The following is a 144,179-nucleotide window of genomic DNA, read 5'->3' on the forward strand; positions in this document are numbered from 1 at the left end:
ATACAGTACACATTTTGAGCTTGGAGGCTGCTTTTGCTCTAATTTATTCCCTTGTGTTGCTACCATTTGGAAGTTGAGTGAGTGTGTGTGATGAAGTCAAAGGGCATTCTGAGTCAATTTTACACTTTTAACCAGAGAAACACATGCACTATGTCTCAAATGGCACACTATACACTGTACACCTACACTTTAGGTACACTTTGTACTCGCCATCTAGTATATGCATCTTCTAAGAGTAGTATCTCAAATGGAACACGTAAAAGCATTTTATTTCTTAAGATAGCTTTGTATGAAGATAAAGGTGAAAAGTGTTTTTGAACTGATAATCTGTCCTTTTAGACATAGGTCTAGCACCTCTAGTGTTTATTTCACCAGGAAACTGCTATGAAAAGTACAATGAGACACGTAAAATTAGTATAGTAATAGTAATAGTTATAGTAATGTGTTTTTATGAGACATGAGTTGCTTTGTCCACATACACACACTTCATCTGCGTATCGTCATGTTTACTCACACACACGAGCAACATTCATAAAGTTATTCACACTCTCTTCACCTGTCAGTCACCTCTTATGTCTGTCCCTCTTCCCCCTTGTTTCTTATTTATTTTTCCCCCTCCTCTTCTCTCCAGGGTTTCCTGAAATAGACATTTTTAAAATGGCATTATTTCTGTTGTCATTGAGCATACTGTGATCTGAAATGAAGGAGCCACACTAACCTCACACTACCATTTATTCCCATCTATCACCTCAACAGAGTCTGTCTCCCTCTATTTAAATGTACTTCACTTTAGAGAAGTCTTGAATCTCATTCATATTTCAAACCCAGCTTGAGGAAGTCACTGCGTAGAATAGTTATAGCCTCAGATAACTACATCTGTCATTTATGAGCGATTGTGATTGCATGTGTTTGCCTTAAATACACCCGTGGCATTAAATATGTCTCATAATATGACAATATTTACTGCACATTTACTGTAAATGAGACCATTTACAGTTTATGGACTTAGCAGTTCCGTTTTATCCTTTAGATCTCTACCTGTTTAAACTGCATAATCAATAAAAAATGTTTAGGTGTTTGTTATCAGTGAAACTGCTTAAGTTCCGCTTAGCCAATCTGAATTCATTATTTTTAAAAGACAGGAATGTTTGAGGTGATATTCTTAATTATGTTTTAATGTTTGTTCGTCGATTCTAATTTGCGGTTTTATAATTAACACGTGAGCTGTCCAAACTGCTCTTTTCCATACAAGGAATGTGGACACTCATTTGGTACTGACAGGTTTCGAAAATGAGAAAAGCAACTTAACAGTTATAAAAGTAATCTATTTCATGAGGGCATTATGTTCCACATCTTCTGAAACCATACAATAACTACATTTACTACATCTGCCTATTGAGTTTTTATACATTTTATGTATAAAATAAAAATAAATGTAGAGTTGAGGATGTACTCTGAGGAACAGTAATATTGTGAATTACAGTAATGTTAGACTTCATGTCAATCTTACCATTAAATAACCAAAAAATAGTGTAATTTTTTCACTGTTACAAAGAATTTTAAGGCTGATTCTCTAAAAAAGAGGGGTGTTTCTATATCTTTATGGAATATGCACCTGTCTTTGCATTCTTTGTTTTTGTTTTTCTTCATTCTTCCATTCACTGAGCTGAGCTCTCCGAAGCTTTGGATTACACCTACAGCCTTAGACAAAATTTTGTGATCTCCAAATAAATATTTGTCTTGTGTGTATTTATGTTACTCTGTAAAAATAAAACATTAAAATTATGGTTAAAAAACAGGTAGCTGTGGAACTTTACCATAAATAAATGAAGTCAACATTTAATCATGGTGTTATAGTACAGGCATGTTTTTTTAACCATGCATTTTGCAATCTCATTCACTAATTGCACAAGTTCATTTAGCAGTATCTGCAATTCTGCAAAACCTAGAGAAAACTATTTTGACAACACAGTTTGATTACAGTGAAATGCATTCAATTCTGGATAGTGCTGCAATGACATGTCAAAAAGCACAGACTACATTTAAAGATTTTTGTGAAATATTCATAAAAGATTTGTCAACTTTGTAACATTTCATTATTAGCTAGCAGCTGTGGCTTGCAGTTATATGTATTCTAGGAATAACAGCTCATTTTGCACTTCATACTACACAATCCAATTCTTCAGTTAAAAATACAGGTTTCTTATGTGCTATAGATATTTCTTCTCACACATACTGACATACTGTAATGTTTGGCAAAATGTCTACTAAAAATTGTTAAAGTGAAACTTGTGTAGATAATATGCATGCATAGGCATATTATATGCCTTTGAAGGAATTAACATACAATTGAAACATCTTTTTCCAGTTTTTCTAAGAAATTGAAGACATTTCAATTAAACAATTAAAAACAAATAAAGAGGCCGGAAGGGGTCATCTGCAATAAACACTTGCAAGGACTCATATAATGTATTTAATGTCTATTTAGACGTTAACGTCAATCAGTTATTTTCCATGATGCAGTATTTTTCATCTCAGTTAATTGTCTCTTAAAAGTCTACAACAAGCAAAATAAACAATTGAACAGAAAGGATTCTTCTGAAACCTTAGTGGAGACACATGTGAGAGTACTGGTGACTTTTTCTCAGGATAAAAATGCTGGACACTTAAGCAAATCTCCATTTTATCTCTATTTACTCTCCTTGCTTTTTAGGAAAAACCATTGATAAATTACAAAGATCACCTTTGTGATTTTCTTAAAATATCACAAATTACTAAAAATCACTTTTCTTAAACAGTAGAATTCAGTTAGTCCAGAATGGCACATATTAAAAGGATAAAAAGTGGGGTTCCAATAAACCTTCCGGGTATGATACAAGTGACTAGGGGAAGTGTTACAGAGTTCTGGTGATGGACACCCATGGCATGGGGCAGAAGTGATAATCCAAGTGGTTGTTGAATAGTATTTCTAATATTTGGGTCAAGGGCAGGCAGGTGATATAAGGAGGTCTTGGCAGTGGAAAACTTCTTGCTGGCAGGAGAGCAAAAATTCATTAGAGAAGTGGAGTGTAGCTCACCTCTAAAATAATGCTCCTTTTGTATTCTCATTAATTGTTTCAGCCAAGACTGAACTCCTTGTCTTTCCAGCCAACCATGCTGTTGAACACAACATCACCGTGCAGCTGGGTTCAACTACAGTATTGCCTTCCAAAACGGTCAGAAATCTAGGGGAAACCATAGATAACAAGCTAAATTTCATAGACCACATCTCAAAGACTGCAAGATCGTGTAAATTTACACTCTACAATATCAGGAAGATAAGACCCTTCCTCTCTGAACATGCCACACAACTGCTTGTTCAGTCACTTGTCATAACTAGACAGGACTACTGTAACTCTCTTATTGTAGGCCTCCCTGCATGTGCAATTAGACCTCTGCAAATGATCTGGAATGCAGCAGCACATCTGGTCTTTAATGAACCAATAAGAGAACATGTTACACCACTCTTTGTCTCTCTCCACTGGCTGCCTGTTGATGCACGTATGCATCAAGGCTCTGATGCTGACATACAGAATAGTCACTGGGTCAACTCCAGCATACCTAAAATAATTTCTGCAGAACTACACACCAACCAAAAGCCTGCGGTCGGCTAAGGAACATCAAAAATAAATAATAATAATAATAATTGTTGCACTTTAATCTGTTTTGAATACTATTCTGATGCTAGTAAAACTTTGTAGTATTGCACTTTTCGTACCACTGTCTCCTTAAGATGATTTGCTATATGTCACTTTGGATAAAAGCGTCTTCCAAATGAATAAATGTAAATGTAAATGTTTCTTTGTATTGTTGCATTGTACTTACATTTACAGTACCTGCATTTGATTACATATGTAGTTACACTGTTAACCTTACCCCTAACCCTAACACTACTCTAGACCATACCTCAGTAGAAGCAAATGTGAATTTTAAAGTGTTCACAGTCCCCAAATCATCCTCACATACAGTTATCTTACCTACAGACACAGACAAGGTTTATGTTGTAGCACATTCCTGCTATAGATCAAAAACTTACAAACAATTCCATAATAACTGAGCCACTCTGTCCTCTCAACATTTTATAAAAACACATTTTGGCTTCTTCATTTCTGAACATCTTTATGAAAGCCTTGATTGAAAATGCTGTTATCATTGATCCTTGATTATAGCAAACAAAGAATGAGTCAAATTCCTTCAGAGCTTCACATTTTTGGCCAGAATCTGACCCTGATGAAAAAAAAAAATCTTAAACCAGTCTAAAATCATTGGCAGCCTAAACGGTCTTAGCGGTTTGAGCTGGTTTTCAAAAATCACCAGGCTGGCCAAGCTGGTTTAGCTGGTCGACCTGATGGTCTTCCATCCTGACCATCTAAAAAGTGCCAAAACCCAAATAAAATCAGGCTGGGACAGCAGCAAACCAGCTGGTTTAAGATGTTTTATTCAGCAGGGTAATCTTTTCATTTATTGACTATGCTTTAACAATGTTCTCTATAGTTAAAGTCTGAAGAAACTCCTTTTGTTAAAAGCAAAATATGCATACATTTCTGTCTATGAGAAAACATGACAAATTTTATGATTTTTTTTTACGTTCTACATCTGTTTCTGCTCAATAGGGCTAATATATTTAAACTGAAATACAGAGGATTTATAAAATTGCTCCCTGCAAAATAATCACCAATGCAATCCACCAAATACCCTCTATATTTCAATGACATGAAAGGTCAATTAGGATTTGACAGGTTTTGGAAGCTCTCGCTGAACAGTACACAGCTCACCCTTTCACAATATGGTTCTTCATGTGAACGACTAGTGCTTTAATATATTGACACTGGCATTGAAACAGTGATTCAGCTTATGTAAAAGCTGTTACAACATTTTGGTAGAAATACACTCACTGAGCACTTTATTAGGAACACTATGGTCCTAATAAAGTGCCAACGTGTACTGCATCTGACTCAAAGTTTGACATGTTTTGTATTTTGCAATGCTATTCTGCTCACTACAATTGCACAGAGTGGTTATCTGAGTTACCGTAGCCTTTCTGTCAGCTCGAACCAGTCTAGCAAACCAGTTGACCTCTCTCATCAACAAGGCATTTCTGTTTACAGAACTGCTGCTCACTGGATGTTTTTTTGTTTTTGCCACAATTCTGAGTAAACTCTAGAGAGGTTCATAAACAAGAGACTCCAACTTTACGATATCAGCAAAAGTCTAACATGATTTCCCACATATATTGCAAAATTACAGTTCATGTCTTTAGGAGTTAAAAAATTAAATACACCTTTAATTATAGCCCTTTATTACAGTTTTTCACAGTAACTTTGTCACGTTTAAATGTGTTTTTGTTCATGTTTTTGTAACTTCTTTTTTTATTAGTTTTCTTCCTGTCCCTTTTTCTGGTCATGTGATTTCCTGTTCCCCTCATTTGTTCCTGTCATGTGATTATCTGGGACATGTTCAATTTCAAAACGGTGTGCACCATTTTGCTACGGTTTCTGGAACGACATGTTTCCTCGAAACAGTTTGAGGTATGTTTTCTCATTTGGTGGGTGTGTCCGAGGTATTACCCAATCAGCAGCGACGTGTATATAAACCCTGCCGTATTAAAAATACAATGGATCCAACTAAAGTCCTTTACAAATGTGTCCAATGCAGTTTGGTGTATGCAAAAACTAAAGACATTAGATACCATATACTTGTCATACCGAAATGCTATGCACATTTAGGATTACCATAATTAGAAACCTCAGCTTCCACATATCCCTTCAGTCAAGTCAAGTTTAGGTTCTGATTTATATTTGGTTTTGTTTTCAATTTGGATTCACGTATTTGGATTTATTGCATTTTCTAAAATAAAACTGCACTTGGGATCCTACTTTACGTCCTTATCTCGCTTGTCCTGCCTGCATCTACGTTACACTGTAAAATTATCCACAATTATCTAATTTACTGTTTTCAACATTTTGTTTCACAGTTTTTGCCATTAAAATGTCATGACATTTTTCACAGAGTACACATATTTTTATGAAAACTGGAGGTGCATTGTGAAATAAGAAAAAGCCTCTTTAGGAAGTATGATGAATTGAACTGATGCTTTTATGCAGAATATAATGAGTATTCATTTGCTAACTGACAATTTTAATGCATGGCCTTCGAGTTATGGCCCCAGTTGGAGTCTGTTCTCTTATGGGAATAATTATTGTGGGGCGTTGAGAGGTGAGGGTTGGGGATGCATTTGGAAATTGAAAAGTGTAAAGTAGGTTTCTGATTTATTAAAAGGCTCTCACAAAAGCTCATTCAGATCAAATGGAGAGAGAGAAGCAAGCAACAAGGAAGTTTAACCACAAAGAGAAAAGGGATATAGATGGTGAGGAGTGCTACACTGACACTTACTCCTACTTTAAAGACCCATATGACTTTAGAAAAAGAACTTAACCCCCAACTTAATTGTTTTAGTTTATAATGTTTGTCTCCAAAGTATGCACCTCTTGCTAGCAGAAATGTTGCTGTAGGCAAAATTAATTGTTGTTTAAAGGTCAGACAGTCTATTCTAGGAAAATGAATACTGAAAATGAAACATTTGCATCTTCCTTTTGAGTAAACTATCATTTTATTCTTCATTTTCCTTAGTACAGCAACATGACTCACTTAGAAGTAACCGAGGTGCATGCTGTCATATCCCTTAAAAAGGGCCTGCATCAAATTGGTGACGCATTTTGTTCGAAAAAATTTATAGAAAAATAAAATAGAAAAAAACAGTAATCTTGAAACTGAGGGAATGTTTAGGAAAATATTTCAGGCTAAAACCAGCATTATATGATGTGTGTGTGTTTATAGTAACAGAGGTTTTACTCTACAGGTGCTCTGCTAATGGAAGCGTGTCAAAAATATGTCAATGACACAAACATATCAATGACAAAGCTGCTAAAATTCCACAATATGTTTTGGACGAAAGACCACCTGAGTGGCCCCAAGGCACATTTAGACCAGTCTGAGAGACTAGAGAAGCACTTTAAGCAATCAAACTTGCACTAACACACACAAACAGCGCCAATTAATAAAATAGCCAAATATTCTAAATCTGGAAAGTGAATACAGCAGCACCATTTATGCATTTATTTGAACTATAACCACATACAAAAGGTCACATGCTCTAAACACTGCAGCTAAATTTGGTTATCAAATGCCATTTGATTGCTTCACACCATTCTGTACACAAATATTTTCGTTATTTAAAAGATTCACTTACGACTGCATTCATTCTCGAAAAAATTCAGATTGTGACAACTGTAATTTTCATTATATCTGTGTATTGTGTACAGAACCAAACTCAACAAATAATTGTTAAATGGATGGTTCATCCAAAAATTCCAATTTTGTCATAATTTACTCTTAATTTAATTTACCCTCATGGTGTTCCATACATGCTTCTTTTAGTCTAACTAAAAATATGATGAAATACACTGATATTTTTGTTCCACCAAGGTGTTCGTTTGGGTTATATTTTTACTTTTTGCACACATCCCTGAAATTCTTTAGCTAGGAGAACTCGGCTTGCCAGTTTGGTTGCAACATAATCACACGGGAATTCGGAATGTTGTTTCCGAGACTTCCAGTACCCTAGGATCAGCCACGTGATGCCAACTCACTGACATGCGACATCTCCCATCAGACATTTTTCCATTGGCTCAAGCTTGTTTACCTTACCCTATGGTGCAACAGGAAGTGCATTGCATCAGCGGCATGGGAGACCAGAATTCGGAAGCCTTATTGAACCCAGTAAGTAATCAAGTTTGCATAATCGGTGACCAGTGCAATTGGGAGCTACCATTTTTCATCTTAACATTAAATTTTTCTCCACTGAAGTTTAAGATTAGGTTTGGAGTTTTGGTTGTGTGGTACAGTTAATAAAATATGTGTTCCTTTTCACTGAATTACATCCTTTACATCTGAAAACATCTTGCTTCACAACTCGCTTTTGGCACCCCACTGTGGACATTTCACCCTAGAAAATGGAGCTCACACGTGCCCATACGCACAACAACACTTACTGCTTTGGCCAATGGGACAGTGTTTATAATTTCACTAAGCACCGACCGATTTTAGCTAAAGAAATGTCAAGCTACTTTTTCTGATTTAACTGTGAGTTCCTTTGGTTGTCACTCCCAAAATTTAGCACTGACCACGTGACCACATTACAGTCTGGATTCTTAAAACCAAAATACTGAGGAATTGTATACATTTTGAAGTCCAAACATGCGGATGCAACCACAAGGACACAATATACCTGATAAAGTAAAAGAAAACAAACCTTTATAGGTTATTTATTTATACATAATAACCTGCTGTTCTTGACACCTCATTAAGCATGACCAATTTGCTTGTTAATTAATATGAATAATATTTCTTGCCGTTTCAAAAATACATAAATGTAAAAATAGCTTACTCTGTAACAAATGTATAAGTTATTACTTAGCTAAATATTTTACAACTACCGTACAGTAATTGTGTTCTTATCAATGTAATACAGTATATCTATTTATTTATTTTTAGATTAAAAACTATTTCTGACACAATTATATATGAGTGGTACACATAATTCTGTGCTTAAAATAGCAGAAAGGCTGTTTTCTCTGTGGTCCCTGAACAACTACAGGTTTAGAAAAGCAAGGTCAAAAATTATAGGCTCTGCCAATTTCTGCCCATAACTGTGGAGAGATCGAGAGAGTAGGCTGTCAAATAGTGCTTATGATGGATAGTCAGTGAAAAATCTTTCTGAGTCACACTGTTTATAAGTGCATATTTAATATTTCATATATCTCCAGCTCTATATGTGCGACACAAACATTTGTTTGGATGCTCTGTGGGAGACAAGGCTGAATATTAATGCAGTGTGTGTGTGTGTGTGTGTGTGTGTGTGTGTGTGTGTATGAGTGAGAGAGTGTGAAGGACAAAGAATGAGCATTTCTGAGGGTTTGGGGATAGAAGTTGTTAGTTTATGAAATACGACTTAGGATGACATTGCAACAAGGTACTAAGAATTGTTGTATTTTGATCATGATGGAGACGTGTCTAAACGGCAATTTTCCCAACTCTGCAGTGGAACTAATAGGTTTTATATTGTTCTGTGGAGACAGAACATCTAATGCTGGCAAGAAAGTAGGAGGTGGACTTTGCATATATGTGAATAATGCCTGGTGCACAAACGCAGTAATCATGGACAGACTTTGTACACCTGATTTGAAATATACTGTGGTGAGGTGCAGGCCCTTTTGTCTCCCAAGGGAATTCTCTGTGGTTCCTGTGATTGCTGTCTATATACCTCCAAATACCAATGTAAAATTGGCTCTTGAGCTGTTATACACTGCCATTAGTAAATAGCAGATGTCACATCCTGTAAGAGTTTTCATCGTGGCAGGGGATTTTAATCAGGTAAACCTTAAGTCAGTATATCCAAAATTTTATCAGAATGTTAAATGCCCAACCAGGGGGAAGAACATGTATAAACAAATATTTATAATACATATAAAGCCCTGCTATGTCCCCATCATGGACAGTCAGACCATCTTTTCCTATAAATGGTGCCAGCTTTTAAGACACTCATTAACAGGATTAAACCAATTTGTAAAGTGGTTAGAGTTTGGTCTGAAGGAGCAATGTTACAATTGCAGGACTCTTTTGAGTGTACAGAGTGAGTATATTTACTAGAAAAACACTTTTATAGACTTCACACCTCATCTTAATATTAACCTATACTACCTATATTAATTTCTGCCAAGACAATGTTACCACAGTCAAGGAAATACATGTGTTCTCTAACCAGAAACCATGGAACTATTAAAACAAAGAGATGCTACTTACAGGGTAGGTAACATGGTAGCTTATTGTTTGTCCAGAGCTAATCTAAAACAAGGTATTGAGACAGCAAAATGTAATTATATACTCAGGGTTGAGAACAGCTTCAACTATGGTAATTCCCGACATATGTGGCAAGGCATACAAGCTGTCACAGATTATAAAAGGAATGACAATCCATCCATAAATGGCAATCTTTGTTTGGCAGAGGAACTTAGCCTGTTCTTTAACCGTTTTGGCACAGAGAACAACAGTAATGGAACAGTATGGCCTGCACTGTCACTCGACCAACATGAATCGTTAATTTTTGATACAGACAACATCAGAAGAGTTTTGCACAATGTAAATGTTAGGAAAGTGGCTGGTCCTGATGGTATTCCTGGCCGTGTACTTCGGGAATGCGCCGGCCAGCTATCAGAGGTGATTACCAGCATCTTTAACCTCTCATTGACCTGTGCTGTTGTTCCTAAGTGTCTTAAAACTGCAACAATTGTGCCCATCCCCAAACAACAAAAGGTGAGCTGCTTGAATGATTACTGACCACTTGCACTTATGCCTTTAATATCAAAGTGCTTTGAGAGGTTGATTCTGGCACACATTAAAAGTATAATTCCAGCCACTTTAGATCAGTATCAGTTCGCCTACCAGGAGAATAGATCAACAGAGGATGCAATCAACTTTGTTTTGCATACCACCTTGGGTCACCTGGATAAGTCGAACACATATGTCAGATTGATGTTTGTTGATTTTAGCTCGGCCTTTAACATGGTCATCCCCAAAGCACTTGTGTCCAAACTCCACAGCTTGGGAATAAATGCAGCCACCTGCCGCTGGACTATGGATTTTTTAGCCAACCGCTTCCAGAATGTCAGACTAGGAAAGTATACTTCTTCAAGTCTTACCATGAATAATGGTGTTCCACAGGGATGTGTGCTTAGTCCCCTGTTATAGGCAGTCTTCACTCATGACTGCCTACCTGTTCATGTAACAAACATCATTGTAAAATTTGCAGATGATATAACAATCATTGGCTTGATCATAAACAATGATGAGTGTGCATACAGGGACGAACTACAAAATCTGACAGCATGGTGTTCTAAACAATAATCTCATCCTTAACACCAAGAAGACAAAAGAGATTATGATGGATTTTAGGAAGACAAGGAAAATTGATTCTTGCGGTTGAACATTACAGAGGATTTATATTGGACTACACACACCTCCACTGTCATTGGAAAGGCACAACAACGGCTTTAATTTCTGAGATGATTAAAGTAAGCAAGATTGCATCAGAAACTTCTTGTGAACTTTTTTCGATGTGCAATGGAGAGTGTACTGACATACAGCATTACATCTTGGTAAGGCAATTGTACAAGAGAGAAACAAAGGGCTCTGCAACAAATTATCAAAATGGCACAAAATATTATCGGCAAACAGTTACCATCAGTTGAGGACATTTATTTGTCCAGATGTCAGAGCAGGACCTCCAAAATGATTAGGGATCCCATTCACCCTGCATACTACCTCTTTGATCTCCTCCCTTCGGGTAGGAGATACAGGACAATCTACTCTCGTACCACAAGACTGAAAAATAGCTTTTTTGCTAGAGCCGTACAACTTTTAAAACACTTCCTGACTATCTCCATCTATAAATTGTATTTGTAATTGCACTACACATTTGATGTTTGATTTATTTATTTATTTGACCTTTTAATCTATATTAATCTGTCTGCATTTTTATATTTATTATTGATGCTGTCTTATGTAAATGTTTGAGAATGTTGGTACAACGACAATAAAGTCTTTAATCTAATCTAATAATCTACAAGATCAGTAAACAGAATTTGAAAAGGCCAAACAACAAAAAGTTTAATTTACACACTGTGATAGGGTTGCCATAATACCTCAATTTCAATACCAATAGCAATGGAATTTTTCATATCATATAAGTTTTGATATCACATCAAAATTGAAATGCTATTGAATACACTATGAAGTACTTCTCAATAAAGGAAATATCACTTTAAGGTTTTTATAATAAAATTTCAGTTATTATTATCAATTAATTATTCAAGTAATACAGTAAAGAACAAATAAATTAATTCAGAGAAGTGTAAGGTTTCTCTTTTTCTAGTCAGTATTGTTTGATTAATATTAAAAACATTCTGTAATAGACAGCGGCAGGTCTATTAGGCTGCATTAACACAATAAAAGGCACAGAAATTATATTTTGACATAAGTCATATTTTATTTATCCTGCTTTGTTTATATTCACTTAAGACAAAACTGACTATGTTTAAATTAATACATACAATTTTGACCAAAACTGTTCATGCAGTTTTGCATGCAGTGAGTGCTTTTCATGAAGCATGCAACCAAATATACATTTGTGCATTCAAACGAAGCCACCTGACATTTATTTATTTTTTTCTGTCGTCTGAGTACCGAAGTACTAGTACTTTTGACATCCATTTGACATCTGTGAATATGTGATTATATATTCTTTTCTCTGTGTAGGCAGCTGAGGTTTCAGGATAACTGATTTTCCACATGTTTTAATTACATTTGATAATTACATTTTAAATTAGAAACGATTTACATTAAATTTAAATCACCATTTTGTGTGTAACCATTTGTGCGCACACCATTATCAGTTCCCTGGTACAGTAGCATACATGCTTTATCTAAGATCTTTTTCATGATGGTGTTCTAATGTGGAAGATGTGGATTTTAGGGTATTTATTTGTGAGACTGTAATATTTGCGCTTTTACATGTTTATGAGACCCTTTTTATTATGTTTATCAGATGTTTATACACAAAATGACACTTTAAGTAGAACATGATGCCAGGGACATTAGGGACATTCTTGTTCTAGAAACAATTAGATTTGACAAAAATCTGTGGTGCAACATGTATAATCAATATTTTGATACATTTTCCCAGAAGAGAAAGCTTCATTTTTACATGTAAGATGTATCTTTCCTGGGGTATTTTAACATTGGAAATCATAGGTCCACTTAAACTGAAGTCTGTGATTTCGGTGCCACTAGCAGAACCAAACAAAATTGCAAAAATAAGGTTTGTTTTCTAATAGGTTTCCCGAACACTCCCCCATCTGCCAGTGGTGTTTACACAGATAGTCCCGCCCCATATTTACAACACTAGGTAAGCCAATGTTGCTTTTAGAGCTGGTTAGGATACTCAAAGAAACAAAGCTGCGTTTCCACTGTTGGGCCAAATGAGGGCATGCTAGTGTGTCCCAGGACCAGTTGCGTTCCCACTGTCACTTCAGGGGCTTCATCGTGCCACCTCTGGGATTTATCGGGGCCAATTGCCTTTGACACTATGGGGTTCCCTTGGGCCAAACAAGGCAAACTGGGGATTTTAGCGGGTTCAATGTCACAGGCGGACTTCCCAGGTTGAGTAAATTACTTTCCTTGGTTCGGTGAACTTTCATAGAGGGTGTGCTGGGACATTTTCCCGTTGTTAGTGGAGAGATCACTCGGGATACCATGGCAGTTACAGTTGGTGAGTTGTCAACACTAACTTATCTTCCTGTTAACATTCAATATAAACTCGATATTCTAGATAACTAGATAACATGACCTTAGCTTGAGCTTCCCTCTTGCTTGTGAAATGGGCGGGGTGTGTGACATTGGCACCACAACGGCATAGTAAGGGTGGGTTTTTGGGCAATGCTACAGAGTTATTGGCCCGATGGTGAGAACACAGATTGAGTTTGGTATTGCGGCTCAAGGTCTGAGGCTATTGGTCCCGGCTAGCCAGTTGATAGCCCTGGCTCACACTGGCCTGATAATGCAAAAGCAGGTGTACATAGCGCCACAGTGCCACAGTGTGGCAGTACTTTTTCTAGAAATCAGCCTATGAATGGCTCAATAATAGTTGTCTCATATTAAGCTGCAGTAGACGTATTTAAACATCCAAAAAATGACACACTTCAGCTTTAAAAGGGTTTTAGCCATATCTGAGCTAAAGTTTTCAGATACTTCATAGCCTACTGAGGTTTGAAATACTTCAGCTTCCAATTCCACCTCTGCAACTCTTTTCAGGCTTCCATTGAACTCTCAGCCCTTAATTCCTCACATTACACTCACACACTTTGAAATGAACAGCAGTCCTTCATAAGAGCCCTATCTGTCTCAGTACAAACCCAGCACCCCACAGACATGTATAGAACTAAATTTTTACCATGATTACTATAGAGCTTTACTAGCAGGTGAGCGCTTTCAACGCCTGTGTGTTATTACCCTTGATTAAAATTGCACAGAGCCAGTTAACACAAAGCCATATGTACACATATTCTCACTCAAGTTCTATGAAACAGCTTTAGCCCAAAGGGAGAGACCTCAATATGATTAAAGCTTTTTTAAAAATAAAAGACATGCATTTTTTTTACTTCCACCTTCTGACTAATACAAGAGAGAGTGTTTCTGAAAGGATCAGACATTTAAATGACTGGTAAGACCTCTCGCACCAGAGCACAATTTCCTGAGCTAAGCAGTCTGGAGTGCTGCTTTTCATATCTCACAGGAGGTTCACATGGACAAGAATGGTCCTAACATACCTTTTGAAGTTCTGAGGTGCACCATGACCTCTTACTAATCACTGCGGTGATGAAATTACAGCGAGGGGAGAATAGAAAAGCCATTTAAATTTTGGCAGTCATTGTCTCTGCTGAATAGCTAATTTCATGCTAGAATGTTCCACACTATGATTTTGGACTTCACATTTCTGGTCTCTGCAAGCTCTTAAAACTAGTTAGAGTCTCAATGTTACATTCATTTACTTTTTCTATTAGAAAATCAAGAGAGAGATCTTTTTGATTAGTACATTTAATTGTGGGCTCATATTCCTTAAAGGTGAATTGTGTAATTTATTCTACGTTAAAATATTTTCTCCTATCTCGTTTTGCGAAAATGTCGCCACAGTCATAATTTTCATTTATGACAGGCTGAAAAATTCTGTACAATTATTTTTTTGCACTGTAAACCCTAATGTTGTCAAAACTTGAAAATCAAGGTTTTGGCCCGTAACTAGAATATATTTAAATCATCTATAGACATAATATTTTAAGTGTTAATAACTCCCGAGTGCAAAATTCAGGACACGAAGAATATCCATAGTGCCTTGCGCTTACATTTTTTAATTATGTTTCCTTGGTCAAAGGGAACATATGGGGGCATTTAAATAGTTGTTATGAACAATTAATAGAGGCTGTTTGAAGTATTATTTATGAAGGTTTGTTACAAATAGCTGTTTCATATGATGTCACCATTAGGGTGATCTATGTCCCCTTTGGTCAAGTTGGACTCTATAAACACTACATTGGTTCTCTTTGTACATGAAAACTGAAGTACAGGTGTCTATGCATTTCTGTTTAGAAATAAGTTTATTTAATGATTGTAAAGGGCTCAATGGAAAGGAGGAGGCGAGAACCGGCTTGACGATATAAATCATATTTTAATGAGAAACTTAAAAGACAACATAAACACACATGACGGACATGTCCGTAAACAATCTCTCTCTCCCACACGATACTCTGCAGTCGACCTTTAAACCTCAGCGGCTTGATTAGCCCAATAGGGGACCGGGTGTGTATGATCACGACCCGGCCCCGCCCTGCCACAATGATTTATCTAAATTCAGTTAAAATCTTCTTTATTTAAGCTGTGTAAAGGGAGTTATGGAAAGGAGGAGGCAAGAACCGACTTGACAATATAAATTATATTTAATTAAGAACTTAAAAGACATAAACACACCCATATGATGGAAAGCTGCCTGTAAACACTCTCTCTCTCTGTCGCACCACAGTCCGCAGTTGGCCTTTATCCCTCTCAGAGGCTTGATTAGCCTGATAAAGGGCCGGGTGTGTAGAATCACAACCCGGCCCCACCCTCCACCCTGTCACATTTTTTCCCCACACGAGAGGGAAGCGGTAAGGGCACTTACACCTGAGCCAAATTATGTCTAACACCTGTCTCTAATTTCAGTGAGCTCGGGGAGAGCGGATAAAACACCCACGCCATAGGCAGTGGGAAGGAGAGAGAGCAACACGTCAGTCCAGTGTTGGCGTGTTCCCTGAAGTTAGAGAACTTTGTGTTTACTGAGTTTGTGTTTACTGTGTTTACTGAGAGTTTTTGTTATTTGTGAAGCTGTGAGCACTGCTGTGTGCCCATTAAAATCCCTACCTGAGAGGAGCAACTCGTCTTCTTTAGGTCCGCGTAGGCCAGGAGATTAGCCGCCGGCAACTGTTGGGCAGCAAGTTGGGCTTCCCCGGTCAGTAATGGAAGGAGCCTGGCCGCCCATTGTTCACGTGGCCAGCCCCAGATCTCCGCCATTCTTTCAAAGAGGTCGATGAAGCCCTCAGCACCATCTTCCGCCCCCATTTTCAGAGGCGTGGGGGTGGGTGCAGCTGGGTGCGAATGTCGGGGGTCGTGGCCGGGGCTCTCTCCTGACCAAGGAGGCTCTGGATCGCGTGCCTGTCCTCTGCTTGAGCCCGCAGGATTTCATAGAACCGTGGGTCCTGGTCTTGGCGCAGCTCAATCAGGGATTGTTGGTGTGTCTGATGCATCCCGGCAAGGGACTGGAGGATCTCGGCCAACTGGGAGGGCTCCATGGGGCGTACTTGGATCCCGGGTTTTGGAACCAGTGTAAAGAGTTATGGATGATAAGGAGGACACGAAGACGAGTTGCTCCTCTCAGGTAGGGATTTTAATGGGCACGCAGCAGTGCTCACAGCTTCACAAATAACAAAAACTCTCAGTAAACACAAACTCAGTAAACACAAAGTTCTCTAACTTCAGGGAACACGCCAACATTGGACTGACGTGTTGCTCTCTCTCCTTCCCACTGCCCGTGGCATGGGTGTTTTATCCGCTCTCCCCGTGCTCACTGAAATTAGAAACAAGTGTTAGACATAATTTGGCTCAGGTATAAGTGCCCTTACCGCTTCCCTCTCTCCAGACGGGCACTTGACCACACCCCCGATGCCACACTCTCCTTTTCAAATAATTTAAAGATAATTAATTATGAACCTGCAAACAATTCAACAATTCATTACACACACAACACACACACACACACACACACATAGTTAAAGGCAAGGTACCAAAATATCTAACTATTGTTTTGTACAATAAAAATTGTAATTGATAAATTGTATAAATGTATAACATTGAAAGCACATGACAATCCACAATAATGTCCCCAATAAAATGTGAAAACTTGCCCCAACCTCACATTTTTTTTAAATACTCTTGTCCTCAAAACATAGTTCAAACTTTCAGTTAAAATCTAAAGACTTAAATGGTATTAATTTTTTTTTGGTTGGAGTATATTAGAGTTCACAAAAATGCTTCTAACTTTTTAGAGTAGTTTTTAACTACACTATCGGTCAAAGGTTTTGAAACACTTTCTCATTCTTTATTATAATTAAAAATATAATTTAGAATGTAGTGAAGTCATCAAAACTATGGAATAACATAAATGGAACTATGGGAATTATGTTGTGACTAAACAAAATCCAAAATTAATCAAAACTGTGTTATATTTTAGCATCTTCAAAGTAGTCTAGAATTTGCAGAAATGTACTCTTGACATTTTCTCAACCAACTTATTGAGGTATCACCCTGGGATGCTTTTTAAACAGCATTGAAGGAGTTCATATCTATGTTGGGCACTTATTGGCTGCTTTTCTTTATTATTTGGTCCATGTCATTAATTTAAAAAACATTTTTTTTTATTATTACATTTTAGTTTTATAATGAAATAAATTAATATGGTGGCACAAATATATTTTTGTCGACAAAACAAATTTCAAACATTTAAGCTTTCACCTTCAGATCAAAAGGTTTTTAAGATCATGTGAAACATTTCAGTCAAGTTTTTCAAAACTTTGGACCGGTAGTGTAAGTGTTTCAAAACCACTACTAGAGAAAACACACATTTGTTTAATTGGATTTTTGACTTTAAATCTTTTTGTTACTGAGACATACACTCACTGAGCACTTTATTAGGAACACTATGGTCCTAATAAAGTGCCAACATGTTCTGCTGTTGTAGTGCATCTTACTCAATGTTTGACATGTTGTGCATTCTGAGATGGTATTCTGCTCGCTACAAATGTACAGAGTGGATAACTGAGTTGTCATAGCCTTTTTGTCAGCTTGAACCAGTCTGGCCATTCTCCGTTGACCTCTTTCATCAACAAGGATTCCGTCCTCAGAATTGCCGCTCACTGGATGTTTTTTAGGTTTTGGCACCATTCTGATAAAACTCCAGAGACTGTTGTGCATGAAAATCTCTGGAAATCAGCAGTTACAGAAATACACAAACCAGCCCATCTGGCACCAACAATCATGCCATGGTCGAAATCACTGAGATCACATTTTCTCCTCATTCTGACTGTTGATGTGAACATTAACTGAAGCTCCTGACCCGAATCTGCCTGGTTTCATGCATTTCAATGCTGCAACGTGATTGGCTGATTAGATGCTTGCATGAATAAATGTTGTGTAGTGATGGTGACAACTTGCCCATGTGATAGCAAGTCCCTGTCTTACCTATTAAGAAAGTAAATATGGTCTGTTTTGGTTTATGTTCTACAGTATTTTTTTGGATCTGGCGATAGTTGAACTTCGTGGCCTCTTACTTTACTCGAAATCTATAATAGATTGCAAAGTGATTTAAGAACCAGTAATGACTCCATCCACCATGAAATCCTAACAAAGTAAAGCAGTAAAGGTGAGAGAAAGAGAGTGGCCGAAGCCTTTGCATTGAACAAATCTTTAGTCATTTTCTCTATCTGCATTAAACCCATATGTTGTGTTTTCATTACCAAGATCAGGAATAGAGTACAAATGAAAGTAAGAAAATCCATTTAGTCACATCGGCTGTATGAAGAATGTCCCTCTTATCTTTTAAAAAAATACTTAATTCAAAGAGAGCTGAATCTATTTCCTGTGTATTAGTTGCTAATTACCCTAAACAAATTCTATGTTTTACCATTGTGACCATTTCTTACTCACTGGACAACCTGGTGAGTTCAAACTAGTTGGCATTTTTTAATTGCTTGAACATTATGCACACCACGGTGATCTGAATTCAAAGCATCTTATTATTCAACATACCACTGCATAATAGCGGAATCACAGTGATGGGCCGTAGCTTTGCTACAAATAGCGAAGCTATTAGCTTAACTACATTTCTGAGTAGCGAGACGGTAGCGCCGCTAGTTTATAAACCAAGTAGCTTTTTGACAATGTAGTGGCGCAACGTTGACAAAAGCTACTCTAATGCCAGATATAGGCAAATAAAGATAAAGCTGGTTGCAGTGGATCTACAATCAATCAATGGAAACCAAACCTGCAAATACATCCTATAATTTGCCAGTGATGAAGAAAGTCTTTATTATGTTCAATATGTGTGCAGCTTGTGAACGACTTCTGCAGGTAAAGATATTTTTTACTAAAAGAGCAAAACATTTAATAAGGTCAACACTTAAAAGGTTGGTACAGCTATCCTTATGAGGACTCTCCATAGACATAATGATTTTTATACTGTATGAACTATAGATTCTATCCCCAAACCCAAACCCTACCCCTAAACCTAACCCTCACAAAAAACGTTCTGCATAGTTTAGTGTGTTTTTTAAGCGATTTGAATTATGGGGACACAAAAATGTCCTCATAAACCACATTTATAGAATAATACCCTTGTAATTACCAGTTTGTAACTTAAAAATGTCCTTGTACACCACCCAAACCCGCCACACACACACACACAATGAATTTGGCCTCTTATCAAAAGCTTCCAGTACATAGAGATATACAGTATAACAGCTAGACACAGAATAAGAGGATAAGATGAACAGTATATTATGTATGCAGAGTTTTTATTCAGAAATGTGCAAATGAAATTGTTTAAATGGGTATGAGTTTGTAGATGTTGTAGTATAAATATAAAACAATTAAATGTAAAAATATAGATTTTTCATATTGAACACGTTTTTGTAGAGGTGGTAGTATAAATATGAAAAAAAAAAAAAACGTTTTTTAAATGCGTATTGCACCTAGTGTAGGCTATACTTGTATACTGTATTGCACTAAACTGTAATATACTGTACCATAGCTATGATAAACATCAAGTGAATACGTCTTTTAGGCACTTTGTCTATGACAGTATGCTCTGTTCTTTTAAAACATGAAGTGGCTTAAATGTAGCAAACTACATTTGGCATGTAGCTTATAGTGTAACTTGCCTCTTTTTCTGAAGTGTAGCTTTTAGCTTAGCTTTATAATTTTTTTTCAGTTGATTAGTTGGTAGCTTAGCTAGCTACATTTTTGGAGTAGCTTGCCCAACACTGCAGAATCATTATACATTTAACGGCACCGCTAGGATACAATTTTACTGACAATTTGCTGCATTTTATGCCTGGGGCCTCACATGGGCCAGACAGGGTTATTTATTTATTTAAACATTGGGCAGAGATGAAATCTAATGCTAAAGGATCATGGTCAGAGAGCAAAATCATATTGTGAAATGTTGTGTCTGAGTGACTCCAGTGATGATCTGTTCAGGTGAAAAATTAACTGACATGATCGTTTAACCTTGGCAGTAGAAAGGGTCTCTGTGAAATTAAAACTGGCCAGAGTGACCAAAAGGATGTATATTTGAAGCAGGAACCCGATGTGGTACATCAAGCACTTTAACACATGTTGAGACAAAAAATAAGCAGATGCTAAGAGGGCATTTCAACAGGCATGTGTGTAAGGAAGCAATGTCAACCTACCAATATCTGTTCTTTTTCTGGATAGTTGGAACAATGTTGAGATATTTTTAATAACTCACAACACACAAGTGACATTACTTTGGTCTTTTTTAGAAGAAACTGAAAAGATGGAGATGTAAAGGAATAGTTCCCCCAAAATTCTGTTATCATTTACTTAACCTAATTTTGTTTTAAAAGCAGCAGTGCTGGGGAATCTACATTAAAAATGTAGCTTCTTAAAGGGATAGTTCACCCAAAAATGTAAAAATTTCTCATAATTTATTCACCCTCATGGCATCCCAGATATGTATGACTTTCATCTTTTACAGAACACAAACAAAGATTTTTAGAAGAATATCTCAGCTCTGTAGGTCCAAACAATGGAAGTGAAATGTGACAAGAACTTTGAATCATCAAAAATCACATAAAGGTAGAATAAAAGTAACCAATAAGACTCCATTGGGTAAATCCATATCTTCTGATGCGATATGATAGTTGTGGGTGAGAAGAAGATCAATATTTAAGTCTTTTTTTATTCTATAAAAAACAACCCTGATCAGTAGATGGCGATATGCCAAACTGCCCAAAAAAAAAACATCAGAATAATGTGAAAGTGGAGATTTATGGTTAAAAAAGGACATACATATTTATCTGTTTCTTACACACACCTATCATATTGCTAATGGGGATATGAATTTAACTACTGGAGTCTTATGGATTACTTTTATGCTGATTTATGTGATTTTTGGAGATTCAAAGTTCTGGTCACCATTCACTTGCATTGTATGATATGATATGATAGTCTTCTAAAAATTTTAATTTGTGTTCTGTAGAAGAAAGCAAGTCATACATATCTGGGATATCATGATGGTAAGGAAATTATGAGAATATTAAATTTTTTGGGTGAACTGTCCTTTTAAAGTACAAGCTACATACAGTATAATTTAAGGTATTTACACTACAGTCAACCTACTTTAAATGTAGTTAACTACATTTTTTTTTTAAAGTTACTAAAAAAAGAGACTTACAACATTTAATTATAAATCTATAACAACCAGATTATGTTCTGGTTGCAGAATTAAATATCATGTATTTAAGGTGACAACATTAAATTGAGCATGTACTATCATAGTAAATATTATCTAATAAAATAAGAAAACACTATTTTATATAACTAACAGCAATGAGATGAGACAGAATAATTCAACCAAAGATTTTTTATTCTTGGCATCATTTACTCACATTACTTACAAAAGCTTTATTATGAGAATTGTTATGAATGGAGGCAGCGAAGGCAGATGAGGAGAGTGGATCTAAATGCAGCTTAACTTTATTAAACAAACAAATAAACAAAGGAAAAACCCACAATGGGAAAACAGGAAACTTAAACACGATGAAACAAAACTGAGAACTCGGGCAGGGAACACATACCAGGCTTAACAACATTCAACGATTGACAGAGGGGAGTGAAAACAACCGGGTTAAAATACATGGACATGGGAAAACGGGGGCCAATGAACAAACAGAACTCAAACAAGATAACAGGGCAATAAACAGAAACCAATGGCAAACTAACGAGGGGAGGTGAAAACAATGAACAGAGAACACGAAAGCTAACAAGGGAACTATGGAGCTACAAGGGTGACAAAAGTGAAAACTAAAAGGAACTACAAAAGTGACAAAAATGACAAACAAAGGGCAACAGTGGAACAAGACAAGGTATACCTAACAGAGCCCCCCTTAAAGGAGCGGATTCCAGACGCTCAAAAGTAATAACACATAAAACAAGAAGAACCAATGTCCATTGACTGGGGGGGGAAGCTTGTGGTGGGCAGACAGACCAAGGGGGGCAACGAAGGGCAGACAGGCAGTCCAGGGGGCAACGAGGGGCAGACAGGCAGTCCAGGGGGGCAACGAGGGGCAGACAAGGGAAAGGGGCCGGTTCAGGAGGTCTGGGAGAAGGCCACTGGGTGAAGACTGGTTTGGGGGGCCTGGGAGGCAGTCGAAGGACAGGGACCAGTCCTGGGGGCCAGGAAGTCCAAGGGGGCACAAAGGGCAGACCGGCAGTCCAAGGGGAGTACAGAGGGGACTGGGTCGGGGGGCCTGGGAGGTGGCCACATGACAGGGACCGGTTCAGGGGGCCTGGGAGCTGGCCACAGTGCAAGGATAGGTTTGGGGGCCTGGGAGGCAGTCGAAGGACAGGGGCCAGTCCTGGGGGCCAGGAAGTTGACCACGGGATGTGGATTGGCTTGGGGGACCTGGGAGGTGGCCGCAGGATAGGAACCGGTCCGGGGGGGTGGAGCCGTAGAAGGCGTAGCCGGGGGAGGCCTTGGAGCCGTGGGGGGCGGAGAAGCCATAGGAGGCGGAGCTGAAGGAAGCCCTGGAGGCTCAGGAGGCGGAGCTGCGGGAGGCCCAGGAGGCGGAGCTGAAGGAGGCTCTGGAGGCTCAAGAGGCGGAGCTGAGGGAGGCTCTGGAGGCTCAAGAGGCGGAGCTATGGGAGGTAGCACCGTAGGAGGCTCTAGAGGCAGAGGCCTGGAAGGCCCTGGAGGTGGAGCCGAGGGAGGCTCAGGAGACGGAACTGAGGAAGGTTCAGGAGGGGGAGCCGAGGAAGTCTCAGGGGGCGGAGCTCTGGAAAGCTCTGGAAGGCTTGGAAGGCGGAGCTCTGGAAGGCTCGGAAGGCGGAGCTCTGGAAAGCTCGGAAGGCGGAGCTCTGGGAGGCTCGGGAGGAGGTGCCCGGGGAGGCTCGAGAGGCGCTGACTCTTGGACGGTCCTGGCTACTGGCACTGGGACGGTCGAGACCACTGGTGCTGGCTCAGGGACGGTCGAGGCTACAGGCGCTGGCTCAGGGACGGTCCTGGCTACTGGCACTGGGACGGTCGAGACCACTGGTGCTGGCTCAGGGACGGTCGAGGCTACTGGAGCTGGCTCAGGGACGGTCCTGGCTACTGGCACTGGGACGGTCGAGACCACTGGTGCTGGCTCAGGGACGGTCGAGGCTACAGGCGCTGGCTCAGGGACGGTCCTGGCTACTGGCACTGGGACGGTCGAGACCACTGGTGCTGGCTCAGGGACAGTCGAGGCTACAGGCGCTGGCTCAGGGACGGTCCTGGCTACTGGCACTGGGACGGTCGAGACCACTGGTGCTGGCTCAGGGACGGTCGAGGCTACAGGCGCTGGCTCGGGGACGGTCGAGGCTACAGGCGCTGGCTCACTGCTGGCGGTGGCGACAGGCGCTGACTCTTGGACGGTCATGGCTACTGGCACTGGGACGGTCGAGACCACTGGTGCTGGCTCAGGGACGGTCGAGGCTACAGGCGCTGGCTCAGGGACGGTCGAGGCTACAGGCGCTGGCTCACTGCTGGCGGTGGCGACAGGCGCTGACTCTTGGACGGTCATGGCTACTGGCACTGGGACGGTCAAGGCTACAGGCGCTGGCTCGGGGACGGTCGAGGCTACAGGCACTGACTCACTGCTGGCGGTGGCGACAGGCGCTGGCTCACTGCTGGCGGTGGCGACTGGCGCTGGCTCACTGACATCGGGGGCTAATGGCTCTGGCTGGTTGACCGAGGTTGACGAGGGCTCAGGCTCGTTGACCGTGGCTGACGAGGGCTCAAGCTTGTTGACCGTGGCTGACGCGGGCGCAGGCTCGCTCACCATGACAGGCGCGGGCGCTGGCTCGCTCACAGTGACAGGCGCGGGCGCTGGCTCGCAGACCGGGGCAGGCGTGGGCTCTGGCTCGCAGACCGGGGCAGATGTGGGCCGGGAGGCGAAAGCCCGTCTTCTTTTCTTCCTCTGGGCAGACGAAGTTGAGCACGCTGGCTCGAGGATCGCGGATGCGTGGCACACCGGCTCTGAAGCTGACGAGGTTGGAGGCGTGTAGGTCAGGACGGGCGTGGAGAGACGAATCGTGGCGGACAGGGGGAGTATCTTTGTGGGAGGAGCGTCATCCTCCAGAACGCCCACAGTGAGCGGCGATCTGCTGACCCGCAGGGTCTCTTCCACGAAACCGAGGAGCGTCCCGCAACGACTCACCGGCGGCAACCACTCCCTCAAAGACTCGTTCAAGTTACCCCGGAAGAATACCACCAGGGCGTGGTCGGGGAAGTCAGAGATGTGTGCCAGCTCCAGAAAATCCCGGACGTGGTCCTCCAAAGGGCGGTCCCCCTGCTTGAAGCAAAGGAGCCAGTAATTCGCCGACTGGGCTGCTAGATCCATGTGTGTTGGTCAATCGTTCTGTTATGAATGGAGGCAGCGAAGGCAGACGAGGAGAGTGGATCTAAATGCAGCTTAACTTTATTAAACAAACAAACAAATAAACACAAAGGAAAAACCCACACTGGGAAAACAGGAAACTTAAACACAATGAAACAAAACTGAGAACTCGGGCAGGGAACACATACCAGGCTTAACAACATTCAACGATTGACAGAGGGGAGTGAAAACAACCGGGTTTCCCCTGTCAATCATGGACATGGGAAAACGGGGGCAAATGAACAAACAGAACTCAAACAAGATAACTGGGCAATAAACAGAAACCAATGGCAAACTAACGAGGGCAGGTGAAAACAATGAACAGAGAACACGAAAGCTAACAAGGGAACTATGGAGCTACAAGGGTGACAAAAGTGAAAACTAAAAGGAACTACAAAAGTGACAAAAATGACAAACAAAGGGCAACAGTGGGACAAGACAAGGTATACCTAACAAGAATAATGTGAGTAAATAATTATATATATATATTCATAATATATATTTGTTTTTCTTATTTTTTTTTATGAATATTCTGTTCAATAAAAGAATCAATTTGCTCTCCATTTAATCTCATTGCTGTCTAGGCAGAACAACTGAGATGTTAAAGAGATGAGATCTGATTTTGTGATTTTTCTTTCATACAGAATGAGCTGTGGATGTGAGTGTAAGAGTGAGAACAAGATGGTCAGAGTATGTACATTTATATCTAAACACTCTTCTGGTTTCTTTTCTTGATTCCACTGTTTTATTTCCTACGGTGAGTTTAAATTTCCCCACAGGTTTCGCTCAAAGTTACCTTCAACTGGAAAGGCAGTGCAGGCTGTATACCACACACAGCTCTCCACCAATCAGATTATTTTGCCCTTTTCTCTGCTGGAGTTGACTGAACGCCACACCTCATCACTTTCAGAATACAATCAGAGTGATTGACACGAAAGAGGTCTTTGTCTCTGTGCAGGGTTTCTGTTTCAATTGCTCTATTCTTTACGTGTTTGTTCTTTTCTTATGTTTCTCATTCCACTCTTTAACTGTGTGTGATGAGACAGAGCAGGTATGGCATCCCAAAGGGCCCTAAAAGCACAGGCAATGCTCCCTGATGGGGAAGGTGGCTGTTATTCACAGTTTATGAATTTTAATAAAGTTCAGCTGGAGCATCTCTGCTGTTTTCCTATTTCCTGAAGAAATGGCTTCAAACCACCAGGGATCTGAACGCCATATTAATAGGCACTTCACCATCAGGGGAATACATTGCAAAAAAGAGGCGTGAGCATGTGTGTGTGTGTGTGTGTGTGTGTGTGTGTGTGTGTTGATCAAACCAATTCTTTCTGTCTAAGTGGGCGGTTCTTGGTCAGAATAAGCTGCGAAATACACCAGACTTCATGCCAATAGTCAAAAGTCTGGCTATGTTAGACTAGTGTTTGTATAAGTCTGAGCTGTGTGCTGGCTTTAGTCAGCATGTGAGATGGAAAACAGTTGGCGCAGTGGGAAGACGAGCGGCAGCAGTGACGGTTATCACATGTGTACAGATCAGCATTTCAGGGCCATGCCAGTGTGTGTGTGTGTGAGAGAGAGATAGAGAGAGAGAGAGAGAGAGAGAGAGAGAACGTGAGAGAGAGAGAGAGAGAGAGAGAGAGAGAGAGAGTGGGCCACACTGAAATGCCATCTGCCTAGGATGAGAGTGTGTGCTGCCACTTACCCACCTCCAAGAGAACATCACAGTGACTATATTGGCATGCCACAGGCACCATGCCAACCATCTGCACACACAGTGAGGGAGAGGGGGAGAGAAAGAGTGAGAGAGAGAGAGAAAGAGAGAGAGAGAGCGAGAGAGCATCAACATAACATGGTGGAATTGGGATATTTGTCCCTTGGTTGGTGATAGAACGACTGCTATAAATGTTTATAGAGAGAAGGTGGCTTTCACAAAATGAACAGAGAGAACACTGACAAAAAATGACCATGGTATTACCATGTTTTCTTGATATGTACAAAATACAAGTGTTTTCTTTGAAATATACTTGAAGCTCTATGATAAATGAACATAGTAATCAGTCAGTACCATGGTATACTATAGATCATTGTACAGAGGAACTACCATCTGAAGCACCATTGCGCCACTGAAATGACACTGTATTTTTTGCATACTGATTACACTGTGAATTTGGCAACAGCAGGTAGAACCATTTTCCTGGTGAAATCAGTCTGTGCTTCCTGAAATTTGAATCACTGGGGGCCAGTGGCTGAAGCTGGAAGTGTTTTCGAAAGTATGGGCATGTGTGAGCTCCACTTTCTTTGTGAAATGTCCACAGAATCTCTTAAAAACATATTTTTTTGTTGTAAATTATGTAATACATTCAACAGGAATGCATATTTTGTTAACTCTGCCCCCTAACCCCAACCCTAAGGCTAAATATCACTGGAGTAAACATTTAATTTAGAGCAAAACTGCAACCTCTAAACACTCACCATTTTTTATGTGAACATGATTACTTCCTGATTTCCATTGGACCAGAACTCAAGAACTTCAGTGGTGCTAGAGGGAAATGTGTTTGTACTAGAATTGCAAAAATGTCTGAATGGGGTTTATTTCAGTGTACATGAACTTTCGGAAGCAGCATGTTGATTTCCCATGTAATCATGTTTTTTATTTTTTTATTTTTGTAGATGCCAACAAACACAGCATTGTAAACACACATTAACAGTGCGCGCTTTGGATATATCCTCCACTATCATGATTTTGCACATATACAGTGTGATTGTGGTGCCTTGATATTCTTTGAAATACCTTGGAATACAATGTAAATACCATACAAGACAAATTCCTTGTATGTGTAAGCATACTTGGCAATAGAGCTGATTCTGATTCTGATGTAAATACAGTACCATGAATGTACCATGGCTCCACCACAGTAGATGTTTCTCATTAAGGAAAGATACATAGATTAGAGTTCTATGTATCTTGTATTAATAAGAGATTATTTACGAGGACATTTTTGTAGTTTACAAACTGGTACTTACAAGGGTATTATGCTATAAATGTGGTTTATGAGGAAAGTTGTAGTGTCCCCATAATTCAAATCGCTTACATTTTTGTATTTAGTTTTTTTATAAAAAAAATTAAGAAGGTTTTTTTTTTAGGGTTAGTTTTAGGGGTAGGGTTTGGGTTAGTATGTATAATCTATAGTTCATACAGTATAAAAATCATTATGTCTAATGAGTCCTCATAAGGATAGCCGCACCAACAAGTGCGTGTGTGTGTTTGTGTGTGTGTGGAACGGTAGTGTAGTGGGTAGCGCACTGCGCTACAATCCTGGCGACCTGAGTTTGATTCCCGCTCATGGCCAACACCAGTGACGATTATCTGAACCGGTCCCGGGCCTCCCCTAGGTTGACTCAGCCTAAAATGAGTACCTGGTGTGGTGTGTAAAAACTCTCTCTTTACTGTGGTTTTGCTGATGATATGAACAGTTCATTTGTTACCAAATGTTGCATGCTTCTCCCCATTGTGGTGGTAGACATCTTAGTTTTCTCAACAGCATAAAAAGGCTTATTGGTTTTCTTTTGTTTAACTTAGCGGGAGGTGTCTGGAAATTACAGAACACACACACACACACACACACACACACACACTATTTGCTTAACTTCAGTGATTATGCACCAAAGACAAAACCTGCGTGTGTTCATTAGTCAACAAAGGGGAAAAAATATTTGACAGAAAATGTGACGCTCCCGTTGTTTAATTCTGAATATGTAAACAAGGCTGATGTCAGATATGTATAATTTGTGCAGGGAAATGCACAGAGATTTTCATGTAGCACTGTTACATGTCATACAGCTTAAGCATAACCAACAGTGAATATCTTTAATGAAGGAACATCTCGTATTGTTTTGAAGCAGGTGTCTCCACTTAAAAGAACAAATTATACAAGAGCTTTAGGAGACCTGGAGAGGTCTCGCTTGATAGAATCTGAACATTCAGATGGCACTGAAATGTTTGTCTTTGTTAGTTACTTCATTCCAAATCCTTTGAGTGGTCAGGAAGATGATTGAAGATGGTTTATGTTTCATGCACTGTTTTGAGTTTGCAATGGATATTCGCCTGAAAAATATAATATTTAAACTCAAAGTTCATCTTCTAAAACAACAATAAAAAAATTTAATATTGAAAAATGTGTGCTGCTGCTAAGGCTTATTGAGGAGAGGTGTGCTATTACTTTTCTAAGCAATCAGATTAACATTGTTCTCCTGGAGAAAAAATCTTACAGACTTGCATCCAACGAGCCTGATCTTGTGAAATGACGTGGCCGTTGTGACATTTTTGCAAAATGACATTACATGGCCCCTTACATGTATCATATGAAATGTCCTCTGAGTGGCGTAAAAACAAGTTAGATTTTCTCCCAAGCAAATTAGTTTTTTTACTTGTGCTACCCCGTATATACATGCATAGTTGTTATATTTTGGCTTTGCTATACGCAATGCATAATTTATATTAATTGAAAACAACTTTTCTCAGTTCAGGAGACTCTGTGCTGTCAGTAAAGGGTTCAACTTTTTACACACGGAGTCATGTAACAAAACACCATGACACCGACCACTGCAGAGTTTGTTTTGGAGAGAAATGCCAACAAAATTACATCCAATAAAACATAATTAAGTTTTTACACTGAAAACTGTTTGAGTCTCTTATGGAGTAAAATATTATTTAAAATTTGAGCGATTTATTGCAAAACACCATGCTGCTAAACACAATGTACACTAATGTATTTATTAGCGCATTTTTTCCTTACACTCTAGCAATGTCCGACCAACCTAGCAAGCTATCACCTTGCAACTGCATAATAACATCCTGACAACCACCCACATTTGCACAGGTAAGCGTCATTCATATCATTTACCTAGTTGAAATTGAATTGAATTGATAAATGCATAACATTGGTTCTTTTGTGATAACTAAAAAATGTGTTTTTAATATTTCTTTTTCTTCATTTATAATATTTTTGAATTTAAGCACCTTCTATGTTATTGTGGATGTGACATTGTGTGTGTGTGTGTGTGTGTGTGTGTGTGTGTGTGTGTGTGTGTGTGTGTGTGTGTGTGTGTGTGTGTGTGTGTGTGAGCGTGTATTTATCACTTTGTGGGGACCAAATGTCCCCATAAGGATAGTAAAACCCGAAATGTTTGACCTTGTGGGGACATTTTGTCGGTCCCCATGAGGAAAACAGCTTATAAATCATACTAAATTATGTTTTTTGAAAATGTAAAAATGCAGAAAGTTTTCTGTGAGGGTTAGGTTTAGGGGTAGGGTTAGGTTTAGGGGATAGAATATAAAGTTTGTACAGTATAAAAACCATTATGTCTATGGAAAGTCCCCATAAAACATGGAAACACAACTGTGTGTGTGTGTGTGTGTGTGTGTGTGTGTGTGTGTGTGTGTGTGTGTGAGCGTGTATTTATCACTTTGTGGGGACCAAATGTCCCCATAAGGATAGTAAAACCCGAAATTTTTGACCTTGTGGGGACATTTTGTCGGTCCCCATGAGGAAAACAGCTTATAAATCATACTAAATTATGTTTTTTGAAAATGTAAAAATGCAGAAAGTTTTCTGTGAGGGTTAGGTTTAGGGGTAGGGTTAGGTTTAGGGGATAGAATATAAAGTTTGTACAGTATAAAAACCATTATGTCTATGGAAAGTCCCCATAAAACATGGAAACACAACATGTGTGTGTGTGTGTGTGTGTGTGTGTGTGTGTGTGTGTGTGTGTGTGTGTGTGTGTTTATTGGCCATTGTGTCCCCTCTCTTGGCTGCTCATAAAGAGATTGCTTTATGCAGAGAAGCGCAGTGGAGGAGTCTGCTTTGATCTTCTCCCCATTCCTCCGCTCTACACTTTCATTGCCAGGAACCTCCCTTATCCCTCTCCGCCAGCCCTTTTCTTGTTTTTCATGCGCTTTCTGTCTCTTTAGCCTACAGACTGTCCCCGCCGACTTCGCCCAATGGGAACTCATGCTGAAATGCCAAACGGCAGAAAGGGTTATTTCCTAGTGATATGGAAACACTAGGTGCCCTGGGCCTTGAGTGTGAGCTAAAGAGTAGAAGAGGGGCTTTCTGTTAGGTGCCAATTCCCGGAAGGTACAGAGAGATCACAGAAGCAAGCGTAACAAACATACGCAAGTGCACAGTGGGCCAAATGTACACCTCTCCCTCCCTGTTGAAGCAGCCATGATGGATCACACTAATTCTGGTCTGTGCATGTGTCATATTAGCGTGAGGAAATACAATGGCTGCAGGCTTCTTCATTAGTGGTCTACGCACACCCAAAGACTGCCTGTCAATTCACTATTAATGTAGCATCTGTGAGAAACTAGCGGTCGCTGAAAGATGGGAGCAGTTACTGTAGCCTGCACAAAAAGTTCTGATGGCCAAACACTGTTGGCCAGACACTGTTAGCCAGACGCTAACTGAGCAGATAACTGTGGAATGTGACATGTGTGCCAAGTTTGGAGGCAATTAGGCAGCATGTCAAAACTGAATCTTGCTTTTGATTGCCGAATGTGTCTGCGAGCTGTTAATGTTTGAAGAGGACATAATGGAAAGATATTGTCATGCTATTTTGTGCTAATTTGTGGGTAGCTTCTTTCTTGGACCATATACATATATTTTTACCAAAGATGACATGTTTCACTATTTTTAAGTACTATTTCTTAACAAACCCTCAAAGATTTCTCTGAAGGTCTATGAATGTCTATGTTTACACATCTCACACTGTTTGCTACCAGTCCGTCCTGCTCACCTCCTACACCTCCATTAACTCCTTTTAGATGAGGAGCCGTCTACTTTTCTGACAGGACCCTGTGATTAAGCTCAAAACATGTCTTTCCCAAGCCCACATTAATGTGTCTCAAATAACTATTTTAGACTAATTAGGGTTTCACAGAGTTAGCAATTCAGGGATATTCTTCACATTTTTCCCCTTCAAAAATTCCTTCAACAAAGTTGCCTGTTCACATACAGTACATATAAAAGCAGCAAAACCTCATAGGCCATATACTCACAAAGTTTTGGCAGTGGCAATCATGTTTTAATACACGAGTGAATCTCCTAAATTACCATTATTGTTAGTACAGAATACAAGAGTTGATGGTGGACATAGTGATAACTGCTTTTCCATTTCACAGATGTAAAGAAGCATAATGGACGCCTGCAGTTTGACCTGTTTACTGTTAGTTATTTTTCATTGCAAACATAGATGTAATTATCGTACAGATGTAACTCGACAGAGGTATTGTTTTGTTTATGCTTTCTTTGGGCTGTAATACATGGACAAATAAACTGGATATCTGGTATGCTAAGCTATGGTGGAGGGCTACAGACTTGTAGAACTGGGTAGGGTTGCACCAGTCATTCGTAAGGTCTTACTTAAACTGGGATGTGAAGTTCACACTAGAGAACCTACCTGGTTCTACTAGAGAACTGCAACTGCTATGTAAATGCATATATTACTGCTCTGTGAAAATACTTCAGATGCAGCTTCTGTGCCACATTTACTGTGTAAAGATTGCTTTAGTCCCAATAGGTTTATTATTCATTGCAATGTGCATTAAATCTCTTAAACTCTAATCCTCCACAGTATTAATCTACCGGCAGACTATGTTTATCCGCTTTCCTACAGCAATCGTGAAGCTGTGTTCATGATTCGCATCAGACCGTCAATGTCAGCATCCAGCGCTGCTTTGAACTTCACGGGAAAAGCAGAGTGATAGTTAAGTCTTGGCATGCTTCAGTGGTAAATCAAATGCGCCTTACAGCGGCTGAAAATACTTGATTCCTATCACAAGTCCCATTGGGCTTGTTTTGTACATCAATTAGCACTAAGAGCTCCTTTCGCCATCATTTTATCACTGATAGGGAAGCGCTGTTGTGTTGTGTGCTTCAGTGTAATGACACTGGGCAGACACATTACGAAGGTTCCGCCCACTCAACAAGTGTTTATGCTGGTTTATGCTGTATTAACCGTAAAAGCATTAATCGTGTTAAGATAAATTAACATGTTAAACGTTTTTCATTAATCACACATGATTAACATATTAATTCCAAATGCTCTAATTTAAATATGTAACATTTTACATGTTCAGGAACTGAAATTCATAATTTGAAAACGCTGTGGTGTAGTGTGGACAGGGGAAACAGAGAAAACTGAAAATTATTTGTTGTCATGTGATGAAGTCATGTGATCCATTCAACCTAAAACATTGAAGATGGCGACCCACGTTGTTGTGCCTGCTATTCACTTTGATAGCATTGTTAAAGATAAATGTTAGTTTGTAAAACCTTCACAATGCATTCCTTCAAATGCGATTGGGCGTTTACTCGGAATTGCAGTCTGGCGATGGACACAAAAGAGCAATACATGGAACTGGGATTTTCACATGTGATGTACTGGGATTTAAAAATGTTCATTATTATCAGTGTGGACAAGCAACTTTTGGAAATTGTTTGGGAAATGGCAGTTTGAAAACGGCAGTTTGGATGGAGAGCATTTTGAAAACAAAAATGCGGTTTTCAAATATATCCGGATTGCGTTTACATTGTAACCTAGTGCCCATTTACACCACAATTAGGTTATGTTACTAACGCATGACACAGGATTGTGAATGAATAGTTCTTTAGAGATGTTGATCCTGTTTACAAATCAAATTGAATGATTTGTTCACAAAATAACAAAAATAAAAAATAACATCATACAGGTTTGGACTGAAATTAGGGTGAGTAAATAATGACATCCTACCTCAAACGAGAAGACAGTTGTATTTAACTGCTGTGTGTGCATGGCCATAGAGTTATAACTGCTTTATCACAAACTTACTTTTTCAAGATCAAGGTTATTCTCTTCACCCATATAATCTGTAAGGGCCTACATTTCCCCTCTAGCAGGCTGCAGCCTTTCTCAACCTGAGTCATTTCACCTTTTGCCGTCAAGCGATTCCTTGTAACTTTGAATAACCAGGGAAGAGATTAACCGTGTAAATCTTATAAGAACATTCCAGGGATCACATCACATAGTGCCCTCTACTCACACCGAGCACACATATCCTTCCAAACTCCTTTCTATCAGGCTACGCTAATCAGTGCATCTGTCAGTCAGTCTACTGGGGCTAGCGAACAGTATTAACAAGTCTTGGATGGGGTATTACTGCAGCAATAAGAGCAGCTTCAAAGCTAATGCACTAAGTCATACTGACGCTAGCAGAGCTGGGCTTAACGTATGCAAAGCACAGAGACTTTAGTCAAGTTTACAGGCTTTGGAAGAATGGGTCTTAATCAAGTCTGAGGGGACTTTAAAGAGATAGGGAGAGAGAAAAAGAGATAGAGAGACTATTTATGTTTGTGTGTGTGTGTGTGTGTGTGTGTGTGTGTGTGTGTGTGTGTGTGTGTGTGTGTGTGTGTGTGTGTGTGTGTGTGTGTGTGTGTGTGTGTGTGCAAATAGCCTTGTGTAAGCATAATAATATGATGTGTGTTTTTTTTTTTTCTGTACAGATGGTAGCGAGATGAGTTGATGAGAGCTTTATGAAGCGTTCTGTCACTTGGGCATTAACAGCCATACAGGACTTCAAAGCTTCTCGTTATAACTATATTTAACAGACAGATGTATACAGTAGAAAATAGCCCACATAAATACACTTAGGAGAATTTACATTTTGTCCTGCTTATTGGTTTAAACCATACATTTCTGTGCTTTAAAATGTACTTCTTAAAGTTTAATGTTAGAACAGTAACGGCAAGCCATTTTTACAGCACTCTATGACATCCAATTATAAAATGTTAAAAAACAATATCCCACTGGTATAACTATGAATCATCTTAGAGAAGCTTTATTTTTACTGAGGTGCTAACTGAGGCATGTCACCCAATTTCTCCCAGCACTTCTGTAGATATTTTAGAGTATGAAAATTAGCAAAACGTTATATACACTAAAAAACTGAAACATGGGTGTTGTTTGCTAAAACGAAATTAAGTATTTTGAAACAATTAAACAAATAAATTTATGAGATGAACACAGTTATTTTAAATCAATCTTTGAACTAAATTAACAGGAACTTAAAAGAACTAAATTGAGGTGTGTTGAAACAATGAAAACGTTATGGTTTCAATTAATCCTGTCTTTTGTGCATGCTCTAAAGAACTCCCGTTCCAATTTGCACCCAAGACAGCAAGAGAGCAGGTGTAATACTCTGGAATTGGTAAGTCAAAAATGTTTTACCATCCTTGTCTTTATATTGACAATAAATTGTAAATATTTTTTAAATCATTACAGATCAACTTTAAGCAGTTATTTTACATTTAAAATTTGACATTTAATATTGCCATTTTTGGAGTAGTCACATGATCAGCAGCATATCTGGGAAGAGGGAATACATTTTTATTTATAAAATTTTCACGATAATAATTTGGGTCTATCAGTCTTTGTATGGGTTATTTCAGGATAGTTTGTTTTCGGTAGGTCATTAGATATTGTTGTAAGGGTGAGGGTGAAGAACATTTAACACGTCTGATGGTGGGTTTGTATCAGGTTTAAGGTGTAGTATGAGAGAAGATATAGCACCTTTCTAAAAATATGTATTATTGTGATTCTTATTAAATTCTAGTCTATTGGTATTCTGTACTTGCAAAGGAAAGGTATTAAACATCGCATAGCAATAACGTGGAAGAACCACCAAAGTATGTCTCTTTTTAAATGCTGAAAAGTGCATTATATTTTAGTAAATATTTTGTCTGTTTCATGTCCAGACAATCCCATGATGATTACTTTGATTCTTTTGGCAGGTTACAAAAGAACATAAAGGACAGCAGTTCCATGCATTTCTCATATGGTAAGTTATATTACCTTCTTAAAAAGCTTATGAATAATGTTTTTTAAAAGCATTTGAAAAATAGTAATTAGTTAAATACTACAATGTCTAAAATTACTCATTAGAAACTTTCATGTGATGTACTATGGGTAGGTACACATCATTTATTTTAATTAAAACTCTTAATAATTCTTAATGCTCTTAATAATTAAAACAGTCTCATTATATAGAGATCTTTATTGATCAGCTGTGAATTGACCATGTAAGTGATATTTAAACGTTCTTTCTTTTTATTCTAGTGATTCAAATATGGCCTTAATAAAGAGTGTGGAACATCAGAACCTAGATTGTTAAAACATTTTGAGTTATGCCATGGTCATTATAGTCAAGTCTACTTTAAAAATGTCAAAACAAAAATCACCCTAGAGTTGAAGTTTCGTGTAATGCTTGACCAATATTCTGACAAGCTGGTGAAGTTGTCTGCAATAAGCGTGTAGAGTAAAACCATATGACACATTATGCAATCCATTTCCCAGGTTGGTACATAATAAGGATTTATTATTCAGGTACATGGTAATAATTTTCTTTGTGATTCTTTAATGTCAAATGTGTGGATTGATATTATTATTTAATTTTTTTATTTTGTTTTATACCAGAAATGTCTGTTTCTTTTAAATCAACATGCATATTATCAATCTATCTTTTCGGTGCTTTATGTTTTAAAACAGTATAGACACATGAAGAAAGTGCATCTTCAAAGCATTGTGTGGATACTTGAATGTAATGACCACGAAAGCTCATTAAGGAATACAAGGTAATCAACAGCAGCTCTCTTATAAATCATGTAATTCAAAAAATTTAATTAATTTTTTTTAGCATGTTACATTTGTTTTATCTAGGCACAGGACTGCGATGGCCAGAGTGCCATAAAAGACATGAGACAGATGGTATTGGTGATCTATGTTGTTCGACACGAAGATGACCAATGGACATTTGTGTTGTGACCGAAGGGGTTGTAGTTCTCAGCTGTGTGAGTGCAACCGTTGCAGCAGCAATGTTGTTTGGACTCATTTATTCCCCAGACTTTAGCTGTGCAAATGAAGTCAAATGTACATTTATGGTAATCCATTGGTAAAAAGTGCTTTTCAACCTGGATGGACACAGACTTTCACCAAAGGTGCAAGCCCTAAAGAACATGTTACAATAAGTCACCAAATACTAATGGTCTACTGGGGACTGGCACAGAAACTGAGTAATTATATATTACATAGATCATATTTTTTGTTCAGATTCTTTGTATATATATATATATATATATATATATATATATATATATATATATATATATATATATATATACATACAGATGTATGCAAAAGTTTAGGCACCCCTGACAATTTCCATGATTTTCATTTATAAATAATTGGGTGTTTGGATCAGCAATTTCATTTTGATCTATCAAATAACTGAAGGACACAGTAATATTTCAGTAGTGAAATGAGGTTCATTGTATGAACAGAAAATGTGCAATATGCATCAAAACGAAATTAGACAGGTGCATAAATTTGGGCACCCCAACAGAAATATCACATCAATATTTAGTTGAGCCTCCTTTAGCAGAAATAACAGCTTCTAGACGCTTCCTATAGCCTGTAATGAGTGTCTGAATTCTGGATTAAGGTATTTTGGACCATTCCTCCTTGCAAAACATCTCCAGTTCAGTTAGGTTTGATGGTTGTGGAGCATGGACAGCCCACTTCAAATCACCCCACAGATTTTCAATGATATTCAGGTCTGGGGAATAGGATGGTCATTCCAGAACATTGTACTTGTTCCTCGGCATAAATGCCAGAGTAGATTTTGAGCAGTGTTTTGGGTCGTTGTCTTGTTGAAATATCCAGCCACGGAGTAACTTCAACTTTGTGACTGATATTCTCAAGTATCTGCTGATATTGAGTGGAATCCATGCAACCCTCAACTTTAACAAGATTCCCAGTACCGGCACTGGCCACACAGCCCCACAGCATGATGGAACCTCCACCAAATTTGACTGTGGGTAGCAAGTGTTTGTCTTGGAACTCTGTGTTCTTTTGCCGCCATGCATAACGCCCCTTGTTATGACCAAATAACTCCATCTTTGTTTCATCAGTCCACAGTACCTTCTTCCAAAATGAAGCTGGCTTGTCCAAATGTGCGTTTTCATACCTCAAGCGACTCTGTTTGTGGCTTGTGTGCAGAAAAGGCTTCTTCCACATCACTCTCCCATACAGCTTCTCCTTGTGCAAAGTGCGCTGAATTGTTGAACGATGCACAGTGACACCATCTGCAGCAAGATGATGTTGTAGGTCTTTGGAGGTGGTCTGTGGGCTGTTTTTGACCGCTCTCACCATCATTCGCCTTTGCCTCTCCGATATTTTACTTGACCTGCCACTTCTGGCCATAACAAGAACTATGTCTTACATTTCCTCACTATGTTCCTCACAGTGGACACTGACAGCTTAAATCTCTGCGATAGCTTTTTGTAGCCTTCCCCTAATCCATAATGTTGAACAATCTTTATTTTCAGGTCATTTGAGAGTTGTTTTGAGGCCCCCATGTTGCCATACTTCAGAGGAGATTGAAAGAGAACAACTTGCAATTGGCCACCTTAAATACCTTTTATCATGATTGGATGCACCTGTCTATGAATTTCAAGGCTTAATGAGCTCACCAAACCAATTGTATGTTGCAATTAATCAGTGCTAGGTAGTTACAGGTATTCAAATCAACAAAATGACAAGGGTGCCCAAATTTATGCACCTGTCCAATTTCGTTTTAATGCATATTGCACATCTTCTGTTCATCCAATGAACCTCATTTCACTACTGAAATATTACTGTGTCCTTCAGTTATTTGATAGATCAAAATGAAATTGCTGATCCAAACACCCAATTATTTATAAATTAAAATCATGGAAATTGTCAGGGGTGCCTAAACTTTTGCATACGCCTGTATGTATGTATATATATATATATATATATATATATATATATATATATATATATATATATATATATGTTTTTTTTTGTCTTTTTTTTTATTATTATTTTATTTTTATACATATAGATTTTTTCCTTCTGGAGAGTTTGCCACATGTAAATTGGGTGGCAAAGTATTGCCTTAAAATTTGTTAATAAAAGTAAAGTTGGTTTGAAGTAAATGCAATTGTTCAGTTAACTCAAAAGCAATAATTGTATGCTATAGCTCACTGATGCAGTTAAAATTTGTTGTATCAACTTGAGTAAATAGCTTTCAGTAAAAATGCACAAAATAAATGTAATCAAAATGATGCAATCTCATTGGATCAAGATTTCCTCTTGATTCCATTAGCCCAGATTAACTTAAGACAAATCTGTTCAATTCAAAGAAACGTGTGTCATAATAGATTAGACCAATGATTAATTTTTTTGAGTGTACAAGAGCTTTGAAACTAGCTACTTTGATCCCCTATTTAAAGGAATGTTGTGGGTCAATGAGTTGTATTGAGAGTGATGATTGAGTTTTGGATTACCACAGAGAATCAATTTATAAATTGAAAAGTTTAATGAAAAAAATCACATTTACAGTAATGCACTTACAATGGAGGGCAAGGGTATGCCCTGGGAGAAACCATAAAGTATGCAATGTTTCAAAAGTATACACAAAAAACAAACATTATACAGTACGTGGGAACATGAGACTAAAATAAGTCAAAGTGTGGTAAAAACGGTTCTCTGTGCAAAGTTATATCCAAATTCTCAACTCCTTTCAGGACAAAGTTGTAAAACCATATCATTTTCACACATTATGTGCAAAGATACCACAAAGGGTAATCGTTAAAATAGAGAATCCCCGACCTACTGAAATTAAAGCAGGAACCCTTAAACAGAAGTTCCCCTTCTGTCGCTCTCTCGACGACTTAGGGTTGCCACCCGGGGTTTGTCCCATATTTTCGGAGTTGTCTTCAATGCAGCATCTCATGCAAATCATCCCACCGGCATTCTGTGAAGACTCGTCCTATTCTGCCCCTGATTGGGTAATACTCACTGCCATCGTTGGATTGATTGGTTTGTTTCAGGTTCACGGCCAATCAGAGTCAGGGGAGGGCGGGTCTCTTGGCAGAGAGTCGATTTGAAAGAATGGCGGAGGCTGCTCCAGATACCCCCCACATCCAGCGCTCAAACGAAAGCGGATGCAAAAGTACTGACGAGAGTGGGAGGAATCAAATACTTGGCTGGAAAGTGTCAGCGGAAATGAGTATCAAGCCAATTGCACAATTTGTCGGCGAGTGTTCTCTGTTGCGCACGGTGGCTTGTCAGATGTGCGACAGCATGCCTCGGGAGAACAACATTCCCGCAATGCTAGAGGTCACAGAAATCAAAGCACCGTCTCACAGTTCTTCATACCTCAATCATCTCCTGAGGCAGATAGTGTAATATTTTTTAATCACCTCAATAATTTTCTGATTGATTACATTAGATTTCATAGGCTGCCTATTTGTTAAGAAATAATGTTAATGAATCATGTTATGGTATGATTTGTTGGTAACACTTTACAATAAGGTTCATTTATTAAACATTAGTTAATGTATAAATAACTAACATGAACTAACAATGAGTAATACATTTGTTACAGTATTTATTAATCTTTGTTAATGTTAGTTAATAGAAATAAAGCTGTTCATTGTTTGTTCATGTTAGTTCACAGTGCATTAACTAATATTACCAAGATTTTAATAAAGTATTATTAAATGTGGAAATTAACATGAACAAAGATGAACAATTGCTGTATAAGTGCAGTTCATTATTAGTTAATGTTAATTAATGTAGTTAACTAATGAACCTTATTGTAAAGTGTTACCGATTTGTTTATTACGGTTAAGGCGTACAGTCAGACACATAAGCATTATTTTAATAACAGATAAGAGAGCTATATTTAATAATAAAAATATAGTGCCTACTTGAAGCAAATAAACAACTTAACTAATTTAAATGATTGCATTCTTCAATAGGCTACTGTAGAATTAACAATAGACTATATAAAATAGATTAACTTACCAATAATATTAAAAAAAATTGTGTTTTACATGAATTTAGAAATGTTTGTAGATCGGTTATTTATTATGTGGTTTCACTGTTTGGATGGTGTTACTGTCTGCAAAAAATGACAAATATTTTATCCAAAATCTGTGTTCACGCCACCTTATGAAAACATGTTTTAAGTTGCGATTTACCACCACTGGAACGTCATCTGACCCCAACCCCCCAGGGGTCTCTTTTGAGCGCCAAAACATGCCTCTGACTTATGAAAAAAGGCCAATGAGAAGTTGGCAGACAGTATTTTCATACTCCGCCCCCGATATACGGGTATTTAAGCGAGCAAATACGGTGAGTTCATTCAGAAAATTTCTTCGAAGCCGATGGTAGTGCATGCAGTCTCCTGCGAGTCACACACACCAGTTCCTGCTTTTCCTCTGACGATCTGCGTTGGATTGACGGCGCATAACAGTGGCTTTCTCCTTCTTGCACGGCTGTGTATTGTTGCCCCTGGGCGCTTCGACAGCGCAGACAACTCGAAAGAGTTATTCTATAAAAGAGTGATTTTATTTAAAAAAGTAATTTCCTCTAAAAGAGCAAAACACATGGGCGTTGAATGTCCTTTTCAGGACGCGTCTTTATAAAGATGCCTTTCCGCCCCTGTGTTGTTCCTGGATGCGGTGGAGTGCTCTTCGCTTCAGACGGCCACAGGCATTGTCTCATGTGTCTGGGCAGCGATTACACGAGGCTGCGTTTGTGGATGGTTCATGCTCTCACTGCACAGAAAGCAAGCCACTCCAGCCGCCCCCGCATTGCTCCTTCTTCCCACGGGATTGAGGACGATGCGGCTGGCACTGGAAGCAATCTGGGGATGGCAGCGGGTGCAGCTCTGCCAGGTACGCCCCCTCGGACAAACCGCCCCCCGGCACGCTCGTTGACTCCCGTCCTTGCTCGAGGTAACAGCGGCTCGCCTCACAGTCTGCCTATCCTCTCGAGCTCGAAGTGGATGAGCTTGCCACTGCATCGGAGAGCGCGGCATCTGACGCAGAGGACTCCCATGGGCTGCCGCTTTTGGGCCAGCATGCCCAGGCTGAGGCCGACGTGCAGATGACCGACATGCTTTCCCGGGCCGCCACTAGCGTGGGGCTGGATTGGAACCCTCCATCCTCCCCACAGCCATCACGGCTGGATTACTGGTTCCTGGGGTCCGGGCGCCGCTCACAGCCTCGCCCCCCCGGTCCCGTTTTTCCCGGAGCTGACGTCATCGTGGACAAGACTCACTTCCTGAACGCCCCTGTCTCCCAGTTCGGCCTCTTCGGTGACACCGTCGAGGACTTCGCCAGCAGTTCTCTGCAGTGAAGAAGCAGATGGAGGCCATCTCTCACATCATGCGGCTAAGAAACACCCTGCTCCGCCTCAACCCGGGCCCAGTTCTCAGCCCCAGCATCGAGCATTCCGCAGGAGACGCACGCCCGCTGTCTCACGGATCCCCTCGAGGACCTGGAAGGCCCCTAGGCACTCCTGAGACATCCGACCCAGAGTCTAAGACGTTAGCTCTGGAGGTGGTAAGACCGCTCCGTCCCCCGGTGGAGGGCCGGGAGGAGAATCCTGTGTTTTTCCATTTGGCTCACCACGATACAGTAGACGGCAAGTCTCTGGGTAAGCACAACTTAATTATCAGGTTCCTAAGAGGAGCCCGGAGGTTAAATCCCTCCCGGCCAAGCCTATTCCCATCCTGGGATCTCTCAGTGGTCCTCACTGGCCGCTAGACTCAGCTGGACTCTCTCTCAAAACGGCCCTGCTGATCGCGCTCACCTCCATCAAGAGGGTCGGGGACCTGCAAGCGTTCTCTGTCAGCGACACTTGCCTGGAGTTCGGTCCGGCAGATACATATGTGATCCTAGACCGTAAGACCCGGGAGAAGGCAGACCCAGCCCTTTCGTTTCTGTGTCCGGTACATGCTTTGCGTACCTATTTGCAATGCACACAGAGCTCTTTGTGTGCTTCGGGGGACAGCAGAAAGGGAATTCTGTCTCCAAACAGAGGCTCGCCCACTGGGTTGTCGATGCCTTATCACACCCAGGCCGTGCCCTCCCCCCTTGCGGGTCCGAGCGCACTCAACCAGAAGTGTTGCGTCCTCATGGGCACTGGCCAGGGGGACCTCCCTGGCAGACATTTGTAGAGCAGCAGAGTAGGCAACACCTAATACCTTTGCGAGATTTTACAATCTCCGGGTTGAGTCGGTATCATCCCGTGTTCTCTCAGGTCCGAGCCAGTAGAACTCTGTAACACGCTGACGAACTGGCCGGGTGAATCCATGTGCCTATTTCTCGCAGGGGATCACATCTCTCTGACCCCTGGATGATTCCTCCCTAGCCCTCATGGGTCCGCAGTTCAGCGGGGGAACTCTCCCACCCAATCCACTACGGGTACTTAATCTACCCTGTACTGGAATAGGTGCTCCACAGGTCAAGGCCTCCTACGCGGACTCCCCCTGTGTGTATTTTCCACGGTACAGTCCCCTTGCTAGTGTACTCCCATGTCTCCCTTAGGCAGTCCCAGCCGCCTCAGTCGCCGTGCTGTAGCAACTCCCCCCTCTCTGAGGCTGGATCTACCACCGCGTAATTTTTTCCACATATGACCTAAGCGGCCATGTGATGTATTCGCCACCTTTACCTCCTCTGCAGGGTAGGTGTGGTCTCCGCAGGGTCTTTTCCCCCTGAAAGAATAGGAAACTGGTAAGACCCCCTTCCCTTGATGCATGTAAGGGCCCCGGCTGTGATTACTCTATGCAAGAAACATAGAGAGAAAAGAGGCCCAGCCAGGCTTGGTCCGTTCCCAGGTTGGCAAGCATCACCTTGTTCCCCTCATCAGGGTAACCAGAAGGATTCTGATGACTTTATGGGGCATTGGGGAAGGGTACGTGCAGTCTGATACAGCTGGTTGCGTTTGCACGTAAGAGTACCTGCCTGCTTCTGTATCAGCAGTTCACGTACACGGCTCAGCGCATGGCATGATTTAAGTGGGACCCCTAGCGTCGGTTCTCCGACACAACGTCGAGAGAGCAACAGAAGGGGAACGTCTAGGTTAGGTATGTAACCTCCATTCCCCGATGGAGGAAACTAGACGTTGTGTTCTTCCCAGCCACGTCGCTGAGCCGAGCCACTGTTGTGACCATTTCCGGCTCCTGAATGAACTCACCGTATTTGCCCGCTTAAATACCTGTATGTCCGGGGGCGGGGTATGCAAATACTGTCTGCCAACTTCTCATTGGCCTTTTTTCATAAGTCAGAGGCATATTTCGGCGCTCAAGAGAGACCCCTAGTGTCGCTTCTCCGACACAACATCTCCTTCCCTCCATCGGGGAACGGAGGTTACATACGTAACCTAGACGTTTATCTGCATAGAACACAACTTTTCCGATTAAATAATATACATTTTCAGTGTTTCCCCACAGGATCTTTTAAGACTGGTGGGTGGACCTTGATCCCTCTAGGGGGTCCAGGGGCATGCTCCCCATAAGAAAATGTTGTACATTTTAAAGTTAAATGCATTAATCTGGTAAAGCAAAATGAAGAGGCTAGATCTATGAAGAACTTTGTGCTCTTGTAAACAATTTTGTGCTCCAAGTCAGGGGTCAGTTTATGGTTTCTGAGGCCCCAATCAACCAACCAACCCAGGATCCCATTTTGAAAATGTTTGCTTAAAACATTGCATAAAATGTATTTTAATTAATATGTCCTATAAGCCATACATACATTCAGAATTTTTAATGAAATAAAAATAGAGTTAAATGTAATTATTGCATGTTTTTCCACAGATAAAAAAAGCAATATCTACCTACATACTGTATATTTGTACAAAACACTTTATTTGTGAACAGGGTGTGCAAAACCTACTACTTCACCCAGTAACATTTTTAAATTTAGTTGGTATTTATTAATATTATAACCCATCAATTATTTATTGTTGTCCAGTTTGTCATTATAATGTCATACTGTATTATTATTGTACTTTGAGAATTTGATGTATACAATACTGTTATAGTATTATTATTTTTAATTTGAGGATTTGTTGTATACAATAGTATTATAGTATTATTATTATTAATAATTTGTGGATTTTTTGTATACAATAGTATTATAGCATTATTATTATTATTATTAATAATTTGAGGATTTGTTGTATACAATAGTATTATAGTATTATTATTATTAATTTGAGGATGTGTTGTATACAATAGTATTATAGTAGTATTGTTATTATTAATTTGAGGTTTTGTTGTATACAATAGTATTATAGCATTATTATTATTATTATTAATTTGAGGATTTCTTGTATACAATAGTATTATAGTATTATTTTTATTAATTTGAGGATTTGTTGTATACAATAGTATTATAGTATTATTACTATTATTAATATGAGCATTTGTTGTATACAATAGTATTATAGTATTATTATTATTAATTTGAGGATTTCTTGTATACAATAGTATTATAGTATTATTATTATTATTATTATTATTATTATTATTAATTTGAGGATTTGTTGTATACAAAAGTATTATAGTATTATTATTATTAATTTGAGGATTTGTTGTATACAATAATATTATAGTATTATTATTATTATTAATTTGGTCATTTGTTGTATACAATAGTATTATAGTATTGTTATTATTAATTTGAGGATTTCTTGTATACAATAGTATTATATTATAGTCTTATTTACTTTACTTTCATCTGGAGCTTATATTCTGATGCTGCAGTTTATTGTTCACCATGTTTCTAAAGGCTGTATTTTATGCAACATTTATGCAACATTCATAACAGTAACAGTAAACACAGAAGTCACTGTGGCCCCTCTGCACACTAGAGCATAAGGGGAAAAATCATTGATGTTTATCAGGTGCTGAAACTTTGCATGGTAGAGAACAATCTGGAATAATAATAAAGCATCGTAACAGTCACCTATTTGCAACCTGAACTGGATCAGAACATTAAATGTTTGTTTCACCTGTGCTAAAAACAGTCTAGACACAGCGCACAAGTTCTTATTAACTTGAAACAGTGTATAAAAATGTGCGTGACACACTGAAAAAATACGAGACACGGTGCAGCAGTCAAAGACGTTCGTCTTGTGCGTTTACATAGGAAAACATTGAAAAAACGCACACAAAAACACATTTGGTGTGAACGGCCCCTAACTCATCCATTCACATTTATCTGATCGTGTGAGTGAAACAAGTTTGGAAGGCCTATATATTTTTTCATAAACTACAAACCCAGAGCGCTGACAATGGCGTGTTCACGTGTGTACACAGAACAACATGTCACCTCAAGCAGTTTTTGAATAGCTTTCCTACCAGCCCTCTCAACGTCCGGGCCCCACACAATTGCATGGTTTGCGTGGTGGTTAAAACCGCTACTGCTAGTTATTTAATCATAACACATTGATTGTATAGATATGAAAAGTGATGACACCAAAAAAGGCAAACCCACAAAGTATTAACGATACAGAGTTTAATGCAGTTCACAAATGTTCAATACACAAAATCAACTAGAGCATACATATGAGCCAGAGCTCGACATTAAGCATTGTCTTGTGCTAGTCCTTCAGACAAGTAAATTGGTCATTCACTAGTCAGAGTAAACAAGTTACTTGTCCAGAGAGAAAAAAGAACATTTAAGTTACATGCTCAAGTAACATGTCAAAGTTTATGTTGTATATTTTTCTAAAATTATGACCAATACCCAACCTAATAGTGTACCTCTGAAATCAACTAAATTCTCTGTGACAGAAATGTAAACTGTACTAGGTAGGGGAGGAGGCTATTTTCATATTCTAAATATTTTATGCTACGTATGGTAGTCAAATAAAGGAAAGCCTCCATCGCCACCATTTTCAGCAGGGGTGCTCACACTTCTATGGAATGAGATCTACTTTTACATTGTTATTGCAACAAAACCTACCAAGTGCAATAAAGGCTATACATTATCACAATACCAAAATTTCAGTGGTCGGTAGTGACATTTTATGATTTCAATACCAACTTTAATACCACAACAATTAATGTAATTGAAATGTTAATGGTGGAAGAATGGTTTCAAGTTCTTGAGTAATTATTCAAGACATGTAAACAGTCAGTAATAAAAAAAACAATAAAAAACAGCAATGTAGTAATAGAAATAGATTCAAAATAATATTTTTAAAAAAATACAAATTGAGAAAATTCTGTGTTTTTTAACAGATTTAAAAGTTTTTAAAAGCAATAGGCATCAAGTATTCAAGGAAACATTTAGAATGAAATGCAATATAAAACTACAACTGGTCTTCACTGTATGATTATAATACATTCATACTTTTTAAAACTACTAAAGATACCCAGTCAAGAGCAGTGAGTGTTTTCAAATTTTCTTGTTATGGTTGTTTGATTATTATAATAACACAGACAGCAGCAAGTCTATTAGCTTACATTTACTCTTACAAGTCGTCTCGGTTACTGTCGTAACCTCTGTTCCCTGATGGTGGGAACGAGACATTGTGTCGATTTAGTGACACTAGGGGGTCTCTCTTGAGAGCCTCGGTTACCTCTTATCTTTGAGAAAAGGCCAATGAGAATTGGCGAACAGAATTTGCATGCCACTTCCCCAGGCATATGGGTAAAAGGAGGGAATCGTACATCTGTTCAGACAGGTTTTGAGCTGAGGAGCCAAGAGTAAGTTCCCGGCCCTTTCAGCGGCTTAGTACAGTGTTGTGGCAAGAGGGACACAAAGTCTCGTTCCCTCCATCAGGTAAATGAGGTTACGACAGTAACTGAGACATTCCACTTCTGTCACTCACTCAACGTTGTGTCGATGTAGTGACACTAGGGGTCCCTATTTAAAAACACCAGAACACTGAACGTATTACATGGACTGCTGATGCAGGTGCAAGCAAGCTGTTGCGTGCGAAAATATCAGACACATCAGACTGCACGTAACCTTCCCCAACGCTCCAAGAGACATCATATAGTGCCCCACATCCCTGAGGGAGGGAAGCAATGTAACTAGCCTGGGAGCAAGCTGAGCCAAATGTGGCCTTATCTCTCTCTATGTTTTTTCTCAATAGAGTGTTAGATGCGGCTGGGGCCATCTAATGCTATATCACGCATTGGGGAAGGCGTTCTTTTCCTATCCTATCCTATTCTTTCAGGGGGAGAAGACCCCGCGGAGACCACATGCTGTCCATCATGGGAGGTTAACATATGGCAAATATGTCACATGGGCTTACCAGCCACACATGGAAGTGGCAAGGTGGTAGGTACTGCCTAGATGGGGATGAGCTCAACAAACACAGTGGTACTGTCGAGGGAGGTAGAGGGAGCTCTGCCCAAGGGAGACGCGGGTCCGCCAACAGGGGGGACCGTACCGTGGAAAATACATCGCAGGGGATGTTGGAAAAATCAGAACCTGTGGAGCACCTGTTCCAGCAAGTCGGTGCCTGCAGTGGGTCTGGCTGTGAAATTCCTCCGCTAAGTTCAGAACCAGAGGGCAAGGGAGTAAGGACACCCACCCTGGACTTGTGGACTTGACTGGGGGAGTACAGTGCACGTCTTCACCTCAGGGGAGGGGAAAGCTGCTATGCGCAAGCTACACACCCGGCCAGCTGTTGTCACCGTATTACCGAATTCTATGTGTTCCCCCTTGACATGGGACAAGATCGGCTAAACCCGGAGATTGTAAAATCTCATGAAGGTATTGTGTGTTGCCCGGCCCGGCTCTATCGCGTCCTTGTGCAGAAGGGTTGCGTTCTCCGCATGCAGGGTGGAGGCATTTTCAGTAATGCAGACACCGCTGAAACGGGGCAGGCACCTGGTGAACTGAATAGCATAGCTGAGTTGGATGGTTCTGGCCAGCCACCGCGACGGGTTGGAAAGCGTAAGCTACGGGCGAGAGGCACTAAGGGGACGATCACATGTGACCTACCTGGAGGTGGGGCATGGCAATGTCACGTCGGGGAGTGTTGCTTCGTCCCGAGGTGGTTGTGCTGAGGAGAGGCTCAAAGCACTTACCTTGCTCTGTGTATCCATCCTATGGAGGGTAGGGGGCTGAGGAGGAGGTTCTATAGCGGCGACCTCTGAGCCTGAGGCGCGGGTGTGGTGCAGTTGGGCACGTGAAGGGTCCACGTTCGTGGGGGCCCAACTGCAGGTGCTCGGTGTCTGATCGCCGTGAGAACGGTGGTTGTGGGCACTGGCTAAGTGACCCAGGGAGTGAGGAAATTGCTTCCTTTGAGGCAACATGGGTACCGCAGCCCATGGGGGGTGTGGCAAGCAAAGGAAAGGAAACAAAAGATTCTCTACCTGGCCCTCCACCGGGGAAAATAGTGGTCTGGATTCCAGCTCCGTGGCAGACGTCTCTGGAGTGCTTGGGAGCCATCTGTGTCCAGGAGATGGTTCGAGAGACGGGGGGCACTTTCAGTGGGGAGCTCTACGCTGTGGCTGAGAGCTGGTCCTGGGCTGGGGAGGAGCTGCCTGGGGTTTCACCGCCGCAGGGTGACGCCCTCTGTGAGCAGACAGAATGCAGGATCTTGAGCCGTGGCGGGGCAAGATGTGTTGAATGGTCGCCGTCTGTTTCTTCACCGTGGAGAACTGCTGGGCAAAGCCCTATACGGTGTCACCGAATCTGGGAGATGGGGGCGTTGAGAAAGCGAGCCTTGCCGGGGTCCCGCATCTCAAACAGATTCAGCCACAGATGGCGTTCCTGGGCCACGAGGGTGGCCATCGCCTGTCCGAGTTCATGGGCTGTGACTTTTGTGTCCCGGAGGGTGAGATCGGTCATCGAGTGCAGTTCCTGCAACACATCAGGACCAGGACTACCCAAGTGCAGATCTCTTAGCTTTTTAGCCAGGTGGACCTGCAGGAGGACCGTAGCATGCAGGGCGGAGGAGCCCTGTCCAGTGGCGCTGTAGGCCTTGGTCACCAGAGATGACGTTAACCTACAGGCCTTGGAGAGGTGTGACGTTCGATCCTGCCAGGTGGCGGCATTTTGCGGGCACAGGTGCACCGCAACTAACTTATCCAGCTGGGGGAGTTCCATGTACCCATGGGCTGCCTTGCCGCCAAGGGTAGTGAGAGCGGACAAGCCAGGGAGTCAGTTTCGGGCAGTGAAAGTTGCCCTCCACGACTTCGTCAGCTCATTATGCCCCTATGGGAAGAAAGGAACTGGTGAGGGGGCGTGGCTGTGAGTGGCACCCCAAACCCAGGAACCAATTGTCCAGGCGTTCAGTTAGGAGCCCCTTCTCCCCTCGTGGTCGGCGGCCATCCTCCGCTCCCAGGCGGCCGGGCTCCTCGTCCCCCGACAGATGGCCACAGCTGTTCCGTTGGGGCGGAAAGTAGTGGCGAGAACTCTACTATGGCGTATCCCTCCTCCTTCCCAGTTTTCGGCGGGGTCTGAGACCGCCAACCTCGAGCGGGGAGGGGCTCGCTGCCGACCGCCTGGAGCGGGAGAACTGCTGCCAGGGGTGGGGAGACCCCTTCTGTTCCCCGAGAACACGGCCGGGCGTTCCGTCCACCAGGGGCTAGACGGCTACCTACAATCCGCCCGGAGAGGCGCAGCTGTCGTCCGTTAGAGGGTGGAGGAGTGGCCGAGGAACAAGCTATGGCGTATCGGAGAACTGATGAGTAAGTGTTTTTTTTTCATCTCTCTGTCGCTGTCGCTCCGCGTTGGCTTTTCCCTCTCATTTACATTTTCCAGTGTTTTTTGGGGGGTACTACACTGTTACAGGAAGTACCCCCCCATTTTTATTATTTCAGTTTAACTCCCCTTGTCCCCTCCCTCGTCCAGGTAGACGGGGATGACCTGCCGGCAGACGGGGCTTCGGGCACGCCCTCCCCCAGGGAAAGAGGGGGGTGGATGTACGGTATGCCGGGGGCTCCCCTGCTTGAGAGAACGAGGGAGGAATGTGGCAGGGCAGATGGCGGGGCCAGGTCGTGATTCTACACACCCGGTCCCTTATCAGGCTAATCAAGCCTCCGAGAGGGATAAAGGGCGACTGTGGAGGATAGTGCGGGAGAGAGAGATAGTTTACGGACATGTCCGTCATGTGTGTGTGTTTGTGTCTTTTGTTTAAGTTTATCATTAAAATATAATTTATATTGTCAAGCCAGTTCTTGCCTCCTCCTTTCCATTGAACTGCTTTACAGTTGCTTTATTTTAACATTTTATAGAAATGCTTCTTTTCGATTACAGTCCTTAGATGTTACAATACATTCAGTGTAAGCCTTGCGATTTTTTAGCATCCTAATTTACACCACTCTAGTTTTCAGTTAGGTCATTTAGAAACTTTAAAGTGAAGCAAAATATTCAGGAAAGACATAAAATATTTAAACAACCAAAACCGAGACATGCTCAATATTTCCAAAAATATTTTGTGCTTTCCTTTGTGCAAAATGTGCTTTTTTTAGTGTATTACATAACATTGCTTCTTGAGGGAAGAACACCAGTGCATCAAAACAGTGAGAAAGATTATTCTTTTTCTTTATTTAAACATCAATAACATTCTTCTGGGTGCTGGGTCAGGTGAAATGTAACATTATAACGGCATCACTTGCCTCACAATTGTCCATCAGGGACTATTTTGAGATCAAAGCCTCTCTCTGAACACCAATTTACTGAACCATAATTACCCTGTTCACAGCGTTAACTGTTCACAGCATCTCTGTGTATGTGTGTAAAGAGCTTTATAATGCCTTCCATCAGCCCACATACCCACAAGGATTTTTTTTCATAATGTTATTAATGATAATTTGGCACTAATTGTTTGATATTTTTTTTAAAACACACACAAATTACAGTAGTACATCCACTTTAATAATCGACAGCTCACAAAGCAGGAAATACACAAGGTCTCAAGAAGCAAATAATATTCAGAGTCTAAAATAGGTTCAATGTATTTCAAATCTCAGAAATTATAACATTGATCTTACTGAGAATTGAATCACTAGCTTAATTAATATGAAAAACTATATAATCGTCTCACATTTGTGCCACTTAAGAAGTCTTTAAGGTCTTTTTGAACAAAAAAGCTACAGTATTTACCAAGATTCTGGGAAAATTACATATAATTAGACGTTTTAGCAAGCTTTACATTGCTGTACAAAACCCTTTGTGACACATGGACTTCTTCTTTTTTTAATATATCCAAACAATCAGACATACAATGGGTCTGTCCCTTTTAAACAGAGGAGGAGAGATGGAACCTCTTACGTGACTCATAAATCTCTGCATAGGCAGCAACGCTCCGCATGAAAGATGACTCACAATTGTTTCCAATAGAGTTTGACTTTATCATGTTGCTAAACTAATGATCAAGGCACAAACCAGGGCACCTTTCTGGAACAGACACAATGCCCTAACTATGCATAAACATTCATAGCACACACAAATATTGCCCTGAAATATTCATTCAGTGCTCCTTTAGAATTTGGTCAATACAAGGTCTTTCAGGAGGCATAATAAATTAAGGTCCATAAAATTGTGTGACTGTGGCAACATTTATGCTAAATAATATTACGTGGCTCCTTACATGTATCGTGGCAATGAGTCAAATTTTCAAGTTCATAATTAAAACCCACCTCCCTACCCTAAACCTTAAAGTGCCAAAGCAACCACATCTTATTGTGGTGCTACAATGATACTTTTGACTCTTGTGATGGCTCAAATGCTCTTTAGGACTCTTACCCGGTCTTTTGCTTTGCAAACGTTTTGAAAATGTATCTTACTTTTACCTGTGAGTTGTGTAAAAGGAAATAAAGTCATTGTTGTTTTAATATATTTGCAAAATGCATGGCACATTGTATACATATCTCAAGAAACTGTTTGCATATGTATACAACATGCCACACATTTTGCAAAAATGTGGGTAAATTAACGTATTTCTGTGAGACCAGGCTGCTTAAAACAAAATCCCATGAGGGGAAAAACATAAACTACCCCGAAGGGGAAAAAGTAATGAAGGGAATGGCAGAGGGAAACAAGACAAACCAGACAGCACAGGAACAGGTAGGTGATCAGGGTAAACAGGACACTAGCACACATGCAGAACTGACAAGAGAAAAAGACAAACTGGCACTGACAGCAAACAAGAGGAGACTAAAATAGGGAGTGAAATCAAGAGGATTAATCCAGGGCAGGTGTTAACAATGAAACAATAATGAGCAAACAATGAGGCGGGGTGTGATGTCAGACCTAGTAGCACGCTGTACTACAGAAACAATCACAAACTGAGTGCTCTCACAAGCAGGCAAAACATCTGATTGGCATGAGCGCACATCGCGAGATAATGAGGCAATATACACTCATGCCAATCGACAAATAAGATAAGAACCGACACTTGTGTGAGAGTTCGGCCACACACCCGACATCTTACCGAAGTGACCGAAGTCAGCACAAACATGAAGACAGCTCGGACCCTGGGTGCGCAGCGCAAAGCGAGTGCAACACGGACGCGAGAGACAGACAAGGAGTATGAATGTCTGGGTCCCGACAGACCGGAGCCAAACTAAACAGGAAGTCATGACCCAGGCACTATACTCCAGACATGAAACACAACAGCCAGAAGAGCATGCGGCAGGGAAGATAACAGAATCCACACGCTCACACAAAGACAGACACAAGTGTGCATGGCTCGGAATAAAACATGGACCGCACGCTCACACAAAGACAGACGTGTGCCGATAATACCACGGCCCTGTCAGACCAAAACTCAGACTGACAGAGAGAGCGGGCACATATACACTGACCTAGCACTTTATTAGGAACACTATGATCCTAATAAAGTAGCCAATCTGCCTCAAAGTTCGACGTGTTGTGCTTTCTTAGATACTATTCCGCTCACTACAATTGTGGTATGAGTTACCGTAGCATTTTTTTTAGCTCGAACAAGTCTGGCCATTCTCCGTTGACCTCTATCATCAACAAGGCATTTCCATCTGCAAAACTGCCCCTCACTGGATGTTTTTTGTTTTTTGGCACTTTTCTGAGTAAACTCTAGAGACCGTTGTGCGTGAAAATCCCAGGAGATCTGAATTTACAGAAATACTCAAACCGGCCCATCTAGCACCAACAATCATGCCACGGTCGAAGTCACTGAGATTGCATTTTTCCCCATTCTGATTGTTGATGTGAACATTAACTGAAGCTCCTGTCCTGTATCTGCATGATTTTATGCATTTCACTGCTGCCACATGACTGATTGATTAGATAAGTGCATTAATACGTAGGTGCACAGGTGTTTCAAATAAAGTTCTCAGTGAGTGTTCCAGCATGAATAGAGACAGATTTTAAATGTCTATGTTCTGGAGGAACTGACATTTGTCCCCGCTTTTACTCGGTCAACAGACGAGCAGGAGTGCTGTGTTTGTGCATGCGTGCTCGCCTGTATACCCTGCTGCTGAGGCCGATGCAGAGGTTAAGTGTGGATGAGTGATTTCTCTGAGAGAAGAGTAGATTGTGCTGTTCTGGCATTTGCCTATATTACAGTAAAGCAGCACAACCCACACTTGATAGAGAGAGAACAAAAAAATGCATCTCTCTCTCTCTCTCTCCTCTCCTCTCTCTCTCTCTCTCTCTCTCGCTCTCTCTCTCTCTCTCTCTCTCTGTCTCTCTTTGAAATGTGAGTGCTGTGGTGGAGTCTCTGAGAGAGTTAGAACGTTTAGTATATACCCCATTTCTTACTTAGAGTGTGTAATAATGCAGTTTATAACTGTGTAATTGCATAATTAATAGCTTACATGTGTTCTATATATGGTTTACAATGTAATGAAATGACGTGTGAGAGAGATGAAGCAGGAAAGTATGTTGTGTGTGTGTTTAGAGGGGTGACTTTGTGAGCTGTGAGAGTTTCAGAGCAGAACAGGTGACCATGTGCAGCAGAGGGAGCAGTGTAAGACAATTCCAGAGAGAGAGATTTGTGTGTGTGTGTGTGTGTGTGTGTGTGTGTGTGTGTGTGTGTGTGTGTGTGTGTGTGTGTGTGTGTGTGTGTGTGTGTGTGTGTGATTTACGAGGACAATTTTTTAAGTTACAAACTGGTAATTACAAGTTTATTATGCTATAAATGTGATTTATGAGGACATTTCTAGTGTCCCCATAAATTAAATCACTTAAAAAACAATGTTTTATTGAAAATGTAAAAATGCAGAAAGTTTTCTGTTAGTGGATAGGATCTATAGTTTGTACAGTATAAAAACCATTATGTCTATGGAAAGTCCTCATAATGATAGGTTGACCAACGTGTGTGTGTGTGTGTGTGTGTGTGTGTGTGTGTGTGTGTGTGTGTGTGTGTGTGTGTGTGTGTGTGTGTGTGTGTTTAATATTCCAGGGCGTGAACTATGAAATTTTACCAGAAACATTTCAAAACAAAACAGTTCTTGTGTTGTGTAGATGTTCAATAATGGATGTGTGTAGTGTAACAGTATCAGGTATGTGTTTAACCTTGTTCACTCTGTTTAAAAGCAGAATGAGAGGGATAGACAAAGTGAGAGAGAGCGACAGAGAGATGGAGGCTTGTGTTGATAGGACTGTCTTGACACATGAAAGTTGTTGGCTCTGTCTCTAAGCATTAACTTCACCATGTCACACTTTACATAAACAGACAAGCACTCGAAACACAACTCACAGTGTGCTGTAAAATGACAACTCTTCCTCTCTTATCCCATCTCATTCTAATGAAGGAGCTGGTGAAGGAATTATATGAGGATGTAAAATGTGAATGGACGCAGGAGAATAACACAGAAAATGAATTCATTTAAATCCACTGCTGCAGTTATCAGCTAACTATATGACGTCTTTTATTCAAGAAAGAGGGGATGTCAAGAGAAGTACTTGCTTTCCCTGCCTTTGTGTGGATGAGAGAAAAAAGAGAATAGGGAAGCAAAAGTATTTTTTCTGTCTGTCTTCTTCAACATGGAGAGCCAGGCAAAAGTTCAGACCATGTGCATTTGTAACACCACCATTAGTGTTGCGGAATAACAAACAAAAAGTAGATCAGCTACTAACAGAAGTGTGATAGTAGTTCAGCAGTTTTCAAAATAGTGTTACTTTTCCAGTAGCAAGCTACTTTTCTGAAAAAATATCAGTGTAGTGTGATAATATTATACTGATCTGATTAAAATAAATGATATAATTTGATAGTTCTACACTGATGAGACAAAATATTATGACCACCTGCCTAATATGCTGTTGGTCCTCTGCGTGCCACAAAAACAGCATCGACCCGCTGAGGCATGGACTCTTCAAGACCCCTGAAGGTGGCCTGTGGTATCTGGCACCAAGATATTAGCAGCAGATCCTTCATGTGCTGAAAGTTGAAAGGTGGAACTGCCATAGATCGGACTTGTTGGTCCAGCACATCCCACAGATGCTCAATCAAATTGAGATCTGGGGAATTTGACGGCCAGGGCAACACCTTGAACTCTTCATCATGTTCCTAAAACCATTCCTGAAAGTGTGCAGTGTGGCAGGGTGCATTATCCTGCTGAAAAAGGTCGCTGCCATCAGGGAATATCATTGCCATGAAGGGGTGTACCTGGTCTGCAATTATGTTTAGGTAGGTGGCACGTCCACATGAATGGCCGGACCCAATGTATCCCAGCAGAACATCCCAGAGCATTACACTCTATCAACCGGCAATTTTCTGTGACTTGTGCCACAGTAGACCTTCTGTTGTTTCGGACCAGATGGGATAGCCTTCCGCCCTTTGCGCATAGATGATTTTTGGGTGCCAAACACCCTGTCGCCAGTTTGTGGTTCGTCTCTTCTCGGACCACTGTCGGTAGGTACTCACCACTGCTGACCAGGAGCACCCCAAAAGCCTTGCCATTTTAGGGGATGCTCTGACCCTGTCATCTGGCCATAACAATTTGGCTCTTGTCAAAGTCACTCAGGTCTTTACTCCTACCTATTTCTCCTGCATTCAACATGCTGACTACGAGAAATTATTGTTCGCTTACCATCTAATCTACCCAGACCTTGACATGTGGAATTGTTAGGAGATGGTCAAAGTTATTTGCTTCATCTGTGAGTGGTCATAATGTTTTGGCTCATCGGTGTAAATGTAGATAGCTCTTCAACTAAGTTCTTGCATCTTTTTTAAAGGGTAGTTTGACTCTAGTTTAAATACTTTAAATTATGAATAGCATGTAGTTTGGCATGCAATAGTTTCAAAGTAGCCTCTTCAACACTGCTTATTATTCACACAGGCTAAACCCTTTCTGTTTTCATGACAGGTGATAAGTTAAAAACAGACAATGATCTTGATGTATCACTCTGATTTTCTGACACACATGTCTGTGTGTGTTTAATACATGTTCCCTTCTAAAAGCAGAGATAAGGTAATTTGTGCTAATTGCTATTCATAAGGATAGCAGCCTCGTTAGCAATGTGCACACACTGGAAGGCCACTGCCACTAAATGAGCGATAGCTGTAATTATTGGGAGAATGAGGGACAAACGCAAAGACAAAAGTTCTCTGATGGTCTACTCTGGCCTCAGTCACGCCATAATAAATGTTATTCCATGTAATTTCAGTGTCTGGTGGCTGTATGTGTCTCTTTTAGAGGTGACCTGGAGAGGAGATTAAATATTTGGGGTGAAATGTTATGTCAGTCAACCACTAGGTAAATTATAGAGTTACAGCTCCTATAAAGTTATAATTGTACAATGTAGATGGGTCATTCTCTTTCATTTTAAATGGTTACAGCTGAACTTTCATGAAGTAATGCTTTTTCAACTGATGTTTTAATTTCAATAAATAGTAACATTTAATAAATTCCTTTGTTCTTATTATTTTATATAACCCATTAGAATCAAATTATTTTGGCTGATATATTCATGTAAAACAAACAAACATATATAATATATATAATACAATTTATTTTACACTACACACTAAACAGAATTAAATCTGTCATATAATGTGTTTTAAAGTTTTTTTATCCTGTTAGATATCAGTAACTCGCAGGTATACTTATAGTACAGCTCTTATTCAGTTTTATCAAGGTCACATTTGGGCCTATATCACCACCACCTTATTGCTAAATCAATTTTGGCCACTGGATTAGATAAGCCATGATATATACAAATTAGATTTCCCAGGTAAGAGTTAATATAGTCATCATTCAGTATGAACAATCAGCAAAAAGCAAATTGCTAGGAATAATGTCTGGAACTAATCACATCTGATGAGTTTATGTCACTGTTGTGGCTCTGTCTGATAACCTGTCTGAATTTGAATACTGAGATTTATAGGGGTTGTACACTCTACATTTGATTTATGGATGTTTCTGCACTCATTCAGGTTTAGTTCTCTTTGAAAGCTTTCTGACAGAGCAAAGATTGATGGCTAGTGAAACCAGTGGCCCTCTGAGGCCACTATAGCAAACATACAACAGTGTAAATGCTCGGGTATATGTAAATCGTTCAGGAATGCATCGCACAAGGTTTTGACCATGAGCGAACATGCATGCATCCGCCGCATGCGCACTATGACTGCTTTTTGATACTCTTTTAGTAAAGTCAATGGCAGGAGCAAGCGATGACGATCAACTACTGTCCACATGTTGAGAAGATCTGGGCTGCACATGGACAGTCCACACAGACTGTGCTGATGATGAAATTTGCATCACGCATACTGTGCGTGCTCAGATCAGCAATGTGGACAGCTGAAGTATACTGTAATTTGGCCTTCACTCTCTGGTTTAAAATCAGATTTGAATGTGCTGAAGACCATTAAGGCTGTGTCCAAATTTTCAGACTTACATGAGAAAAACAGCTTGATAAACAAGATAAATAATGTTTTCATGAATATATAAAAATATCCAATCAGACATTTTTGCATAAGTTCAAGTGTGTTTACCTTCTACTGTTGTGCGAACGAAACAGCAGTGTAGGAGACCAGACTTGCAATGCTGCATTGAATCAAGGAAGTAACTGTGTTCATTTAATTAGTGGCAAGCATCATTCAGTGGTTGTATTTTCCCTCTAAGATAAAATTTTTACTCAACTAATGGTTAGTTTTGGGTTGAGGCTTGTGATCGGAGGTAGAGGTAATACAAAATGCATTCCTCTTCACTGTATTTCATTTAAAGCTAAAAACAACTTGCTTTACAACTCGCTTTTGGCACCCCTCTGTGGGTATGTCAGCTGGAAACCAGAGCTCACATGTGCCCATACATTCAAAGACCACTGGGGGAAGTGGTTCGAATATAAGTAAGCACAGGCTGAACCAAACAACAACCTCAAGCAAGCTCAGACTCACACAAGCATGCACACACACCCCCACACTTTCTCTAATTTTTGTTGTGGTTTTTTCTATCTTTTGCCTTTCATGTTCAAAGCTGAGTGAATGAATGTGTTCTCTAAAGACTGAGAGAGAGAGAGAGAGAGAGAGAGAGAGAGAGAGAGAGTGATGGGAGGGGGCTATAATCAGTGTGGCGGTGCGGAGGTGAAGAAAGCGAGATAGCATGGTGACAGAACGAATAAAAGAGAAATAAGGGATTGCATTATGAAATGGGTTTTGCAGTCTCTGGCAATCTAAGATTATAATGATTTACTTTTGGTCTATAAATATGACACTTTTATCTCTGCTACATGGTTCTTTAGAATCAGCTGACAGAAGTCATGGCGGCTGGCTGATATAAAACACAAACATGCATGAATCACATTGGCCCAGAAACACACTGAAACGGCCTTCATATGTACAAGAAGATGACTGAATTGAGAGATCAGGGTATCTACGAACACACTAGAACAGTGCAACTCAACACGTGGCCAACAGGCCACATGCTGCTCTCGAGCATCTTTTGTGGTCAGCGTTATGAATTCATCATCAAAAATGTATTTATTATAAAAAAATTAATTATAATATATGTGACCACTCACATGTGTAGCAAATAACGTTGATCATCTCCTAACAAGGCCACATGTCAAGACTTGGTAGATAGATGGTAAGTGAACAATTAGTTCTCGTTGTCAACATTTTGAATGGAGGAGAAATGGGCAGGAGTAAAGATCTGAGTGACTTTGACAAGGGCCAAATAGTTATGGCCAGATGACTGGGTCAGAGCATCTCTGAAACGGCAAGGCTTGTGGGGTGCTCCCAGCCAGCAGTGGTGAGTACCTACCAGAAGGGAAAAACCACAAACCGGTGACAAGGTGGTCAGAAGGTCCGATAGAAGGTCTAATGTGGCAGAAACTTTTAATGATGTTTACGGGAGGAATGTGTCACAACACACAGTGCATCGCACCCTGTTGTGTATGATGACACCTGTCCACCATCAAAAGTACCTACAATGGGCAGGTGAGCATGGAAATTGGACCTTGAAGCAGTGGAAGACGTTCGCCTTGTCCGATGAGTTCCATTTTCTTTTAGATAACATGGATGGCCGTGTACGTGTGTGGCGTATTCCTGGGGAAGTGATGGCACCAGGATGCACCGTGGGAAAACGTTAAGCCGGTGGAGGGAGTGTGATACTCTGGGCAATGTTCTGCTGGGAAACTCATTCATGTGGATGTCCCGGAGGCAGACCCAGCCTTATCGTTGCTGTATCTGGTGTGTGCTTTGCGTACCTATGTGGACCTCATGCAGAGCTTTAGATGTTCTGAACAGCTCTTTGTCTGCTTTGGTGGACAGCGGAAAGGGAACGCTGTCTCCAAACAGAGGCTAGACCACTGGGTCGTCGACATCATCGCTTTGGCCTATCAGACCCAGGCCATACCTGTCCCCTTGCGGGTTCGAGCACACTCGATGAGAAGTGTGGCATCCTCATGGGCAATGGCCCTTGGCACCTTCCTAGCAGACATCTGCAGAGCTGTGGGCTGGGAAACACTCAATACCTTTACGAGATTCTACAATCTCAGGGTTGAGTTGGTTTTGTCCCGTATTCTCTCAGGTCCGGGCACATAGAACTCGGAAATACAGAACGTCTGACCGGGTGTTCCACTTCCACATAGCGCCCTTCCCCTCCACTGATTTAATGAAATCAATTACAACAATTTACTTACTGTCTTATATCACCGAAAATAGAATGAATATGTATTTACATGATAAATACATTCAATTTTATCATTAAAACACATTTCAACTTGTCATCTGATTCTGATACTTCATCCCTCCGCTGTTATTGTGAAAATGGTTCGGTCGAAACACCTGGCCAATCAGATGTGTGGAACACATACAATGTGCATTGTGCAAAGTGCGGACTGACTAGAGAGTCAAAATGCCTCACCAAAGGCTAAAATCAGGGGCACAAAAAAAAACGAGCAAACAGAGAGCAAAAAATTGAAGGAAAGAAGCAGAGAGGCGATGGCCAAATATCTTGCCAGGCATGAAGCACTAGGTATGAACGTGGCAAAAGCGAGGAGCTAGTGTAGACTAGCAAATAAAACTGCAGCTAGCTAGCTTAACCTTTAAATAACGTTAGCATGTTCACTTAACTAGAGAAGATATCAATATAATAGATAGATATAAATGCCTTTATAAGTAGGGATGGGTACCAAAACCCAGTATTACATGGGCCCCAGTGCTAAATTATTAATGACCGTAGTATTGATAAGCTCCGATATTACGGGTCTTTTTAATGTTTTGGTGTAATTTATAATCATGCTGCTGCAGCCTCTCTACTCTTTGGAGCTGCGCTCCACACACACACACACACACACACACACACACACACACACACTAGGGGTGACTAGATCCCAACAAACCAAATGTGGGACAAAGAGTAGCTATGTTTATGTGGGACATGTTATCAGTGCTGAGAAGTGTATATTTTTTTATATGATGTCTATCTAAATTAAACAGAAACATCACAATTTTCCCCGGTGCTATGTAGGCAGCAAAGACGGTGACGGTCCACCTGCACTTGACCCACATGTGCACAGTTTGATTGACATCAAACATAGCCCCTTGATGACAGCCTTCATTGCTCTCTTCACAATTATTTTATTGACAATTTAGATTTGTTTCCAGTGAGATATTGAGTTTATATAGTGACTTTGCTGTTGCAAACATTACTGTTGCTACTCTAGAAACAACATTCTTTTAAAAAATTAGATATTTTTATCAATTATTTAACAATTGACAAAAAACAAACTGATAAGGAGTATCAATCAGAGTAATAGTATTGATTAAATCCTAACGATACTCATCCATACTTATAAGGCAATTAAATTGCAACCTGCTGGAATTACTAAAGCTTGCAATTAGCTCATTTTTAGGCCTGAAGTCAGCAAGAAAATAATCAGACTCTTCCTATGATATCACCCTCTATCAGAAACTGAGGGGGAGACGAGCATCCCCACTATGCAGAGCAGGTCCACTGAGGGAAAGACTAGCATCCCTAAACAGTGAGTGAGTAACACAAGGATGGGTGGGTGGTGGACGGTGCTGAGTGGGCGTGGATGAGGGCAGTGCCGTGGTAAGTAGGTGTTGCTGTTTTTTTGTTGTTGTTTTTTTTTATAAATAAATCAAAAATCATTAAAAGTAAGAAAACGCTCTTTATTAGAATATCAGTTGTTCATATACAGGTTGGCAATGAGCATGTACAAGCAGCGTAGAAGCACTCTGCACAGTCAAAGTCTGTTAAACCCCCAATTTGGAAAATGTTGTCCCCCGTCCATAAATCCTGATGGCGGCCCTGTGTATATGAAATATATGTGATAATATGTATGATATTATAAAGACACAGTGCCAGTCTAGGCTTTTGGGGGCCCTAAGCAATACTTTAGCTCTTTTCCACCATCCGGCAAATCTGAACCGGTACACCAATCTGTACCGGTTCTGAGCATGGTACAGAACAGTTACAGTAGCATTTCCAATTGAGCAAGGTTCAGCACTGCATGATTATAAACCATTCTTTTCATGGTTAGCTAACCGTACTTAACCATGCTGGTGGAATGGCTTTAGTACATGACGACTTGTTTAGTGTATCTTCATGATTTTATTATGATTGTTTAACTAGTATTGTAGCCTACATTTGTTATTCTGCTAGCATTTTTCATCAGGGAAATAGATTACCAGCTCGTTTAAATTCACAATTCATCAATATATTCTCATATACTATATAAAACTTAAAAAGTGAAGTATAGAGTAAAACCAGGGGGGAAAAAAGAGTCCTTAAAACTGGAATATGCAATCCTCCTCCATAGCATGTCGCACTCGCTCCAATGTCTACCTATAACGCCGCTGCCAACAGATGGATTTTTTCCATGCATTCAACACACCACACTGGAAAAAGAAACTGTAACCATGCCAACTGGCCCAGATTGACACGGAACAGTAAGGTTTTGCTATGAGAACTGTTCGGCACAATGGTGAAAAGTGGGTTTTGTGTCTTTCTTGTGCTGCAGGTCTTACTGATGAACTTCAGAATTTTTGCAAAAAATAAAATACAAAATGGATTCATTTAAAATGGTCTAACACAATGCAAAGTAATGATATTAGCTAAGTATACATTATTGATAAAGTTGAAAGTACAGATGAAACTAGAAATACTGTGTGTGTATATATATATATATATATATATATATATATATATATATATATATATATATATATATATGAAACTATCTATTATAATCTATAAGAACTAAAACATAAAACATAATAAAAAAATTAATAAGTGTAAATGATAAAAAATATATAAAAATTGCAGTACTGTAAGACAAATTACATATGACAATGAAATAAATTCTGACAGCTAAATGCTCACAGAAAATAACGCTCTAGCAATATATTGCTTTCTGAAAAATATAACACACATATGAGTGAGTTTTTCCGGCCACATAATTTACCAGAAGACATTTTTTTTTCTCAAACAATCTGAAGTATGTACATACAAGAGTCCATCAATATTTCTCTAAAGGTGCAAACTTTGCACTAAAAGTGTTAATGGATATTGTTTATTGAAGCATTGACATGACAATTAGCAGAGTTCCCCGTCTGTCGCTCACTTTGACGTTGTGTCGATGAAGCGACACTAGGGGTCTCTCTTGAGAGCCTTTTGCATCTCTGATCTATGAGAAAAGGCCAATGAGAAATTGGCAGACAGAATTTGCATGTCCCGCCCCCAGACATACGGGTATAAAGGGAGGGAAACGCGTCTGTTTCATTTAGATATTTTCTTCGGAGCCGTCTGGTTGTGTATTCAGTGAGCTGCGAGTCACACACTGTTCCTCCCATCTCTGAGCGATTGCTGTTGGATCTATGGCGCATATCAGCGGCTTTCTCCTTCTCTGCACGGCAGTGCAGCTTTGCCCATGAGCGCTTCGACAGTGCAGTTAAAAACATTATTTCTCTAAAAGAGTTATTTTCTCTAAAAGAGCATATACACAGCTGGCGTTGAACGTCCTTTTCAGGACACGTCTTTATAAAGATGCCCTTCCGCCCCTGTGAAGTTCCTGGATGCGGTAGAGTGCTCTATGCTCCTGACATCCACAAGCGCTGTCTCGTGTGTCTGGGCAGCGATCACACCAAGGCAGCGTTTGTGGATGGCTCATGTTCTCATTGCGAGAACATGACCATGGCAACGTTGCGGTCGTGGCTTTCCTTCCTCAGAAGGAACGCCACTCCAGCCGCCCCCTGCGTCGCTCCTTCTTCCCACGGGATTGAGGATGACCCAGCTGGCGATGGAGGCGATTTGAGGATGGCAGCGGACGCGCCGGTTATGGCCCCGCGAACCTCCCGCCCCCCAACATGCTCGTTGCCTTCGGGCCAGCATGCCCAGATGTTCGACATGCTTGCCTGGGCCGCCGTTAGTGTGGGGCTGGACTGGAACCCTCCGTCCTCCCCACAGCCTTCGCAGCTGGATGATTGGTTCCTCTGGTTTGCGCGCCGCTCACAGCCGCACCCACTAACAAAACGAGCGGTTGTGATCCACCTGTGCCCCGAGTACGCCACCACCCTGTGCTCCCCTCAAAGTCGCCCTGTGCGCCACTCCAAGGCCTGTATGATGACGTCTTCATTGACCTCCAAAGCCTACAGCGCCACCGGACAGGCCGCTTACACCCTGCATGCCATGGCCCTCCTGCAAGTCCACCAGGCCTAAGCTCTTAAGGATCTGCACTTGGGTAGTCCTTATCCCAACGTGCTGCACAAACTGCGCTAAGCGACCGACCTCGCCCTCAGGGCCACGAAGGTCAATCGGGCAGGCAATGGCCACTCTCGTGGTTCAGGAACAACATCTGTGTCTGAACATGGTCAGGATGTGCGAAGACAAAACACGCTTCCTTGACGCACCTGTCTCCCAGTTTGGCCTTTTCAGCGACAATGTAGAGGACTTTGCCCAGCAGTTCTCAGCGGTGTAAAAGCAGACGGTGGCCATATCTCACATCATGCCCCGCCGCACCTCCAGCACTGGCCGTGCCCCATCTGCCCACCGAGGGCGTCCCCCTGCGGCGCCTAAAAAACACACAGCTCCGCCTCAACCCGGGCCCAGCTATAAGCCCCAGCGTTGACCACCTCGCAGGAGGCGCACGCCCCCATCTCACGAACCCCTTCAAGGACCAGAGTGTTCCTGAGACGAACGACCCAGGGACCAAGATGTTTGCTCCGGAGCTGGTAAGCAGACCACTTTGTCTCTGGGTCACCTGGCCCACAATTGCTGTTCTCACGCCACTCTGCCGCCACACCTCAACAGTCCCGGCACATTGGATGCAGACCTCTTGCCACGACTGTTGTCCCCCGATTGGCCGGTTCTGATGAGTCTAGATGACGCCTCCTCAGTCACGAACCCGCCCCCCGCCGGGTGTGCGGAGCAAGTTATTGTGAAGTACTGTAAAAGTGGTTTACGTGACTATTGCACAATATTACAAGTCTTTTAAAGTCGTAAAATAGCTTTTAGTGAGGAACAAACCAATATGTATGGTGGTGCTTTTGTTTTTGTAATTTTGGCTTTTTTCGGACCCCAGCTGTCTTTCACTTTCATTACAAAACAAGAGTGGCCAGGATATTCTTCAAAAATTCACCTTTTGTGTCCCACAGAAGAATTAAAAGGCATACTGGTTTTGGAACTACATGAAGATGAGTAAATAATGACAGAATGTATATTCTTGGGTGAACTATCCCTTTAATTAAAAATTATATTTTATTTCGACCTTACTGACTGAATTTCAAACTTGTGCGCAAAAAGCCTTTCCTTTATATGCACAGGGAGTCACTGCTATCGCATCACTGTCAGCCGTTGTGCACAGTGATCTCGATTTTATACTCCCTCATCACACGCTCTTCTCCTTTCACTCGAACCTACCTGCTGATATTGATGTGATGGCTTGCAGGAGGCCTCCCTGCATATTTATCTGTGAGAAGTGAAAGGAGGTATCGGTGATATGCTTTGAAGATGGGTTTTGAAGGGATGCATGTGTGACTGGGTGTCAGGCTCGAGTGAGAGGATGAGTATTGTGTGCGTGTGTGTGTACTAGTAGGGGTTGCACACATTTTGCATCAGTTTGATGGAGTGCAACTTACGCCCATTGGAGTGATATGGGTTTGATGTTTAATTAGGCCCTTGGCTAACACTGATCTGATAGAATCGAATTTGTGTCTTTCTTTCTGTCTTTTACAGTCAATCAAACCATCCATATTTTTTGTTGTTGTTTTGCCAGATTTTGTTGTGTGCCTTTGTGTTTATGTGCGTGCACTGCAGAAAATGTTATTCTTAACCCTTCATTGGTGCTGACCATCAAGTTCCACCATAGACCTCACCAAACTGACCTGCCATTATTAAATACAACTCAACATTTAGGGGATAGAATCTATAGTTCGACAGTATAAAAATCCTTATGTCTGTGGAGAGTGTGTGTGTGTGTGTGTGTGTGTGTGTGTGTGTGTGTGTGTGTGTGTGTGTGTGTGTGTGTGTGTGTGTGTGTGTGTGTTCTTTTTGGAACTGTACTACCATTTTCCAGCTTTCTTGCAAGTCTTTATATTAATAGGGTCTATGAAGTTTTTTTTTATAACTTCCTTTTAAAAAACATAAAAATTTTAATTTTTACATCATCAGGTTCTGTAGAGGATTTCATGAAGTTTCAGCCCTAAAAGATCAAGTTCAGTTGATGTAAATCAGTGTTAAAATCTAAAACAGGTCAAATTGACCTTGAAGATCCTTCAAGGGTTAATCAAAGTATTTGTCCTAAAATATATCTTAAAACAAAATAAATTTAACTAAGCCAAATTGCCAAGAAATATGCACAAATTTAAATTCTGCCATTATTTTTTCTAAGGAAAACGAAAGGAGATATTTTGATAAATGTCCAAGCTCTTTTCCATACAACTTAAGACAACCCTGTGGCCAGATTCACAAAAATCTTCTTAAGAAAAAATTAAGAACATTCTTAAAATTAAGAATGTTCTTGATAAATAAGTGCTACTCAAATCGGTCTGTGCTTACTAAAATTGAAATCACTGCCCCTAGTGGCCAAAGCCGGAATTAATGTTGAGGTGAAATATCCGCAATGTGTCGCCAAAAGCACAATTAATTTTTAGTTGTAAATCATGTAATACAGTCAAAAGGAATGCCCTAGCCCAAACCCCAACCCTAATCCTAACCGCCAGCGGAGTAAAAATTTTAATTTAGAGCAAAAATCCAACTTCTGAACACAATTTTTTGGCATAATAGGATCAATTTCAGGTAGAGTGGACAGACGTCCTATTTTTTCTGGGACAGTCCCGTATTTAAGTACTTTTTCTAGTGTCCCGATTTGTTTTGTCCTGTATTTCTCCTCTCCTAAAATTTCTCTATCGCCTATGCGGCTTTCTCAGTCACGTGAGTATTCTAATCAAAGGTAGCCAAGGATACAGCTTGTAAAACCAATAAAATCACACCGTGTTATTTCATGTACATGATTGGATCAAACTATCCAATCACAATTCCCTATCAATTGACATCCAGTTAGTGAACTGATTGAAGAGTAATTTTGAAAGTGCACACAGATGAAACTGTGGTTGGAAAAATCTGAAGGAAGCTTGCATATAAATTTAATGAGTTTACATTTCTAAAAAAAAATGAGTCACAGACAGAGCCTAGTAAAGTGAGGTGTGAGATTTGAGGAGCTTGCTTTTCCCAAGAAGGCCACACCGAAAAATAGCATGTGGATGCTGCTAAAAGTAAGTGTTTGCATTTTTTTTGTGAAGCAAAGTTCAGAATCTGACAAGGTGCACGCAAGTGAAGGACTTCTTGCTTATCATTCTGTTGTGCACGACCATAGCTCTGCACGTTCATGACCTGAGAAAACTCTTGCAGGCCAGGCTGGAGGAAACATTTTCATTCCCCAGAGAAACTATGCGTTCTCTCGCAAATAATTTTGCATTCTCTCGCAATAACTCGTGCTCTCATATATGCATTCCAGCTCCTGAATGCGCTGCAGGCTATTGCGTTTATGAGAGATAAGTCGAGATGACAGGAGCAGATGCCTACTTTTTGTGGAAAACTGTATATTGTAAACATGTAAAGAGTAAGAAGATACAGTGACTCCTTTCTGTATTGCATCATTACACGATCATACATACATTTGATATATATTATAGCTTATGCAAAAAATAAATAAATAATATACATGTATGATTTTAATGCAATTAAAAATGCAATATATTTATAAAATGCTCGAAAAATGACAGTTTTTATATATGTAGCATATTTTCCCAAGCTACAGGCCAAATGGAATTTGAATATGATATGCACAAATATCTATTTTATATGTATGTTAATGTGGCCATTTATCATGCGCATTCATGGTGGCTAAACTAAATGGTTGTTCCAAACACAAATACGCATGATATAAAAGTGAGTTCCGAATTGCAGTTATTTTAAAGCTCAAAAGCTACACACATAGGGAAGCATGTATTGCTTTATTAATGGAGAGGGAAACACCATCACAACAACAGCAAAAACAATAATAATATGTGATTCAATTGTGCGCCACAGCATTCCATTTCAATAAAACCACTCGTATTTATTGTAATTTGAACTGTGATGATTTTATTTTCACACATTCAATTGAAGATTTTGATTTGTTCATGACAAGTATTGTCTTTTGGGGATCACTCTTTCACTGCATTGGCTTTCTCTTCTGGTTGAACTCAAAAGCAGGAATAATCCTGGAATAATCATAGAAGAGCATGCAAAAGTTTTGCGAGAGAAAGCAAAAGCATTTGCTTGTTTTTTTCCCCCACCCAAATAATTATTCCCCACTACCTTGACCCTTTAGGGGCTCAGTATGAAAGCAATGCGTTTTGTATGTCTTAATTTTGGACTGGACTGCTCTGCATTTTACAATAAACTCTTGAAAGGCAAGCACACACTGAAAAAATAGCTGCCAGCGAAAAGTACAATGTGACAACAGTTATAGATGCGAATGCACCCTCTACTTCGCATTGATCTGAACCTACACATATAAGTAAGGATACGTCAATTTCATTTTTGCTGGGCGGGGCTGTCCAGTTTTCCTCAAACAGGAATCTGGTCACCCTAATTTCAGGGTACATGCACATTCGGAGGTTGTATATCAATTTCCAGTGTGATTATATTTAATATTTTGTACTTTTTTCTTAAGTAAGAAAATAAGTCGAAAATAGTAGTTTGGAAGATTTTTTTTCTTTTTAATTTTGGAGGATTTGAACATAGGTCTTGATGCTTTCATGGCATTAAATGGTCCTCTTAAACAAGGTGTTGGAGTGATGGCTAATTCATTTTTTTCAAATAGTGATGGTGTTGTTATTTACATCAGTAATGTCCTGACTATACTTTGTGATCAGTTGAATGTCACTTTGGTGAATTAAATTACAGATTTCCTTCCAAAACAGCAAATTCTGTACATTATTCCAAACATTTGGCCACCAGTGTAAAAACAAACCAGTGTTTAAATATGATATAAAATGCATACCTGGAGCAGCAACGTAAGCTTTCATTTAGCTCAACAGAGGAATCAATTTGAGCTAAGGGACCAAATGTTGCACACATACACACTTTAATGCAGCGGGGGCCTCGACCATGGGCAGCACACACTAACACATTAATCCTGCACTGGGACCTTGGAAATCACACTTACACACTAATAGACACACGTAAACACTGACACATTCACTCACCTTTTTAATCCTTCCCGGCTTTGTGCTTACAGAACTCAAAAGGAGAGAAAAATAACAGAGAAATAATTGTTAAACATGTTGTTCCTTTCACCTATGAAAAAGGTGTGTTGGTGTTTATTTCTCGCTCATTTATTTATAATTTGTTTAAATGTCACTTAAAGCTGTACAATTCCCTTAGAACCCCTTTCTTGTCTCAACTCCTGAGGCATAATCAAAGCCCCACCGACATTATTCACAGTAATTTGCTGCCCTGGGAGCTGCGGTATAACCAAAGCCGTTTTATCAAATTGAGTGTGTTTGTGTGTGCTGAAGTGTGTCTGTGTAAGGGGGTGGTGGATGCATGTGAATAAAAAAGTGTGTATTCCAAAAGATGTCACTCAAGCAGCTTGGTATCTTAACATGTTTTTTATGTACTTTTTTACCCTTTTTATTGTTGTGTGCTTAGGTTAGTTGTTTGTGAACTATCTCTATAGTCACATTGTTCATGTGATCTATGCCTTTAGTCCATTTTGAGTGATATCAGTTCTTGTCATGGCCTTTTAAAAGAGGTCCCTGAAAGGGGTTGTCACTGAGTGAATGACTGAGAGTTTTTGACTCTCCAGTAAGGTTATATATGTCTGAGGTAATCTCTAAATTACGTTTTCACTGGTTCAAGTAATGTTAAAGTATAGTCGCTGTATGAGGTTGTCATTTTCTGGCAATGGTGTGAGTTTGGTGCAGGACTACCTGTTTGAAAGTATGTTTGGTGTCACTAGTTTTGTATATATCACATGCTGCAGCTCAGTCCATGTGGTTTGTGCATCATGTTCCAAATTGTCTAAAGGCGCTCAATGTTTTGGTATGAAAAAACCCAGAATTTATGTCATGTTTCAGCTAAAATCTTGACATCCATTGTGTCCATGCATGCTATGATAAAAGATCTTTCGCAGTGGCTTGTTAATGCAAGAACTAGCATTGTCTAGCTCCAAAAAACTAAAACAACAGTTCTTTTGTGAATGGATGACATGAGGGTGAGTAAATTATGGCAGTATTTTCATATTTGGGGGAACTATGCCTATAAATGAAGCAAATATCTTTATTCTTTTTTTTCTTTTTTTTTGCTTACTATCATTATTATGCGATTGTGTCTTGTTTAAGGCAGTGCAAATAGACTTGGAGCTGTTTTGATTGCAGACTGAAATTACCTGTATTGTCCTCTGAGGTTGTGAAGCGAGTTGTTTTCAGCTGTCCAGTTGAAGAGGAATGCATATTTTATAACCCAATATATACTATTTCTACATAGTGCCATTTATACAGTATTATTATGATAGCGTTATTATTATTGCTAACGGTGTTATCACGAAACCATGATAGTTTGATGTCAATTTTCATCTTACGCAATACATGTCACTATTGGTTTAATAGGCAACCTGGACTCATAGAATCACGTTACTATACCTACTGTACATTTTTGCAATGACAGTTTTTACATGGCATGTTGTACATATCGCGGCACATTTGCAGTAAACAACTACATTTACAAGCTTGTTCAAGCACAATTAAAACTGATAGAATGTTGCACCTGTGATTAGTTCTGGGGTTTTGATTCATCTTAGTGACTCGAGTCTGCTGAATTTGTTCACTGATTTGTTCAGTGACCATTTCTGCATATTATGCCTTTGCACCTGTATGTGGCAACAAAAGAGCATCTTTTTTGTGTTTTGAGTGAGTGAACCAAAAGCAGAAATATGTGACTAAGAAGTATGAGTAAGAGTATGGAAGTGAATGAGAACAATTTGTTTACTTAGAAGACTAGTTCAAAAACACAGATTCGTTTACGTATGAAACATCACTAATTGCAATGCAAAGGACTGCTGTACAAGTCGACACAAGAGCTGAAAGTGTCATAAAAGTGCCAAAAAATTTGATCAGATATATTTAGGTTTAAGGCCTTTAGCGCCACACAGTGGACATTTTACATCAGAACTGCCGCGATATTTGTAGTGATCCATGAAATGTAGGCATCGTATTGGAATGGACCTTTACAGTTAGATTACTCAGAATGTAGGGTCATTTGGGGTTGTGTTGCATCTGAATGGTTGACAAAACTGCGGTAACATTTACCTTATCCTAACTTTATGCATTCCGTATAGGATTGTCTTGTGACGCATAAAAGTCTCAGTTTAGAATTGCTACGGAATTGCAATTGGAAGCCCCAACGCAATCAGAATCTAAAACATTTTAGATCTTACATCCTTCAAAGAGGCCTCAAGTCTGCAAATCAATACGCTGTCATAAACCTGACACAATGTTGCTCTGGAGGAGATCCATGGTGTAGATATTTCAACAACCTATGCTGTGAACTCCCCTTTCAACTAATGCAATTCAACCTCAAGGAAAGCATCCTCACTCTCTGTCTCGCTCTCTTTCAGTCTGTCTCTCTTGCTCTCATTTGCTGGGTCGTTTGGCTGTGTTTGTTGTAAAAAATACATTTAAATATTACAGCATGGAGAATTGATTACTAAATTATAACAATGATTTTATCCTGATCAAAAGGCTCTCTACATCTGCCATCTCTTTTGATTTTGTGTGTGTGTGTGTGTGTGTGTGTGTGTGTGTGTGTGTGTGTGTGTGTGTGTGTGTGTGTGTGTGTGTGTGTGTGTGTGTGTGTGTGCGTGTTTTTGTGATTTACAAGGACAATTTTGTAAGTTACAAATTAGTAATTACAAGGGTGTTATGCTATAAATGTGATTTATGAGGACATTTCTAGTGTCCCCATAATTCAAATCGCTTAAAAATCATACTAAACAATGTTTTATTGAAAATGTAAAAATGCAGAAAGTTTTCTGTGATGATTAGGTTTAGGGGTTGTGTTAGGTTTAGAGGATAGAATCTATAGTTTGTACGGTATAAAAGTCATTATGTCTATGGAAAGTCCTCATAATGATAGGTAGACCAACGTGTGTGTGTGTGTGTGTGTGTGTGTGTGTGTGTGTGTGTGTGTGTGTGTGTGTGTGTGTGTGTGTGTGTGACATTTCTAGTGTCCCCAAAATTCAAATTGCTTAAAAAAACATAATAAACTATGTTTTTTTGAAAATGTAAAAATGCAGAAAGGTTTTTTGAGGGTTAGGGTTAGTGGATATAATCTATAGTTTGTACAGTTTTAAAATCTTTATGTCTATGGAGAGTCCTCATAATTTTCTCCCCGAAAAAAGGAAAAGATGATATGGAAAAAAGAAAAGATGTAATGCTTTGGCAGATACTGAATGACTACACATCAAAGATCTGGCAAGTTCCCAATCAGGGCAGCAACTCCAACTTAACAGCATTGTCACTGTATTTATGTATTAACAAATTAACATGTGTGTAACTAATAATTAACGAGTCACTTTCCCAACTGAAGACACAGAGCTATATGTGGAATTACACAAACATTGCTAGAAAATGTTAAAGTTTTTCATCGTTCTGAACAGCACACCTGTTCTACTATTTATTGTACAATATTTCTATATCCTCACAAATGGGTAGTTAAAATGTTTTAATCAGTTTTAGCAGTGTTCTGCAGTATGACATTGTATAAATAATTTAAAACTAACTAAAATCAGATCTTATTTATAGTAATTATCAAGCCACACTGGACTTTTCATGTGCATCCAAATGCAGAAAACCGAGAAAAGAAAAAAAAAACACACACAGCTCTTGCAAATAAATTTCACATTCCGTTGCACACAAAAGTTCAAGTTTGCCAAACTCTGACCTGTGAATATGTATGACGAGATCTGTGACCAACAGATCAAAACACCTGAAAACACCCCTCTTGGGTCAGTGCAAAGAATCCATATTTCAAATCTGCATGTTTTTGTGTCAGGAAATATAGTAAACAATATATTTTCAACACTTTGAATATAATATTATTTGTTAATTGTGATTTTTTTGTTTTGTTTATCAAAACCAGAAGGCCTGAAGCATGATCGCATACCCACAGAGTTGGGGAGTAACGGAATACATGTACGGGATTACGTATTTAAAATACAAAATATAAGTAACTGTATTCCATTACAGTTACAATTTCAAATAATTGGTAATTAGAATACAGTTACATTCAAAAAGTAGTTTGTGTTACGACTGGTGTGGAAGCAGGACAAGACAGACGAGAGGTGCGGATCCAAACGTGGTTTTATTGTACAAAAATAAACATAAACAGATGAAAACATCCACGGGGGGACAAAACCGAAACCAAAACACGAACACCACGGAACTAGGGAAACACGAAAGAACGGGCACAGAGCAAACATAGAAACCCAAACATGCATAGGGAAGAGTAGGCGACATGAACATGAAACGTCAACGAACGACAAAGGGAAGGGGAGAAAGCGGGGTTTAAATAAACAGACAAGGTAATGACAATATAACAGACAGGTGCGGACAATAACACAGAGATCAGGGCTGGGAGTGTGATCCGGGAATTGTGGGAAGTGCAGTTCCACACACGGACAGTGAGACTCAGGGCGGACAACAGGGAAAACGTGACATGGAATGGGATCGGTGACGGGTGAAACGGAAAACACGGAGCAGACAACAAGGAAACGTGACATAAACGTGACTAGTGAGACAGAGAACACAGGGCAGACAACAAGGGATCGTAACATTAGCCCCCCTCAAAAGGACCGGATTCCAGACGGTCCTAAAGAACTAAATAATAACAAAAATGACAAAACAACAACAAAAATGTTCACAGAGAGAGGGGCTAGAACAGGGGGAGAACCGACAGACAAAAGGGGGCTCAAGGGGCAATTTCAAAGGTGGCGTAGGCAGGGCCGCAGAAGACCTGGGGCTTGAGCAGAGGCAGGCTGAGCCGTGGGGTACACTTTGGGCAGAGCGGAGGCAGGCGGAGCCGTGGCGGACTCTGAGGGCAGAGCAGAGGCAGGCAGAGCCACGGCAGACTCAGGTGGTAAGGCCTTGGGTGGGTCAGGAGGCGGAAACGTGGTGGGCTCTGGAGACGGGGACAAAGGTGGCTCAAGAGACGGAGCCGTGGTAGGCGGAGCCAGGGAGGACTTCGGAGGCGGAGCTGTATAAGGCTGGAGAGGCTGGCTCAGGGACGGTCGAGGCTACAGGCCCTGGCTCAGGGACGGTCGAGGCTACAGGCGCTGGCTCACTGATGTCGGAGGCTAATGGCTCTGGCTGGTTGACAGTGGTATGCGCGAGCTTGGGCTCGCTGACCGTGGCTGACGAGGGCTCAGGCTCGCTGACCGTGGCTGACGAGGGCTCGGGCTCGCTGACCGTGGCTGACAAGGGCTCAGGCTCGCAGACTGGGGCAGGTGTGGGCTCTGGCTCCTGGACCGGGGCAGGCGTGGGCTCTGGCTCGCGGACCGGGGCAGGCGTGGGCTCTGGCTCGCGGACCGGGGCAGGCGTGGGCTCTGGCTCGCAGACCGGGGCAGGTGTGGGTTGGGAGTCAGAAGCCCATCTTCGTTTCCTCCTCCAGGCAGACGAAGTCGACCGTTTGGGTTCTTGGGAAGCGACTGACGCGGGGGTTTGCTCACTGACAGGTGGGGCTGGTGTGGTTGGGTCATCCTCAGCAACGCCCACCATGAGTGGTGAGCCGCACACCAGTAAGGTCTCCTCCAGGATTTCCAGTAGAGACCAGTCGCGCGTCACTGGTGGCAACCGCTCTCTCAGTGACGCGTCCAAATTGCCCAAGAAAAAGCCCACCAGGGCTGAGTCTGGGAAGTCCGAGACGTGCGTCAGCTCAAGAAAGTCCTGGATGTGGTCTTCAACCGGCCGGTCCCCTTGCTTCAGGCAAAGCAGCTGGTAGTTGGCCTGTTGGACCGCTGGATCCATTGTGTGGGTCATTCGTTCTGTTACGACTGGTGTGGAAGCAGGACAAAACAGACGAGAGGTGTGGATCCAAATGCGGTTTTATTGTACAAAAATAAACATAAACAGATAGGCACAAATGAAAACATCCACGGGGGGACAAAACCAAAACCAAAACATGAACACCACGGAACTAGGAAAACACGGAAGAACGGGCACGGAGCAAACATAGAAACATAAGCGACAAAGGGAAGGGGAGAAAGCGGGGTTTAAATAAACAGACAAGGTAATGACAAAATAACAGACAGGTGCGGACAATAACACAGTGATCAGGGCTGGGAGTGTGATCCGGGAATTGTGGGAATTGCAGTTTCACACACGGACAGTGAGACTCAGGGAGGACAACAGGGAAAACGTGACATGGAACGGGATCGGTGACGGGTGAAACAGAAAACACGGAGCAGACAACAAGGAAACGTGATATAAATGTGACTAGTGAGACAGAGAACACAGGGCAGACAACAAGGGATCGTAACAGTTTGATTACTAAAGAGTTTACTTTGCATTTTATTGTCATTTGTTTAATTTAATATTTAGTTCTTTCAGATGGAAAACATTTATCCAAATAAATGATTCGATCTAAAGTGCTTTTGAACAGTGGTGAAAAACTTTCTTATGATGTGTTACATTCATACAAGCAGACAGAGAAGTAAGTTTGAAGTAAGTTTGGAGCAGAATAAAAAGAAATAAACCTTGTGTAAATTAGCTTTACGCTAAGCTAAAATGCTATTTCTAGCCATTTTACAGTACTGTGCAAAAGTCTAAGATGTTTCACAAAAACATTTGTCTTAAGATGGTTATTTATTTCTTTAGCTTTAGTGTATCAATAGGAAATATAAATGTTAGTCTCACAAACATTACTTTTGCAAATAGAAAAGATTAGATTAGAAGAACATGGAGCCCCCCACTGAACATTGTGTCTGTCTGAGATGAAAAAAAAAAGAGACAGAAGCAATTGAGAGAGCCTAATTATATAGAAGAACTGTGGCCAATTCTCCAAGAAGGTTAGAACATCCTATCTGCCAACAACCAAGAAAAACTGTGTCCAGGTGTACCTAAGAGAATTAGTGCTGTTTTAAAGGCAAAGGTGGTTAAACCACATATTGATTTAGCTTTTTTATGTTTACTGGACTACGTATGACATTAAGTGATAAATGGAAACTTTTTATGACATTATTGCACCTGTGATTAGTTCTGGGGGTTTTGATTTATCTTAGTGACTCGAGTCTTCTGAATTTGTTCACTGATTTGTTCAGTGACCATTTCTGCATATTATGCCTTTGCACCTGTATGTGGCAACTATGCAGCATTTTTCACAAGTGTCTAAAATGTTTGCACAGTATTGTACATGCACTTGTTACCAGGCACGATAATTTTTATCAAGACAATTCACATTGGATCATAATTTCTTTTATCTAGTAAGACTTTGATATTAGGGCAAAAATCTTATTTCCAAAGTAATTTTGCATGCTTAAAATCTAGTGTGAGACCTACTGCATGTAGTTTTCATTAAAACGTATTAATTAAGAGACAACATAAAATATTTTTTTTTTCACACTGCAGGTCTATTCAAAATTAATTAGTGAAAATAGTGGAAATGAATATAATAAAAATGGTGAAAAACTTGAAATGGTGACCAGTTACAGGACCTAAGATATACACATTCCCTTATACATATACTGTATATCAATTTTAAAACATAATCGATATGTGTCAATAAATAAGTACATGTCCATAGACATGTCAAGTACCCAAATAAAAAAAAACTCTTAAAGCTAACCCTTAAAGTGACGGTAACATGGTACAATGATTGTATCAGATAAAAATACCTTAATGTGTATTGCTACTGAATTATACCATGAATATGATGATCTATTTACATATACCATGGTATTACCAAAGTCAGGGTGTAGTAAGTTTAAGCTACAGGATGTAGTAGCTGAAGTATATCATTTCTGCACCAAATTAACAAAATTGCTAAAATTAACATTGTTTACAATCAGCTTTCCGAAAAAGCCTCCTGTCTGCTGTTCAAACAAATCGAACAAACAGATAGTCTCACACCCAAATCAGACAATCAGGCTGCTAAAACAAATAAAGGCCCATACATTTTTTAAATAGTGCTAACAGACACAATTTACCAACAAATGGCTAACTTATCAATGTCTCTGCATATTATAGTGAGATAGGAGAAAGTATTTTAACACCAAAAAAGTCACACACTTTAGCTTTAAGAACACGAGAGGAACATTAGTTTGTATTAATTCTGTGCGAGTATGTTTCACTGTACCATTATATCTCTTGCCATCTCAGATAAAATTTCAATGTCAGGGCTGAGTCCCAGCCTTGTGAATAGTGATTAGTATGCTGTGACTGAGTCAAGGACGGCTGATTAATTACCCAGCATTCTCTCTGATGGCTTAGTGTTGTCCTGAGGAAAGATTATTGGCATATGAAATTTTCAGCGGCAGTCATGCAGTATTATTAACAGTACCACCTACTCCAAAGACAGGATGCCGGTAAGCAAATGTATCATATGTGAATTAATTTTTCAAATGTTATAGGGTCATGTACTGTTTCAATAAGCCACATGGTGCTAGAGAGATATGAATGTACTGCTTAACATCAAATTATTGGAGCAGGTCAAAACAAATAAAGCAAGACTATCTTAATTTAATGAACTGCTGCCATGATCTTAATATGAGACAATGCCATTTCAAATTACAGGCTATGCAGTATATGGCTTCTGTATATGTGTAGATACAGCCTTATCCATATAAGGCTTCTGTATCTGAATATAGTTCAGTCACAGTGTGGTTCACTGGTTTCAATTGTTTCAGTACGCTCAACCCATAATCAAGACAAATCACAAATAAGATCTCTTTAACAGCTCAACTGTTTATCTTAGACAGCAATCACAATAAATGGAGAGCAAATGAAGTCTTTAACATTAAGTGTACTGCTTCTCCTGTTTTTCTACTGAGAAAAAAACATGGGCAATACTTTCCACATTCATTTTATAGCTCTATACTACAGTGCCCAAGGCTGCACAACACAACAAAATGAGCTAAGCAAATAAAAGATGTAAACACAACGGAAATAAGCCACATCATAACGATATTTATCCATAACATAATAAAATTAAGCCACAACATGATGGAATTCAGCCACAACATTACGGAATTAAACCGCAAGATAACAAAATTAAGAACTACCAGAACTCTTATTGCACATAATTGTATCTAGAGTGCTTCAGGCCCCCTAAAATTAATCTCAGCCCCCCTTAAAATCTGTGACACTGCAATCAGCATGCAAATCTTTTTAACATCAGCATCCGCAACACGGCAAACGTTTGAAGAGCAAGATTTCTTTGGTGGCTCTTCCCATCTGTAAAGACTGACTACTGTGCAAGCCAATTGCATTGGAATGTGGCTGTGAAGGAGCATAAATGACTAAATGTAGGCATGCAACTCTGAATGGCGAAAGCTGATGGGTTATTTGAAATTGTTATCCGTTAGCCAATCAGCTTTCTCACATGTGATATGTCAAGCCAATTGGCTCACATCGTCTAAGCTGATAGGTCCTTTGACATATAATCGGGTAACCAATCAACTTACATACTCTCTTTTTGCCTAACATTTAAATTTGCTCAGTAAGCTAGTTTCACTGCAGCACACTGTGAGAGTTTTCTTTGACACCCTCCACCTACCCATGCTCCTGTCTAGATTTGCTACATGGGGATTGTATTTTTGTCTAATTGTGCACCAGCATGTAATAAATGCTTGAGGCAGCATGTCTTGGGTTTTTCTAGTCATGTGGCAGCAGCAGCATGTCCACCTTCTTAACTCTGTATGTCTGTGTATGTTCTAGCAGTAGCAAGTCTCCGTACTTGCTCTACAGCAGCAGCGTAGCAGATCTAGTCTGCCAAGAGTAATATCCTATCAATATATCATACCCATATTAACTTGCTAATTCTTTCAGAGAGTATTCATGACTGAACATTGATTTGACCACTGAACAACTCCGCACCCATTCAATTTGTGAGAGAGGATCAGCGTCTGTTGACCAACTGAAGGAGATGTATGTGCATGTCATTCATTTATTTCAGTAATCTTGTTTAACAAGGAGAGAAATGAGCTGGATGAATTAGGAATAAAACTGTGATTCTTTAGCAATTATGGATTTCATCTTCAGCATTCTCCTAGTGTTTCCCAAACTGGGAAAGGGGTATGTGAGGAGACAATGGGGGTACATGAATAAAATGTTCATGTTTTTGTCACTTTTAATTTCATCGCCGTCTAAAATAACATTCAAACCCAGTTCATGTATTTCTCACTGGCAAAAATAATTTTGTGTGCCCCCTTGTGTTAAAAGACCAAAATGGTTGTGTCATAAAGGTCAGAAAAAAATGCCATGAAATACTCCTATCTTTTGCGGTTTAAAATATGCATTAACTCGTGCGTTAGCGTAGTGGTAGTAAGTCAAATTTATACTTCACTGTTTTACCAGACTCGCACATGTCAGTTGCCCATGATTTTAGTTTGTCTGTGTGGCAGGGTGGAGGGCGAGGTCGGGTCGTGATGCTACACACCCGGTCCCGTATTAGGCTAATTATGCCTACGTGAGGTTTAAAGGTTGACTGCAGAGGGCCGTGCGGGAGAGAGAGATCGTTAGCGGACATGTCCATCATGTGTGTTTATGTTGTCTTTTAAATTTATCATTAAACCTATCATTTATATTGAAAATCCGGTTCTCGCCTCCTCCTTGCCTATCCTTTAACTGTTTTACATTGGTGCCGAAGCCCGGGAAGGAGGAGGGATACGCCGTAGTAGAGTTCTTGCCACTACCGTCCACCCCAACGGAGCAGCCGCGGCCATCTGCCGGTGGACGAGGAGCCCAGCCGCCTGAACAAGGACGATGGCTGCCGATCGCGAGGGGAGAAGGGGCTCCTAGCCGACCGCCTGGAGCGGTAAGGGCCGCTGATGAAACGTGGCGGGGTTTAAGACCGCCGACCGCGAGCGGGGAGGGGCTCACTGCCGACCGCCTGGAGCGAGAGAAACGCTGCCAGGGGCGGGGAAGACCCCTTCTGTTCCCCGAGAACGCGGCGGGGTGTTCCGTCCGCCAGGGGCTGGAGGACTGCCTCGGATCTGCCCGGAGAGGCGCGGCTGTTGTCTGATAGAGGGTGGAGGTGTGGCCGAGGAACAAGCTGTGGCGTATCGGAGAACTGGCGAGTAAGGTTTTTTTTATCATCTCTCTCTCCTCTCTCTCTCTCACTGTCGCTCTGCATTGGCCTTTATCCTCTTTTAAATTTTACAGTTGTTTGGGGGGTACTACACTGTTACAGGAAGTACCCCCCATTTTAATTATTTCTGTTTCCCTCCCCTTGTCCCCTCTCTCGTCCAGGTAGATAGGGATGACCTGCCGGCAGACAGCGCAGAAGGCGCGCCCTCCCCCAGGGAAAGAGAGAGGGGGGGGGTGTACGTCAGGCCAGGTGTCCCCAGCCTGAGAGAACGAGGGAGGAATGTGGCAGGGTGGAGGGCGGGGCCGGGTCGTGATGCTACACACCCGGTCCCGTATTAGACTAATTATGCCTACGTGAGGTTTAAAGGTTGACTGCAGAGGGCCGTGCGGTAGAGAGAGATCGTTAGCGGACATGTCCATCGTGTGTTTATGTTGTCTTTTAAGTTTATCATTAAACCTATCATTTATATTGAATAGCCGGTTCTCGCCTCCTCCTTGCCTATCCTTTAACTATTTTACAGTCTGTTTGTTTGTTTGTTTGTTTTTTCGAAGTTTAAAATGTAATTTGTATTTAAGGTTAGATGCATTTGGAGTTTTGAGTCCGATGGTATAAGTTCATAAGCTTTTATGACAGGTGTCAGACATCCGGTGTGGCCAAATAATTTTCCACATTCACACGCAGTAATTTTCACTCACATTTGCTTGCACGCTAGAGACCTGTTTTCCCATTGTTGCATGATGTTTTTTAGCAAATGAGCTCAGCCTCAAATGTGACATAAAAAAGCACCTTGAGCTGACCGCACAATGGTACAGATACTTACCCGCAATGCTCGAAGTCAGCCAGCAACACCATACCTGCAATGATGCGTAATTCCAGGCACAGAACCGAATGCTATGCTATTCTTGTGTACCGCGATGCCATGAGGGGGGAGTTAGGAATACATTAAATATTCACATCTTAAAGTGCTATTGGGAACTGAGCCCCCTGTAAAATGTAAATCCTAGAAATGTCCTTGATTGCCAACTGTCCATATTAGTAGGGACATCCCATAAGGGCGCCTCTTGTTCTGTGGTGAAATGCTTGTAGTAGTTTTTATACTATTGACATTAATTAAAAACTTTCTAAAAAAGTCTATTGCTGGAAATTATTATTTATTTTATTATTTAAGGATTCAACATAAATATATTTTAAATCACAACAGTGTCTGACATTGGCAATGTAAAGTAGAGCTCTATAATAAAGTATCTTAAACAACAGCACTGCATTTATCAGCAGATTGTTTTGAGAACAACTCACAATTTACATGTTTTTCTTGATGAGTTTGTCTACAAAATGAGTTTGTTTACATTTAAATCATTTGAATTTGAATAGCACTTTTCACAGTACACATTGTTTAAAAGCAGCTTTGTAGAAAATAATGCCTTAAAGTCTTAAAGCCTTCAGTGAGCAAGCTAAAGGTTACCATGGCCCTCCTTTCAATAGTGGAGAAAAAAACCTTGAGAGGAACCTGTCCTCTGGCTTTACATTATATGTGTATAATGCATATATGTGTATTATTTAGCAGTTTGAGCAAAAACTGATCGGCAAACGTAATTTTTTGCCCTCTTCCCCCTGTTTCACTTTGCATATAAACATAAGTCTTAAGTCTTACCGGCTTATCCAATGTGCACAAGTTAGTGTTGTAACAAGTGTTGTGCTCATAGCCATTTACATTTCAACGGCAAAAGCAGAGAATAATATGTCTTATGTAATCGCTGGTTTCTTACAATGGAATTATTTTGAATAAGCTGGATTTTTATATTTATGAGCGTCTTGCTGTGTGTGTTAATTGCAACTTGCTGCTGTTTCTACCTCGCAAATCTGCAAGTTTGTGCGGTGATGTCTGTGTAAATAAAACTACATGTTTGATGTTCTGTAGGACTGGACCATGGCGCCGTTGTTTGGCAAATTTGACAAGCTATAACCCTACAATCTACTTGCTGTTTGTCATCAATCTTCAAACTCTCAACTCACCTATGTATACTAGTTGCTCTGTTTTCCTGTGAGTGCTCAGCGCCACCTCTCTGGGGAGGAGACCGTTTTTAAGCTCTCAGTGATGTATTGCTTGGTTTTAATCTCATCTATGTATTTATTTATGTATCGTACAATACATACGAAATCAAATCAAGAGCATCATATCATACAATACAGTACGATTCACAATTTTACACCCCTACAGTGCATGCATTGCTAAAGGTTTTCTAAACTTGAAGGGTTTGTTGCCCTGCGCTATGAAAGAGCAACCTCTGAGCATAAAATGTTTCCTCTGGGACCTTTCCGTGTAACGTCAAGGCTTTTTTAAACTTTGTCAACCTTAGCAAAGAGCATTCTATTAACCATTGTAAAAATAAATACAGGTAAGGACCTGAGGGTGGTTGTATTTGAAAAGAAATGAGAAGACAAGGTCATAATGAGAGAATTCAGATTCTCCTACACAGAAGCACAAATGCCTAAAGAGATGGTACTAAGTCTGGATCGATGTGAGACAGCAGCACTCCGATTTGCTGTATTACAGGTTAACCTTTAAAATGAAAGTGCACTAAGTCTCCGCTGCTCTTTGACTGACAGCCATTCTGGCACAGTGAACTGCTACCCTGCAGCCAACAGCAGAGCTTGGTAGACATCACATGATGGTGCAGCTACTGTATGTTTTAAGTGGATTACTCCATGGCCTGCTGGGTAAAACAGATTAATGCAGATTGTTTGAGTAGCAGACACAGTGTGGGTGTGGTAGTTAATGTTAAACCATTGCATGCTGTGCAACGCTTCACTACTTAAGACAACAGACAGCAATAAGTGATGCGAGGACAATCAATACACGTGTAAACGTGTGTGTAAAAAGAAAGACATTTTGTTCCAACATTCTTTTTCCAACAGAATCAGGAGCATGTTAAAAATGCTGCAGTGAGTTTGTGAAGGAAGTTGGAATTGTGTCAAATGTGTGTTTCCCCAATAGAAAAAATGTACTGATTCCTGAGCACAGAGATAAAGAATGTCACAGTTCGCTGGAATTGTTGGTAATCAACCGGGTATCAGAATTGCGTGCTGGCCACTTGCTGAATCAACAGAACTTTCCAAATTTATATTTTAATCCTTCAGAAAATTTCACATAGAAGAGTTTTTAATGCATCTCAGATCACTGACTTTCAACATCAGTAACATAATGTTCAGATGACAGTAGAGGATGATTCAGTAAATATATTGAACAAATGTGCATATTTAGGGTAATCTCAGAAGTATTTGTAGATATTTGTTCATAATGTTTACACATACAGTATATTTTTGGGTATCTGGTAAGACACTGAAATAAACAATCACTGTATTCACAGCATTTAAAATTTAAGCATTTATATGTACAGTATGTACAGCTTTAGAAACAGACATATACAGTAAATAATAATAAGTCCTTTGGCAGCTGGTCGGAACAGATATTCCCGGAAACTTTATGACTATAACGCTGCAGGAGAACAAGTTCAATACTCAGATAAAATCCCATAGCTGGACTTTTGTTCAATGAGTTTCAGTGAGTAAAAGAGGACATTTGTCAGAAATGTCCTATTTAGTTGCATATTTATGTATAAATGACATCCAGATGGGACTAATAAAAGTAGCATATTTGAATTTGTAATTATCAAAAGTATGAAATGTAAGTAAAACATTGTCAATGTTATGGTGTAACATTAAAGTGTATTATACAACAGACTTTACCTATGAATACATAGGAATACTCATGAGATCACTTTGGCATATCTTAAAGCCCAACATAAAGCTGTCCAAGATGACTGACCAGAATACATGTTTCATTATTACATTAAAAACAAAAAACATTCATTTACAGAATTGCTAGGCACTGAAAAACTTTTTTTTTCCTAGAGCCTAGACTTGAAACACTTTAGCAATGGATTTGCAAATATTAGGAACGTTTTGGTCCAACGGAAATATTGTGGTAGCAAATATTTCAAAGGCAAGTACAACTCACATTATCTCCAGAAAATGTAAAAATCTATTTTTTATGTCTTTTTTTTCCTTAAAAGCCATTTGCAAGTTGGTAATAGAACTCGTTTAGAAGTTTTTAAAGCTTTCTTTTATTGACATACAGACATTCGTCCTCCTGAAAAGTCCAAAAACTGTCAAAGAAGGATGGTAACTGTGATGATAATGGTGCCTTGTCCTGCTCTTGGTGAAATGTCACGAGGGACAACAATGGAATGAAATGAAAGAGGAAAATCTGGTTGATTGTAATTGGTCTATGGAGAGGATCTGCTTGTCAAATTAGGACAAAATCTTTGAATTTGTGACTCTAGGGAACAGCTTCAACTACATTAAAACTGGACAGTTAAACCAGTTAAACCCAAAACTAAAACTGAACACAGTTAGTCTGATCTCATAACTTTGGTTTGTTCTAGATGGACAATTAGAACAAGAACATGGCTCATACTTTCTTTAGTAGTTAGGTAAATTACTTGACTCCTTACACAGCAGTTATGCGGCCTACTGACTGAGACTAAAAACAAGTACAATTTTCTCCCAAACATATTCGCTTTTTAAGGTTACTGCTCTATTGAGTACCTTGAATCTTAAACCTAAACCTAACCGATAGTGTCAGAAAAAGCAAATGTGAGATTTTGTGGTGCTTCTATAACAATTTCAGTTCACCTTAAGACTCGAGTGCTCTTCAGGACTCGAATCCTGGTCTTAAACACTATATCATCTTACCCAATAGCTGATGTGTGGTGGGCGTTCTGGTGCACTATGACTGCCATGGCAACATCCAGGTGGATGCTGCACACTGGTGGTGATTGAGTAGATTCCCCACTTATATGTAAAGTGCTTTGAATGCTAGAAAAGTGCTATATATAAATGTAAGGAATTATTAATAATATTATATCACTTGAGCTACTGCACAAATTAATAGCATTGAAATAAATCTATTAATGTAGTTTGTTTTCTGATGCAAACTTTAAAATGCATGACCGTACAAGTATACAGTAAGTATCAAAACAGGGGGCGAAAAGTGTTATAAACTGATAAATTGCCCTCTTACTGATGATTTTTTTTTCACCAGGAAACTGGTGCGATATATACAAAGTGCCCCGTAAAAAAAATCATAGTCATTCGGCAGGCCGATGAAGTGTTAAAAAATCTGGTACGATCAACTCTTGCAGTCTAAACCAACAAGCTGTCACAGCTGATGCCTGTGAACATATTAGTGAAGAGACCAACAGTAATACAGGCTCATTAATTATGTCTCGACATTGTGTTTCATGTCAGTCTCCAATCAGTGAGGGATTATGGGAAAGTGTGTGTTTATTTGTGAATATCCCTGACTTTCTGACAGCTGCCTGGGGTGCGTACCACTGTAGCACGTGGAGTTGTCAACGGGGCGAATCCCCTTTAGGATTGTGCGCACACGATCATTTACACACACGCTCATGGAGATCATTGAATCCTGAAGATCTTCCTAATGCACTACATATGTCTCTGCGTGAATGTGACATGTCTTATGTTCTCGTGATGAGGCATAATTGCCCTCGACTAACAAATACCAAATGTTTCACTGAATGCAAAGTGTCATAAATGAGAACAATTTGTGTGAGAAGACATCAAAGAGGTGAATATCCCATATTATTATGATTATTAATGACTCACAGCTACAGAACAGAAATAAGATTACAATCTAAAATGTTTAAAATCTCGTAACGTAGTTTTTCATTTTACTCTATTATTCAGCATGGCAGCTTGAGGTAAACCATACATAACAACTACGCAGGTGTTTTCTGGAAACTTGGAATTAACCATTAATTCAAATATTTACAGTACGTGTGAAAATTAGCTATGTCTGCATTGCATTAGATATTTTCAAAATTAGTGGGAACTTTGTTGCACTGATGTTATTGTCACATAATCAGATTTCTGACTTAGAAGAAATATTATAAGGGATGAAATCTGAAACTATACTGCAACTAAATAAAAAGATGGGAAATCTCAGGTTTCGATAGATAGAGTTGTGTTGGGACTATGTGAATAACATATGTTGCTATCTTAATTTATTTATGTGCAAAATGTAACAAGAATGAGACTTCTTCGTGTTTAATTTTCTGTTATTTAGATGAGTTTCTGACATGTTAAATTATTTTGGAGGTTACCATTGTGAAGAAGAGTGGAGGTAGGTTAAGGTTGATTACGTACTGAATAATTAGTGTGTATTGCTTTTCTCATAAAGCAAATACTGAGTCATCATCAGTATTATGACTGATTGGGGATCAGTTAATATATGGCAGCTCTATACTTGCGCAGTACTAAAATATGTATGTAAAATGCTAATGTGTTTGTTACTAGCTAGAAACAAGCTGCCAGGTTCAATAAAATTATTTGAATTGATCAAATTTAAGTTAGGTTAATTCAATCATTTAGATTTTCCCTACACAAAGTTTTTGCGTAGAGCCTACATTTTAATTTCATATCAAAGAAACACATTTTCATTGTGTGGAACCATAATTTTTTTTCAATGTAGGTAGACAGAAACACAGACAGACAGATAGAAAACAACATCAGGACTCATTACTGGCCTGACATTATCTGAAACACCTTCAGACATGCAATATTAATATTTTACTGAGAACTATGAAAGCCTCTCAACAAAGCTCAATCACAGACAAACCAGCAAATATAAAGTCTTCACACTCTGAGGAGACATGCTGATTTAACGATGTGCTCCTGCTCTAATGCAACATCCTAAAGACTTACACCACTACAAGGAGCTGTTATATTGAAGACATTAAACGAGTAAGAAGACAAGAAAACAGAGAGAAGGCATTTAAAAAACACTGATGTAAATCAAACAAGTGGGCCCACGGGACATGGTGTAAAAAGAGAGAGAGGTACAAATGGATTTATTGGAATATAAAAGTCTTCATGCTCTTTCAAGAGTAATCTCCTATTTCTATAAAAACGAGACCTTCCATTTTACATCCATGCACACAGTTTGACCTTCATATCGAACAAAGTGATGTATTTTTCAGTAGGTGTATTTTTCAGTGATTTCTTTTTTTTCTCTGTGTTTGAAGATGAGCTCTTTCTCTTTAATAAGAATCTTCTTCAGTATTAATATGGAAATTAAGTGATGTTAATAATATAAAATGCCTGTCTTCAGTCAAGTCGGAGCCAATAATTAAGTCCCTAGTGTAGGCAGACAGAATGTTGGTGTGTGTATGTGTGGGTGGGCGCAGATGTGTAAAGCAGTTGATGAATGTTCACTTGTTTATTTTTCTTTTCAGTAGGATGTGCTTCTTCAGGTAATTTAAAGGTCAAGTGTATAATTTCTGTGCCACTAGCGCTAGAGGTCGACCAATATTGGATTTAGTCTATACCGATAAATGAGGTGGTGGGAGAAGCCAATAACTGATTAATTGGCTTATAGATTTAAAAAAAAAAAAAAAAACATTTTTATGTAAAAATTTTTTATTAAATCCCAGATGCAGTTTATTGTCCAACCAAAATCCCTATAATAACTAGAAAAAAAATTACAATTTGGTGCCTATAGCATTTACCAGATGAAGTTAATTATTCACCAGATGAAGGGTCTTTACATTTACATTCACCACATTACTTTTTTGAATGTTATTCAACAGATATTATGTCGGAGACGCTTTGTATGTACTGACGGGGCATGTTTCTGTATATTCACTTTTTTCTGTGCACACATGCCCTGGCTTCAAATTAGAATACTTGATGATTGTCTAATCAAGATAACAAAATAAAAATTAAAGTAAGGATATAAATATGGAGGAATATGGTCAATGAAGACAGATGTAGAGACAGCAAATCACAACAAGGTGTAAGTTATTGTTTATATTTCACCTCCAGAGGCTGCAGTCGTACTCCCGAACCCTGTGATGACATCCTCTAATTAATGGCACTTTAATTGCATCAGTCACTATCGGTTTTCAAACAGGTTTCCCATAGACTCCCCTGTCTACCATTGAACGTCTCCATGCAAACTCATATGTCAGGCTGGTTCGGATGCTTAACCATCTGTATCAAATAGTGTACATCTGTACATTAAACTAGGGGGAAGTAATAAATACCTTCACTTAATTAATAAAAGACATGGCAGATAAAACATCCATGTTAAAAGTCTTGTGAAAGTAATGATGGATTTGGGGCACGTTTCAGGACTCAGACTCGACTGAAAGCCTTTAGACAGTGACAGCAGTGTAATGAGAGGAGAGGAGATACGATCCATACATAGGGCACACGAGCATGCACAGACCCTAAACACTAGCTGCACTCTCAAGGAGTACATAGAGCACACTCTGTTCAATAACAAAACAGAGACTTTTGGGATATGTTCGAAAAGGCATAATTCTAGTGCTGGCCAATCAGGGTCGGATTTACGATGCTTTCTGATGCTGCAGTGTACTGTTCACCATGTTGCAAAAGGTTGTATTTTATGCAGGCTAAGCATCGTAGGCAACATTACCGACAGTACTGTAACAGTAAACATACAAGGCATTGTGGTCCCTCAGCACACTAGAGCAGAAGGGAAGAAAAAATAAGTGCTGAAACAAATGCATCAAACGCTGAATATTTGCTTGGTGCGGGATAATCTGTAATAATGTTAAACATTGTAACAGTCACGTCTTTGCAACCTGAACTTTTTCCGAACTATAAATCTTTGTGACACCTGTGCTGAAAGCAATCTAGACGCAGTGCAACAAATGAAACATAATGCAGGTGTCTCGAAATGCATTTTTGAGACCTGAAGTTCTTTTAACCTGTCACAGTGTCTATAAATGTGCCGATCCTGTATGAGACACTGAAGCACGTGTTTACATTGGAAAACAATGGAAAAACAGAGCAGATGCACATAAAAACACATTCGGTGTGAACGGCCTGTCCTTTCGCACATATCTGTGAGTGAGAGCGAGCGAGCGGGAGAAACAAGTTCCGAAGGCTTGTATGTGTTTCCTGACTTGAACCCAGCAGACCTCTAACGTGAACTGCTCTGAGAGCGCTGACAACAGCATATTCACTATTTGTGTATCCAGAACAACATGTCACCCTTCAAGTGGTTTTTGCCGAGCTTTCATACTGGGGCCCAACGCAATTGTGTGTTTTGCATGATGGTTAAAACCGCTACTGTGGCTGATATAGCTAGACACAGCAATTGTACCCATTCAAGCTCAAGGAAATCTTGTAATCAAGGCAGGTTTTCCAGAATATTTTTCAGTAAAAAGAAAGAATATTTAGTGTTCCTTGCTAATGATATCTTAAATGTGGCCTGTTGAAGAGAGGTGTGCTAGTACTTTACTAAGAAATCAGACTTAAACCTTATTAAATGATTAAATGGTGTAAAATCCCATAGACTTGCATTAAATGAGAGAACCAAGCCATACAGTATCTAGGGAGCAGAATATCAAGCCTGATCTCATAAACAAAACATGACTGTGGCAAAATATTTGCTAAATTATATTACATGGCTTCTTTCATGTATTATAGTGAAATGTCCACTTCCAAACATCATGTAGCAAAAGGTCATACATACATCATTACTTTGACAGATGTTTAAATGTATCTGATCGAGCGATCAGCTTGGTAATGTGAGAGCAAGCCTGTGTTCCATATGGAATGCTATAGACCATAAAGTTACATATTCTCCCAAACAGATTTTTAAGATTTTAAACTACCTCCCTACCATTAACCTTCAACCTAAACCTAATCGATAGTGTCATAAAATGCAAATGCTAGATGAAAAACACAAACCGCAACCGCATAATTTTTGTGATGCTTCAATGACCCCTATCCTTTAGATCGCCAGTGCAACATTCTATCAGTTGAGCTACTGTGCAGTTTGATTGTGCTCAAACAAGCTTGTTAATGTAGTTTAAACATTAATGCAAAACATTAAAATATCTTGCAAAGTGTTGATGTCATAAGAAAGCATTGTGTGAGAAACAGGGCGAAATGTGTTTATGAAATAATAGTCAATGTTGTTGTCGCACTTCTAGTGTTAATTTCACCAAGAAACGTAAAAATATTAAAGGTATAGGTAATAGTTATAGAAGTAGTTTTTCTATGAGACCAGGTAGAGAGTATTTGACATGGACTACATAAAATCAGAAATCACTCAGAAAACCATAGAAAATTAATAATTGAATTGAATACAGTATTTAGAGGTCATGTTACAAAAATGCAGCATACTTAGGATTCAAATGTTTCTCATTACATTTAGCACACTATGTATTTCCACACATTTTTTTAGTAGGAAGTATACAGTATATACAGCACAGTATGTATGGTCCATAGCATTCCATGTGGAACATAGACTTGCTCTCACATTGCCATGTTGATTGCTCGATCAGATCAATTTAAACATCTGTCAAAAGTAATAATGTATGGCCTGTTGCTACATAACGTTTGGAAGTATAAGCGCAGTCCCACTGCACCTCTGTGCTTGGCAGACCTTTTCTTTATGTGTTTATTTGTGTTTATGTGTTTACTGGTTTCTGAGGCAGATTGGCTTCCCAGGGACCTGCCTGCAGTTTAGTGCTAACAGCCTATTAGGAGCACAGAGACCATTGAATACATTAATACACACACTGCACCCAAATCAGAGAGGAAAAAGAATGGGGTGAGAGAGAAATTGGGAGAGATTTGGTGAGAAACAGAACAAGGCACCTCTGCTAGCACTGCCTCAATCCTTACCCTGTTACCTGCTCCTTTTATTCTGCGAAATTTGTTTTCCTAATGCCTAAGCGTAATACACAGAAGCTCTGCTCTAAAACCTTGTGAGCTGCCTCTAGACAGTATTTCAAGGCATCTCACGTTCCCAATGCAGAGGCTGTTCCGAAAGCCAGGTAGAATAATTATAGGCTGCATAAAGTTATATTATGGAGGATTTCTTCTTTACATTTTTGCTAGAAATTAACAAACAAAATACCATTGATAACCCAACTCACTACAGTGAGCCAACAATTATGATTTCCTTTTTCTAAAAATCAAGAGTAAACTTGCCACAAATTTGCAGAAAACTTGCCAATCACTATTTTCACAGCTTGTGATTTGCTCCAAATGTTTGCCAGAAATTCGCAGCCCTTCACAGGTAGTGGTGAACCTGCAGCAAACCTCTGGCAACAACAGACAGACAATTTCTGTAAATTTGTCACAAAGCTCATTTGCGTGTGAATATTAGCAGTGGCGAATTTGCAATTATCTACAAGAATTTCGCTTAAGTGTTTGTGTCTGACCAAAGAATACTTTGGCCTTTACTAAAAAAAAATTTTTTCAACGCACTTAACATTTGCAGTGCCAAAGCTATACAATATGAAAGGATATGGTGTTAGAATGTTATAGAAATGTGTTTAGCAAACCAAAACCAATTATATAATGCCTCAATACTTACCTCTTTAAATATTTAAGCACTTCGTACAGTCGCTGAATCTTTAACGTGCTGTTTTTGTTCTCTGTCTGAGGGAAACGATTTAAGTGATGAGAAACTCCGGGCTCTGGGCTTAAACAGCTCGCTGTGCAGCTGGATCCTGGATTTCCTGTCAGGCAGACGTCAGATGGTTAGAATGGGCAGCAACACCTCGTCATCACTGACCCTCAACACTGGAGTCCCGCAGGGCTGTGTTCTCAGCCCACTCCTGTATTCCCTATACACACATGACTGTGTGGCAACAAATAGCTCCAATGCCATCATTAAGTTTGCTGACAATACGACGGTGTTAGGTCTGATCACTGACAATGATGAAACAGCATACAGAGAGGAGGTGCACACTCTGACACACTGGTGTCAGGAGCACAACCTCTCCATCAACGTCAGTAAGACCAAGGAGCTTGTGATGGACATCAGGAGAAAAGACAGAGAAAACAGCCCCATCACCATTAATGGAGCACCGGTGGAGAGAGTCAGCAGTTTCAAGTTCCTCGGTGTCCACATTACTGAGGAACTCACATGGTCCGTCCACACTGAGGCCGTTGTGAAGAAGGCTCACCAGCACCTCTTCTTCCTGAGACGGCTGAGGAATTTTGGAATGAACCACCACATCCTCACACGGTTATACACCAGTACAGTAGAAAGCATCCTGACTGGCTGCATCACATTTACATTTACATTTATGCATTTGGCAGACGCTTTTATCCAGTGCACTTATTACAGGGACAATCCCCCTGGAGCAACCTGGAGTTAAGTGCCTTGCTCAAGGACACAATGGTGGTGGCTGTGGGAATCGAACCAGTCCTTCTGATTACCAGATTACCAGTTATGTGCTTTAGACCACTACACCACCACCACTCACCGCCTGGTACGGCAATAGCACCACCCACAACCGCAAAGACCTGCAAAGGGTGGTGCGAACTGCCAGAAACAGTTCGGAGGGGAACTTCCTTCCCTCCAGGACATATATAACAGGCGGTGTGTGAAAAAAGCTCGGAGGATCATCAGAGACTCCAGCCACCCGAGTCATGGGCTGCTCTCACTGCTACCATCAGGCAGGCGGTATCGCAGCATCAGGACCCGCACCAGCCGACTACATGATAGCTTCTTCCCCCAAGCAATCAGACTTTTGAACACTTGATCTCTCACGATCAACTATCAGCACTGCACTTTATTAATCATCATCTTGTATCACACACTGGACTGTCAATATATTCTCCCCAATTCAACTACTGTATATATATTTTATATACCCTTACCCTTATTTTTATTGTATGTGTATTCTATATTGTGTGTACTGTTTACTGTACATTGTATATTGTGTTGTGTAAGTATGTGTACATTTGTTATGTAAATTGTGTTGTGTAAATATGTTGTTTATTGTAATTGGTACTGCTATGTTATTCGGAACTGCACACAAGACATTCACCTACTGTTGCACTTGTGTACACAGTAGTGTCACAATAAAGTGATTTGATTTTTGATTTTGAAGTGTCAAAAAGTAATGGCAAACGCGATAACTGGCATGAAGAAGAAACAGTATTCTGTGTTTTCATCCCATGGTTCAAAAGACGAAAGTCAAACAGAGTTGATTTGCTTGACGACGTTTCCACAGACAAGCAGCTCCAGAAAATGATGCAACCTGCTCAGAGAAACCATAAATAAATCCAAGACGAGGTAAAATAAATGTTGTTTGTAAAGGCCTAATCATACACTTCAATACTGAAAATCATTCAATACTAAAAAAAACTGTATATGAATAAAAATAGTTCAAAAGTTGACTAATTTAACAAATATTTGTGTGTTGAATGCATTTTTATGCTTTATAGAGCTTACCGTTGTTAGCGTTGCTGACATCAAACTCTATTGGTATACATCTTCAATCAAGTCTCGAGTCTCTGTACGGAGCGCTATTTGTGTCACGTGTGAAATTGCTGTTGAGCATTCCAAATCTCTTTTGATGTTCCATGACAGTTAGGATGCTGCCTTGACAGACGGCAGCTGTCTATGCAGTCTGTAGACTGTAAGGCAGCTTACCAGGTTTTGGAACAGAGTTATGATGGTTTCGAGGAAGTGTTTGAGAAAAATCTTGAAATCTGTGGGTGAACACTCCATCCTAGCACACACAGAGCTGAGGACACAACCTGACAACCTGTGTGCATCATTTCACAAGGTGAGAGACAGACACACACAGACAAAGCCAAAACACACTGCTGGGGTTTAAGGAGATGGCACATACACACCCTCTGGAAGTGTTTAGGACTGTTGCGATATTTCCACTGTTAGCGTTTCACACAAATATCAACAACTTCTCATAAGAAAGCATACAAACAAATGCTAAAGTTTCAGAAAACGGAGGGGATGACAGAGAATTATATAAATTAGACATAGAAAAAGGCAAGGGGGAGAAGAAATGGAAATGAACAAATAGACATAGCTCTGTGTGTGGTGGTGTTGCACTGCAGCAACAGCGATTGAGAGGCGCTACAGAGCTTAGCAGGATGCCTCTAATTGCACATCCTACTGTGTGTATGTGTGTGCCTGAATGCATGGACATGTGATGAGGTGCAGTGAAGTAGAGACAGCACTAATTACGGTTCCCACTGTGTCTGTTTGAGAGTACTGTGCTTGTACTTTTTAAGGCTGGGTGCTTTAAATTGATGTACTGTATTTGAAATAACTATGTCCTCTCTGTGTGTGTGGGAGTGTGTGTGAGTTAGCCAAGTCTCAGGTTGAAGGTTGAGATCAAGTCATATCAAGTCCTGAACTGTGGACTGCAAGTCTTCCAGCTGTCAAATAAAGGTATTAAAAGAAATGTATTAAAAAAAATTCCTTCCCTTACAAAAAAGTGCTGTGGTGGTACCATGGTACAGTGATGCATGCTATCAGATGGTAATGCCATGATACTTTGATATATACCAAGTACATAATGATTATTAAAATGATGTGCAATTGTATTTACATGATACTTCAAGGTACTTCAACGGACCATGGTACTTCCATTGCACATGTCCAAAAGATTGTAGCATTACTTTGGTACTTTTTATACTTTTTTGTTAGTATCATTATCTCAAATTAATAAAATTAATGATAAACAATATATATATCTATTGGTGGCCTACTAATATAGTATCATTTTAGCAATGTTCACAAATCTGTTTCCAGACTAATCTGTTTTCTTTTAAAAACTTAGTTTTTAGTTACCTAACATCATTGTTTTCCAAAGTATGCTGTAATTGAGAACATTTTCAAAATGCTCTATTTTCAGTAGAGGAAAATTACATTCTAGTGTTGATGAGAGGTGTAAACGTAGCGAAATTAATGCGTTTTCAAACTTTGTGCCTATAATAACAAAGTAATTTGTGTTCAAGTGATTCCAGTTTGAATAAAAAGTATTTTTAGGCAATTTCATATTTTTCACTTTTACACTGTCTGACACAGACAAGAAGCTTATTTGTGCTAGTATAACAAAATAAAGAACAAAAATGTGCATTATGTAGTGGATGTTTTCACCTGAAATCTGTACTTACTGCGGGGCACAGGAGTTTCTCATATTTCTGTTGTTCTTTTTAAGTTATTTTTGTTCATTCAGACAATGGAGTGTTTGCTAACTGAAATTTCATTAGAGACTGATGGAGATCTGCAAATAAATGCCACCTGAGGAATGCCAGCCACATTGTAAGTCTCTGACTAACTCTGCTGCAACTAACTGGGTGAGCTCTCCCCATTAAATAGCATATTACAAGTAGTGCCTGAACATTTTATCTCTAGCCTTAGATCTACAGACATTTCTGCACAAATGTACAGTGTGCTTGAGGTGGCCGGGGTCTGCAACGCTCCGAGCCTCGTGTTGGCATTGTACAATTCTGCCCGCTGCTAATTTGCATGCTTGTGAGCCTGACTACACAGCGCAAGCAGACATTTTGTGCTTCAGACACTTGCGATACGTGAGATTCATCCAGACACGTGAGATTCATCCATACATGTGAGATTCATCCATACATGTGTGAAGATTCATTTGGACACCAGCATTTCATCAGGATGCATGAAGAGATTCATTGGGAGAATGAAGGATTCGTTTGGATATGGGAACCGACTACAAATGGTTTACTGAACACTTCGGTTCATGGTTCATTGAGATAAAGGAAAGTTTTCCTGTCTATGAACTTAAACTTTGTTTCTAGTGATTTTCCTGCTCTTTTGTCCATAAAACAAATGAACAGTTTCTATACTATTCTTGTCCATTGCATGGAAGTAACGATTCATCTGGATTTAACTGGGATTCAAACTGAAATTAAGTCATTGCTTCATCATTTGAACTGTTCGATGCATTTAATTGCTGTGAAAGTACATATTCCATTGATTTGAAAATAACATTTATGTTTGTAAAAGAAAAAAAAGCTGTTTCTCTGTTTCTAAATTAATTGTTGATATATATTGCACTGCTGTCATTGCCTTTTTTCAAGGGAACTTTCATATAAACTGAATTGCTTGATTTATTGTTGATTTTCAAAGAGTTTTTGCATTTGCTATTACTCACTGCATGTGAAAAGGGAACAATTAAACTTTTTTTAAACTACTTTGATTTAGTGTTGCATATTAAGCTGATCTGTTATTCACTGTTCCCTTCCGAGGGAACTCGCACTGCGTCGTTGAAAACGACTCTTTGGGGAACGCTCCTCAGCATGCGCCTCTGAAGTATGAATGAAACTATTCCAATCTTGATTGGTGTTGCGTCATGACGTAACATGTGACGGCATAACCGGATGCATAAAAGTGACGCCGCACACACACACATTAGCTTTCGCTCTTCAGCAAGCGCTCTATGTATATTGTTTGTCTTATTTGGTGTTGTTTGTCCTATTTAAAAGAATTATGGCCACCGAACAGTTCAAGAAGTGCGTGCACCCCTGCCCTCGTTTTATTACGGGTAGGGACACGCACGATTTGTGTGTGAACTGTTTGGGAGCGCAGCACGCACAGGCAGCTCTCGAGGGATCTGCCTGTGAAAGCTGTGAAGCACTACCCCTGAGAGTGCTGCGCTCCCGGTTGGCGTGCTTTGATGAGCACGGTCAGGCTCGCGTTCCCCACGGTTCTGGTCCCGCGTCTGTTGAGGCAGCGCGGCGATTGAGATTGTGGGGTTCGCAGCGGGATCTTGCAGATGAGAATGAGACTGCTCCGGCACTTTCTCATTCTTCATTTGAGGATCCCGAGCCTACTGTGAGTGGTGCAGAAGCCCGCGTCGCGGCTTCTTCTGCCCACGATCAGGTCCCAATGCTCGAGCTCTCTGCTTCCGAGGAAGTGGAAATGCTCGGCATTGATGTGGACGACCGTGAGCCAAGCACGCCGGGTTTCGGCCAGGCTTATGAGGAGCTGGTTCAGGTTGTGATGCATGCTGTGGCCAGACTTAACATTAGCTGGCCACAAAATGTGCAGGGAACGCACGTCGGAAGCAAATTAGATGAGCGTTTCCTGCAGCACACGTCACAACCCCAGCGCCGGGGTTTGCCGTTTTTTCCCGATCTCCACAAAGAGATCTCGAGATTGTGGGATAAACCACATTCATCCCGTGTCTCCACCCCCAGTGTGGTCGATTACAGCTATGTTTTAGGGGCACGGGATATGGGCTATGGGAAGATGCCTGGTGTGGAGGAGGCTTTAGCCGGTTACCTCTCTCCTGAGTCGGCATCTTCCCTTAAAACCCCGGCGCTGCCTAGTAAGCCCTGCAGAGATACATCTGCATTAATAAGCAGGGCTTACATGGCGGCAGGTCGGGCTGGTTCATGCCTGCACTCAATGGCGATTTTGCAGGCGTACCAGGCCGATCTCCTGAAAGATTTAGACGAGGGGGAGGGGCCAACTCCCGAAGATATCGCGGAGTTGCGCAGAGCCGCAGATCTGTCTCTCCGGGCCACTAAAGAGACGGCCCGCGCTATTGGCCGCTCTATGGCAGCTATGGTGGCCACGGAGAGGCATCTGTGGCTAAATTTGTCTGGAATAAAAGAAAAAGACAGAGCTTTTTTGCTTGATGCCCCGCTCTCGCCCTCTGGCCTGTTCGGCGACGCCGTTACATTGGTCGTCGACAGGTTTCAGGAGGCGAGGAAACAATCTGCGGCGTTCAAGCAGTTTCTCCCCCATAAATCCAAGTCTAAATCAAGTAGGGTGGGGCAAACAGATCAGCCCCAGCCTTCAGTCAGCTCCTCGCACCGCGCAGAGCAAAAGGAGAGCGTTTCCTCTAGAGCCCCTCCTCCAGGAGCTTGGCAACAGAGGAAACGCTCCCAGTGGAAGCCCTCCAGCCAGGGGGCCAACCTGAGGGACGTCCTTAAGGCTAGGAGGGCTTCGGGGAAGAGGTCCTAACCGGGGTGGTAGAACCTCGGAGGGCTGCCCCCGCTGCAGAGCAACCGAGGTTGTTCTCGCAGCGGAGCCCTCAGGAAATCGGTGTCGGTTTCCCGCCGTCTCTGACGCTTCGGGCCACACCAATTTCCAGCGAACGCACACCGTGCCGTTCGCTTCAAAAGATAAAAAACACACATCAATTGTGGTCACAAGAACTGTATCGACCAAATCCTGCTGGTATCCCGCTTCAGGAGGTCGAGAACAGTGCGCGAAAAACACCCCAGACCAGCCTCGAGAGGCTGGTTCCCTTAGTAGATTTTGTAGAGGCATGGAATCATCTTCCCAACATATCTGCATGGGTCCTGCATATAATAAAATCAGGGTACAGACTGCAGTTCGGGCACCGCGCCCCCAAATTCTCTGGGGTGGTGCAGACTACAGTGGTTCCGGGGCAGGCTCAGGTAATGGAACAAGAAGTGCAATCTCTGCTGCTGAAGGAGGCCATAGAACGTGTTCCTCATTCAGACAGGGAGTCCGGTTTTTACAGCCGGTACTTTATAGTTCCAAAAAAGGATGGGGGGTTGAGGCCGATTTTAGATCTCAGAGTTTTGAACCGGTCTCTGAGGAGGTTCAGGTTCAAAATGCTTACTATTCCTGTCATCGTGAGTCAGATCAGATCCGAGGACTGGTTTGTCACGATAGATCTAAAAGACGCCTATTTTCATGTATCCATCCTTCCATGTCACAGGAGGTTCCTGAGGTTCGCTTTCAGGGGCGAAGTTACCAATATCGGGTTCTTCTGTTCGGCCTAGCACTATCTCCCCGCACATTCACCAAATGTATGGATGCAGCTCTTGCTCCACTGAGACTTCAGGGCATCCGTATACTGAATTATATCGACGACTGGCTCATTCTGGCCCAGTCTCGAGAAATGGCGGTTCGGCATCGAGATGTCGTTCTTGGCCACATTCGAAGTTTGGGGTTGAGACTCAACACGAAAAAGAGTGTGTTACAACCATCCCAGTGCACAACGTTTCTGGACATTGTGTGGAACTCGGTTACGATGCAGGCACGCATGTCTTCTGCACGTATCGAGTCCCTTATGGCGATGGTGGCCGGGTTAAAGCTAGGCCAGGCCATCACTGTAAAGCAATTTCAAAGACTGCTGGGCCTCATGGCAGCGGCATCCAACATTGTACCTTTGGGCCTTCTACACATGAGGCCCCTCCAGTGGTGGCTGAAAACCAAGGGGTTTTCCCCCAAGGGGAATCCATTTCGTATAATCAGAGTAACGCGCAGGTGCCTTCGCTCTCTGCTAATATGGAAGAAACCTTGGTTCCTGTCCCAAGGGCCAGTGTTGGGAGCGTCATGTCGCCGGAAAACCGTTTTGACAGACGCCTCCCTCACTGGCTGGGGCGCGGTCATGGACGGCCGCTTTGCCAGGGGTCTGTGGCAGGACCATCATCATTCTTGGCACATAAACTGTCTAGAGATGTTGGCTGTGTTCAGGGCTCTGAGGAGCTTCCTTCCAGACATCAAAGGTTACCATGTCCTAGTACGTTCGGACAATACATCAGTGGTAGCTTATCTGAACCGACAAGGAGGACTCAGATCGCGCCCTCTGTGCAGACTGGCGCATCAGATAATTCTTTGGTCCCAAGGGAAAATACTGTCTATCAGAGTAATATATATTTCGGGGGTTCAGAATCAGGGAGCAGACATCCTGTCGAGGCAGGGGCTGAGGCCCGGGGAATGGAGACTTCATCCAGAGGTGGTGAAGTTGATGTGGGAAAAATGTGGACCATCGGAAGTGGATCTATTCGCGTCTCGAGAGACGTCCCACTGTCCACTTTGGTTCTCCCTCTCACATCCAGCCCCACTGGGGTTGGACGCCATGGTACAGGCTTGGCCGAGGCTTCGCCTGTACGCATTTCCCCGATCGCTCTGCTCCCGGGAGTCCTGGAAAGGGTCCGCCAAGAGGGCATCAGTCTTCTTCTGGTTGCCCCGATGTGGCCGGCCCGAGTATGGTTCTTAGACATAATTTCACTCCTGATAGCTCCACCATGGCAGATTCCTCTGAGGAGGGATCTGTTGTCTCAGGCAGGGGGCACAGTCGTCCACCCTCGTCCAGAGCTGTGGAAACTGTGGGTCTGGCCCCTGAGGGGGTTCAGTACCTAAATGCTGGTCTATCAGCGGGGGTGGTTGAAACCATACTTAGCTCTAGGGCTCCGTCTACTAGGAGATTATATGGCCTCAAGTGGAATGTGTTCTCCACTTGGTGTAGAGAACATGAATTAGATCCAGTTAACTGCCCGGTGGCTTCAGTTCTGGAGTTTCTTCTAGATCGTTTCTCTGCGGGTCTCTCCCCTTCCACACTTAAGGTGTACGTGGCTGCCATTTCGGCGTTCCATGCACCACTGAGTGATGGGCCTCTGGGGAGGCACCAGCTGGTCATTCGTTTTCTCCGTGGTACATGGAGGATGAGACCGGCAACCAGGTCCAGGGTTCCTGCCTGGGACCTGGCGGTGGTTCTCGAAGGGTTATCCCTGGCCCCCTTCGAACCCCTTCAGTCGGCTTCGCCCAAGGACCTGACGTTCAAGATGGCTTTTCTCTTAGCTATTACCTCTCTAAAGAGGGTGGGTGATCTTCAAGCCCTGGCAGTGACGCCAGCTTGCTTGGAGTTTGCCCCTGGCGGAGTTAAAGCCATTTTGCACCCGAGACCTGGCTATGTGCCTAAGGTGCCGTCTAACACAGCACGGTCTACAATCCTGCAGGCATTTCATCCTCCACCTCATGTGTCGGCAGAAGAAGAGAGGCTCCATTTGCTCTGCCCTGTCAGAGCTTTGAGCGTTTACCTCGAGAGGTCCTCTTCCTGGAGGAGGTCGGACCAACTGTTAGTGTGTTTTGGGTCACCTAGGAAGGGGCTCCCTGCCTCGAAACAAACCATTAGTAATTGGATTGTTCAGGCTATTATCTCGGCCTACAAGGTGCGCAATTTGCCTTCACCTTTGGCCGTAAGGGCTCATTCAACTAGAGGCATGGCGTCCTCTAGGGCTCTCTTATCGGGAGTACCCCTCCAGGAGATCTGTGAGGCAGCCGGTTGGGCTACCCTGCACACTTTCATCAGGTTTTATAGTCTGCACCTCCCTAGTACGCCTTGCGCACGTGTGCTCTCGTCCTAGCTGAGTGCCTGAGTTCAGTTTCACCCTAGGGCAGGCCTTTTTTCGGTGCGTGGCCTAGTGGGCATTCGTTCCCCAAAGAGTCGTTTTCAACGACGCAGTGCGAGTTCCCTCGGAAGGGAACGTCTCGGGTTATGACTATAACCCTTGTTCCCTGAGAAGGGAACGAGACACTGCGTCGTTGAAAACGACTCTTTGGGGAACGCTCCTTAGCGTGCGCCTCTGCAGTATGAATGAAACTATTCCAATCTTGATTGGTGTTGTGTCATGACGTAACATGTGACGGCATAACCGGATGCATAAAAGTGACGCCGGCACACACACACATTAGCCTAGCGATGAAGCAAGCCGCTCTCAGGCCTTGAGGGGCGTGGCAGGACGACGCAGTGTCTCGTTCCCTTCTCAGGGAACAAGGGTTATAGTCATAACCCGAGACGTTTTGAGGACAATGGCCAGACGTGTTGATGATCTGACTGATATGACTTATCTTACTGTACATTTTGAGTCTCTTCCCAGACGGAGAATTCCAAAACCAACAGATTGCCTTGAGATGCAGGTCAAATTGAAGTGGCAGTGCTGCAAAAATATCTACAGAGAGGTATTATTGACCAATGCACTCAAAACATGTACAGGCCCACTTCAAACCCATACCTGCATAGGCTGACTCTTCTACTCTGTATATTCAGGCCCAACCTGTTCGCATACCAAAACTTCCAACAGATAGGAACGTCTGACTTGAAAATGTGAGCTAAATTAAACAACCAGAGCTCTAGCTTAATTTCTGAATAAATCAAAACTTGAGGCCCCTGTGTTCATGAGTGATTTGAAAGTTCAACCTGATGATTGGCTTCAACTTGTGGATGTCTACAGAACCTACTTAGGCCTGAACAATGCTCAGATTCTCCTTGAACCTCCTCGCTTCTTAGCCAAAGATCCCAGGAAGTGGTTTACAGGACTGAGTGCACACATCACAGTTTGGACACAATTCTTCACTCTCTTTAAAACTGTTTCTTCCATCAGACAATAATGTGTCTTGAGAGACATCCTTGACCATGTTCAAGCCCCAGATGAATGTTTTCCAATGCTTGTGGCACATCTTATTGAGCGAATTCAAAAAGCTAAAGTCTCCCCCACAAGAACCAGAACAAATTGATCTTATCTGTAAGCATGCACTTGAGCAATATGGCACACATATTACCTCAGTCATAGACCTCCTTATGCGTGCACAAGATTCATTCTGTCCTTGACCCTGACAGCCGACATGAACCCTCAGTACCAAAAAACAAACAAGTATGGGAAACTTACTGCTTAAAATTTTTTGCAACTGGGTTCTCGTCTCGAAACTGGAGCTCGAAACTCCAGCTCGAAAATCCAGCTCTAGTCCCACAAGCCAGTGCATTCCCTGCAAGTATCAAATGATGCACAAAATCCAAGTTAAGATGGCAAGACATCAACAAACAACAGCAGGGGTGAGCGGGGCAAAACATTTGACCGGCAAAAGGGAGACGTTGGGGTTGAGAAGATGTTTTACAGAGGCAATCCTCCCTCCAGAAGATAAATATGCCTCATTCTCCTCTTGTGCCCACACCTGAGCCACCTGTCCTTGGTCATGTGGAGGATGCAACATCTACATACCCACATTCTCAATTGAAGAGCGATTTCCTCACTCCCTGGGTCATCCAGCCACTGCGCACCATTCTCATGGCACCCGGTCCCAAAACTCTACAGTCCCGGCTCCCCGGACGCAGCTCCCTCGCCCCGCTTTCCCTCAGCAACCAAGCCTCGGGACGCTGGTTGGCCAGGACCATCCGACTCGGCTATGCGATTCAGTTCGCCCGGCTCCCGTTTCATTGCGGCGGTATTCTCTCCACCTCCGTAAGCAGCAAAAAAGCCAGCGCTTTACGAGCAGAGATAATGACTCTGCTTCTCAAGGACGCGATACAGCCCGTCCCTGTTTCTACAGCCCTTACTTCATCGTACCCAAAAAAGGTGGCGGGTTGCGACCAATCTTGGACCTGCGAGTTCTCAACTGGGCCTTGAAAATCTCCCATTCAAAATGCTCATTCAGAAACAGATTTGCGATAGGTTTGATAGGTTTGATAGGTTTTAACTGTTGATAGGTTTGCGGCGGTAGACCTGAAGGATGCGTACTTCCCCGTCTCCATCTTGCCTTGACACCGGCCTTTCCTGCGGTTCGTGTTCGATGGCCAGGCTTATCAGTGCAAGGTCCTCCCCTTCGGCCTGTCCCTGTCCCCTCGTGTCTTCACGAAGGTCACAGAGGCACCCCTTGCCTTGCTAAGGGAAGTGGGCATCCGCATACTCAACTACCTCGACGACTGTCTCATCCTGGTCCTGGTTCAGAACATCTCTTTTCTCGGCATGGAGTTAGACTCAGTCTCAATGACATCGCGCCTCACTCACGAACGAGCCAGTGCTCCGGTGCCTTGCTCTCTTTGAGCCCGGCACAGCGGTTCTTCTAAAACCATTTCAGAGGCTCCTGGGGCATATGACATCCTCAGGTTGATGCATATGTGACCGCTTCAGCACTGGCTTCAGACTTGAGTCCCGAGATGGGCATGGCGCAATGGCACATATCGTGTGAGGGGTACACACCCTCTCCTGCCGTCAGACTTTCAACCCTTGGACAGAACTCTGTTTTCTGCGGACCGAAGTCCGAGCATTGCGATCTGTTTACAGTCAAAATTTATTTCGTCTCGCTTAATTCCAAGAGCCAGCGCCCACACTTTCATCGTGGGGCTCTCGCATAGATCTGGCTGAGGAGCGAGAGACGTGTCCATCCCTATCGCTCACTCTCTCCCCAGATCCAGTGCAGCTTGCCTCAGTGCCTCTTCGGTTCACGAGGGGAACGCTGAACCTCTGAACATTCCACGCACAATAATAAAGCAGCTGAGGAATTACTCGAGGTGGTTACTCGGGCTGTGGCCAGGCTAAAGTTAGACTGGCCACACGAACAAGAGACACCCCAAAAGCTCCAAACTAGAAGACAGATTTCTGTCTGGTGGCCAAAAAAAAAAAAAGGAAAGGAACGATATATCAGTCCCTTCCTTTCTTTGATGTCGTCCATGACGAGAGCACTCTCATTCATGGAGGAAACCTTATACTTCCCATGTCTTCGTGCCCTCGACAATGACATATTCGACTATCGCGGGTGCCGATGCCCGGGGTATTCTGTGATGCTGACGGTAGAAGAGACACTTGCGAGTTATCTCTTGCCTGGTTTGGTATCATCACTAAAGAGACCCACTCTCCCCACAAAGCCGTGCAGGACCACCTCCACGCTTGTGGGGAAGGCTTATCAGGCAGCAGGTCAGGCTGGTGCTGCCCTGCACACTATGGCAGTGTTACAGGCGTACCAGGCTGATCTGTTGAAGGACCTGAGTGAGGGCACCACGGTCGACGAAGAGGCTTTCTCTGAGCTTCGTCGAGCCACGGATGTGCCTCTCCGCATGACCAAGCAGATGGGTCGCGCCACTGGCTGATCTATGTCTGCTTTAGTCAGCACAGAGAGACACTTATGGCTCAACCTGTCGGGCATCAGAGACAAGGACAAAGTTTTCCTTCTGGATGCCCCGGTTTTGCCTTCTGGCTTATTTGGTGATGCTATGAATGTAGTTATCACCAGGTTTTTATTCCAGGAGGCAAAGAGTCATGAGGAAGCCTTCGGGCAATTCCTTCCTCGCCGCACTCAGGGAGAGGGGCCTGTCGGCCACCCAGCCCCGCCCCAGTACTTCTAGAAGGGTGGCTCAAAAACAAAGCATGGCGAGTCGTGCTCCCCCTCGTAGAGACTAGAGGCCGACTCGTTGCCCTCAGCAGCCACCAAAGCAAGACCTCAGGGCAGTCATTTCTAAGAAGAACAAACCCTGACGGTCTTGCGCTCAAACTTGTGGGGGTAGCCCCCCTCGTGTAGGGGCACGTGAAGCATTCAATTGTACCTTCCCGATACCCCCACGAAACTTCTCCATTTGGCCTCCTCTGGTGTTTCGGGACTATTCTGCATCCTTAGTCCAGGATGCAGAATACTCGACATCCCCTCAACAGGAAGTGTCAAAATTGATACCCATCTCAGAGAACCTAACAGCGCGGAAGCTACTGCCAGGTGTTTCTATGTGGGTTCTAAGAACAGTAGAAAAGGCTACAGAATTCAATTCGATCGCCATCCTCCACGTTTCAATGACGTGGTCTCCACGACCTTGAAACCGGAACAAGCATGTCTACTGTGGAAAGAACTGCAAAATCTCTTGGTCAATGGGCCATATAACATGTTTCCCTTCCAGAGAAAGAGTCAGGTTAATACAGCAGATACTTCCTGGTTTCCAAGAAGGGTGGGGGGTTGCTTCCGATTTTAGATCTTTGAGGCTTGAATCGCTCAATCAGGGCATTCAAGTTCAAGATGCTAACTGTCAAGACGGTCGTGTCTCAAATCCAACATCACGATTGGCTGGTCACGATCGATCTCAAGGATACATATTTTCATATAGAAATTCTGCCACAACACAGGAAGTTCCTGAGGTTCACTTTCGGGGGCGAAGATTTCCAATATCGGGTTCTTCCATTCGGCCTAGCCCTATCACCCCGCACATTCACGAAATGCATGGATGCGGCACTGGCTCCTTTGCGAATCCAGGGCATCCGCATTCTGAATTCATAGACAACTGGCTGATACTAGCACAGTCACAAGAACTGGCAATTCAGCACAGGGATATCATCTTAGCTCATCTGGTTTCTCTGGGTCTGAGACTCCACGTCAAAAACAGCGTTCTCTCTCCCACTCAGAAAAATTACCTCTCTGGGCATTGTATGGAATTCGATCATGATACAGGCACAATTGTCTCCCGCTCGAATTGTTTCCATTCAGAACACCCTGAGCAAAGTCAGGCTAGGCCAAGGTTGCACTGTTCATCAGTATCAACGAATACTAGGTCCCATGGCATCTGCGTCCTCAGTGATCCCTTTTGGCCTTCTGCACATGAGATAATTTCAGTTGTGGCTCAAAGCCAGGGGATTTCATCCAAGGGCCAGTCCCCTAAGGCAGATAAGGGTTACGCGCCGTGTTCTTCGTACCCTTTCTATGTGGTTCAGAACCCGGTTTCCTACTCCTTGATGGGCTGGGGTGTGGTCTTAAGTGGTCGTCCAGCTCATGGGGAATGGGAGGGTCATCAGCTCGATTGGCACATCAACTGCCTCGAGTTGATGGCGGTATCTCTGGCTCTGAAATACTTCCTCCAGTATTTGAGAGGCTGCCATGTCCTAGTGCGGGTGGACAACACAGCAGTAGTCTCTTACATAAACCATCAAGGAGGCCTACACTCCTGTCAATCAGAGCAGTTTATATCCCTGGATGCCTGAATCTGGGAGCAGATTTACTGTCCAGACAGAAAATATCAACATGGGAGTGGAAACTCCACCCCGAGTTAGTGGAACTAATCTGGGTGAGATTTTACAGAGCTGAAGTGGACCTCTTCACCTCCCAAAAGACAGTGCAATGTCCCCTCTACTTCTCTATGAGTCACCCAGCCCCCCTGGGTCTGGACATGATGGCACAAACACGGCCCAGAATGCACCTGTATGCGTTTCCTCCGGTTTCTATGCTCCCAGGAGTCTGAAGGGTACCAACTGAGGGACACTGTGTTTTCACCTGAAGTTATCGAGACCATTCTAAGTGCTAGGAGTTATGCCAATAAATGGGGTGTCTTTGAAAGATGGTACAGAGCAAATAAAGCAGATCCAGATAACTGCCAGATTGCTTCAGTTCTGGACTTTCTGCAGGAAAAATTGTCAGCAGGCACACGCCCCACCACTCTCAGGGTTTACGTGGCCGCTCTATCGGCTTGCCACGCCTTGATTGACAGGGTGCCGTAGGGGAGACATCCTCTGCTCGCTCAATTCGTTCGTGGAGCCATGCGACTGAGACCTCCTGCTAGGACCAGGATCCCTTCATGAGACTTAGAAATAGTCCTTGAGGGTCTGGTTGAGACCCCCTTCGAACCTCTAGAGTCAGCATCTGATAAACTTCTGACTCTCAAGATGGTTTTTCTTATGGCAATTACTTCTCTAAAAATAATTGGGGATCTACAGACTCTGTCTGTTTTGCCAGCCTGTTTAAATTTTGCCCCAGGAATGGCTAAAGCAATTTTGCACCCTCATCCTGACTACCTGCCTAAGGTTCATTTCTCGACTGTACATCCGGTCACTTCCGAAGCCTCCTGCTCCCCGCCGTTTTTAACGCCGGAGCAGGAAAGACTTCACGGACTTTGTCCAGTCCATGCCCTTCAGACTTAGACCGTGGCGTAAGTCAGGGCAACTATTAGTTTTCCATGGGGGACGCAACAGGGGGGTGGCCGCCACCAAGCAGACTATGTCACATTGGGTGAGGGACGCTATTGCCCTGGCCTACGAGGCACATGGTCAAGATTCACCAGTAGGTATCAGGGCTCACTCTACCGGAGGGGTTGCCTCCTATAAAGCGTTGGCTAGAGGTGTCCCTCTGCAGCATGTTTGTGATGCGGCAGGCTGGTCCTCTCCGCACACATTCATAAGATTTTATAGTTTGGATGTTCATGCCACTCTGGGCTCTTATGTCCTTGAGTCAACATCACACGCTCATGTTTGAGACCGCTCGCGCTCTTGTGAGCACAACTACACAACCGTAAGGGGTCCGGACATCCACAGTGTAATGGCATGGGTATTCTCGTTCCCAAAGCGCTAAATCAGTGCAGCATCAATGTGTAGCTTTTTGACAGGGAACGTCTCAGGTTACTTGATTGTAACCCCTGTTCCCTGATAAAAGCAGAACGAGATGATGCGCTTCATTGCCGCACTGAGATGCCCCAGGACTGCTCTTCAGACAAAATACCTGAAGATGCACCTGTGATGCATCTATTTATATCCCTGCTACTGGTGCAGCCAATGACGTCACCAGCAGAGGCTATAAATTCTGGTCAATTTCATTGATGTGAATATGCACATATTCATAGCTGGTCACACCTAAAGTTGTTCTTAAAACACTAAATCAGCGCAGCATCTCGCTCCACTTTTATCAGGGAGCAGGGGTTACAGTCAAGTAACACGAGACTTTACAACAGTAACCATGACATTCTGTCTGAAGGAATGGGCCAAAACAATTCCAGCAACTTAATTGGAAGAAGCTTGTGTAAGGGTTCTCAAAAGGTTTGACCCAATTTAAACAATTTAAAGGCAATGTTACCAAATACTAACAAACTGTATGTAATCTTCTGATCCACTGGGAATGTGATGAAAGAAATAAAAGCTGAAATAAATAATTCTCTCTACTATTATTCTGACATTTCACATTCTTAAAATAAAATTGTGATCCTAACTAAGACAGGGAATGTTTTTTACATTTAAATGTCAGGAATTGAACAACTGTTTAAATGTGTTTGGCTAAGGTGTATGTAAACTTCTGACTTCAATTGCAGTTAGTTTACAATCACTAAATATAGGATAACCAGTCATCACATACATTTTATGCTGAAAAAAACATTTGAAGTAAATAATATATCAATAATAATCTGAAGTCTTAGTCACGATTCCTGAGTCTACATCTCTTATAGTCACCATGTTTATGTGTAGGAGTTTGTATTTGATCCATGAACCTCAAGACATCAGTGGTAACATTTTCACCACTAATTACATGGACTGAAGCAGATTCCTGGTGTTTTGTTTGTATATCTGTATTGAAGTTTGGAATCATGTGTGTGTCTTTATAAAAAAAACTGTCTGTGTGAGGATATATCTGAGTAACTGACTTGGAAAGAAAACAAAAACTGCACACTCTCCCTTGCGTTCTTGATAAATAGTCAGGCACTGACAACAACAAAGCTCAGAATGTGATGTACTGTGCTTCTATGTTCAATAGCAGCTGGTGTCAGGTTTGAGATATAGTTTAACTTGAGCTTGGGGAGGAGAGGTCAAGAGGCTGTGATCGATAGTGCAGCTTTATCAACAGAACAATGTTTCGACTGTAGAATCAAGAGTACAGCAAATAGTCAGCAACAGCCCTCATTCACTCCATAAAAAATGTATTCTTTTTACACACTATGAAGACACATTTACATCTTAATTTATCAGTGTAAATATTGTAATTTTTTTATATTTAGCTATTTAGAATATTTATATTTATTTATTATTATTTTACTTATATAATATAAATGTATTAAATGTATCTTTGTGTTACAATACCCTGGCATTCATTTAAAAAAGTAATTTTGGCTCTTTTTTTTCTCTCAACTGACTGTTATCTATCTGTCTCTATGGAAATGCAATAGTGGATTTTTTTTCTTTTGCTGTTGGCGCAAATGGGAATGCAAAATGCTAAATACCTGCTCCTGCTGATCAAATTTTGCCGTTGTTTGTACAAAATGATAGTCCCGCCCTGAACTTACCCCATTGGTTGAGCAACGTTGCTTTGTTGGGCTGGTCTTGACGCTCAATCAAACAGAGCAATGTTTTCATAGTCTCAAATTAGTTACACTTTTCAGGGAAATTAACTTACCAATTTGTTTTAGATTTAATTTATGGCACTTAAAGAAAAAATTTAGCCTACACTTAAGAGTTAGTAAAGTAGTAAATGCATTATCACTAACACAATGATTTTTTATAAATTAATATTAAACACAATTAATTGATGCTGTACCTTATTGTAAAGTGTTACCAAGATTTCTAAATTAAGGCCCCCTTAGAAGTTTGGTAAGGCCTGCTAGAGGGCACTGGTCCCCTGGTTGAGAACCACTACTATAGAGACTTTTCTCTAACACAAAATATCTGTTGTAACTTTCTCTGTTGTGGCTGTGTTTGTGTTGTTTTGTTCTCATGTGTGTCTTTGTGTGGCCCATGTTTCACTCAAGTTATAAAACACCACAACCCCAGTGGGACACTTCTTCACTACAACCCCAGTGGGGAACCAATACATTGTGGGCTCAACACGCTCTGACACTTTCAGGGCCACTCAAACACACTTGAGAGGTCTAGCAGACACACAATTTACCCGTGACCAGCATGTGGAGGGCAGGCGCTGGTGTGTGTCCTTGTCTAAGTCTCTTTCAAGGCCTCCTTCCATTCCCATTGGGGCGGCCAAGGGTGTGTATGGGTTTGTGTTTGTGTGTGAGGGTTGGGCATCTTAGTGCGTGTGAATGTGGGTGTGTGACCGTCACGCCTCTCGTTGAGTTAAATCTGTACCTTTTCATCGCTCCATACACTACGTGATGGATGGACTGTTATAGAAAAGTGCTTCTCTCTCGTTTGCCTGTTTCTGGTTCTCCTCTTTCACTCTCTCTCTCTCTCTCTCTCTCTCATTCCCTCTCCTCATCTGTCTCCCTTAGTACTCCTCACCTCTCTGTTTCACAAAGAGAGCAGAAGAAATGTAACAGATTTCAGTCATTACTTTTACCACACTGTATTTTGATAGTTCCTTTTTGTATGAATTTAAGCTGCATAATTGCATCGGGACACACCCTGAGTGTAACGTGGTCTGAAGCCCTTATACAGTCACGGCAATTTATTGGCTGATGGCGCTTAAGCAACGCCCCTACGAATGATCATTATCATTCTCCCTTTTGAGTGGCAACACAGGATGGAATTTAAGAGGTGACAATTAAGAGAATATTTTTAATGTATTTTTTTCAAACATTACAAGAGTCCGATTGAGACAGCGGTGCTCTTTGAGGCTCACAATTTTTCACCATGAGGCATTATCCCCACTTGTTTCAGATCCACAGCCTCCAGATTTGAGCTCCGTATACAGGGGCAGTTTGGGATTTGTCAGACATGCTTTGAGGCATAGCTCGGCGGCCATTTTCTGATGAACAGGCATGCAAAAGAGTTACCATATGCGTCTTGAGCTGTCGGTATTAAAAACGCTGTTTGAGAGAATTCGTCAATTGCAGGTAAGGAAACAAATTGGCCCGTTTGTCCCTATTGTCTTTTTCTAGGAGAATGCACATGAATAAGACAATGGAGTAGCGGCCTCAGCCTCTCTCCCTCTCCCTTCCCCATTCAAAGGGAACTGCTCGCGGCGGAGGGGATCATGCATGAGCCCGGCCGCAGAACGAGGGGGCTGGAAGAAGAGAATATTCCAATAATATTACAGAATATTATATAAGAGTGTTGGCGAACCAACGCGCCAGCGCATCATCAGTGCCATTATTCTTTCGGGATGTTATGAAGAGATGTGAGGTATTTTAACTAGTGGGTTTTTTTTGGGTCTTTTGCCCATTCGTGGACCTTGCAGGTATTCTGACGAGACAGAAATGTGCACTGCTATCTGCACGATTTTTCAGTGACGGCATGGATGTCGCTCTTTTCAGTCAGCTGTTGGATCTACACAAGATGTTTTTTTCAGTCCAGCCAACCACATCGCGTTAAGGAATGCCTTTAAGCTAATATTGGCTCCATTTGGAATTCCCTTGTTTTTCCCCCACAGCTCGTAGGTTAGTAAAGTTAGTAAAGGCGATGCTTTTGTTCGCGAGGGTGTAAAAATTTGTGACAACCAGAATATAGTTCAGTTTTACCCCACAGCTTGCTTGAGAGTGAAAATTTTTAGAGTGAACAAGTTTAAATAAAAAACTCTTCCCGAATTCAACCTCTGTCTCCATGCCAAGAGTCCCGGGACATAAATAACAGTATTCAATGTTCATCAAGCACAAGTGTACACAAAACACAGTGAACATAAGCACCCAAGTTGTCCCCCCATAAGAATTCTGGGACCACTGTGGCGAACCAGTTTTCTTAAATAAACATTCCCCCCAATGTTCATACACTTTTCTCTATTCAAATACAAGGGAAAAGGTTTATTCTGTCAGTATTCCTGTATGCTCTCAATTCCCCTCCATATTTGTACATTCTTCCCTGTTCTATGCTAGGGAAATGGTTTATCTGACGTCCTCTGCTGTATATGCATTCAGAGTGACTGATTAATATAACTGCCTGATAAAATTTGGCCTCTGTCTCCATGGCCATGGGTTTCGGGAAATGCATAACAGAATTAAATGTTAACAAGTATAACAAAACATACAGTGAACATAAGCATTACATGTTGTCCCCCCATAAAGAACGCCGGGGCCATTGTGGCAAACCAGTTTTCTTAAATAAAAATTCCCCTGAGACATGGTTCTCAGCAGGAAACCGATGGAGTGCATACTCCGGGTAGGGAAGGAGGTATTGCCCCAAGTGAAGGAGTACAAGTACTTCTGGGTCTTGTTCACGAGTGAGGGGACAATGGAGCAGGAGGTTGGCCGGAGAATCTGGGCAGGGGGGGCGGTATTGCACTCGCTCTATCGCACCATTGTCACGAAAAGAGAGCTGAGCCAGAAGGCAAAGCTCTCGATCTACTGGTCAATTTTTGTTCCTATGGTCATGAAGGCTGGGTCATGACCGAAAGAACCAAGTCGCGAGTACAAGCAGCCGAAATGGGCTTCCTCGGAAGGGTGGTGGGCTTCTCCCTTAGAGATAGGGTGAGGAGCTCAGCCATCCGTGAGGAGCTCAGAGTAGATCCGCTGCTCCTTTGCGTCGAAAGGAGTCAGTTTAGGTGGTTTGGGCATCTGGTAAGAATCTCCCTTGGCTGCCTCCCTAGGGAGGTGTTTCAGGCACGTCCAGCTGGGAGGAGCCCTCGGGGAAGAGCCAGGACTAGGTGGAGAGATTACATATCCACACTGGCCTGGGAATGCCTCGGGGTCCCCCAGTCAGAGCTGGTTAATGTGGCTCAGGATAGGGAAGTTTGGATAAGCGGTTGAAGATGGATGGATGGATGGAAAAATTCCCTCGAACCTGCATGCCAAATTTTCCTCTTGCAGTAATCCTTCCTGTTTTATTTTGTTATTAACTAAATGGAACGCTGAACATTATTAAAGTTTGATGAAATTAGCCCATCATTCATTCTCATAATGAGCCACTCATAATGAAAAGCATATCAGGTTAAGCAGCACTGCAGTAGAGGGTTGCATAAGTAAACACATCTGCTTTGCATTTTTCGCGGTGTCCAAATGTCAGCCTCTTTTTTCTGTCTTACTTTTTTTTATTTTGTGATAAAACATTTTTATTGATTCATAGAGTAAATAAAGAAAAGAAAAACATATATACACATAATAAACATTTTACCCCACCACTGCCCCTCCCAATCCCCAACCCAACCCAACCCTGACTCCCGACAAACATTCCTGTGGTCGCACATGTGTATACACACACACACAAAAATATATATATATATATATATATATATATATATATATATATATATAGGTGACAGAATTACTCAACAAAAGATCATCTATAAAACAAATTCCAGCCAAAAGGCAGAATAAACACGAAGAAAGTGTAGACTCATCTACAAAACTGTCCTGAAGGTGTGTTCCTCCACAAAACAAACTCCAGCCAATAAGAGGCATAAGCGCAGAGCGCATGCAGATTCATCCACAAAACTGTCCCGAAGGAGTGTTACTCCACAAAACAAATTCCAGCCGCTAGGCAGAACAAGTACAAAAAGAATCAAAGAAAGTGCTGAGTTTCCTCAGACAGTCAAGTGAATGTTCTGTGAGTTGGTCCACTTGGCTGCAACATGAGTACCACAAAATAACTTACTCACTCCACTGACTTTATGAAGGACATCTCTTGCTGGGTACATGTGAATGTTTTACGGACATCCTTAGCATCTATTCTCAATTTGGCCTGGAACATCAGTGCAAAAGCGACCTTCCATTCATGTAAGTTCAATTGTTTCTTGCATTCCTTGAATTGAACATGTTTCTCTCTTGTCGAATTCTGGGAACAAGAAAATGCTGTTGTTCTTCCAAGAAAGCCTTTCTTTACTCCTCACCTCGTGTAACACGAGATCTTTATTGGATGATCATAGAAATTTGGCCAGAATTGATCACGGCCTGTCTCCCTCAGCAGATCACATAGCCGGAACCCTGTGAACTCGTTATGTTGAACAGACTCGAAAAGAGTCCATTCCAGGAATTTCAAAGATTTTAGAATTTCCGATGACTCTAGATAATCAATCCATTTCTCGACATCTGTGAATCGACGTATTACAGCAAGATCCGCCATGTCAGCAACGACCTTCGTCAGCATTGCCAGCGTGTTCAACATTTCTCGCCTCATTTCCCAGACCAAATCGAATCCCGGGCTCGGGGCCTCTACGGGAGTGTCAGCTTGAGCATGTAAGTGTCTTTTAATATCTCCAGAGCATGAGGATTTTGAATTATTTGAAATGTTGTCCTCCTAGCACAGTTATGGAACGGAGTGTATCGAATCTCACCGGTTTATGACAGTAATAGTGTTAAAACTAGCAAAGTGCGCAGAGCTCACTGTTCACACGTCTGAACCTCGCATGGCGTCTCGTGACTCTCTATTAGTTGCTTTTTGCTTTCAGAACAATAGTCTTTACTACTTAATATACAGTATATGCCTATGTATATGTAATATGTCTAAATATATAGTTACCGCTGAGATTATCAAGCTGCCATAGACTACACTGACGGTGACTGTCAAATCAACATAATAAAGGTGCATACAGTCATCTTGTCCTAATACAAAGTTTTACTCCTAAATAAATTAAATGTAATTTAAACATATGTATAAAATCGATCACTAACATGAGATGAAGATTTAAGGTATAGGCCAATCTGTATCCTTATAAAAGTTTTTTTTAGTCTGCATGGACAGTCTGTCTTTCTGTTTGTCTGTCTGTCTATCTGTCTATTTTGTTTTATAAATGTTTTTTGGAGGGGTGTTGCACAGTGATTAAAAAGAAAATTTAAAAATGTCAAAAAGTTTGCAGACCTCTGCTGTATTTAATTTAATTATTATTTTAATGGCTTTGCAATGTAAACATAATACAATATGTACATACAAAAATATGGTACATACACATTTTTATAGGCATAAAATGCTTTTTGCTTTTTAGAAACTGACATCTTTTTGCACTACTGGGTACTGATCGGCGCTGCACTGTCTCTCACTGTGCCTATTGTCCTGTTCATTGTTAGAAATTTCTTGTACTGTCCCGTACTTTTTGCACATGTTTGCACGTGCACTTTATATAGGTATATAGGTATTTTATTTAGTTGTGTAGTCTCATGTGGTTCTGTGTTTGTCCTATGTTGTTTTTATGTAGCACCATGGTCCTGGAGGAACGTTGTCTCGTTTCGCTGTGTACTGTACTAACTGTATATGGTTGAAACGACAATAAAAACCACTTGACTTGACTTGACTTGACTTCTCAAGTAAATTAGTTTTTTTTACAGATATTAAAGGGATAGTTTACCCAAAATTGCTAATTCTCTCATCATTTACTCACCCTCGTGCCATCTCAGATGTGTATGACTTTCTAACTTCTGCTGAACACAAACAAAGGTTTTTAGAAGAATTTCTCAGCTCTGTAGGTCCATATAATACAAGTGTATGGTGGACAGACCTTTCAAGCTCTACAAATCACACAAAGGCAGCATAAAAGAAATCTAGTGGTTAAATCAATGTTTTCAGATGTTCTATTATAGGTGTTAGTGAGTGAGAAATCAATGAATATGTGAGCCCTTTTTTACAATAAATTCTCCTCCCTGCCCAGTTTTATGCTGCCTTGTGCTTTTTGGATCTTCAAAGTTCATTAACATTACATTAAATGGACCTACAGAGCTCATATATTCTTCTAAAGAATATGTTTCTGTGTTTTTCAGAAGAAAGAAAATCTGTTTCAGTCTAGACTTTGGGACAGTTAAAAGTCTCTGTTGGAAGACCCAAGAGACCTCACTGGATGGTGTTCAGAAAATAGGTAAGATGGTAAGAGGTAAGATGGAGCTTATCCGTTTAGGGATTTAAAAACAAAGAGAAATCATTTGAATTCAGTTCTGTAATGAATGGATAACCACTGCACATAAATTATAATAGGTGTAATGTGTTCACGTCTTCATACACCAGTTAAGATCCTGGCAGCAACCATTTGGAGCCGAACAAGAGATGATTGGTTAATTCCTATATAGAGAGAATTACAGAGTGTGTGTGTGTGTGTGTGGGGGGGCATTGGGTGTGTGTGTAAACTGAGGTTTACAATGGTTTACCTTTTTTTGTCTGGCAACATATCTCAGGGAATATGCACACTCCAAAATGTACTAAATAACAACATGAGCAACATATGTCTTCATTTTCTTCCGCATCTTAAGACAATGTTCAAAATTAATATTAGTTTTTTGTAGTGTTTGATTTTATTAAAGAAAAGTAATTAAGATATAATTAATTACCACAAAGTCAGCATGTCCTGCACCATGGGTGGCCATGTTGGATTTAGGTCAGTCTGAAATTTTAAGTCATGTGACCCACATACTCGAAGCACCAGAGTGGGTGAGAAAATCTTTGTCATACCCCTTTATTAGAAACTTGTGGTGCACCTTGCCTGTTTTAGGGTTAAGTGCACATCAAATAAAACACCCAGATTTTTCACAAACGGTTTAACATAAGTGGACAAGAAAAATTGTGTAAAATATGTAAAATATGTACTGATTAAAACTTTAATTGGATGCACTGTAAGTCACTTTGGATAAGTGTGCCAAATGCATGTATGTAAATTAATGAATGTACAATGTTTGATAGACCCAGGATCAGAAAGTTAGGGATGCTCGGGGCAAAAATGCTATCCGAAATGACAAAAATGCACATCAAATTCAAAATGTAGGGGCAAAATAATTCTTCTGGTTTTTATTTGTAATATCTGACATAGTCAAATCAAGCCATTTTTATTTATATAGCACTTTTCACAAACCACATCTTTTCAAAGCAGTTTTACAGAAAATCATGCTTTAACAGAAAATGAAACTGTAATATCTATAAAGTCTTAGAGTCATCACTGTGTAGTTTGATTAAATATGATTGTAAATTGTGTATAAAAATAAATAATTAAATAGTTAAATAATAATTGTATTTATAACCCCTGTGAGCAAGCTGAATGTGGCAAGGAAAACAAAACTACATAAGATGTTGGTTAATGGATAAAAATAACCTTGGGAGAAACCAGACTCTCTGTGGGGGGCCAGTTCCCCTCTGGCTAACAGCATGAATATAATGCAAATATTAGTTATTTGTGTGCAGTGCAAGTCATGGTTTAAAATTAGTAAAGAAATTCAATGTTAAGGTCCAGTGTTTAAACAAAGATTTTATGAATGAACTGTAAGATTAATGACTAATGTCGAGTTTATACTACACGATTTTAAGCCCGATTTTTGCTCGCCATCAGTTTAATGGACATAAGCCTGAAATTGAAGGCAAATCAGAGTTTGCTCCCGTGAGCGACGATCGCAATGTATGAACTCAAAGACGTGATCTGAGAGAAGCGCCGACACGTCACCAATGGCAGCGAGATATCTAGAATATTTAATATCTGGACCTGTCTGCGATTTCAAATTGCGCAATGTGAAATATGTCTTGACTGAATACAACTGCAGCATTGACCTACAGCCAATGAGAGAGCAAGAAACTGGGCACAGGAAGTTTCAGTGGGAGGAGTGATGGGCGATATCACTTATTTTCTTTTCGATCCGATACCAAGTACTTTTAGGCTAGTATCCGCGATATCTATACCAAAACCGATACCTCTAATAAATTAAATGTTTATGAATTCTTTGGATACATTTTTTTAACTCTTCTCTCCCACCGTCTTCCTTTCATAACTGTTTACTTGAAATACAATCATGGTTTTCTTATAACTCTCTCAAACTCAATAGTAATAAAACTATTGGTTCTTCTTGTAGGTACTAAGTCTAATCTTGCCAAATCAAAAAGTTTTGCTCTGACTTTTGACATTTTGTTTGCAATTCCCTGTTTGAAAGTTAAGAGTCTGGGTGTCATTCTGGATAACACATAATATTACCCGATCTGCTTATTTCCACTTGCACAACATAAATCGTCTTCACACCTCCCTCTCAATTCACAGCACTGCCACTCGCGTACATGCTCTGGTCACATCCAGCTTGGATTATTGAAATTCCCTTCTATTTGGTCTACCACAAAAACTGCAGCATAAATTACAGCTGGTACAAAACTCAGCTGCATGCATTTTTTCACAAACTTCTAACTCTGTCCATATAACTCCTATTCTTCAACAACTTTATTGGCTCCCTGTTAAACTTCATATTGATTACAAGGTTCTGTTATTGACCTTCAAGGCTCTTCATAGCCTAGCATCTTCTATATCTTATTCATATACTGTATATTCTCCTACCTGCACTCTTAGATCCTGTTCCTCTCTCTCTCTTGTGATACCTTCGGTTCGTCTGACTTCTATGGGGTCTAGAACCTTTAGCCGTGCTGCTCCACGACTTTGGAACTCTTTACCACCAGATATCTGTAATTGTGATCATCTTTCCACTTTCAGGTCCCTCCTCAAACCCACCTTTTGAAATTAGGTTACTACAAATAACTCTTTTTTTTATGACGGTATATATGCCTATGATAATGCAAATTTTATATGTAATTTTAGTTTTTTTTATCTTTTATGTTTTCTTATTGTAAACTTGATTATGTCTGTAAGGTGTCCTTGAGAGCCTTGAAAGGCGCCTATAAATAAAATATATATTTATAGTCCTAAACAGTACATTATTATGAGCCACAAATAAAACCTTAAAATTAACCATAGATATTATTATATGGTTACTATTACTAAAACCAATTTACAATATGGTTACTACAGTAATGTTGTAGCAAAACCATGGTTAACTGTGTCAAAACATTGCTTTCTGCCTAAATGAAAAGAAAAAAAAATGGTTACCACAGTCGTGACTAATCATGGTTAATATAATATTATTACAGTACATGAGCGGAAGAAAAAATAGTGTCATGCAACAATTCGCTCATAAAATCATTATTTACCACTTCGAAGCTTATGAGATGCATTAATATTCATGTTATCTAAATAATAAGATCACTAGTTTTAAAAAAAAACTTTCAGAATCTATATTTTTGTGTGAGGATCGATATTCTTGATACCACGTCAGTATTGGAAGTATCGATACTTTAGTATCGATCCACCCATCCCTAGTCCTGATATACCTGCAACAGAACATCAACTAGTATGGCTGCGTTATCAAGAAAGTCTCATTGGACCGAAGAAATGGAGGACAAATCTGTGGAATATTGGCAGGAGCACCAGTGCCTATTTGAAGTTTCCTCTGAACTGTACCAAAACTGGGTGAAGAAAGAGAAGAGTTGGAGAGAAATTGCCAACTCTCTTAGATAGTCAGGTAAGCAAATAGATAGATTTTTCAGTATGAGGAACTTTTTCATATTGTAGCCAAACAAATTTATGATGCCTTAAGGCGATTAAAAACATACACATCATATTCTGAAATGCATAACATGTGATCATGCATTTGTTTTCGTATCTCGTATCACTTCTCGCATGTACTCTGCTGTGAAATGTAATTTGGAGTCCAGGCAGAGTCTTTGAGGATTCGTCAATAGTGAAATGTTTTGGTATATGTTCACCCTTGTCGCTGAATCGTTGTGTAATTTGAAAACGCTATGACTTCCATGATAAGACAGACAGTTGTGTAATATGAATGGTACAATGATCCAACGTCTTTGAAAGTCATGTAGTGTGTAGGAGGCATTATGTCTTTGAAGTCTATCCTGGATTAACTGCAGAAGTTCACATAGATGCATTGTACTTTGTTAGTTGGCTGATGAATGCTTTTGTTGGAAATTAATTGATAGTCTATGTATTCCATTTCAAGAGTGTAGTCCATTAATAAACAAAACAAAAATTCAGAGGTTGAGACAGGGAAACAAATAGAATAATATTAGTGAAGATGCCATTCAATTTATGGAAGAAATGTTCTTATTATACTATTATGGTCCTACTTATTCATATTTTTTTTTTTAGGCCCCTCCTACTTTTTAATGCAATGTAACCAAGATACACAAAACTTTGCTTAAAACAGGAAAATGTGATGAGTGGTAAAATAAAAAATAAAATTATGGATTTGGGGGGAAAATGGAAAGAAAACAGTGGACCGAAAAGAACACGTTTTCATAGCAGGTGTAGATGTGACCAGAAAGAATAATGGTTAGTATACCATGTTGCATTTCCAAGACATTAATTTGAGTCCTTCAGGTTTGGTTTGAATGTACGCTGACATTTCTGTGACAGTCTACATGTAAATTCATGAGAATTACAAATTATTTAATTACACTATCAGCTCACAGTGTTGTGAGCAAGACTCATTGGATTGGAAAATGCCAAATTAAACTGTTTTTCGAAGCTGCAGTGTCTAATTTCGGCACTACTAGTGGTAACAAATGGAATCTCAAAAATAATGTTTCCATACATGTTAACCAAACACTCCCCTCTTCTGAAAATGTTTGAGGTTTGAGGTTGTTCCAACCAAGTCTTGTGCCATTGGTTAATATTATATTGATATGTCAGGCTACTCCAACAAACAGAGCAATGTTTTCATAGCAAAACTGAGAAACAGAAACTGAGTGACTTCTTTTTTGTGTTTGTTTCTATACATTAAGCTGGGATAGAAAAAGTACTTAAACAAAAAAAATTACACACATCAGCTTTAAGCCAGGTGGCAGCAGAAAATTGTGACATTATCATGTGTCCCAAAAGTCAGCATCATCATGTTCATAATTTCTTGTTTTGAATTTTGCATTACCAATGATGCATAACCAGAGAATACATCTGATATGAATGTGTTTCAAAATAAAGAGCTGGCTAGTAAACAGTAAAATGCTCCATCTTTATCTTGTCTTATTCCCTACATCCCTGACCAACAAACCTCAAGAGCCTCCACAAGCAAGAATAAACATTGCAGAATGACATTGGTTTGATGAGCTCAACATTTTAGATATAAATGCATATTTATATGAGAGAGAAGCATATCTTTGGGTTATAAAAGAGTGCGGTGAGACATTTGACTGTGCCATTTCGACTCACAATATTATACAAACATAAGCACGTGATGTTGACATTTTAGTGTGTATTGCACAGCACTTAGAGCTATAAGCAGCTGTAAAACTATTTTTCAAAAATAGGCAAAAACACACAATAAACACAATTCACATTACACCAAACAAATCTTTGTTAGTTCAAGGGCAGATGGGTATTTACACCTTTATTTATTTAAAGGTAGATGCTATTTATACCTCGGTGCAAATAGTGATAAATAGCATACAGTACAAAGGTTTATTTAGAGTTCCACATATACACTACCAACCCCTACCTCTAAACCTTACCCTATAACCTTCCTTTACAAAAATGAACCATGATTTTACTACAGTAACCATAGTATAACCATTGTATTTTTTTTATATATATATTTTTAACCACAAAATAAAATATGGTTACTATATTAACACCATAGTACTGTAGTAACACCATCGTTAATTGCACCAAATCTATGGTTTCTGCCCAGAAACATGGTTACTACAATATTATTATAGTAAAACTACATTTATATTTATTTTTAGGGATGTACCAATAACCGATTATTCATTATATTTGGAGGCCGATAGCTAATGTATTTTATAAAACTAAATTTGGATAGAAATCAACGTTCTGTGTGCCTGATTACAAAAACAAATGGCTTGGCTTCTAAAGCCACGTCCAGAGCACTTCAAATTAAATCAAACATATAAATTGGATAATTACTTTTATTTTAAAACAACTTCAGATGCAGAAAACAAGGAACTTTGGAATCTAAATCGTTCTTTTTCAATAATCATTTACCAAATGTAGCCTACATTGAACCAGTTATATATAGATATTACTGTGTTACAACAACTGTTTTATAGAGCCGTTCAGCCGTGACGTCGGTTTCACTCAAATCATGATTAAATGACTGATTATGACTTTATAAACACTTATTTTTCTCTCTATTATTCAGACCCTGCTATGTTATGAGATCAAGACCCTTTTACTCAACACATTTTTTGAAAAATTTTACGTTTTAATGCTACGTTTCAACACAGACACACCTATATACAATCAGTTCCAATATGATTAACATGTGTGGTAGCGCACCTCATAGAGTGTAGGACTTTGGACTTGGAGGACCGCGCTGCAAAACCAGATGAGAACTCAATATGACACTTGACATGACAGAGATATAGAAGCAATACGAATTGACGTTGTTGCTTCAGAAAATGTACTTTTCATTTCGCTTCTGAATTTTAAAACACCATCAGTTAAGGTTAGGTGTTGGTTAAGGGTAAGGATGTCTAAACTCTCATTTCTCTTTTCGGACACTTTTGGTTAAGTTTAGGGTTAAGTTTTAGGTATGTACGTTTTAGTTTTTTTGTTTTTTTACATCCATCTAAAACTCACCTTGAAAACCTTGTCTAATTTGCAACCTAATTTTGCTCAGTTCTGGCACCCCTTGTTGGACATTTCACTTGAAACGTGCAGCCAAACGTGTTAAGAAGCACGTAATTTCAGTTTTGCAAAAACTTTGCAATGCTGACGTAAAATTCATGAGACCAGGCTGCATACTTTTCTATGTCTACAATAGACTATTATGGTACAAATAGCCAAGCTGTGTGGCAGGTGCTATTTACACCTGGGTGCAAATAGTCACTCTGTATTAGAAGACATTAATAGGATGGAAAGTGATATTTGGAAAAGTGATAGGAAAAACTATAAATTGATTAGGGATTTAAACAATATTTCCAAGAAATACGTTTTGGTTGAAATATTTTGGTTAATAAAGGGGAAAACATTTATAAATACCTGACTTCATAGTAAATTGCCATTTTTCATTTGAGAAAATGTATATGAAATGTTAATTTTACAAGGCAAAAATGGCAACATCTGCTCAAACCAAAGTAGTGACATTGTTTAAAATCCCCCTGTATTCAGCTAGTTGTGATTAAAGAAAATTATAATTTCCATCTTTAAAAATTGTGAATTTAATATCAGATCCATACATCAAGACGAAATGAAGACATAAAAAAGTACAGCTAAACAGGAATGATCCACAAGTTGTTTACTTCCTAGAACATTAATATTTGATGGATAATTTGTCACCTGGTTAGTGATTTCACTCTGTTTCTCATGCACAGAGCTCTGCTTTCCTTGACCTTGACAGGTTGTAGTTTAGTGGGAGTCTCAAATTTACTGTGGATCTGGAAAAAGAGAAAGACAGACAGAGAGAGAAAGAGATAGAAGATGTATTTTGGCCCGGCACTTCATACCCCCATTTTATCTCCTCTCGATTTCTCTCTAAAACAATTGAACCATGGGGAAATCATACAGGCCAGACAATTGTAGTGTTTTCAAAAATGTGCTTTACATTCACAAGTACTTCTCGCTGTCAATTAGAGTTCCCTTTCTGAGAGTCCAGCCTTTTGACCAATAAGAGGAATGTGTTTTGCATATCTAAGAGTAAATATATAGTTGGCATCAGGGTACATGTACCAAGGCCTAGAAATTAAATATTGATAAGCATAAATATAAGAAATCCAGTTGGGAGTTTTACAGTACAGCATCAATTTGGCTCAATTCTCGAATGAGAATTATTTATTTAAAAATATTACATTCAAATTTCTGAACAATTAGTTTCTTGTTCACACCAGATTTGATTTTTTTTTTATTTAATTTAAACAAATTGCACATGTTTTGGCACATGTGTGCAAAAGAGTAAGTACAATTGTTTACAATTTGCACAATAATGCACATGGCTTGCAGATCAAAACTGATGTGTTGATTCTCAGTGAAATTGCCATACTCTTCACAACTTCTAAATATTCTTTCATCGTATGAGCTATCACATGCAGAATGATCCATTCAATTATCAAAATCTGTCAGACATACATGCATATTCCATAAATATCTATGAGATTCATTATTGCATTTTTTTTATTTTATTTTTATTTTTGCATGGATGTCATTTTGTGGCATTTTTCTGTTCACTATATGACTTTACATGTGAGAAATGTGTAAAAATGGACATGCAAATGTGAATTTTCTATTTACATGCAACACATTTCTTCAAAATACATTCACTGTATATATATGTAGCCGTTGTTAGTAATTGCCATTGGCATAATGACAGGGCGGGTCTATTTCGCATGATTTAGTTGGACTATAAAAGCAGCGCGGTAGCGTCTTTGGGATGTGCGTCTCATCGTCACGAGTGACGTTATCCATTGCCGGCGTGTTACGGAAGTGTTTTGTCAGTGTGGACTGAGGACTCCGGTGACACAGTATAGCGACGTGCGTTGCAATAAGATGTTTTAGTGTTCTGAGTTGAATCATCGGTGTACCGCAAGTTTAAACCGAGTGCAAGACGTTGCAGTGGGCTTTCTGATTGTGGCTGCTCTCTGTCGTTAGTGCTGCTTTCTTTGTTGCTGTTCTGATTGTTTGGGATTTGGCGGATGCATCCTCGCATGACGACGCTCGAAGTGTGCTGAATCTCACTCAGCAGGGTGCTGTAGATCGTCAGATCGACGGCGCCTTGCCTGTGATCAGTGCTCACGTGCTGTGGTGTGGCGTCTGCCAATATTACGTGCGAGTTCCGAAGCTGGACACTTTTAAACGTCTGCTGGGGTGGCCGCCTGGTGTGTCGCAGATTCGGCAACCTAACTTTCTTTTCCTCCACAAATCCACGAAACGGTTTGACCATTCACTAGCCAATGTCAAGATGGAAAGTCTTTTTGTGTTTTAATGTTTCCTTTTATTTCTTTATTTTTGGTTCTTTATGATGTCCATGAATGAAATCTGGTACAATTGAAATGGTTGATTCATTCTTGTGCATCTATTTTCTTTATCATTTGTGCTAGCCAAGTTCTGTGACCCTGTCTATTTAACATCCTGAGTTTGGTTGGCCTTGAATGTGTATTTTTCTTTTTTTTTGTCTTTTCTTCTATCAACACAGTCGTGTTGTTGTTGTTATTATTATTATTTTCTCGTGGGTTATTTGAGTTTGTTTGTGTCTGGGTAAATACTGCTGATCCAGTATTTTAAATTGTTCATTAAGTAATTTAGCTTTGACCCAGTTTGTGCATTTACTTAGTTGTGAATTATGATTGCATGTTTTTTTCTTTGGAGGACCAAGTTTTAGGAAAATACGTGTGTATGTTTAACTGGTATTTTTGCTCTCTCTCCAGGGGGTCGGGGACCCAGATCTAAGTGTGTGTGTGTGTGGACGAGCCTTCCTCTCTGTTGGTGGCGGTCTCCTCTTCCGCGTGCGGTGGTTCACATTTGGGGTGCAGTGTGAGTGCACGTGTGGTTGCCGTGGTTTCTTGAGGATAGGCAAGTGGTTCCCAGCCCTGGAGCAGGTGTAGCTGTGTGTGTGTGCGTGTGTGTGTGTGTGTGTGTGTGTGTGTGTGATATCCCTAATTTTACTTGACTATTGGTACATGCTGTTCAATATTTGTTAATAAAATTATATTTTTTGTACTACGCCTCTGTTTCTGATCCTGACTCAGCTGTAACCGAACCTGTGTGCTTTAACTCATTCTGAAAGGCGATTCCCTGGTAATGTTGCCGCTGGGGTGGCGTAGTCGAGCATGTTAGAGGTGTAAATCTGTGGTTCAGTTTACACTCCCCCTGTAAAATCATAGAGCTGCCACATATACAAATGTGCATATCCTTTTTCTGAGTACTACAGTATTGTACAGTATTGAGTTTTCCCAGTAAACTTTTATCTTCTGTTGTATCGGTATCTAAAAAGCTCAGTGTGATACACAATAGCATTCAGCTAGGCAAAACAGATATTCTTGTATAGTACTATAAGCAGTTAGTGTCAACAAAAAAGTTGAACAAAAATAAAATTTGTATATAACAAACATTTCCAGGGTTGACTGCAATGGTGAAAAAACATCTAAATATTTTGACCAGTATGGCTCACGCGATTAAAAAAAAACTTTTCATTTTGGTGGCATTGGCTAATTTACTGACACAACTAGGTTTTCAAGCATGAATTAAATGTTTTGGGTGAGTTACTACATTTTTGCAGACATGCAATAGAGTTGCGATGTCCCATAAAACAGTTGTGACAATTGCATTTACAGTTTAGAGAATGTTAAGACTGCCAAAGTGATTGAGAAAAACTGCAACAAAATCTACAAGCTTAGATAGATAGATAGATAGATAGATAGATAGATAGATAGATAGATAGATAGATAGATAGATAGATAGATAGATAGATAGATAGATAGATAGATAGATAGATAGATAGGGTTTTGATTTTGATTTCGTGTTGACTGTTTACTTGAATTTCTTTCTGGATACTCTTGGTAGTCAGTCTAGTGGATGTTAGTCATCTTAGAGGATGAACACACTCACCCACACACAAATACACAGTGTGGGCTCACTATCTCTTTGGACAGGCTGTCACAATACTGAGCATAGGAGGGCAGCTGTCTATGGCTGACTGGACAAGAAGCAGAGAGATCACTGCTGGACTACACAAACACACACACACACACACATACTTTCAGCCTTCAGAACCCCAGAGATTTTGCCAAGTTTGGCTGTCTGACTGTCTGTGACCTCCTGGAAGATCTGTGTGTGTGTCTGGTGTGTGTGTGTTTCTTCTTAGACATTTTATTTCTGTTCAAATCCTGTCCAGTTGTCATTTCCATCCTAATCTCTTCATCAAATGTGTCTATTTTTCTGTCCATCTAAAAGCAGTGAGAGTTTGGTCTCAGACATCTGGGACTCTTTAATTAATGCATAGATGTTAGACTAAAATACTGTATTTTCTCCTCTGAAGATTTCTTGCACTAAAAACTGTCGTAATTTAGATTTACATGACAATTTGTATACCCTTGTTTATCCTAAGGATTAAATGGGCTGCCTTTTTTACTGTACCTTTAAAGTCTTCTAGACGTAAATTACCTTTGTAAAAACTGTCTAACCTCTTTACATGTGAAATTAGCAACATTGCTTACTTATGGATTGTGGATACTTCATCCTTCAATAAACAGCCTGTAACGGGGTAAAATGGTAAGGAGGAGGCGAGAATAAGCCCTCCTCCTTGCCACACTCCTCCCTCATTTGCTTCTGGCCAGGGAGCCCCCAGCGTGCACCCACCTTCTCGGACATGGGATGTAATGGAGGAAGGGAAAAACCCCAAAAAATAGAGGGGAAAGGCCAACATGGAGCGACAGCGGGAGAGAGAGAAAAAAAAAAACGTACTCGCCAGTACTCTGATGTGCTGTAGCCTGGTCCTCGTTCACTCCTCCACCCTCTAGTGGATGACAGTCGCTCCTTCCTGGGTGTATCGGAGGCAGTCCTCCGGCCCCTGCCAGACAGAACGCCGTGCTGCATTTTGGTGGATGCTAGGGGTCTCTACTCCTGGCAGCAGTTTTACCTGCTCCAGGTGGTCGGCAGTGAGCCCCTCCCTGCTCACGGAGGGCGGTCTAATCTTTGACCCCGCTGCATTTTAGTGGCCGGTAGGGGTCTCCTCCGCCCCTGGCAGTAGGTAGCCCCTCCTCCACTCGCGGTTGGTGGTCGTTCCTCCTCTTTCAGGCGGCTGGGCTCCTCAGTCCCCCAGTGGATAGCCACGGCTGCTCCTTTGGGGTGGATGGTAATGGCGAGGAGTCTACTACGGTGCATCCCTCCTCCTTTCCAGGTTTTCGGCACCATGTAATCGGGTAAAAGGGAAAGGAGGAAGAGAGAACTGGCTTGAAAATATAAATAATAATTTCATGATTAACTTAAAGCAAAAGACATAAAACACAAATGCATACAGGGCATCTGACTGTAGCTCTCTCTCTGCCGAACTGCCTCCTCCGGCCACCTTCAACCCTCTCGTTGGCTTGATTCACCTGATATGGGGCCGTGTGTGCATCATCACGGCCCGGCCCCACCCTCCTCCTAGTGACATGTTTGAAATCAAGACTACAAAAAATGCTGAAGTCAAACTGAAATGAGCTTCTGATAATAAACTTCAGCCACTCATTCTTAACTCCTGAGACCCGATCGTGACTGTTGTGTGCATTTTCTATTTCCCTTTTTGATTTGTAACTAGTAGCTAATCTAATAAACAATTTTAAAAAAAATCTAAAGCAAATAGTTTTTCCTTTCTGTGTAAAGCAGGTTGTTGTGAAAGTTGTGAAATTTTTAGTAATTCCAACCTATCAAAAGTCAGATTTTGTTCATCAAATTTTGTATTATGTTTCCAGAAATGTTGGATATTCATGTTTTTGAGATGTTGCAGACATTACATAAGAAATTAGCATAATTAATTCTGATTCAAAGTAATTGCCAGCATCATCCAATAACTGCCAACCATGTTAAAATAAAATTATACATTATAATTTCTGAATCTATTTACTGATTACCATTGTCACATGTCTTCCAAAGATGTTGATTGGCCAAACATAATCTGCAGCCTGAAACTAAACTTTTGGTCAGATTTTAGGAGTGAATGCACTTAGCTGCATAGAGAGATATGTTGCGCCCTTGCTCTCTGTTTAACAGGGAGGTTTAGTGAATGACTTAATATCCAGTGTGCTGTCTGTCTGCACTGTCTCAGAAAAGTTCGAAATGCACCTTATCATCCTTAACTCCATATAAAGCCTTTGAAAGCAGCATTTTCCAGCTTTTGGATGAACCCACTGATGTTCAATGTATAAATGCACAGCAAATATAGCAATGCATTTACTAATGTTAATGAATAGAACTGTATTGAACAGTGATAACAGTACCTAAGTAAAAATCTATATTAAAATGAAGGGAAATTACCCACAGATGTGTTAATGTTAAAAGTTATTCAAAATAACTAACATTTAATTTTTTGGTGGGAATTCTGTGCCAATTTCCACGTATATGGACGTCATTTTTATCAGCACGCTGACATGCAAAAGATGACTGGTTTGATATGCTGCTTTAAAAAATTCAAACTAAAGATACTACTCTTTACACACATACAGCATTCAATGAAAAAAACTTGAAGAGGTTTCTTACAAGAGGCACTTTTGATAGCTCTGCACCCATTGAAGCGCTTTAAGGAAATTGACGCCATGCTGTTGTGTCACTCGATTCTATGCGCCAGAAGTTTAACCATTAAATAAAAGTCTAGAGTCTTGTAAATAGTATTCAATTGGTTTGAACAAATTTTAATTATGCGTTAAATATAGCGAAGCCAAAATTCAACATCCACGCATGTGGACGAGGGGTCGCACACTTGGAATTGCAAGGACCTTGCAAATCTCGCCACCACTTTTCCAAGGTGTCGCTATGCAGTTCCTAAAGTGTTCTGAGTGATTGCTTACTGGCCCAAGGAGTACACCACAAAGTCTCTTTGATATTGTGGTCCAAAGACCATGGTTCAGAAATGTATATAAAAACAAATGTCCATGTCGGATTTTCAAAAATGTTATCAACTGCCAGGCCAAAATCCTTAATCTGATTGCTTAGAAAATTAATAGTACTCCTGTCCTCAATAAGCTTCCTGTTTGAGGTATCATTCATGTCCATAGCATAAATGACCTTCGTAATAATTTAAAATTGTAAGCTACTTAGAATAATTTTTCCTTGTTTTGATTTAGTGAAAAACAGATAAAAAAAAAAACAATCAATGTTATTGACCACAGGCAGAAAATCATTATCTGATCTCTTCAAAAAAGTAATAGCACAATTGTTCAAATCAAAACGTGTGAGCATGGTTTGGAGGTTGCATTTTCGCTCTAAAATTACATTTTTACTCCATAGATGGTTTAGGGTTGGGGTTTGGGTTTGGTAGTGAAGTTATTGAAATATGGATTCCTGTTAACTGGATTACTTCATTTACAACTAAAAATACAAATCGCTTTTGGCACCACTCTCTGGCAGTGATTCAAATTCGACCTGCTTTTGCAGAATTCCCAGTTTAATCAGTGTATTTTTGCAGCTATCAATAAAGGGTCTTGGTGGACATATAAACAAGTTTTGCATCAATAAATGCATTATTTATATAACACAACAAACTTAGTTTTTTTCAGTGTTTGTATGGTCTTTAGAAGTCCAGATGAGAGCTAAAGGTTTTCTACTCCAATGGGTCATCATGTGTGACTCTCCTAACTCAACCTGTGTGCTTGAGAATCTGGGTGGGTGTGGATAGGCAGTGTATGTGTGATTTTGGCAGGCCTGTGGGAGAGGCCGTCACACATCAGAGCGTCTCTCTCCACATGAGTCCATACCGGTTTCCTTGTTTCAAATTCTCTCCTTTCTCTTGCTGTTTGTGTGAGTGTGTGTGCGCATGCACACTCTCCCTCACGCTCTTTGCGTCACTTTTAATTTTCTCTCCGTCACCGCAACCCAAATTGAATTATGCACAAAATTCCCCCTCCATCTCATCTGTCACTCACCGATCCTAAAACTGTCTTGCTCTTTACATTCACAAACACACACACACACATATGCCAACCCTTTCTCTTTATAATTAATTACTTGCAAATATACAGCCAATTAAAAAAAAAAAAAAAACATCTTTGTTCTCTTATGTATCTGTTGCCTGTTGCGAAATTGCTTGCCTTTTTTTAGCAGTTATTCATATATTTCGGTGCCGACTCTGACTTGGTAATGGCTGTGTTTGTTTACCCATTAGATGTGGTCTCCCATGGTGACAAGATGAACTGTAAGCATGTTGTATCTGTGGGAGTTGTTGGTATGTCGGACCTGAGCCAGTCGTCGACCGTGTCATTACACTCCGAGCCGTACACACAAAATTCATCCACACAGTGTGTCACTGTCAATCCATAGGGATGAACAAAGCCCAGGCCCGTGTTCCTCTGTCACTCCACCGGCCAGTTATTAGACAGTTACGGCACTATAAACGCTCTTTCTCACTCGCTCGTCGGGACGCAGTGGGACTTGTCTAGGCCTGACAAAGAAAGACACAAAAGTCTGTTTCTGTCTGAATTCAAGGAAGGCGTGCTAGAACCTCCCCATGTACAGATGCACAGATTGAAGTCGGTGTCTCCATTGTACAAGTATTGATGCACACATATTAAAATTTGGTTTAACGTAATATGTTATTACCTAGCCAAATGGATAATAAATGCAACTTCCAAAAAAAAAATTTTTATGCTACAGTTAGTTCCAATTCTCGAATCTGATTAGATGTTCCAAGAGTGCTGATATACAGTCAAAAAGCACTGGGACACTTCAGTATTTGTATCACTATGCTTCTCTGTGTTTGTTGCTTTACAAATAATGGAAGGGATTTTGTTTTAATGTTTATTTTGATTTCATTCACTGATTTGTTAAGTGACCATTTTTGGAGATTTACTCCAGTTGGTGGCGACAAATGAGGTTTTTTATGTTATTAATGAGTCGTTCATAGCTGACTCAACAGATTCATAAAAAAACCAAAGAGTCAATCACCTCCGGAAAAACGGAAGAGAACGAGAATGATTATACATTGCTAGTCCAAACCAGAGTATGATTGCGAGTCATGCTTGATGCTTTGGCTTCTTTCAGAACTATTTAAGCTGGTTGAGAAGAAATGCACAAACTAACTGGACAAATTTTGTCAAAACCAAGTTATTTAATATTACTTACTTGTTTGTTGAACTGTTGTGCAAAAGCAATATCATATTCACTTTCATTGTATGGACATGTCCCATGGAAGAGGGAAAGTCAAATGGGTTTCAAACAACATATGGGTGAGTACAGTAAATGACAGAATTGTCCTTTTTTGGGTGAACTATTCCTTTAAGATGCATGATTACTCTAGGTAAAAAGAAAAGGTGTTGTGAAATTGAACATTGCTAAGTAGCTACTTACTGGCCCAAACACCACTAATAATAAATCAAGGTTTGTGCTTACAACAAGTGAAAAAAATCTTTTTAGAATTCTGTTTTTCTATGTATATTGTTTTAAAGATGTTTAGATATTTTTACCGAGAAACTTGACAAAGATACTGATTGAGAAAAGAACATTTGCAGTGTAGACTTTCATAAGCAAGGGTCTGATATGTTTAATTGATTTAAATGCTGTCACTGAGCTTTGAGTTTTAATTTGCAATATTTTTGTTATGGTTTTGATTTACTGAAAACGGTCATTTTGGAAAAGATGAAATGTAAACCGATAAGTGAGATTGCTAGCGGAGGAGCATCACAATCACAAGTTTCCAGGCCAGTACATGCGTGTGTGTGTGTGTGTGTGTGTGTGTGTGTGTGTGAGCGTGTATTTATCACTTTGTGGGGACCAAATGTCCCCATAAGGATAGTAAAACCCGAAATTTTTGACCTTGTGGGGACATTTTGTCGGTCCCCATGAGGAAAACAGCTTATAAATCATACTAAATTATGTTTTTTGAAAATGTAAAAATGCAGAAAGTTTTCTGTGAGGGTTAGGTTTAGGGGATAGAATATAAAGTTTGTACAGTATAAAAACCATTATGTCTATGGAAAGTCCCCATAAAACATGGAAACGCTACATGTGTGTGTGTGTGTGTGTGTGTGTGTGTGTGTGTGTGTGTGTGTGTGTGTGTGTGTGTGTGTGTGTGTGTGTGTGTGTGTGTGTGTGTGAGAGAGAGAGAGAGTAAGGTGCTCATGTTTAAACCCAGTGCTTCATTATATCTTGATGATTTTACTTCAGAGTAATTAAGGACAGCTCAGACCTTGGCATGCACACACACACACACACACACACACATGCAGATGCCTATACATACACTTATACATGAAGGAAAGAGCCACAGTGCCATCTATTGATCACAGAGCCTGTACTCTCTCTCTCTCTCTCTTTAGTATAGCCACAGAGACAGCAATAACAGGGAGACATGGTGGTGCTACATTGCAGAGGGAACTTGTTTGTTATTGTGAGGATCATGAATTGTGAGGATTATGTGTATGCGGAAGGTGAATAAAAACAGTGAAAGGGCATGGAAATGAGGGGAGAAAAAGACAATAAGTGAGTGGGGTGATTTAATATGTGGCAAATTAATATGTTACAAATGGAGCATGTTAACACAAAGCAATTTATTATGATTACTACAAAATAATGATAAAATAATAATTTCGAAAAGCTTTCCTGAATATGCCTCATGTCAGTTATTGGTTAGTCAAAGATAGCCATGCCTTTTTATTTCATTTCAGATGGATGGGGAAAAGTGGCTGGAATAGCACATGTGCATCAAGGTGTTGTTCATTGACTAAAGGCAATATATATATATATATATATATATATATATATATATATATATATATATATATATATATATATATATATATATATTATACATATAATATTTAAAATGTATATTTTATTTAGATTTCATATTTTATTTATATATAATTTATTTATACTTATTTATAACATTTTGTTATACTGATTTTAATTTAAAAAAATATATTTACAGATAAACATTGTATTACAGGAATTTCTGTACTTGAAATACAGCAATACACACATTATTACAGTGATCTAATGAATATCACTGTTGAGAATAATGGGAATAACAACAACAAACTATTTAGTGTATTTAGAATTTGGAGGATAAATGTTCTTAATTGTCATTAACATAATTTCACAATGCAAAAAATACATACTGTGTGTATATATATATATATATACTCTTCATGCAAAAACAAAAGGCCTTTACACTCAATATGTGAACTGTACATGTTTTTGTAAGATTCACTCAGACAACTCCATTTAATTTAATGAAAGGGATCTAATTCTGTTTCCTTGTGATGCATTGCACCTGTCTAGTATAAATATTGCACCTATCTAGTATAAACTTTGTTACACTTTGAGAAATGTCACTGAAAGACTTCCGTTTCTTCCATACATTATATGATTATAATGTACACGAGAAGGGGAATGACTCCACTATTTATATTAAAATAACACATGCTCAAGGGAGCACAGATGCCCTTTAGTAGCTCTGTCATGAGTTTAGAGTGATAGGAAAAAGAAGATCGGCCGGATCGGCTAAAAGACACACTTAACATTCTTATTCACATCTTCCATAACACGATGTGACAAGTATTATAAAGACTCCAAAACACAGAAAATCACTCTGTTCCAAAACAGACAAGATCCTTCGCTGGAATATTTCCCCTAATAAATGGTCACACACGTTTTAGCACTTTTATGTTCCCAAGGCGACCATAGATGGCTGAGTCAAGGTTAGGACCCTGTATCCATTTTGGTTAGCAAGAGACCATCAGAACTGTGAGTGGATCCATTTAGACCTTTACATAGCTACACTTGCTCCCAAGGGATGGACAGATAGGCAGAGATAGAGGAAAAGAGGGATGACCATTTTCCACAGCCAGAGGGTCTTACATCATCTCATATGCAATACACCAGCTAATGGTGGGTAATAATCCCATATGAAGACTAAATCTGCCTAATGTATGAGTTCAGCAGAACAGTTCTCCAAATGGTTTCATATTGACACATGAAAGACCAGTCAATCAGACTGAAAGAAGTTAGAAAGGGTCAAATGTTTATATTTGGTGAGGTGGTTATATAAGTTTTGACCACTTTGTTATTTTAATTATATTTCCATTTAGTTTGAAATGTAATTCGAAATTAGAAATACAGTTTTTGTATTTCAATAAATGAATAACATTTTAAAGCAAAATCAACCAGTACAAGTCAAGTGCATGCAAAACATTTTTTTTAAATCCGTTGATCCATAACCTAACCTGGAATGCCAATACAGTACAATCACTGTTAATATTAGCAATGATTTGGGTGTCAGTATGAGTTTGATTAATAATACTTACATTCTGGGGGGACTGGGTAGCTCAGCGAGTAAAGACTCTGACTACCCTTGAAGTCGCGAGTTTGAATCCAGGGTGTGCTGACTGACTCCACCCAGGTCTCCTAAGCAACCAAAATTGGCCCGGTTGCAAGGGAGAGTTGAGTCACATGGGGTAACCTCCTTGTGGTCGTTATAATGTGGTACTCGCTCTCGGTGGGGCACGCGGTGAGTTGTGCATGGATGCCGCGGAGAATAGCGTGAAGCCTTCACATGCGCTATGTCTCCGAGGTAATGTGCTCAATGAGCCACGTGATAAGATGCGTGGATTGACGGTCTCAGACGTGAAGACAACTGAGGTTCGTTCTCCGCCACCAGGATTGAGGCGAGTCACTATGCCACCATGAGGACTTATAGCGCAATGGGAATTGGGCATTCCAAATTGGGGAGAAAAGGGGAGAAAATACAAAAATAATAATAATAATAATAATAATACTTAGATTCTCGAGTCTACGTTCAAGTCCTGACAAGAACTACATTTTCCATGCATATAAAAGGAGAATGTCACTAGAAAAATGCCTGACATGCAACAAGGACGCGCCTAGATTTGGTGCATGCTTGCCAAAAAAAACTTCATGGTCATGCCCATTGACTTTGCACATATGACGTATTGCATAGCGCTGCACTTAGTGCTATTAAAATAGGGCCTGTTATGTTTACGATTCCTATTGGTGCCACTAGTGGTCCAGAAATAACTTCACTGTTGGGGCTAACACAGTATAGATTAGGTGAGTCTATGAATGCAGAACCCCTATTAAAGTTCTAGTCCTGAGAGGCAAGTTTGGAGAATTCTGTAGCCCTGTTCAAACAACAGATTTGGTGGTGATGGATAACAGATGTGTGTGGTGTATGTGCAGTCTGTGTTTCATCGAGCTGGAGATAAGTTCTGCATTTTGCACCAAACAAGGAACACCGGTAGATTTTGTACATGGCAGTCGACAAAGGTTGTCTGCCCTGTTTAGGTCTTACCTTATATAGCCTGTAACTACTAACTATTAACACACTAACTAAAAAAGTCTTCATGAAAATTTAAAAATGCAAAGGTTTCTGAGAGGGTTAGGTTTAGGGGCAGGGTTAGAGGATAGAAAATATCAATAGCACTGTATCAAGCAATAGATGTAAATGGAAACTCCCCACAATTATTTGTTTGTATGTGTAAAAGACAGAGCATGAGAGAGAAAAACAGCCACAGAGTTGATGTGTGACTTCCTAAACCTGGAGAGTAAAGGTCACTGATGTCTATGGCCAGTCTGATATAAAGCCACCAAGCTATCACAGCAGCAGTAGTGCTGTCACAGTGGAGATGAAACAGCTGCTAAGGGATGAGGGTGCTGTCTAGTGGCTAATGTTCAGTGTGTGGTCATCCTAACCGCTGTTGGCTTTATTTATGTCATTTTTTCCCTCAAACCCCAAGTGCTTCCTCCATTCTTGCCTTCTTATCTACTGATGACAGAAGTCTAGCCTGCACCTCAAACAAAACCCTTCACCCTGACTAAACCACACACACCACACACTGGATCACACAATCTCTTTTCTCTAACCTCCTCTGTGCATTTGTCTTTCTTTTCTGTCTTCCCTTCCTGACTCTAAATAACTGTAGGGAAAGATTTTGCACTTTGTCTCTCTTTATTTATATATATATATATATATATATATATGTAAAGGCACGTACCTTAAAGCCATCACTACAAAAAAATAAATACAAATAAAAACACTTTTTGTTTGGGTAAAAGCTAATAGAGATTTTTGAACACACACTTGCCTTTTGTGACAATGGGGCATGCTGTCACACCATATGAGACAAACTGTCAAAATGGAACATGACATTAAAAAGCCAAGATTTTCTGAAAAATGAAACAGTAAAACAAAACAATTAAGCATGACATGAAGAACGCAAAAGGTCATGTACAAAAAATTCTCTCATTATTTACTCACCCTCATGCCATTCTAAATGTGTTGTCTTTCTTTCTTCTGCTGAACACAAACTAAGATTTTTAGAAGAATATCTCAGCTCTGTAGGTCCTCACAATGCAAGTGAATGGGTACCAAAATGTTGAAGCTCCAAAAAGCATGTAAAGTCAGCGTAAAAGTAATTCATAAGACTCCAGTGGTTAAATCTATATCTTCAGAAGTGATATGATAGGTGTGTGTGAGAAACAGATACATTTTAAAGTCCTTTTTTAAATAAATTCTCCTCTCTGCCCAGTAGGTGGTGATATTCCCAAAGAATACAAACCGACAAAAACCAAAGAAAAATAATGTGATGTGAAAGTTGGGATTGATCGTAAAAAATGACATAAATATTGATCAGTTTCTCAGATCAGTACCTATCATATCAGTTCTAAAGATTCGCATTTAAACACTGGAGTCTTGTGGAATACTTTTACACTGTCTTTATATGCTTTTTGGACCTTTAAAATGTTGGTACCCATTCACTGCCTACAGAGCTGAGATTTTCTACTAAACATCTTTGTTTGTGTTCAGCAGAAGAAAGAATTCATGCATTCCTGGGATGGCATGGGGGGTTGTAATTTTTGGGTGAAATATCCCTTTCCTTGGCCAAGTTTTGGCCAACATATTTTAATTGTATGATCTATCTATCTATGTATCTATCTATCTGAGAGAGAGAGAGAGAGAGAGAGAGACAGACAGACAGAGAGAGAGACAGACAGACAGAGAGAGAGACAGACAGAGAGAGAGACAGACAGACAGAGAGAGAGACAGACAGAGAGAGAGACAGAGAGATTTTCATTTCCCGCCTACAATATTTACAGTAAACGTTTATTACATCAGCTCCCAGTTCAGCGAATCATTCAGTCACACCGGTATAAGATGTAATTAAGAATGAACCTCACTAGGAATCTTTTTCAGCACTTCTCAACCTATGAATTTCTATTTTTGGATTGAGTTCCAAAAGCATTTAAAATTTTATGTTGAAGTCCTAGTGATTCCAAATATAGGGCCCTTTATTGTAAATGACACATTAGATGAATCTTGATCACGAAGACCCTCTGTTCTTGGCATGTGTGTCTTTATTTTTAGTGCATTTTCTCAAAGATGCATGAGCACTTGAAGTCCTGATTAGCTGGCTGCACTCAGCACTGTCTGAGTAAAATGTAATTACTGTAGAATGGCATCACATGCATGCAGAAGTCTTATGTCAGCTGGTTTATATCAATATCATATAAATGTCTTAAAAGGGATTTGTGCTTTTGAAGTCAGATTTATCAAGGCTTGAGCTGTAAATTCTAATCAAAATAGATAAATATTTATTTTTGAAGTAGCAGTAGATGTAATTAGTGGAAGTATTTTAAATATGTGTGTTTAGAATGTCATATTTGTTAATTGCAAGTATTTTTTACCTGGAGGTAATAGGCCAATGCAAGCAATCATTTACATCATCCCAATAGGCAGCCAGTGTGAATTTTCAAAAAGTGGCTGTGAAATGGCTTTCTAATGAATCAAGGTCAGTAATATAAATCAAAAATTTTCTTCCTGTTTTATTAATATATTAGCTATTAAATACAGCTTGTTTCTATAACTATATATTTTCCTAAACTATGGTAGCCATAGTTTCTGCCAAAGTACCATGGTTACTACAATTATGCGTAGTACTGCGATTAGACTATATTAACTTGGTAATAGCTACCAAATACCTTTTTGTAATATCAAAATAATACAATAAATATGTTTTAACCATTCAAACTCACACCATTTGTAAGAAAATCCTATATAAAGATTTCATTTTGTATTGTATGTAGTCACGATATAAGAGACCCTCCACTCAAAATCCAATCACAATTCAGGAAATGTATTTGAGATGCATATTACTGCCAGGTGTAAAAGGCGAATCACTTTCCCTGACCACTGATCGGACCACCCAAGACACATTTTTACAACCTTTTTTAAACAGGACGTTACAATTGTCTCTTGCTGCAACATTTCATGCCAAATCTAGCAAAAGGTCTTACTAAAATGCAGCTATATCCTAGTTAGGCAACTCACATTTAAAGTCAAGAAACTTGAGAAGGTAGAGGAGTGGTATAAATAAACAAGTAAATAAATAAATGAGCAACAGTGAGAATTACGGTGTAGGAGGAAATATTTCCCTAAGGCGGATGAAGCGGAGGATGAGAGGAAAGAGAAAATCGAGCTGGAGAGAGATTGAGCAAGAGAGAAAATTCAGTATTCAGACAGATAAATATGAAAATAAGATTTTCCACTGGATATGATTACAGTGGAGTCATCAAAGGACGCCACTCATCCTATTTGAGCCTGAGTATGTGTCTTGGAATTTGGCAGACGGAATTTTGCATCTAGCTGTTTTGAACGCATTAATGTATCCTATAAGAACATTTCTTAACTTCTTAACTTTAATTCTCTGCTCCTCTTCAAAATTACATATGGGTCAAAGGGCATGATCAAATGTGTCAATTCTTCGACTCAATATTTTTTCTATAATGAATCACACTAAATTAACGTGTTAAACTGACAATGAATTACTCTTCAACACCACAATTTTTTTCACTGTGCTAGAATATATTTGTCAGTGTCAGACATTATGAATTCTTATTGAGTTTGTCAGGTAACAACCTAAGCTGTACATTCCGATAACACCATTCCGATAACACCACAGCTAGAAGATAAAGAAATAAGTGACTAAGGCAAAGCAATAATACAATTCTCATCTCTCTCAAATTCAGCCACCCACTTTATGAGGGATTGTGAAATACAATGTAAATATGATAGTATTTGAAAAGAAAATGATTCCATCTCCTCTGTGTGTTTGTGTGGAGAATAGGGGAAAGATACCTCAGACATTTTCTTTTACTTAAGCAGGGAGTCTCTATTAACTAATTGATGCTTTTCCACTGACTACTTCACAAAATGATTATTTAATGTTTTGTGAGGTCATTTGCGGGCAGCAGAATCAATTAAGTCACAAAAATGTTTTTTCTATCTTTCTTAATGGTAGTCAGCTGCAATAGAAACCAGAGGTATTCCTGCAATCATATAAAGTATAAAGATAATTTCAGTCACTGTATTATGAAACCAGACATTCTGTAATAGAATTTAATGTCCCACTTTTTTATTATTTTTCTTTAAAGGGTAAGTTCACCCAAAAATACGTCATACACTGGAAATTGACTCTTTTGTTTACATGCGGAAGACCGTTACCGGAAGTCAGTGATTAAACTTTATAAAGTTATAAATATGGATATTTTTCTTACAAAAACACATCACTTTGCTTCAGAAAGCCTTTATTAACCCTCTGGAGCTGTATGGATTACTTTTTTGATGGATGGATGCACTGTTTGGGGGTTCAAAATCTAAGGTACCATTCACTCCCATTATAAAGCTTGGAAGAGCCAGGATATTTCTTTATATAACTCCTTAATTTTGTTTGGCTGAAAGAAGAAAGTCACATACACCTAGGATGGCTTTATTGAAATTATGGGATCATTTTCATTTTTGGGTGAACTAACCCTTGAACTACTATGTACTAACATTAAAAAACATACAATATAATGTAGTTATTGTGTAACTACATTTTGTTCTGGAAAATCCTTACAAGATTAGGTTTAGAAGTAGGATTAGAGGTAGGGTTAGGGTTTAGATTAGGGTTAAGGGTTTAGGGTAAGGTTTGGGGTAGGGTTAGGTTAGGTTTAGTTTAGGGTTAAGGGTTTAAGGTAAGGGTTGGTGTAGGGTTAGGTTTAGATTAGGGTTAAGGGTTTAGGGTAAGGGTTGGGGTAGGGTTAGGTTTAGTTTAGAGTTAAGGGTTTAGGGTAAGGGTTGGTGTAGGGTTAGGTTTAGATTAGGGTTTAGGGTAAGGGTTGGGGTAGGGTTAGGTTTAGTTTAGAGTTAAGGGTTTAGGGTAAGGGTTGGTTTATGATTAGGGTAAGGTTAACAGTTGACAATGATCCAAAACAAACATCAAAATCAACACAAAAATGGTTCACTGAAAACAAAATCAAGGTTCTGCCGTGGTTATCCCAGTCCGCTGACTTGAACCCCACAGAAAATGTGTGGGGTGAACTGAAGAGAGAGTTGTTGAACATATGGGCATGTGTGAGCTCCAGTTTCAGGGTGCAATGTCCACAGAGGGGCGCCAAGAGGGAATTGTAAAATAAGATGTTTTTTAGTATTAATTTATGTAATACAGTCAAAAGGAATGCATATTTTTTTAACCATACACCCTTTCACAAACCCCTGCCCTAATCCTAACTGTCAGTGCAGTAAAAACACATTATCACACTTACTAAAATTATGTTCGAATTATGTTGGATATTAGGAAACAAACCTGCCATGTTTGCCTTCAGATATTCATATATTCTCTACCGAAATTACTTAAATAATTAAGAGCCTATAATTGTTTATTTTTTGGGGTGATATTTATTTACTTCTGAATTATTTTCTTTGTTCCTTTGAGAAGATTTTGAGTTTCTTGAGGAAAGTTATAACAATAAAATTAGACTAAAATGTGGCATAATGTGGCATAAATAGCATTATGATAAGGCTATTTTTGTTTGACTAAGTTTGTCACGTTCTGAATAAATAGAAAATAGTTTTAAAGGAAGTAGCTTTAATGTATAAAGTATGAAATTCATTGACTACATTATAAAAAATTGATAATACACTGTGTATTTAATATAAACTAATTTTTATTGATTTCCAGAAAATATTTATTATATTGTGATATTTAGTGTATCATTAGCTTGATATTAAATTATTCATATTGTTATATTAGACTTGGTCATATCGCCCACCCTTAACTAGAACTGTGTGGCATCTCTCTACCACTGCGATCCAAGCATCTGAACATGCTCTTTAAAATGCAAAAAGAGGTTAATGGTTATGGTCATGGTTAAAATGCTCTTCTCCATCATTTGATCATCATTTGATGAATTGCTGCTGCCTTGTTCAATAGAAAATGTCCACAAACATTGTTAATATGGTGCAATCGATTATAAGACTAATAGACATAGAAAGGGTCAGCGCTAAAAAAAATTACAATTTCTCAAGTTAACCTTGTGCAACCCTTCGTGCACGTGTGTACATTGTATTTTGGCTTGGCTTTTTGCAAGGTGTCATTTAAATTAATTTAAGCCGACCGAATACTGTTCATAACACTTTAGATTGTCATTTAAGGGTTGAAGTTCTGATGCACCGAGTCACCTGACACAACAGTATGCCGTTGATTTTCGTGAAGTACTTCTACGGCCACGTAGCCAACAAAAGTGCCTCTGGTAAGTTTTTTCATTAAAACCTGTGTGTTTGGGTGTAAAGATTAGTGTCTCTAGTTTCGTTTGATATGCCACTGTAAAAAAATGTTTTTATTTTTTTGCGTAGTATGATGATAAACATAATGTACACATATGTTTATAGTGGGACATTATTCAATGTCGATGTAATGACACTAGGGGTCACCCTTGACATTACAGTGATTGTGTCTACTACCATGGGTGGATGGCGACAGTGATTGTGTCTACTACCATGGGTGGATGGCCTCTTAGGTCTTCCGCGTCCCATCCAAGGACCAGATGTGGATATTTCAGAGGTCTGGTTGCGGGTGCTAGATGGTGCCACATCCCCTGAGAGGGGGGGTCTGGATGGACCAGTAGGGTGCTAATAGGATGACCTGCTCCTTGTTCTCCCTGACCGTGCACAGGGTCTGTGTATGTAGGCTCACTGGGGGGGAACGCATGCTTGCGTAGCCACCAGGGCCAGCTGTGTGCCAATGCATCTGTACCGAGGGGAGCCTCGGTCAGGGCGTGCCAGAGCGGGCAGTGGGAGGATTCCCAGCGCTTGACCGAATTGACTCCAAATCAGTTGGTGGAGTCTCCACTCTCCCCTGAGCATAACCTGCCATGACAGCGCATCTGCCATGCTATTGAGGTCACCCAAGATGTGAGTGGTTAGCAAGGACTTAAGTCGCTGCTTACTCTAGAGGAGGAACGGTGGGTGAGTTTCGACATGCGTCACGAGCGCACTCTGACTTGGTGGTTGATGTACGCTACTGTTGCCGTTTTGTCCACCCGGACCAACACGTGCTTGTCCTGTATCAACGGCCGAAGCCACCACAGGGTGAGCAATACTGCCAGCAACTCGAGGCAGTTGATATGCCAATGCAGTCGTGGTCCTGTCCAGGAGCTGGCGACTGTGTGCCCGTTGCACACGGCGCCCCAGCCATGCTTGGAGGCATCTGTCTTAACCACGATGCACCTGGACACCTGCACTAAGGGGACTCCTGCCCGCAGAAATGCAAGGTCTGTTCAAGGGCTGATCAGGTGGTAGCAAATCGTTGTGATGTCCATGCAATGTGCCCTCGGCACCATGTCCATCTTGGGACTGGAGTCTGAAGCCAGTGCTGAAGCAGTCTCATATGCATCAACCCGAGCGGCA

The sequence above is a fragment of the Xyrauchen texanus genome, chromosome 5 (genome assembly GCF_025860055.1).
Source record: "Xyrauchen texanus isolate HMW12.3.18 chromosome 5, RBS_HiC_50CHRs, whole genome shotgun sequence".
NCBI classification, from domain to species: Eukaryota; Metazoa; Chordata; class Actinopteri; order Cypriniformes; family Catostomidae; genus Xyrauchen; species Xyrauchen texanus.